Below are 144,179 nucleotides of genomic sequence, written 5' to 3'. Positions count from 1 at the left end.
TGAGGCAGGTCTCCGTTATCGTCATGAGATCATATTCCCATGTGTGTATTTGCGCCTGCAGCTCACCAACCTTATTTACCACACTTTGTGCATTCGCATACATGCAGTGTAAACCTATCTCAGACCTTATATTCTCTCTTAGTCTGACTCCACCGAATACCATACTATTCTTATTCTAGTGCTATCTGTCTCTCCCAATCCTTTATGTCCCTTGTTTCTCCTTTCTAATGCTACATTCTGGTGCCCATCCCCCTGCCAAATTAGTTTAAACCCTCCCTAACACCACTCGCAACCCCTCCCTGCCCAGCTCTGTTGAGGTGCAACCCGTTTGACTTGTACAGGTCCCATCTCCCCCAGAACTGGTCCCAATGTCCCAGGAATCTAAACCCTCCCTCCTGCACCATCTCTCCAGCCATGCATTCATCTGCTCTATCCTCCTATTTCTCTACTCACTAGCTCGTGACACTGGGATTATTCCAGAGATTACTACCTTTGAGGTCCTGCATTTCAATCTCTTTCCTCGCTCTTTACTGCCTGCAGGACCTCAGCCTTCTTTCTACCTATGTCATTGATACTGATATTAGTCATGACTTCTTGCGGTTCACCCTCCCCCCTCAGTTTGTAAATATAAATCATAGTCCATCAGTTCTTGACCAGCAATCTTTGCATATTCTTAATGGAGGAAGCAAAAAAAATCAATTTAAATGACTTGTCCCAAAGGAGCAAGGCCCCCATGTTCAGTAACATTCAATATTGAAGATACAGTGACTTTAGAACAATTAGATTTGGCTGCCGTTAAGTGGTTGAGGTTTATCTTGGCTCAGTGCTTCCAGGAATATGAAACCAGAGATGGAAGGATAGAGTCAGAGCACCATCCAATCCAACTAAATAAATTCTTGGCTCAATGAACTTTCATACAAAATAAACAAAGCTGCTTACAGTACATGCCCGTTCTGGTGTTGTGTCAAGCCAAATCAGTTTGCTTATCCCTGTTCAAGCTCTTTTCTCTGACTGAGGCAAATGTCTCTCAAATCCTATATTCTAGGTCTGTACTATTCACCAGCTGTGTGCTGAGGGCCACAGTTCCACCCAATATCTTGCTCAAGGGTCACACTCAGCAATGCTGCATCTGGTGTGATGGAACATGGATGCATATCTGCAATTCCCTCACACGGTAGACTCTTGTTTTCCACTGTGGGTGTTACCAAGTGGAGGTCAGGTCCTACATGAAGCAAAGAAAATACAGTCCCAATTGTTATATTTTAACAGGGCCTTTAAAGATAGAAGATGGTGGCCACAAGCCCTGGTACTGCACCTAAGCACAATCCCACACATTCAAGAGAAGCAGAGAACCTTTGGGGGTGGCTGCGAAGTTGCATTTAAATCGAGAGATTAAAGTAATACAGTATTAAGTTCACATTTCACAAAAAATGTATCCATTTTCTCATCTCTTGTGATCGGTTTCAAGCTCGAAACAAAGCCCAAACAGATACTGGTGCATCTTTTTAACCCCATATATGCAGGCTAAAACTTCTTTCTCTACCATGCCGTAGGCTCTTTCCGCTTTAGACATGTTTCTCGACGCGTACGCAATGGGTTGTAGTTTGCCCGACTCATTGGATTGTTGGAGCATGCAACCAACCCCATGTGATGAAAAGTCACAGGCCAATACTGAACGCTTGCACGGGTCATAATGTACCAGAAATTTGTTGGAACAAAGCAGATTTCTAGCCTTCTCGAAGGCCCTGTCTTGAGATATACCCCAGTTGTCACCTTTTCTGAGCAGCATGTGCAGTGACTCTAATAAATGTGCTCAATTTAGGTAAGAAATTACCGAAGTAGTTGAGAAGACCAAGGAATGAACACAGCTCCATTACATTCTGGAGTCTGGTGCATTTTTGATGGTGTCTGTTTTCGAGTCCGTAGGGCTGATGCAATCTTCCTTCCCAGGAATTTGACTTCCAGTATCATAAAGACGCACTTTGAACATTTCAGCCTGAGCCCCACTTTGTCCAGACGACGTAGAACATCTTCCAGGTTGTGCAGGTGTTCGGCAGTATCATGACCTGTGACCAGAATGTCACCTTGGAACATCACGGTTCTAGGGACGGACTTCAGTAAACTCTCCATGTTTCCCTGAAATATGGCTGCAGCCGAGCGAATTCCGAAAGAACACTTGTTGTAAATGAACAGCCCTTTATGCGTATTGATGCACATAAGTTTCTTCAACGATTCGACAAGCTCCTGTGTCATATAGGCCGACATCAGATCCAATTTGGTGAACGACTTTCCCCCGGCTAGCATTGCAAACAGGTCATCAATTTTTGGTAATGGGTACTAATCCTGTTTCGAAACACAGTTGATCGTAACCTTGTATCTCCACAAATCCTGACAGTGCCATCACTCTTCTGCACAGGAACAATGGGACTAGCCCATTCGTTAAATTCAACCGGTGAAATGACCCCATCACATTGGAGTCTGTCCAGTTCGATTTCGACCTTCTCCCTCATCATGTACAGGACCGCCCAGGCTCTGTGATGGACGGGTCTTGCACCCGAGTCCAGGTGGATCTGCACCTTGGCTCTCGTGAAGTTGCCGATGCCCGGTTCAAACAGCGAGGGAAATTTGCTCAGCACTTGAGCACACGAAGCGTCATCCACCGATGACAAAGCTTTAATATCGTTCCAGTTCCACTTTATTTTGTCGAACCAACTCCTGCCAAACAACGTTGGGCCATTGCCTGGAACGATCCACAGCGATAGATCATGAACCGCCCATCGTATGACACCTTGTCTGCTGCACTGCCAATCAATGGTATGAACTCTTTGGTGTAGGTACGCAATTTTGCATTTACTGGACTCAGCTTGGGTTTCATGGCCTTGGTGTCCCACAGCTTTTCGAAAGTCCTCTGGCTCATAATTGACTGACTCGCACCCATGCCTAATTCCATAGATACTGGCACGCCGTTCAATTTTATTTCAACAAGTATTGGTTGGCTCTTTGTCAGGAACGAATGTACACTATACACTTCCTCCTTGGGCATAAGAACATAAGAACACAAGAAATAGGAACAGGAGTAGGCCATACGGCCCCTCGAGCCTGCTCCGCTATTCAATACGATCATGGCTGGTCTGATCATGGACTCAGCTCCACTTCCCCGCCCACTCCTCATAACCCCTTATCCCCATAACCCCTTATCCCCTTATCGTTTAAGAAACGGTCGATTTCTGTCTTAAATTTATTCAATGTCCCAACTTCCACAGCTCTCTGAGGCAGCGAATTCCACAGATTTACAACCCACTGAGAAAAGAAATTTCTCCTCATCTGTTTTAAATGGGCAGCACCTTATTCTAAGATTGTGCCTTCTAGTTCTAGTTTCCCCCATCAGTGGAAACATCCTCTCTGCATCCACCTTGTCAAGCCCCCTCATAATCTTATATGTTTTGATAAGATCACCTCTCATTCTTCTGATCATTAAACGGAGAAAGATTGCAAAGTGCCGCAGTACAATGAATAGAGGCCCAACCTACTGAACCTTTCCTCATAAGTCAACCTCCTCATCCCCGGAATCAACCTAGTGAACCTTCTCTGAACTGCCTCCAAAGCAAGTATATCTTTTCGTAAGTATGGAAACCAAAACTGCACACAGTATTCCAGGTGTGGCCTCACCAATACCTTATATAGCTGTAGTAAGACTTCCCTGCTTTTATATTCCATCCCCTTTGCAATAAAGGCCAAGATACCATTCGCCTTCCTGATCACTTGCTGTACCTGCATACTATCCTTTTGTGTTTCATGCATAAGTACCCCCAGGTCCCGCTGTACTGCGGCATTTTGCAATCTTTCTCCATTTAAATAATAATTTGCTCTTCGATTTTTTTTCTGCCAAAGTGCATGACCTCACACTTTTCAACATTATACTCCATCTGCCAAATTTTTGCCCACTCACTTAGCCTGTCTATGTCCTTTTGCAGATTTTTTGTGTCCTCCTCACACATTGCTTTTCCTCTCATCTTTGTATCGTCAGCAAACTTGGCTACATTACACTCAGTCCCTTCTTCCAAGTCATTAATATAGATTGTAAATAGTTGGGGTCCCAGCACTGATCCTTGCGGCAACCCACTAGTTACTGGTTGCCAACCAGAGAATGAACCATTTATCCCGGCTGTTCTCTGTTAGTTAGCCCATCCTCTATCCATGCTAATATATTACCCCCAACCCTGTGAACTTTTATCTTGTGCAGTAACCTTTTACGTGGCACCTTGTCAAACGCCTTCTGGAAGTCCAAATACAACACATCCACTGGTTCCCCTTTATCCACCCTGTTCCTTACATCCTCAAAGAACTCCAGCAAATTTGTCAAACATGACTTCCCCTTCATAAATCCATGCTGACTTTGCCTGACCGAATTTTGCTTTTCCAAATGTCCTGCTACTGCTTCTTTAATAATGGACTCCAACATTTTCCCAACCATAGATGTTAAGCTAACTGGTCTATAGTTTCCTGCTTTTTGTCTGCCTCCTTTTATAAATAGGTGCGTTACATTTGCAGTTTTCCAATCTGCTGGGACCTCCCCAGAATCCAGGGAATTTTGGTAAATCACAACCAATGCATCCACAATCCCTGCTGCTACTTCTCTTAAAACCCTAGAATGCAAGCCATCAGGTCCAGGGGATTTATCTGCCTTTAGTCCCATTATCTTACTGAGTACCACCTCCTTAGTGATTGTGATTGTGTGACCTCGGGTTGCATTGCCGGATCTGCTCCGGATCAGTCATCATCATCCACGTGGTGTGTCGCAGCATGCTTGCTGAGCTGCGGACACATCCGCTGAAGGTGCTCCATTTTTGCACAGCCGCTACAAATATACTGTCTGAAACGGCACTGATGAGGCCGATGATTGCCCCCACAACGCCAACAGGGTGAAATCGGATTCGGCCCAATGGCGGATTTCGAGCAGCTACAGGTTTCGCAAACACAGTCAGGTAGGCCCTGCCATGTGCAGCTCTGCCAACCGACGACACAATCTGGTGCACAGTACTTGCCATGCAGTTCCAACTATGCGAGGATATCTGCTTTGTATTATCGACCGTGGTCAGGCAAGCCTGAGCGATCGTGATGGCCCTGCTCAGATCCAGCGTCTCCGCAGCCAGCAGCTTCCGCAGGATCACCTCCTGGTTTATGCCTATTACAAAGACGTCGCGCAGCATGTCTTCCAACGCGGTTCCAAACTTACACGGCCCAGCAAAACGTCTCAGGTCAGCAACAAATTCCGCCACGTCCTGGCCCTCAGAACGAACATGTTTGTAAAAGCGCTATCTCGAGATAATGATGCCTTTACGTTTGAGATGGTCCCAAATCAGAGCACACAATCCCTCATAGGTCTTTTCCGTTGGACGTGCAGGTGAGAGCAGATTCTTTATGAGGCCATAGATTTTTGGACCCCAAACCGTGAGGAAAACCGCCTTGCGCCTAACTGCGTCAGTGTCTTCATCCATCTTGTTGGCCACAAAGTACTGGTCAAGGCGATCTGTAAAATCCTCCCAGTCTTCTCCCTCCATGAATCGGTCCAGGATTCCAACGGTGCTCATTTTTTTTTATACATGAAAGTTCGTATTGTGCCTCATCGCCAAATGTTACGTATGCAATAACTCAATAGGCTTAGTACTGTGAACTCGTGTGACCTGACTCTACTTTATTAGCTCTCAAAGTGAGGATTAAACATGGAGGCTTTCTTTATATACAAGGGCTGCACATGTGTGTCTGTGGCCCAATGACCTCCGATGGTCGCTCCCCCTGATGGCAGGTAAACCCAGGCATACATACATTACAAATACAATAAAAGCAAGAGGATAATTAAAGAAAGAGTGGGGCCTATTAGAAACCATAAAGATAACCTGTGTGAGAAGGTGGGAGACCTGGGTATGGTTCTTAATGAATACATTGCATCTGTTTTCACAACAGAAAGGGATGATGCAGACATTGCAATCAGGGAGTTGGGAAATATTAGCTGAAATAAACATCGTGAGAGAGGAATTATTAAGGGGTTTAGCATCTTTGAAAGTGGATAAATCCCCAGGCCTGGAAGGTATCCCAGGCTGTTAAGAGAAGCAAGAGAGGAAATAGCAGAGGCTCTGACCATCATTTTCCAATCCTTTTTGGATACAAGTGTGTTGCTGGAGGACTGCTAAGGTTGTTTAAAAATGGAGCAACGGCTAGACCGAATAATTACAGGCCAGTCAGACTCACCTCGGTAGTGAGAATTGGAAAAAATTCTGAAGGGCAGGATAAATCTTAATTTAGAAAGGCACGGATTAATCAAGGACAGTCAGTATAGATTTGTTAAGGAAAGGTTGTGTCTAACTAACTTGATTGAATGTTTTAAGGAGGTAACAAGGAGGATCAATGAGGGTAGTGCGTTTGATGTAATCTATATGGATTTTAGCAAGGCTTTTGATAAGGTCTCAGGTGGCAGACTGGTCACGAAAGTAAAAGCCCATGAGATCCAAGGCAAAGTGGCAAGTTGGATCCAAAATCGGCTTAGAGGCAGGAAGCAAAGAGTAATGGTCAATGGGTATTTTTGTGACTGGAAGGCAGTTTCCAGTGGGGTTCCGCAGGGCTCAGTACTAGGTCCCTTCGTTTTTGTGGTATATATCAATGATTTGGACTTGAATGTAGGGGGTATAATTAAGAAGTTTGCAGATACAAAACTTGGCCATGTGGTTGATAATGAAAAAGAAAGCTGTAGACTGCAAGAAGATATTAGTGGACTGGTCAAGTGGGCAGAACAGTGGCAAATTGAATTCAATCTGGAGAAATGTGAGGTAGCGCATTTGGGGAGGGTTAACAAGGAAAAGGAATACACAATAAATGATAGGACACTGAGAAGCGTAGAAGAACAGAGCGACCTTGAAGTGCATGTCCACAGATCTCCGAAGGTAGCAGGACAGGTAAATAAGGTAGTTAAGAAGGCATATGGGATATTTGCTTTTATTAGCTGAAGCATAGAATATAACAACGGAGAGGTTATGCTTGAACTATATAAAATACTGGTTAGGCCACAGCTAGAGTACTGCATGCAGTTCTGGCCACTACATTACAGGAAAGATGTGATTGCACTGGAAAGGATACAGAGGAGATTTACAAGGATGTTGCCTGGACTGGAGAATTTTTGTTATGAGGAAAGATTGGATAAGCTGGGGTTGTTTTCTTTGGAACAGAGGATGCTGAGGGGAGACTTAATTGAGATGTATAAAATTATGAGGGGCTTAGATAGAGTGGATAGGAAGGACTTATTTCTCTTAGCAGACGGGTCAATAAGCAGGGAGCATAGATTTAAAGCAAGTGGTAGGAGATTTGAGGAGAATCTTTTTCACCCAGAGGATGGTGGGGTTCTGGAACTCACTACCTGAAAGGATGGTAGAGGCAGAAACTTTCATAGCATTTAAAAAGTTCTTGGATATGCATTTGAAGTGCCGTAACCTATAAGGCTACGGACTAAGAGCTGGGAAGTGGGAATAGGCTGGATAGCTCTTTGTCGACCAGCACGGATATAATGGGCTGAATGGCCTCCTTCTGTGCTGTAAATTTCAATGACTCTATGTAAGATCATCTTTCAGATGCCTCCTTTCCAGTTTCTCTAGTCTTTCCACAGAACGGAGAATTTTGACACTTGGGATCAGCTTTACTGCTCTTAAATGCCTCTTGCATCTCGGTGACTAGATCAGGATGTAAAACTCAAAGTTTGATTTGACCAGAGCACAATTTAGTCTGATTACAACTTCTTCTCTCTTGTATTCCATTATTTTTTTATGTAGTTCAACATCCTATTGGCTTTATTGATTTTGCTGGCTGGACATGTTTAGAGTGCTGAGTCTACTAAGACTTCTCGTTCACTTTTGGCTTCATCCTTAACCATTTCAACACTATTTATGAAATATGTGTTGCCCATTTATCTTCCTATGCGCAATACTTTGCATTTATCTCCATTAAATTCCATCTGCTATTGCTCTGCCTACATACATATTTTATCTAACTCATTCTGTAATTTATGAGCTAACTTCTCCAATTCCATTGTCCCTCATAGTTTGGTATTATCTGTAAATATGACCACTTTGCATTGAGTTTATGAGTCCAGGTCATTGATGTAAATGAGAAACAATAGTGGTCCCAACACAAAGTCATGAGCACCTCAATCAGAACTTCCCACAAACCAAACATAACTCCTCCAATGAGTATTCATTGTTTCCTATCTTTCAGCTAGTTTTTTTAAATCCAGTCTCTATAACTTTGTATTTGGTTTATAGACCTTCGTGTGGCGCTTTGTCAAATGCCTGTTGGAAGACTTAGGATGTCATAAGACTTCCCACAGTCCTCTTGACTTCCCACAGTCCTCTTGGACTTCCTCAAAGAAGTCAAGCAGGTTGGTCAATCTTTTGAATCCATGCTGACTGCTGTTTGCTAATTATTACTCTACAGATAATCTCCAGTTTACTCAAAATATTCAATGTCATTATTTTACATGTGATTGAAGTGACCAGTAGGTCTGTTGTTTTGTTCCACTTTTTTAATATGAGCACCATATTAGCCTGGTTCCAGTTTATTGGTACCAGCCAGTGACCAGTGATACCCTCATAAAGATGGTCAGTGTATTTTAAATCTACTCCCTAGTCTCCCTTAGTACTCTGGGATAAATACCATCTATCCCGGGGGATTTATTTGTTTAGAGCCCTTTTAACCCATTCATTTATACTGAAGTTGTTAATTTTACTTTATTTTCTCTGGGAGAGAGCATGTAAACAAATCGCTCACTAAAACCTTTTGCATTTGCTTTAGATCCAATTTAATATCTTTGAATGCTAAAAATAATTAGGTGCCTGCGGATAAACATCAAGCTGATCACAGGGAGTGAATAGCACAAACCAGAACAGTTTCGATCCCTGGTCTGTGCAGAGTTGCCAGATCTCAATGGAGGTGATATTGGGGACACTACACTTGGGTTCTGTGTCTCTCGGCTGGGAAGGGAATAATCCGATAAGGCTGCTGCTCTTCATCAATATCCAGTGATTCCCCATGCTGGAATGTGTACGTGCATGGCTGCCAAGAGAGGACAGGATTGCGCTCGGCTGTGATGTCTCTACAGTTGAATAACCTGCCAGGAATTATTGTCTAGGTTCACACATGAAGAAACCATGGAATAGTACCCCTATCCGAGGGTGGGGGATGGTGGTGGGTGGCAAATTAGGAGAAATACACAAATTTGGGAGCACTGGACAATGGAAGACCTTCCACTCTTAATGTGTTTTGTTGATCTGCAAAAGACAGTTTCAGATCTAAAGCATCTTATTGCTTACAAAAGACACATAAAACACAACTTCAAAAGACCCCCCTCGCCCCCCCCATCCTTCGCAGACACACACAATCACTTAACAGTAACATGGCAATTTTTTCCAGTCTCGGAAGGCTGATCTCTGAAACTGACACAGGCAGGTTTGTTTGTTATTCTATGAACTAACTTCTACCAAAAGTCACAAGCATTTCGAAACTGGATATTGAATTCAAAATGGATAACTCAAAAGTAAACCACCAGGGCCTCAAGATCAGTGGAGACTCACACGTTCCTTGCTGCTGAACCAATCCCGATCCAATTCCGACTTTCGCTTAAGTGAGAAGGGACTTCAAACTGTTCTTTTGTTTAGACAGGAACTTGGAAATCTCATCTGTGTTTGCACCGCCAGCAATGCAGGAAGAACTTTCTGGAATTCCACAAATGTTAAAAACCTCAAAGGTTGCTTATTACGAATAGAGCAAGAGAGCCTTCGGAGAAATGAAGGGGCTTAGCTGTCGCAATAGGAACAAGTATGATTGTAGATTGTTACAGTATTATAAAGTAGTACTGTATTACTCTTTATATAAAAAGGGAGATAGAACAAGCTTAATGTTGGTGGTAGCAAATATAATGGAATCCTTAATCCTGTAATAGAAAAACATCTAGAAACAGAAAATATAATAAAGAGTAGTCCAAACATGGATTCCAAATGGGAAAGTCATGCTTGACTAACCTTATTGAAATAGAAACATAGAAACATAGAAAATAGGTGCAGGAGTAGGCCATTCGGCCCTTCTAGCCTGCACCGCCATTCAATGAGTTCATGGCTGAACATTCAACTTCAGTACCCCATTCCTGCTTTCTCGCCATACCCCTTGATCCCCCTAGCAGTAAGGACCTCATCTAACTCCTTTTTGAATATATTTAGTGAATTGGCCTCAACAACTTTCTGTGGTAGAGAATTCCACAGGTTCACCACTCTCTGGGTGAAGAAGTTCCTCCGCATCTCGGTCCGAAATGGCTTACCCCTTATCCTTAGACTGTGACCCCTGGTTCTGGACTTCCCCAACATTGGGAACATTCTTCCTGCATCTAACCTGTCTAACCCCGTCAGAATTTTATATGTTTCTATGAGGTCCCCTCTCATTCTTCTGAACTCCAGTGAATACAAGCCCAGTTGATCCAGTCTTTCTTGATAGGTCAGTCCCGCCATCCCGGGAATCAGTCTGGTGAACCTTCGCTGCACTCCCTCAATAGCAAGAATGTCCTTCCTCAGGTTAGGAGACCAAAACTGTGCACAATACTCCAGGTGTGGCCTCACCAAGGCCCTGTACAATTGTAGTAACACCTCCCTGCCCCTGTACTCAAATCCCCTTGCTATGAAGGCCAACTTCTTTGAAGAAGTAACAGAAAGGGTAAATAAGGGTAATGCAATAGACGTAATGGGTTCGAAATCAGGTTGCTACCGCCAGCTGATACTGCCTGGGAGAGGCGGCAACGGAGCGTAAATGGCTGGGCCAGCGTTAGACGGTGGTGCCGCCTGATGGGAAATTCGGTTCTGCTTTTTCAAGAGCGTAAAGAATTGTCGCCTCACCGATTACCACCATGGAAATCCTGATGTCAGCACGCGTGCAACGCCTCCTTAGTGCCGGTCTCGCTAAATTCCGTTTTGCTGCCTCACTTACCGGCTGGTGGGGAACACGCCCCAAAAAGCTGACGTTCACAAGTTGAGGTAAAGATTATGGGACGGTATTTAAAGGGAGTTGCAGGCAGACCACAGGTCGCAGTTAGTGCTGTGTTCTCTCCTCGCAGAGTGCGTAGGTGTTGGCGTGCTCTGACTACTCAGCTTCACAACTAGCATTTCGCAAACATTGGTGGATTTCTGGTCGGGTCCATTGACGACTAGCATATCGCGGCTACCTTCTGCAACTTAATGGGGGCAGTGATGGCACACCACGTCATACTGCAGCAAAGACTTCAAAGGCGCCGGCTATAGAAGCGGCTTCAAGCTAATGTGGATCCATGCCAGAGGAGAGGCTCCAGACTTTGGGGCAGGAGGGCATACAGATGCAGGGTTTACCTCCGAGGAGCAGTGCAGAAGAATGCTGCGGTTCAGCAAGGAAGTGGTCACTGAGCTCTGCCACCTCCTGCAGACATACCTCGAAGCTGACATCGGCGCCAGGATCTCGCTGTCAATGGCAGTGAATGTGACAGTTGCCCTCAACTTCTCTGCTACCGGCTCCTTCCGGTCTCCTGTAGGCGATATATGCAACATCGCGCAGTTGCAGTACATTGCTGCATCCGCCAGGTGACCGATGCTTTCTACAGCTGATGAATGGACTACATAAGGTTCAGTATGTCCAGGGAGAGCCAGGATCAGCACTCCCGTGGCTTCTCTAGGATAGCGGACTTCCCCATGGTTCAGGGAGCCATTGATTGTACGCATGTGGCATTGCGAGCCCCACCTTACAATGGAAAGGTGTTTTGGCATCGCAAGGGCTACCATTCCCTCAATGTTTAGCTGGCTGCAATCACAGGCAGATTATCCTCGCTGTCAATACATCCTGGCAGCTGCCACGATGCCTTCATCCTGCGGGAGAGCAGTGTGCCATGACTGTTCCAGCCACTGCATGACGGGCGTGGCTGGCTCATCGGCGACAACGGATATGGTCTCGCCACCTGGCTGATGACTCCCCTCCACAATCCCACCACCCCTGCCAAACAGCGCTACGACAACAGCCCTATCGCATCCAGGACCATTATAGAGCAAACTATCAGGGTTCTGAAGCACCATTTCCACATCCCTTGACTGCTCTGGAGGGGCATTTCAATATTCACCTGATAGAGTGTCCATCTTTACCATTGTGTGCTGCATGCTGCACAATGTAGCCATCATGAGGGGCCAGCTATTACTAGCAGGGATGGATGATCCACCTTAGGAGGACGACGACGATGAGGAGGAAGACGAGCAGCTTCAGCCAAGGAGAACGCAGCCTGACACTGTTGCGGCTGCAAGGGCTGCTTGTCAGAGACTCATTGCGCATTGATTCCAGTGAATGACGCATGATGTGCCGAATGACCAGCCTATTCACCTGGCGATCTGCTGCTGAAGACATCACGCTCTTTCCTCCAAACCTCCGTGTATAAAAATGGCAAGACAAGAATGTGACAAGTTAAAAGAATATTTATTGACAACAAAAACCATAGTGTGCTGTAAAGAAGCACAAGAGGACGCCATCATCCACAGCAAAGAATAATGGAAACCAGACCCTTTGAAACATTCTCACCCACATCCACGTGCAACTATTTACATGAGTTCATATTCACGCAAGGTCACCATCTCTGGTCACTATCACACACATCTTTAGCGGGTCTCGTTGAGTGCTTTCCCACCCATTCCCTTCTCCCCCCCCTCCCACGCCTACTACTTCTCCTCAATGGGGTCTCAGTGCCTGCAACAAGGCTGATAGAAGGTCTACAGATCAGCCATGATCTTATTGAATGGCGGAGCAGGCTCAAGGGGCAATATGGCCTACTCCTGTTCCTATTTCTTATGTTCTTAAGGTCGCTCTGTTGGCGCCACTGCCACAGCTGATGGCCTAGTAGGACGCTGTCCACCAGCTCGGGCTCTGGAAGGCCCGGCTGCAGACTGCATCACCTCAGCATGGGCAGCAACACTCTGTGGCGGATGGATTGCAGAGAGCGGCAGGAGCAAGGGCAAAATTATGTTGTCCTGAGAGAGGACATCACGTTCTACCAGGCCCGACACATTGCTACTCTCCCAGGGCAGAGTCTCAGCATCTGGAGCAATCTGGGTGAGCACAGATGGCTGCCGTACTTTGGCAACGTTAGGTCCCCGTTGAACTGATGGCAGACATGATGCAAGTGGTCAGTGCCTGCATGGCATCAAGTTAGCTCTGCATGAGCACAGTCTGCGACTGCAGCATACCACAGAGCTGATTGATGCCACCGCGCACTGACGACATGACAGTGTTCAGGCCTATGATAAAGGACTATGATCTCGTCGGCCTGGAGCTCAATGGCTACTGCCATGTCAGCCTTAGGCCATGCCACCATGTCTGGGACACCATGGTCACTTGTCGCATTCAACATCCATTGGTATCTACCAAGGATGGGCTCCACGGGCTACTGAGAGGCATGTGGAATAGTTGAGGTGGACTCCGCCATCCTCACAGCTAGTGCATCTAGACTCTCGGGCACCCTTACCAATGCACCCAGCGGATCGCTGTGCATCTGCACTGACTGTCTTGCGACATCCTCTAATTCGGGCTCATCATCAGAGTGCTGCTGAGCATCACTCAGGCATGCACTCACCCCTGGTTTCCCCTCTGTAGGGCACTGGGTCCCGGAGCATCACCCACCTCCATCTCTGCGACCACGCCTTCCGCCAAAAAGCTCTCTGAGGCCGCTGGATCCTCTATCATGTCCAGAGAGGTGTCCTCCGCCTCCTCGTCCTCCCCACCGTCACCCGCAGTGGAAGGCTGACGTGCAGGCCCCTGGCTGTCTGAGTCATCATCTTAAAGCACAAAGCCAGAGAAGAGTGGTTACCTGCAGGGCAGGGGGCCAAGACTGGGAAAGGCGTTCAGAAATGCCAGTCTCATGGAAAGTGATGAAGGATTGTAATGTCAGGGCTAAGTGGCCTGCTAGAGGCTGCAAAGGAATTCAACATACCGTCACTGTCCTGAGGGGGATCGGCCTGACCCAACGCCACTGCACCCGCTTGTGCGCCCATCAGGGCGAGTCGTGTTCCTCCAGTGCAGTTAGGGGTTGCAGCTCAGAGTCCTCCTCAGATACCCTCCTCCGGTCCGTATCGACTCTCTTCTATTGTGTGCGAGCTTGGCCTGAAAGATTAAAGAGAACGTCAGAGTTAGTGCCCTTCTACCCGTCTGTCTGAAGTGCTTTACATAGTTCAGAACATGTTAATGCATGAGAATCTTTTACTTCATTTCTAGAGGGATAGAATTGAAAAGCAGAGAAATATGTTAAACTTATATAGAACCTTGATTAGACCACAATTGGAAAATAGTGAACAGTTCTGGTCTCCGTATTATAAAAAGAATATAAAGGCATTGGAGAAGGTGCAAAACAGATTTACTAGAATGATACCAGAACTGAGAGGTTATACCAATCAGAAAAGATTGAACAGGCTGGGGATTTTTTCTCAAGAAAAGAGAAGACTGAGGGGTAACCTGTTAGAGGTCTTAAAGATTATGAAAGGGTTTGATAGCATAGACGTAGAGAAAATGTTTCCACTTGCAGGTCAGACCAGAACTAAGGGCCATAAATATAAGATGGTCACTAATAAATCCAATAGGGAATTCAGGAGAAACTTCTTTATCTAGAGAGTGGTTAGAATGTAGAACTCGTTTCCACAGGGAATAATTGAAGCGAATAGGATAGATGCATTCAAGAGGAAAAAGGAAGAAAGACTTGGATTTATATAGCGCCTTTCATGACCACCGGCTGTCTCAAAGTGCTTTACAGCCAATGAAGTTGTTACGTATGCAATAAAGGTTCAAACTGAGTACTGTTTAACTAAGCAAGGTACAACCTTGGCTCTGCTTTATTTAGGCCCAAAGTGTCTGACTCACAAAATGGCTGGCCTTTTATACCAGAGCAGCACCATGTGCGTGCTGCTCAGTGCCCTCCAACAATGACACCATCTGGTGGGTACAAACAGAATGTACATACATGACAGAAGTACTTTTGGAGTGTAGTCACTGTTGTAATGTAAGAATGTGGGAAGCGCATGAAGGAGAAAGGAGTAGAAGGATATGTTGATGGGGTTTGATGAAGTGAGTAGGCTTGTGTGGAGCATAAACACCGGCGTGGACTGTTGGGCCGAATTACCTGTTTCTGTGCTGTAAATACTTGGTAATACTTTGTAATATTTTGTAATATTGTCATTCATGTGGTTCAGACAGAAGCTCAGGTGATAAGGGAGTCTTTGCTTTTTTATTTATTAATTCTCAGGATGTGGGCGTCGCTGGCAAGTCCGGCATTTATTTCTCATTCCTAGTTGCTCTTGAGAAGATGGTGGTGGGCCTTCTTCTTGAACTGCTGCAGTCCATGTGGTAAAGGTGCCCCCACCAGCCTGTAATCCAGCCCTGCTATCTCTAGAGGGTAAATTCACCAACCTCGCACTCTGAACGGGGAGCTGTCCTCAAAAGGAGCATGGCTCAGAGCTGGGTTGCAACACTGGAGCAGCAACTCCCTTCGAGTGTGGCTTTCCATTGCACATGTAGGATCGGTGAATTAACATATATACTCTAATATAAACTGCCGTTTTATTGCGCTCAGATCTGAGATAGTTTGCCAGTTTCCAAGGTCTTATACAGCTGGCTAGCTACAGCCAGCGACCAGAATGACCCATTTTTACTTTTGGTGTGCAGCGGGCTGTGCGAGACTCAGCCATTTGGAGCTGGCTATACACTAGCCGGGATATCGATGGAAAACGGGTGCATATTCCCACGTCTGTTCAAAAAGTGCAGGCAGTATGTCAACTTCGTGTTACCTGCTTAATTACCATGATTGTAGCACACAGCCTAGCGCTGAATTCACTGCTGATGGGCTGAACGAGGGTTTGTGTTTGGAAGGAGAAGTTGAAGTTGAGTTTACTCACAGAGGCTCACTGGAGGCTGTTTTTCCATACAGTGCCATGCCAGCACATCCTTCAGCTCTCCAGTTCCATTAGTAAACAATGAATATCCCTTTTCTGGTTTTCAACAGTGAATGCCAGGTCAGGCCTCAATTATACTTTTAAAATAATGTTTGTATTAATAGAATGCATTTCTGTACCAGACTGTCTATAGTAGAGGTCTCTTTTCAGAGCCAAGAGATCATTGTCTGCTTGATTCAATTTTTACTCCAATTTTCTGCCTCCCCTCTCCAAAGCTTGCTGGCTCTTGCTGGACCATGGTTCGAAGGGCACCAGCCACCTTCTAATGACTGGGCCACATGGCTATTACTCAACTGAGACCCTGGATAGAGACTGTTAGTGGGCTATTCAACTGTGTGATGCATCACAGCCAAATCTGATCCTCTTCTCACCCGATAACAACATGCGCACTTTCCAGCCGGGGTCAATAATTGGGAGCTGGAGCTCTGATTAATTTTTTTTCTCCACCATCAATAGGGCACCAAAATCAAGTTCTGCACCTCCAACGATATTCCTGCTGAAATGGGCTATCTCAGTACAGACCCAGAATAAAGTCTGGGACATTTTGGTCTTTAATGGCTCACTATAGTACTTTATGTGCGTGTGAATGTGTGTGTGTGCATGTGTGTCTGCGTGCATGTAAATGTGTGTGAGTGTGCGCGCGCGAATGTATACGAGTGTGTGTACGCGAATATGTGTGTGAATATGCATGTTTGAATGTGCGTGAAAATGTGTGCATGTGAATGTGTGTGCGAATGTTTATGTGTGCGTGTGAATGTGCTTCTGTCCGCAAGTGTTAATCGTATGTTTGTGTATGTGTGTGTGAGAATGTAAGAGTTTGTGCTCATGCTTGTGTAAGTGTACACACAGTGAATGTGTGTGTGTGTGTGTGTGTGTGTGTATCATTACCTCTTAAGGTGGTCTTCGACCACTCACCATATGCAAAACAGCTTCATGTGGATGACTACACCTTTGAGCTATATTAAACTATTTCTCGTTGACAAGAAGCCAAAATAACTTTGTATCTATAAAGAATATATAAAGAATATAGTATAACTGGGCTAACAGACTCACTATTTTCCATCACTGGCTATTGCACAAGCTTCAGCTTTGACATACCCAGCAGGCGTATCATCAGATATGTACCCAACTACGGCAACAACTTGCATTTATATAGCACTTATAATGTAGCAAAAATGTCCAAGGTGCTTCACAGGAAATTACACAGCATATGAGATTGTGTATGTAGTTAGCTTCTCTATATATGGAGACAAGATCAGTGGAACAAAGAGGATTTGGATGTTGCGCCAATTTGGATTGCTGATGAGTGGGTGCCTGCTATTATTAAGGCTGTTAAAGCAATTACTATAATACAGTAGAAGTAACTTAACTAGGTTGTGAATAAGCAAGACGTCTGCTTAATAGAGGGGACATGTTAGGAAGTATAAGTGTGTTAGTTTCCTTAACACATTCCTATGGACCGACTCACTGGCTTAATGCAATAGACAAATGCCATCCCATCCAGTGAGTGACTGTTGTAGAGTGTTGGTAATTGTTTGCCAGATCTTGTCTCTGTGTGCAGGTAGGACAGTCTATGCGGTTATTTTTGTACGCCACTGTTGTTGTCAGCCATGGCTCAGTTGGTAGCACCCTCACCTCTGAATTAGAAGGTTGTGGGATCGTCCCACTCCAGAGACTTAGGCACAAAAATCTAGGCTGACATTCCAGTGCAGTACTATGGGAGTGCTGCACTGCTGAAACGTTCAACTAAGGCCCCGTCTGCTCTCCCAGGTGATGTAAAAGATCCCATGGCATTATTTCACAGAAGAGCAGGGGCATTATTCCTGGTGTCCTGGTCAATATTTATCCCTCAATCAACATCACTAAAAACAGATTATCTGGTCATTAGCACATTGCTGTTTTTGGGAGTTTGCTGTGTGCAAATTGGCTGCCGGACCACACTTCAAAAGTACTTTGTTGGCTGTAAAGCACTTTGGAACATCCTACGGTTGTGAAAGGCGCTGTATAAACACAGGTTTTTTTTCTACTTGGTGACAGAGCAGCTGACACACAGTGCAGGAGATTGTGCAGCCTTCAGCAAATCTCCTGTTCGGTGAGACAATCGTTAAATCGGGACACACCAGTTTACATAAGAACATAATGATGTAAAGTCAATAGATGCCACACCAACTCATATCCGACCAATCATATACGATAGATGATTTCTAAAAGTGTCACAGAAATAATGCTGGCCTAATGAAAATCATTGCAATCCACAATGTGTTGATGGTCAAGAAATGTGATAACTGCGATGATTTTGAGAGCGGTGGTGCTTTTGTCGTGCATATGCTGTGTGTAGTGCTGGACTCAACTTGTCACCGTAGCACCCCCTTCTCTAACAACCTCATTTGTGTCTTGCAGCTCAGCCAGCAGCGCGGCCCCAGGCAAGGCCACAGAGGCCAGAAGGTGGGGGCATGGGGCAGGAGTCGACGGATGATCCTACTACATCTGGTGCTGAGGAGCTCCGATTGTCGCCCATCAATCCGCTGGGTCTGTTCTCTACGGATGAGAGCGCGGACTTCGAAGAACCTGCATCGCCACGCTCCAGAATCCATTCCGCCCCAAGGCCATCTATTGGTCCTCCAGTCATTTCTGTCTCCACTCTGGAGGTGCTGGCCCCAAGCACCTCTCCACAGGGCACCCCATTTGTCCCCAGGATGGCGCCGACCCCGCGAAGGCCTCGTGGACGCAGCAGGTCTGTTCCACGAGCGCGACATGACAGCGGAGAGATGGTTCAGTTGTCCAGGAGGTCTGTAGACATTGATGACCAGCTCATCGAAGCTTTGGGGGGCATATTCCGACACCTGGCCACCATGTGTGAGTACATTCTGTGCATGGCGGATTACCTCGATGCGATAGTAAGGAGCACTGCTGCCACAGCCCTCCCAGTGGTCCCAGAGCGCGGCACTCCACCCCGAGGTTCGACACCACCACTGCAAACGACAGATGTGAGCAAGGACGAAGATCCTGCTCCTGCATCAGAGAATGTTGCCCCCTCGACATCCCCCACTCCCATACCCGCCCAACCAATACATCTGCCTTCAATGAGGCACTGCCTGAGGAGCTCCTCGGCCAGGCACTGTGGAGCGAGGAGGGAAAGGGATAGAGGTGGGGGAGGAGGTAAGGAAAGTGAGGTGCATGTGCGCAGGTGATGGCTGTGTTATATCTCCATCTAGGTGTATGCAATTTGTTGCAATGTATGGGGGCTGGGAACCACACTCCTGCTTTGCCTTTGTATTCTGTGTTGCTGGACACGTTGACCATGTGATTTATGTCAATGGTGGAAAAAGTGGGATGTAGGCAGGGGTTGGGTGTTATTGCCTGTGTTACTTATGATTTCAGACCAATGTTGATATTAAACTTTTGTTATTGAACATAACCTTGTTGCGCATTGTCTCAGATAGTTGGACCATTACACACTGGTAATTCCTTACCATAAAAGGGTTAAATACAACTTAACATCAATCAACATAAACTTTAACTGGCACCAAGGTGATGGGCACCATTGATGTCTGAGCTGCAAACACACAGCAGTGTGTCAACATTGTCATTCACATGAGCGCTCTTTCAAGCAAATCTTTCCAATATCAGCTCCTCACATAAGAGTGGGATTTAACAAATGCCAGCCTCACCGTTGGCGTCCGTCCTGGTTAGTTCCACTTTTTGTGGGCGGTTTTTTCAGCGGGCGATATTCTGGGCGATATGTGTGCGAGGTGGTGAAATTGACGGTGGCCGATCTCCATGGCTGCTAGTTTCGATAAATATGCTCTTTACGACAAAATCTGTCGCCTGGCATTATTGTTGAATCTCGGCGTTAAGTCCGTGAGGAAAGTAACGCTGGGCGATAATATGGGCGTTGAAATTGCCCATTCTGCTGATTCCGCCCCAAAAATGTGGGCGGGCGGTAATATTTTTTCTCGGCATTAAGCACATGGGGAAAATAACGCTGGCCGATAAGTCTCCTAAAAAAGCCCGTCAGTTTCCATTTTGTGCCAAAATGGACGATATCTGGGCATTATACGACATTTCGGTGGTTAATTGGGCGTTAAGCAGGCAAAAAAAGTGGAGGTTCTCGCCCATAGTCCCTCGTCTGTGCTGAGTTAACTGATCTCAGCCAGAATGTCAGTTAGGTTCCTAGATATAGTTTCAGTTAGGGAGGAGAAGAATCAGCCAAGGTTCCTGTTACGTATCTGTAAAGCATGCACTCCCATGTTCTGCCACCAGGGAGCGCATCCCCTGAAGTCCCAAGGGATCCCAGAATTCCTTGGGAGCACTGTATATAAGCCGGCCCCTAAAGCATGTTCCTCACTCTGGAGTGTCTTAATAAAGACTGAGGTCACTGTTACTTTAACCTCCCTGTGTGCAGTCTCATCTATGTTAGGACACAATAACTGGCGACGAGGATACGAATCCAACGCAAAGATGCAGCAAACTGTGGGCATCCTGGAGAAGTTCTCGGAGGGTGAGGACTGGGAAGCCTATGTCGATCGGCTAGACCAGTACTTTGTAGCCAACAAGCTGGACGGAGAAAGAAACGCTGCAAAAAGGAGAGCGGTCTTCCTCACAGCCTGCGGGGCACCGACCTATAGCCTCATGAAGAATCTTCTGGCTTCGGTGAAACCTACAGATAAGTCGTATGTACACTGGTTCGGGAACATCTTAACCCGAGGGAGAGCGTGCTGATGACGAGGAATCGGTTCTACACGTGCCAGTGATCTGAAGGTCAGGAAGTGGCGAGCTATGCCGCCGAGCTAAGGCGACTTACAGGACAATGTGAGTTTGATGGCTACCTGGAGCAGATGCTCAGAGACTTTTTTGTACTGGGCATTGGCCACGAGACCATCCTATGAAAACTTTTGACTGCAGAGACACCGACCCTCAGTAAGACCATTGCGATAGCACAGGCGTTTATGTCCACCAGTGATGACACCAAACAAATCTCTCAGCACACAAGTGCTAGCAATGTTCATAAATTAACTGGAATTGTGTTTGCGAGCAGAAATGTACAGGGCAGAAACCATGAGTCTGCAACTGCAAGCAGGCCTCAGGTGACCCAGATGACTCAGAGTCCGCGACAAAGGATGAATGCAAGGCAATTCACACCTTGTTGGCGTTGTGGAGGCTTCCATTCAACCTATTCATGCCGCTTCAAAGGGTATGTTTGCAAGAGCTGTAGAACAATGGGGCACCTCCAACGAGCTTGCAGACGAGTTGCAAGCTCTGCAAAACCTGCTAACCACCATGTGGCAGAGGAAGATCGGTCCATGGTGGATCAAAGCAATTTCGAGCCTCAGAGAGAGGAGGCAAATGCTGAAGTGCACGGGATGCACACATTTTCAACAAAATGTCCACCTATAATGCTAAGTGTAAAATTGAATGGCTTACCCGTAGCCATGGAACTGGACACTGGCGCTAGCCAATCCATCATGAGTAAAAAGATGTTTGAGAGACTGTGGTGCAACAAGGCACTCAGACCAGCCCTGAGCCCCATCCACATGAAACTGAGAACATACAGCAAAGAGCTCATCACTGTCCTGGGCAGCGCCATGGTCAAGGTCACCTACTAGGGCACAGTGCACGAATTGCCACTCTGGATTGTCCCGGGCGATGGCTCCACACTGCTTGGAAGGAGCTGGCTGGGCAAAATCCACTGGAACTGGGATGACACCCGAGCGCTATCACATGTCGATGAGGCCTCATGTACCCAGGTTCTTAACAAATTTCCTTCCCTTTTTGAGCCAGGCATTGGAAACTTTTCAGGGGCGAAGGTGCGGATCCACTTGGTCCCAGAGGCATGACCCATTCACCACAAGGCGCGAGCGGTACCTCAAGTGATGAGGGAGCGAATGGAAATCGAGCTGGACAGGCTGCAACGTGAAGGCATCATCTCCCCAGTGGAATTCAGCGAGTGGGCCAGCCCGATTGTTCCAGTACTCAAAAGTAATGACACGGTCTGGATTTGTGGCGATTATAAGGTAACTATTAATCGTTTCTCGCTACAGGACCAATACCTGCTACCTAAGGCAGACGACCTATTTGTGACGCTGGCAGGAGGCAAGACGTTCACCAAGCTCGACCTGACTTCGGCCTACATGACGCAGGAGCTGGAGGAGCCTTCGAAGGGCCTCACCTGCATCAACACGCACAATGGACTGTTCATCTACAACAGATGAATTCGTTTGGAATTCAGTCAGCTGCAGCGATCTTCCAGAGAAACATGGAGAGCCGACTCAAGTTGGTACCATGCACGGTGGTTTTTCAGGATGACATATTGGTCACGGGTCGGGACACCGTCGAGCACCTACAAAACTTGGAGGAGGTCTCCAGCGACTGGATCGCCTAGGGATGCGGCTTAAGAGATCGAAATGAGTCTTCATGGCAACAGAAGTGGAGTTTTTGGGGAGAAAGATCGCGGCGGACAGCATTTGAACCACAGATGCCAAGACAGAGGCTATCAGACACGCGCCCAGGCCACAGAACGTCACGGAGCTGCGGTTGTTCCTGGGACTCCTCAACTATTTTGGTAACTTCCTACCGAGGTTAAGCACCCTACATGTGTTATTGCATAAAGGTAAGAACTGGGTTTTGGGGGAAAAAAACAAGTAATTGTTTTTGAGAAAGCCAGAAACATTTTATGGTCCAACAAGCTGCTTGTATTGTATAACCCATGTAAAAGACTTGTGCTAGCATGTGAAGCATCGTCGTATGGAGTCGGGTGTGTATTACAACAAGCTAACATTGCGGGGAAGTTGTAACCTGTCGCCTATGCCTCCAGGAGCTTGTCTAAGGCCAAGAGGGCATACAGCATGATTGAGAAAGAGGCATTAGCGTGTGTGTTCAGGGTAAAGAAAATGCATCAGTACCTGTTTGGCCTCAAATTTGAGCTGCAAACCGATCACAAGCCCCTCATATCTCTGTTCGCTGAAAACAAGGAGATAAATACTAATGCCTCAGCCCACATACAAAGGTGGGCACTCATGCTATCAGCGTATAAACTATACCATCCGCCACAGGCCAGGCACCGAGAACTGTGCGGATGCTCTCAGTCGGCTACCATTGCCCACCACGGGGTGGAAATGGCGCAGCCTGCAAACTTGTTGATGGTGGCGCAGCCCACAGACTTGTTGATGGTCATGGAAGCATTTGAAAATGATAAATCACCTGTCACGGCCCGCCAGATTTGGACTTGGACCAGCCAAGATCCTCTGCTGTCTCTAGTAAAAAACTGTGCACTGCATGGGAGCTGGGCCAGCATCCCCATTGAAATGCAAGAGCTAATCAAGCAGTTCCAGCGGCGAAAGGACGAGCTGTCCATTCAGGCAGACTGCCTGTTGTGGGGTAACCACGTAGTGCTACCCAAAAAGGGCAGGGAGACGTTCATCTCGGATCTCCACAGCACATACCCGGGTATATTAATGATGAAAGCAATAGCCAGAGCCCAGGTGTGGTGGCCCGGTATCGACTCTGACTTAGAGTCCTGTGTACGGCAATGCAGAGTGTGTACTCAGTTGAGCAACGCGCCCAGAGAGACACCACTAAGTTTGTGGTCCTGGCCCTCCAGACCATGGTCGAGGATCCATGTCGACTATGCGGGCCCGTTTCTCGGTAAAATGTTCCTGGTGGTGGTGGATGCTTTTTCAAAATGGATTGAATGTGAAATAATGTCGGGAAGCACCGCCACCATTGAAAGCCTGAGGGCCATGTTTGCCACCCACGGCCTGCCTGACATACTGGTCAGTGACAATGGGCCATGTTTTACCAGTGCCAAATTTAAAGAATTCATGACCCGCAATGGGATCAAACATGTCACCTCAGCCCTGTTTAAACCAGCCTCCAGTGGGCAGGCAGAGCGGGCAGTACAAACATCAAACCGAGCCTTAAACGAGTCACAGAAGGCTCACTCCAAACCCGCCTGTCCCGAGTACTGCTCAGCTACCGCACGAGACCCCACTCGCTCACAGGGGTGCCCCCGGCTGAGCTACTCATGAAAAGGACACTTAAAACCAGACTCTCACTGGTTCACTCCAACCTGCATGATCAGATAGAGAGCAGGCGGCAGCAACAAAATGTAAACGATGGTCACGCCACCATGTCACGGGAAATTGATCTGAATGACCCTGTGTATGTGCTAAACTATGGACTTGGTCCCAAGTGGATTGTGGGCACGGTGATAGCTAAAGAAGGGAGTAGGGTGTTTGTAGTCAAACTAGACAATGGACAAATTAGAGGAAAGCACCTGGACCAAACGAGGCTGCAATTCTCAGACTGCCATGAACAACCCACAGGAGACACCACCTTTTTCGAGCCCACAACACACACCCAAAGGATCAACGACACCACCCCAGACCAGGAAATCAAACCCATCACGCCCAACAGCCCAGCAAGGCCAGGCTCACCCAGCAGCCCTGCAGGGCCAACAACACGCCAGCCCAGCGAGGGCACAGCCAACACACCAGAACAGACATTTGTACCGAGGCGATCCACCAGGGAAAGAAAGACTCCCGACCGCCTCACCTTGTAAATAGTTTTCACTTTGACTTTGGGATGGAGTGATGTATATCTGTAAAGCATGCACTCCCATGTTCTGCCACCAGGGAGCTCATCCCCTGAAGTCCCAAGGGATCCCAGCATCCCTTGGGAGCACTGTATATAAGCCGGTCCCTAAGGCCTGTTCCTCATTCTGGAGTGTCTTAATAAAGACTGAGGTCACTGTTACTTTAACCTCCCTGTGTGCAGTCTCATCTGTGTTAGGAACACAATAGTTCCCACTCCTGATCACTGTCCAGTGATCCTGCTAGAAATGTTGCGGCACGTGTTTGAGACCATGAGTATGGAGACATCAAGTGAGGATACGATCCGGTCTGGCAGTGATGCCCTCAGCAACATCCACTGTTTATGATCAGAGATGAAGATTGGGTAATGTATTTTGAAGGTGGATGGAAGCTCTGGATCCGTCCCCTAGCAACAGGAGAGCAGGATGGGGAAAATTGGTGGGGGTGGGGCAGAAATGTAAACTAAAATGAAAATGAAGGAACAAAACAATCCACAAATCACAAGGAAGCATGCAGTCACTGAATATTCCGGCTGCATTCTACTGTGTTGCCATTAAAAAATGTCCATTGCTAGTGAATATAAAACTTCTGTTTGTAGGGTTAGGGGGATGGAGCATGCAGTGTTCACCGGTACGCTCGCTGCCTTCCGCAAGAGGTGGGTGCTGGAGGGACTGGAGTGCATCATCATCCCCGGCAAGCAAATTTTAATTTGACCATTTAATGTTTAAAGTTTAATTTGTTTAAGTTTGTCAGTTTTAGTGCCCCCCCCTTTAATTAGGGGGCACTTGATTTAATTGTTTATTGTTTTACAGGTGCAACTAAAATAGTTGACATACAGAAAGCCCACTCCAGCAGCAGGCTGATAAATGGTTACTGCGTGCAGAATACACTCGGCTGGCCTGGCATGGCCTAGCCCTCAGTAAGAGGATGCTAGGAGTCTGTCCTGAGTCTGCTCTTTATATTTTATCAGACAAAAGTAAATGGAATTCATCACATGCTGACAGACTGTGGTTTTACCGGGCATGTGCAGAAGAATTAAAGAATCATTGGCTGTCTGCCACTGAGGCATGGGTTGTAGCCACATAGTGAAGAAGGAACTCTGAGGCAGTCTTTTGAGCAGATACTTAAAAAGAAAGAAAGGCTTGCATTTATATTGCGTCTTTCACAACCTCAGGACGTCAATACTGAGGAGTGTGTACACAATCTCACTCTCCCTTCTTATAAAAATAGACAAGTAGGCAAGCATCACACAGGAAAAATGGTGAAGAGATAGAACGGGGAAATTAGGTTAAGCTGGTTGGAATATTCAGGACACTGCTTTGTGGTTTTCACTGGAAAAGAGATGGAATCCTGGAATACAGCCCCCCTAAAACACCAGAAAATCCCTTAATCCTATGTCATAAAAGCAGAATTTGATTAATTCAGTCACCATAAACCAGCATGCCTGGTAGTATTACATTCTGTCTCATTCAGTTTACTTGCAGTTGTACAGAGATTCCCCCAGTGGCTTGGTTGGTATCTGCACCACCTATTGCAGTACTGAACTATTCAGAGCAGAACTTCCTAGATTTGATCCCCAGTCTCTACTGCGTTAGCTTATCTTAGTCAGGATGATAGTCAGAGCTCGACAATTGGGAGAGGAGAAAAATCAGTCAAAGTTCCTGCTTCTGATTGCTCACTTCCTACTGTAAAATGTGTGCTTGAACTGGTCTATCCAGCCTGTCCTATACAGATGTAATGCCTTGTGCATCATAATACATACATATCTGCACCACCTATTGCAGTACTGGACTATTGCTCTGAATAGTTCAGTACTGCAATAGGTGGTGCAGATACCAACCAAGATCACATCTGGAAGCCATGTGATCTCCTGGGAGAGGTGGAAAAACAGATAAAACCCCAAGCCAATAAGGGAAAACAAAATCTGTAAAATTCCTCTCCAATCTTCTTAGATGATAGAAACTAGTCAAGATGAGAGTCTGGCCCTAATTAACATTTCTAGGTACATACTTTGTACAAGATAGCAATTTCAGATAGCAAAAGAATATCAGAACACCACTATACCAGTATGATATTGCCCACTTCTTAAACCAGCTGTCCTGTAGCCTCTCAGACTAAGATTGCCAGTTTAGTGCTGTGGGCTCATTCCCCAAGGAATTGTATTGTGACTGTCCCATATTACATATAGGGCCTACTAGCCAATGGACAGAGGAGACTTTAATCCCAGCAGTCTAGACTGGCTTTCAACCCAGCCCCAACTGGTGAAAGGCCTGTGTGTGGCCCACAGCACCACACAGGTATTCTATTTTCTACATTTTAAGGACATAACAGACAGTAGTAGCCTTACTCTAGGCCCCATCCCTGCAGGTATGTAATATTAAAGCCACTGAGAGACCAGTAGAATCCCCAGGTTATTTCAGAGGTAGTGTTTATTCAGAGAATACTGCAAGTTAAGGAGTGTTCTGGGGGTCTGCACCCTTCTGGAATTCCACCCTCAAGTTCTGAAAGGAGAGAGACCAACCTCCCAGTGGAGGTTGCTTGATAAGTCCTTACTATACAGTATAAATGCACACGAGGCCCATGCTTGAGAGGTCAGTCTGTGACCTGTCCTTTATTCCTTAGCACTCAAGTGATGGAAGTGGGCGGAGCTTCCCCTTTTATACCTGAAGGTCCAGGTTAGGAGTGTCTCCCACAAGTTCACCATCTAGTGGTCATTGTTCTCACAGTGTACAACTTAGGTCAGATTATACATGGGTTACAATGCTGGTTGAATACATGACATTACCTCCCCCCCCAAAGTCTTATTGGGATCACAGGTTGAGTCTCCCTGGTGGTTTACGCTCTCTTGTAGAGCGCCTGAGTTGGGGCTCCGGTTGTTGGGCACTGGCCTGAGTGTCTGCTATTTGCGGTGCCTCAGGCCTATCCGGACTGCCCACAGTGACTGGGCTCTCCTCCTTTGGTTCCGGTGTTCGGTCACCTGTGGTGGAGTGAACTCTATATCGTGTTCTTCCTCTGCTTCTTCTATGGGGTTGCTGAACCTCCTTTTTGTTTGATCCACGTGTATGTGGCAGATTTGTCCATTGGTAAGTTTAACTACCAGAATCCTATTTCCCTCTTTGGCAATCACAGTGCCTGCGAGCCATTTGGGCCCTGCAGCATAGTTGAGGACAAAAACAGGGTAATTTACATCAATACATCGCGCCGTTGCATTCCTGTCATGGTAGTCATATTGTGACTGGCGCCTGCTCGCGACAATTTCTTTCATGGTGGGCTGTATAAGGGATAACCGGATTTTGAGCGTCCTTTTCATTGTGGTCGGGATCTGTAGGCGAAAATGAAGCGTGATATATTCAAAACATGAAGCGTGATATATACACTAAATATATTCAAAAAGGAGTTAGATGAAGTCCTTACAACTAGGGGGATCAAGGGGTATGGCGAGAAAGCAGGAATGGGGTACTGAAGTTGCATGTTCAGCCATGAACTCATTGAATGGCGGTGCAGGCTAGAAGGGCCGAATGGCCTACTCCTGCACCTATTTTCTATGTTTCTATGTGATAAGCGGCTTTGTAGGGAATCCCCTTGGATTCTGAGCATCCCCTGTTTGATTATCTGCACTGCTCGTTCTGCCTGGCTGTTTGAGGCCAGCTTGAACGGTGCCGTTCTGACATGGTTAATTCCATTGCCTGCCATGAAGTCCTGGAATTCAGTGCTTGTGAAGCACGGGCCATTGTCGCTGACCAAGATGTCCGGTAAACCGTGGGCTGCAAACATTGCCCATAGACTTTCTACCGTGGCAGAGAATGTGCTTGAATTTAAAATGTCACTCTCGATCCATTTGGCGTAGGCGTCTACTAGAACCAAAAACATTTTTCCCATGAAAGGACCTGCGTAGTCCACATGGATGCGTGACCAAGGCTTGGCGGGCCATGGCCAGGGGCTAAGGGGGGCTTCCCTGGGTGCATTGCCCAGCTGGGCACACGTGTTGCACCTGCGAACACAAAGTTCCAGATCTGCGTCTATCTCTGGCCACCAAACGTCTGACCTGGCAATTGCCTTCATCATGACAATGCCCGGGTGCTTATTGTGGAGTTCTCTGATGAACACCTCTCTGCCTATCTGGGGCATGACTACGCGGTTTCCCCACAGTAGGCAATCGGCCTGAATCGAGAGTTCATCCCTGCGCCTGTGAAATGGTTTTAATTCCTCAGGGCATGCCCTGTACATGGCTGCCCAGTCCCCATTCAGGACACATTTCTTGACTAGAGACAATAGCGGGTCTCTATTTGTCCAGACTTTGATTTGACGGGCTGTCACGGGTGAGCTTTTGCTTCCGAAAGCTTCAGCAGCCATGACCATCTCAGCAGCATGCTCAGTAGCCCCCTCAGTGGTGGCTAGTGAGAGCCTGCTGAGTGCATCGGCGCAGTTTTCGGTGCCCGGTCTGTGCCAAATTGTATAGTCATAAGCGGCTACCGTGAGTGCCCACCTCTGTATGCGGGCCGATGCGTTTGCATTTATGGCCTTGTTGTCGGCCAAAAAGGACAGTTAGGGGTTTGTGATCTGTCTCCAGCTCAAATTTCCTGCCAAACAGGTACTCGTGCATTTTCTTTACCGCATATACACATGCGAGTGCCTCCTTTTCTACCATCCTGTAGCACCTTTCTGCCTGGGACAGACCTCTGGAGACATAAGCTACCGGCTATAACTGACCCTTGGCATTGACATGCTGCAACGCACACCCGACACCATAGGACGACACATCGCACGTTAACACAAGTTTCTTACATGGGTCCTATAGCATTAACAGATTGTTGGAACATAACAAATTGCATGCTCTATTAAAAGCCCTTTCCTGGCTGTCCCCCCCAGACCCATTCGCGACTTTTGCGTAGGAGCACGTGTAGCGGCTCTAGCAGCGTGCTCAATTTGGGAAAGTTACCAAAATAGTTCAGGAGCCCCAGGAACGAATGCAGCTCCGTCGTGTTACGGGGTCTGGGTGCTCTCTGGATCGCTTCCGTCTTGGACGCAGTAGGGCTGATCCCGTCTGCTGCTACCCTCATCCCCAAGAATTCTACCTCTGGAGCTAGGAAGACGCACTTCGCCCTTTTCAGTCGCAGCCCTACCCGGTCCAGTCTGCGTAGCACCTCCTCCAGGTTGTGGAGGTGTTCTTCAGCATCGTAACCCGTGATGAGGATGTCGTCCTGATAAACCACAGTCCCTGGAATCGACTTGGAGGCTTTCCATATTTCGTTGGAAGATCGCGGCGGCCGAGCGAATCCCGAACGGACATCTGTTGTACTCAAACAACCCCTTGTGTGTCGTGATGATGGTCAGCTTCTTCGACTCACTCGACAGCTCCTGGGTCATGTAAGCTGAGGTCAGGTCCAATTTTGAAAAAAGTTTGCCACCGGACAGCGTCGCAAAGAGGTCCTCCGCTCTCGGTAGCGGGTACTGGTCTTGGAGTGACACCTGATTAATGGTGGCCTTGTAATCACCACAAATCCTGACCGACCCATCCGCCTTGAGCACTGGCACAATCGGGCTCGCCCAGTCACTGAATTCGACTGGCGAGATGATGCCTTCCCTCAGCAGGCGGTTCAATTCGCCTTCTATCTTTTCCCGCATCACGTACGGCACCACTCTGGCCTTGTGGTGTACTGGCCTGGCGTCCGGGTTTATGTGAATCACTACCTTGGCCCCCATGAAAGTGCCAATGCCGGGTTGAAATAATGAGTCAAATTTGTCCAGGATCTGTGAGCATGATACTCGCTCCACAGAGGAAATTGCATTGACATCGCTCCATTTCCAGTTCATGACAGCAAGCCAACTCCTCTCCAGTAGTGCGGGACCGTCCCCCGGAACAACCCAGAGTGGCAACCTGCTTTCCGAGTCTTTGTGGGTCACGACCACCGTGGCGCTGCCTAGCACCGGAATGATCACCTTTGTGTATGTCCGTAGCTATGCATCAATCGGCGATAATTTTGGCCTCCTGGTCTTGGACGCCCACAACTTTTCGAACTGTTTGATACCCATCAGGGACTGGCTGGCCCCCGTGTCTAGCTCCATTGATACTGGGATGCCATTGAGGAGCACTTTCATCATTATCGGTGGCGTCCTGGCGTATGAACTGTCCACGTGCTCCACATGAACTCGCTGAACTTCAGCTTCCAGCGATTTCCCCCAGCGTTAATTTCTGCAGGTATTTTGCTCATCTCTGCAAACTCCGGCTGAGTGTGTGCCTCCATGCCTCCAACATGAGCTGTTGTTGGAAACAATAGGTCCCTTGCCAGTCGATCGTCCCTGACTGCCCCTGTGACTGTCCTTGAGTGCGCCATTAACAGGTATTGATGGCCCCATTACTGGCCGCATTGCCCCTTGCAATGGCGTGAATCGCCGTTCAGCTTGCCATTGTCTCTGTCGAACTCCCCCTCTGGGTTCGACTACATGTTGGGGCATGCCCGATTGCCCTTGTCTGCCTGGAGAACTGTGTGCTGCTTTAACAATGTTGAATCTCTGTCCCAACCATTCCTTAACACAGTACCTCTCACCTGTTCTGCTAGTGGCCATGCTCGCGTGGTTTAAATCCCAGTTTCTTGTCGTCATTGATAAGTCCTTACTATACAGTATAGATGCATACGAGGCCCATGCTTGAGAGACCGTCAGTCTGTGACCTGTCCTTTATTCCTTTGCACTCAAGTGATGGAAGTGGGTGGAGCTTCCCCTTTTATACCTGAAGGTCCAGGTTAGGAGTATCTCCCACAAGTTCACCACCTAGTGGTCATTGTTCTCACAGTGTACAACTTAGGTCAGATTATACATGGGTTACAATGCTGGTTGAATACATGACATTGCTAGAACAGGATGGGGAGGGAAGGAGAATATTTTGACCTTTCCGCTTTTGCGAGGAGGTCTCTGTGAATGCAAGTCGTGCTTCTTGTTGAATGGTATAAGCATTAAGTCATAAAACAAACTCAGAATGCGAGGATATTTTCTGACCTTCCTTCAACGCAGGCCCTGCACACCATTGCCCAAATATCCTGACCTGGAGACTGGAGTAAAATCTGCCCAGCACAGACACGGGAGGGTGGACCCTGCCCTGTCCTGGTAATAGGAGCAACACAATGTACCATGGCCTGGCCTAGGCTACGCAGCACCTCCTTGCTTCATGTGCTTCTGGTGTGGAAGGAATTAAGAACCTCACTGGTATCTGAGTGATTTTATGCATTTCAGATTCCATGGCCTCAATATTTATAGGGAGGGTGTGGGTGAGGCTAGAAACAGGCGAAGAAGCTGGGGGTGCGGAGGTCCTACTGAACTTAACAGTAGGACCTCATTAACATTTATTAGCATCAGGGAACCTTGGGGACAATCCCTGGCAATTGGGAGGTCGGAGAGACACGCAATTGGGGGGGCGTGGGGGTAGTGTCCCCCGATCAGGAGGAAGGAGAGAGCCCGCAAGCAGGAGGGTGGAGAGAGCCAGTGATCAGAAGGAGGGTAGAGACCTGCAATCGGGATGGGGGAGAGAGCCTGCAATTGAGGCTGAGTGGAGAGAGTCCCACGATCAGAAGGGGGAAGAGGCCCATAATCGGGCGGAGATACAAGGCCCACGATCGTGAGGGGGAGAGTCCCACGATCAGGAGGAGGGAGATCCTGCGATCGGGGCTGGGGGGAGGTTGGCAATCGGGAGGGCTGCCAATAGGGGCTGGTGGAGGCCAAAGGCTTCCTTGAGGGGGCCAGAGGAAGCACTCCTGCTCCTGGCCCAGGAGGAGTGTTGAAACGGGCATTTATCTTGTGGAGCCATCAGCTCCAGCCTTCCTTTCACTGCCGGGTTTCCTGACCTCGGAAAACCGCGCAGCAGCAGTAAATTTATAATTGGGCATCCAATTGCACTGTGAGAATACTCAGATGTCCTGATATTCCCGTCATAAAAAAGGCATTCCCCATATTTATCTCTTTAACCTCATGGCCACCCCTGACCCTTTCCCGCCTGCCGTAGCGGGGCGGTGGTGTAAATAGCGAGGCCCCATATCTCTGTTGGTATTTCTGATGTCGGGTGTTCTGTAATTCTAGCTGTCATCACTATTTGCGGATCGCTTTTCATATCTCAGGTCTCTTTCCTTTCATTTAAAAAGCAAGAAAGACTTTCATTTATATAGTGCCTTTTACAACCGCATGACACCCCAAAATGTTTTACAACCAATAAAGTACTTTTGAAACGTAGTCAATGTTGTAATGTAGGAAACACAGCATCCAATTTGCACACAACAAACAATGAGATAAATGAATAGATAATCTGTTTTAGTGATATTGGCTGAGGGATAAATGTTCACCAGGACACCGGGGAGAACGGCTCTTCTTCAAAATAATGCCATGGGATCTTTTATGTTCACTTGAGAGGGCAGACAGGGCCTTGTTTTATCGTCTCATCTGAAAATCAGCACCTCTGACGATGCAGCACTCCCTCAGTGTCGGCCTGGATTACGTGTTCAAATCTCTGGAGTGGGGCTTGAACCCACAAACTTCTGACTCAGGCGAGAGCTCTGTTTTGCTCTGTTGTGATTTACAGTATTGACATTTTTATTTTCACTGCTACAGAAACTTATACCACACTTTCCCACATCTACATTATGCCAGCTCAGGACTTGCATGTTAACGAGTGGCTGTGGAATCCCTCTGTGAAAGTTAAAGATTCTTTGTGCAACTTGAGAGTGGTAGAAACTCGTAAGGCACTTGAGAGGAAGCACAGATGGTATGAGACAGATCACTATCCAGTGACCCCTCCTGGAAGGGGTGTGTGTGAACATCCAGTGAGACAAGATCAGGCAATTTCCTCCCTCCTCCCACTGTCATACGATCTGCTGACACTTATCATAGAAGCGCACACATGAAAATTGTCCATTTGGGTGAGGCACCAGAGGGTGGCCAGATCCTGTTGAACTGAATCCTTGCACGAGTCAGCACCTTCAGGAGACGAGGGAACCATTGAGTGAAAAAAATTAATAGAAATGACTGGAAAGCCTTTGACAGTATTTTAAATGTAATCACTTTAAGAAAAAGCCACAATCACTCACGAGCAAAGCGAAAGGCATAACACACAATGATTGTGACTGAAAAAGTAAGGACGGACTAAGCCAGTTAAAGTCAAACAATTTTATCACTTATCAGAGAATTACTATTCCCTGATTTATCACATCTGCTCTTTTTAAACCTTGCTGGTCCCCTGCACTATGAGTCCCAGCCTGTCACTCAGCATTCAACTCGAGACAGGGTTAGGTTCAGGTTCAGGTTGAGAATAAGAAATGTGGGACATGGCCTCCAGGTGGCGCAGTGGTGATGCCTGTTACTAGAACCATCATCCAGTTCCCTGAGCCATTGTTTGTTGTAATCTCCCCGGGATTGATTATCAGGCCAGGTTTGAATATTTTTACAATGTAAACCAAGCACCAAGTAATTTTGTTTTAAACAGAGGTATGTTTTTCCATGTGCCTAATGTTGCCAATACTTGCATTTTACACATGAGTCCTTGTGATTTACAGACATTTTCTTACAAACTTACATTTATATAGCGCCTTTAATCGATGACAGGCTTAAGGGCTTGTATCATCAAACAGTGCCAATCAGAAAATATGCCTATGTGGTTGACAGTTACACAGTGCAAGGCAACAATAAAGTGAAATAAAAAAAGGAAATGCTGGAAACACTCAACAGGTCAGACAACATCTGTGGAGAGAGAAACGGTGGGCTAGACTTTCCATTTCACTTCGCCCATCTATGGCACATATATCACCCAAAACGGACCTCTATCGCACATTTTGGGGAAAAAGTGGAAACTAAGCCAGAACCATCGCCAGAAAAATAAGCCCCCAAGTTTCGTCTCACTTCCCCGAATTGATCACCCGCACAAGGCCCATCCCAACTTTCGGCACATCGCCATCACAAGGCCGGGCTGATGGAAGGCCAAAAACATCGCTGTGAAATAGTTACTTTTCCCGGGCTTTACAGAAGGAAATGGGCACTATGGATGCCATTTTGAAAATCGAAGGAAGGGTGGAGGCAACTAAAAAAAATGAGCTAGATGTGATTTATTTATAGAGTTTTTTATAGTTAGATCAACTCAGAATATTAATTATATTCAAATTTACTGATAGTAGCTTAGTGGATAGGCATTTTTTTGTGAAAAGTGCATTTATAGTGAGTGAAAACAATTATTGATATTGTTGGAGCCTATTAGACTGACTGGTATGCAGTGTTAAACTGGGGTTGGTGTAGGGAGAATATTAGTAGAGAGCGTAGAGAGAGAGTAGTTAAGTGAAAGTAATTATAGTGATGGGGCCTATGCTTTCTGCGCCATTACTCGTAACTGCTCACAAGCTGGTTTCTGAACAGAGCAATCGAAGAGGTGGCAGAGTAAGACAGAGACAGAGGAGGTGAGTGTACAGCCAACGAAGGTACAAAAAAACACAATCTTACCTAAACTTGTCTGAAAACACGTGTCCGTTGAGGTGAAGGTTACTGCAGTTCTAGCCTTCTCCACATGAGGATCCTTTCAGGCTTCAGCTGGCGACATCTGTCATATCTCTCAGCATGCCACACACTGCTGCATTCGGCAGGTGACTGAAGCCATTTACGCTCGCAGGGTGGACTTTATAAGCTTCCCTATGACCAGGGAGGCACAGACCGCGAGGGCTTTGTTTCTTGAGAATAGCAGACTTCCCCAAGGGGCAGGGAGCAATAGACTGCATGCACATTGCCCTGAAAGCCCCCTAAAAGAACGCAGTGTTTCGTAACAGAAAGGGATTCCACCCCTTGAATGTGCAGCTTGTTGTCGACCACAAGCAAATAATCATGACAGTAAATGCTACATTTCCTGGCAGCATCCATGATGCGCACATCCTACGCGAGGGTGCTATCCCTGACCTGTTTGTCAATCAGCCAGAAGATCACAGTTGGATGCTGGGGGATAAGGGATATGGCCTTGCCAGCTGGCTGATGACCCCACTGCGTAATCCCGTCACTGAAGCAGAGAAACGTTACAATGAAAGTCACATAGCGACACGCAACATCGTCGAAAAGGCAATTGGAGTAATAAAGCAGCGCTTCAGATGCCTTGACCATTTTGGTGGCAGCCTACAGTACCACCCTGACCAGGTCGCTGAGTTTATTGTGGTGTGTTGCATGCTGCATAACCTAGCTATAAGGAGAATACAACTAATGCCAGATGGGGCTGCAGGTCCACTTCCAAAATGAGGGGAGACGGAAGAGCCAGCCAGCGAGGTGGAAGAGGAGGCTGGTGAGGACCTAGGGGAGGTCAATCAGCCTTGCGATGTAGCCATGTTACTACCACCGCCACCGCCCCAGCCCCCCTCCCCCTCTGAAGACCAGTACCCAGTGGTAGTTACGCGGCTACTAAGCTTTTGCGTCAGCAGCTCATTTATGAACACTTTGCATGAACTTACATTGTGGATATTCACATTTACAGTTACGGTTTAGCAAAAGTTGCATTTGCACTGAGTTACATTTTTGCCTTGCTTGCACTGGCCTGGCATCTGCATTAATGCTTAGCTTAAGTAAACTGATGTTATAATAAAAGAATGAACAACTAATGCAGAACAACTGTAAATATGTTATGCTTAACGTAACTATAACAGAATGCACAACAATTGTTAAGCTCAGTAAAAAATGTTATTTAACAGAACGAATTGTTAATAATATTTTATAAACAGCCTCCCCCCCCACCCCAAACAACAATGAACGCAAGAACTTTAAAAACATGTACATTGAAAAATCAGCGACCCCCCTCCCTATCTGCAGCCACGTTTCCCTCCAGGTCCTTTATCACTCCGTGTTTTAACACCACCCTTCCGTTTTGGTCTTTGCAGACCAAGACGAAGCTGGCGTGCAGCGGGCAACGGCAAGACTTCCTGCTGTGGTGGAGGTGACGGAGCGGAAAGCAAAGCCTGAGGCTCATCTTCCGAGTCAAGAGGAACTGTATCCTCCATACTCGCTTGAGTGCTAGGGGTCGCACTCTGAGCCAACACGACACCTTGGGGTGCAGCGCAGTGTCATAGAAACATAGAAAATAAGTGCAGCAGTAGGCCATTCAGCCCTTCGAGCCTGCACCACCATTCAATAAGATCATGGCTGATCATTCCCTCAGTACCCCTTTCCCGCTTTCTCTCCATACCCCTTGATCCCTTTAGCCGTAAGAGCCATATCTATCTCCCTCTTGAATATATCTAATGAACTGGCATCAACAACTCTCTGTGGCAGGGAATTCCACAGGTTAACAACTCTCTGAGTGAAGAAGTTTCTCCTCATCTCGATCCTAAATGGCTTACCCCTTATCCTTAGACTGTGTCCCCTGGTTCAGGACTTCCCCAACATCGGGAACATTCTTCCGGCATCTAACCTGTCCAATCCCGTTAGAATCTTATACGTTTTTTATGAGATCCCCTCTCATCCTTCTAAACTCCAGTGTGTAAAGGCCCAGTCGATCCAGTCTCTCCTCATATGTCAGTCCTGCCATCCCGGGAATCAGTCTGGTGAACCTTCGCTGCACTCCCTTAATAACAAGAACATCCTTCCTCAGCTTAGGAGACCAAAACTGAACACAATATTCCAGGTGTGGCCTCACCAAGGCCCTGTACAGGTGCAGTAAGACCTCCCTGCATTAATTAAAACAAATGTGCATATATGTGGAAAATGGGACTAAAAGCCGCTGCAGAAATACTTGTCCCGAAAACAAACTCTGTTTATAATGTTTAACAACCTAACCTCCCCCCAGAGCCCACTTCCCCCGGACAGTCCCACATGGGCAATTGTGGGCCCAACTGGGCCCAGAGCCCACCTCCCCGGACAGTCCCACATGGGCAATTGTTGGTCCCACTGGGCCCAGAGCCCACCTCCCCGGACAGCCCCACATGGGCAATTGTTGGCCCCACTGGGCCCAGAGCCCACCTTCCCGGACAGCCCCACATGGGCAATTGTTGGCCCCACTGAGCCCAGAGCTCACCTCCCCAGACAGCCCCACATGGGCAATTGTTGGCCCCACTGGGCCCAGAGCCCACCTCCCCGGACAGCCCCACATGGGCAATTGTTGGTCCCACTGGGCCCAGAGCTCACCTCCCCGGACAGCCCCACATAGGCAATTGTTGGTCCCACTGGGCCCAGAGCTCACCTCCCCAGACAGCCCCACATGGGCAATTGTTGGCCCCACTGGGCCCAGAGCCCACCTTCCCGGACAGCCCCACATGGGCAATTGTTGGTCCCACTGGGCCCAGAGCCCACCTCCCCGGACAGCCCCACATGGGCAATTGTTGGTCCCACTGGGCCCAGAGCTCACCTCCCCGGGCAGCCCCACATGGGCAATTGTTGGTCCCACTGGGCCCAGAGCTTACCTCCCTGGACAGCCCCACATGGGCAATTGTTGGTCCCACTGGGCCCAGAGCCCACCTCCCCGGACAGCCCCACATGGGCAATTGTTGGTCCCACTGGGCCCAGCAGTACTGGGGGTTAACCCAGCCCCAAACCGCTGCAACACACAGGAGGCCGGGGACTGAGCGGCCGCCCCCCGCTCGGGGAAAGGCCGGAGCCGCAGGTTGTTGTCTCTCGGGCCTGAGGCCTGCACTCGGTGTGTGTGAAGCCCGCGGCCCCCCCACCCCGGGGTTTATTAACCCGCTCTCTCCCTCCGCCCAGCTGTCCAGCCAGCAACGCATGCCGAAGGGCATTGGTTGCGGCGGTCTGCTCTCGAATCCCCTCCAAGGTCTGCCGTGCTAACTCTGTTTACATGGCAGACCAGTTGCAGAAGTTTGTGTGGAACTGGCTCCAGTTCGCGGAGAACTGGCTCCAGTTCGTAGAGAACTCATGGAATCCCTGGATAAGTTCGTGACCTGTCACAACCGGAGATCAAGCACTCCGTCTGCCCTTCTACAGTAGGCGATTGCTCACCTCGCTGACCCAACCTCCGCTTGGTCCCAGTGCCTCTTCCCACTCAACGGAGATGACCGCAGGTTCATTCCACCCCCACAATAATGGTCGATTCCAGCAGCTCTGGATATAATTCTTCATCCTCCTTGTCCTCCTACTGGAGGTGAGGAAAGTTTTCATCTTCTTTGTTTGATTCCTTTGAATGCTGATGTTCCTCCTCCGAGGTGGTTGGTGAAGGTGCGTAGGATGGCTGCAGTGCCACTAGCTTCTCAGGTTGACCTTAAAAACACATATGACATTTTTAAAGAACTTATTAGAACATAACGGTGATCATTACCAAGAGACGTTACGTATCAATACTTTTCATTACCCCATAAATCTGTAGCGGCTACATCCCCTGCTTCTTATGCACAAGGGCTGCACCAGGGCTGCATGCATGCATGCATGGCCTGACATTACATCATTCGTCTATCAAGAGCACATCACAAGTATATTGCATGTTGCATTACAATTAAAGGACATTACATGCGTTACTTATTTAAGTTTTTTAAAATGGTTTTAATACTGTTTGACACAGTACACATTACTCACGAGACTCAAGGCTGGGTTTGGCCAGACCATGGGTGGTGGCCGAACGGCTGTCATGTTCCACCAGTGCGGCCGCACGGTGCTCAATCTCCAACAATGGTTGTAGTTGAGCAGAGCTGCCCCCCGTCCTCCTCTGCTGTGCCCGGTTGATAGATATCTTCTTCTGAAAACGAGAAGAGAGCATGGCATGGCATAAGCTAATGGACTTGGTAATAATATATTTAAGAATGACAAACTTAAATTCAATGCAGGAGATTCAATGTTCGATTCAAAATTTGCATGCATCAGTAAAATAATTTTGAAATGGAAAACGCAACTTACTGTTAGCATGGCTTAATTAATTAATACAATAAAGAATGGCAAACTTAAATTCAATGCAGGACAGTCATTGCTCTCATAAAAATTTGTATGCAAAAGTAAATTATTAAATATAAATTATAAGAATTAAAGTGGAACTTACTGTTAACATGGTTTAACGAATACATTTAAGAATGACAAACTTAAATTCAATGCAGGAGATTCAATGTTCTAATCAAAATTTGCATGCGTCAGTAAAATACTACATTTAAAATATAAAATGCAACTTACTCTTGTTGCCGCCACCAAGCTATTCCAGCATTTTCGATACTGGTCAGGTCCCCTCACCTCATGGGATGCAGATGTTAACACCTCGCCTGCAATCTCCAGCCATATTTTTCTGTAGACACGGGGTGGAGGTTTTCCATGCACACGCCGTGTCAAGTCAGCCCACCTGACATGCACCTCGTTGACCAGGGCCTCGTTCACCTCATCACTGAAGGGTTTTGCCCTTTTCCTTTCTGAGTCACACTCCAATGACATTTTACTATATTAAATTACAGTATTAATATATGTTTTCTAAAATGTAATTAAATTTATATAGCTTTTATACCTCCAAAACCTTCTAAAGTAAACAATTCTCTCTCCTCTGCAACTCTGTCTTCCTCCTCTCTATCTCCACTCTCTCTCTGACCCTCCCTGTGCCTTCTGAGCATGTGTGATGACCCCTGACCTCCCAAAACGCGGTAAAAAAAACGGCTGAAAAGAAAATCACACATGCGCAGAAGGCCGTTGATGGGGAAGCTTTTTTTTTCTGACTTCCATTTTCGGTGGACGAATGGGACATCGCTGAAAAATCAGATCACCCATTCCACATCGCTGAGTGTAAAATCGCAAAAAAAAATGGGCCATGTACCAGCGATCAGCAAGGCTGAGTCGTCCCACATCGCTGGAATGAGGCCCTTTTTTTTCGGAGATGAACCATCTAGTGAAAAGTCTAGCCCATAGTTAATTTGGGGGGCAATTTTAACAAACCCCCTGTTAAGCTCATAATAAAGTAAAGGTAACTGAGTACTGTAGACAATGAGTAAGTGTGACCTTAGCTCCTTTAATCAAACTCCAGAGTGTTGGTACAGCATGGGAGGCCTGCATGGGATGCTGGGATCCCATGAGACTCCAACAGGTATGCCCTCTGGTGGCGGTGTAATACAGGTTGCCTAGGATTGCATATATAACATCACTCCCTCCCAAAGTCAATAGTACACTTATTTACAGGGTGAGACGATCTGGGGCTTTTCGCTCCCTTGTCGATCGTCTCGGTACAAATGCAGGTGTGGGTGAGTTGGTTGGTTCTTCGCTGGGCAGCTAGCCTTGCCAGGCTGCTGGGGATGGTGAGTTCAGCTTCGTGGTCGACCATGATGTCGGTTGCCACTTGTGTGTGTGTGTTGGAGGATCGAAGTTGGTGGTGTCCTCTTCGGGTTACTCATGGCTGTTTGTGAATCGCAGTTTGGGTTGGTCCAAATGCTTTCTGCAAGTTAATCCATTAGCCAGTTTGACCTGAAACACCCTACTCCCTTCTTTGGCTATGACGGTGCCAGCAAGCCATTTGGGACCATGTCCATAGTTGAGTACTAATACAGGATCATTAACTTCAATATCGCGTGACAAGTTTGCGTGATCATGGGTCATACTTTGTTGATGCCGCCTGCCCCCTCGACGTGATCATGGAGATCGGGGTGGACAAAAGAGAGCCTTGTTTTGAGCACCCTTTTTATGAGCAGCTCGGCTGGGGGAATCCCAGTGAGCGAGTGGGGTCTTGTGCGGTAGCTGAGCAGGACTTGGGACAGGCGGGTCTACAGGGAGCCTTCAGACACACATTTCAAGCTTTGCTTGATGGATTGGACTGCCTGTTCTGCCTGGCTGTTGGATGTGGGCTTGAACTGGGCAGATGTGACGGGCTTGATCCCATTGCGGGTCATGAATTCCTTGAATTCAGCACTGGTGAAGCACGGCCCATTGTCGCTGACTAAGACATCAGGCAGGCCGTGCGTGGCGAACATGGCTCGTAGGCTTTCGATGGTGGCAGTGGGCATGCTTACAGACATTATTACACACTCAATCCATTTTGAATAAGCATCATAACAACCTAAAACATTTTGCTTGCAAAGTCCACGTGGATCCTAGACCACGGTTTGGAGGACCATGACCACAAACTTAGTGGTACCTCTCTGGGTGCATTGCTCAGTTGAGAGCAAGTGTTGCATTTGCACACACATGACTCGAAATCTGAGTCGATGCCGGGCCACCACACATGGGATCTGGCTATAGCTTTCATCATTACTATGGTTGGGTGGGTACTGTGTAGGTCGCGGATGAACGTTTCCCTGCCTTTCTTAGGCAAGACCACACGATTGCCCCACAAAAGACAGTCTGCTTGTATGGACATTTCGTCTTTGCGCCGCTGGAACGGCTTGATCTCTTCACTGGGACGCTGGACCAGCTCCCATGAAGGAAACAGTTTTTTTACAAGGGACAGTAAAGGTTCCTGGCTGGTCCAGGTCCTGATTTGGCGGGCCTTAACGGGTGACTTTTGTTTTCAAATGCATCCATTACCAAAAGCAAGTCTGCAGGCTGTACCATTTCCACCCCAGTGGTGGGCAATGGTAGCCGACTGAGAGCATCAGCGCAGTTCTCTGTGCCTGGTCTGTGGCGGATTACATAGTTATATGCAGACAGCATGAGCGCACATCTTTGAATGCGGGCAGAGGCATTGGTATTAATCCCTTTGCTCTCTGAGAATAGTGATATGAGCGACTTATGGTCAGTTTCTAACTCAAATTTGAGAGCAAACAGATACTGGTGCAATTTTCACCCCGTAAACGCATGCCAGAGCTTCTTTTTCAATCATGCTGCAGGCCCTTTCGGCCTTGGACGTATAGGCGACTGGTTGCAATGTTCCTGATTCGTTAGCTTGTAACACACACCCGACCCCATATGAAGACGCATCGCAATCTAGCACTAAACGTTTACATAGGTAATACAGAACAAGCAGTTTGTTGGAACATAACAGATTTCTGGCTTTCTCAAAAGCAGTCTCTTGTGATTTTCCCCATTCCCAGTCTTCTCCCTTGCATAGTAGCATATGTAGGGGTTCTAGCAAGGTGCTTAACCCGGGGAGGAAATTAACGAAATAGTTGAGGAGTCCCAGGAACGACCGCAACTCCGTCATGTTCTGTGGTCTCAGCGCGTTCTTAATGGCCTCCTTCTTGGCGTCAGTGGGTCTGATGCCATCTGCCGCGATTCCTCTCCCTAAGAACTCGACCTCTGGCCTCAGGAAAACATACTTTGAGCATTTCAACCTGAGTCCCACACGATCTAGCCGACTTAGAACCTCTTCCAGGTTCTTCAGGTGCTCGATGGTATCCCGACCTGTGACCAGTATGTTGTCCTGGAAAACCACTGTGCGTGGAACCGACTTTAGCAGGCTCTCCATGTTCCTTTGAAAAATTGCCGCGGCCAATCGAATGCCAAACGGGCATCTATTGTAGATGAACAGACCTTTGTGCGTGTTGATGCAGATGAGGCCTTTCGAAAATTCTGCCGGCTTCTACGTCATGTAGGCCGAGGTCAGGTCCAACTTGGTGAACGTCTTTCCTCCAGCCAGGGTCGCAAATAGGTCGTCTGCCTTGGGTAGTGGGTACTGGTCCTGTAGCGAAAAACGGTTAATCGTTGCTTTATAGTCCCCACAAATTCTGACCGTGCCATCGCCTTTGAGAACCAGAAGGATCGGACTGGCCCATTCGTTGAACTCTACTGGCACGATGATGCCTTCTCGCTGCAACCTGTCTCTCAATTTCCACTTTCTCTCGCATCATATATGGCACCGCACGTGCCTTGTGATGGGTCGTGTTCTGGGAACCAAGTGGATCTGCACCTTCGCCCCCGAAAAACTTCCGAAGCCCGGCTCAAACGGCGACGGGAACTTGCTCAGAACCTGAGCACATGAGGCATCGTCGACGGATGAAAGCGCTCGGATGTCGTCCCAGTTCCAGCGGATTTTTCCCAGCCAGCTTCTGCCGAACAGTGTGGGGTCGTCTCCTGGTACAATCCATAGTGGGAGTTCGTGCACTGCTCCTTCATAGGAGACTTTTACTGCTGCGCTGCCAATAACAGGGATCAGCTCTTTAGTGTAAGTTCTTAGCTTGGTGTGAATGGGACTAAGCTTGGGCCTGTGTGCCTTGTTGCACCACAGCCTGTCGAAGGTTTTTTTGCTCATGAAAGACTGACTCGCACCCGTGTCCAGTTCCATGAATACTGGAATTCCGTCCAGTTCGACTTTTAGCATGATCGGTGGACATTTCGTAGTGAAGGTATGTACCCCGTACATTTCTGCCTCCTCGGTTCGAGTCTCTAGTTCAGCCTGATCCGCCATGGATCCTCTTCTGCAACGTGGTGGTTTGCAGCTCCTCTGCACGTTCGCTGGAGGTGTCCCATTGTTCCACAGCCTTTGCACACATAGTGTTTGAAGCGGCATTGATGGGCTCGATGATCACCTCCACAGCGCCAACAAGGTGTTAACTGCCTCGCATTAACGTTTGATGGCAGATTCTGGGTCATCTGAGGTCATGCAGCTGCCGGCATGTACGTTCTGCCATATGCATTCCTGCCAGAAAACAACGTTACTTTGTGTACAGTACGTGCCGAAACCTCTTTATGCTGCAAAGTTTGTCTCTTAGCATTTGCTCAATGAATCCATCGAATTCGCAATGTCCTGCAAGGCACCTTAGTTTGACGATGTAGCTCACCACTTTCTGGCCTTCAGACCGTTGATACGTGTAGAATCGTTACCTTGCCATCAGAACGCTTTCCTTCGGATTTAGGTGCTCCCGGACCAACGTACACAGTTCTTCATACGATTTGGTTGTTGGTTTCACCGGAGCGAGAAGATTCTTCATGAGGCCATAGGTTGTTGCCCCACAGACGGTGAGGAAGATCGCCCTTTGTTTGGCAGCGTTCTCATCCCCTTCCAGCTCGTTGGCCACGAAGTATTGGTCAAGTTGCTCCACGAAGGCCTCCCAATCGTCCCCTTCTGAGAATTTCTCCAGGCTACCAACAGTTCTCTGCATTTTCGCGTGATTGTTCGTTATCTCATCACCAGTTGTTAAGCTCATAATAAAGTAAAGGTAACTGAGTACTGTAGACAATGAGTAAGTGTGACCTTTGTTCCTTTATTCCAACTCCAGAATGTTGGTACTGCATGAGAGGCCTGCTTATATACAGTGCCCCCAAGGGATGCTGAGATCCCTTGGGTCTCCAACAGGTATACCCTCTGGTGGTAGTGTGATACAGGTTGCCTAGGGTTACATACATGACACCACCCATCAGAAAACAGACAGGATTGGATGCAACAATGGTTTTACATCTCCTGATTTGCCTCCATTAAAGTCAATGGAGTGTAATATTGGATGGGGTGTAAAACTGGCGTTCCACCCGATCCCATGGGTTTCCAATCCAGTGAGTTAGGTTAAAATTATCCACAATGTTTCAGGTCGAGGACCTTTCATCACAACTGGAAGATGTTAGAGTTGAACAGCTTTTAAGCAAGTGTGGAGTCAAGTAAAGCATGGGGAGAGGAGGACATGGGGTCAGGAGAGGAACGAAAGGCAACGATCTGATAGGGTGAAAGGTAGGAATAATTAAATGACAATAGTGATGATGTTGAAAGGTTAAATTAGATGATAATGAAATAATTATAGAAACAAAAAAATTCATCCAGAGGATGTGTAATTGATACAGTGAAGAGAATAAATAATGTAGATACTGAACAGCAGATTGCCACATAAGTTAAGTTCACATGCTTAGAGGCTGAGGCTGTCTGGGTCCTGGTCAGATCATACCTTAGTACTGTGACGTGAGAGGGCTGGAGTCAGAGCTGAGGGAAGATTCAAAATTGATTCCCTGGGTTAGAAGGGAACTCCTGAGGGAAAGTTTTACATAAAAGGTTATTCAACAAAACATCAGACCACAGACAATATTGCTCCTCACCAGCAGCAGAGGAGCCACAATGGCCCATGGAATATTTGATTATCTGAGTCTACATAACGCGTTAAGCTGCGTTCCTCCAATTCTGACCTCTTTACCCTGATTTCCTTCACCTCTCTATTGGCGGCCGTGCCTTCAGCTGTCTAAGCCCTGAACTCAAATTCCCTCCCTAAATCTCCACCTCTACCTCTCTCTCCTCCTTTAAGATGCTCCTTAAAACCTACCTCTTCGACCAAACTTTTGTTCACCTGTCCTAATATCTCCTTATGTGACTCAGTGTCAAATTATGTATAACAGTCCTGTGAAGCGCCTTGGGATGTTTTACTACGTTAAAGGCGCTATATAAATCCAAGTTGTTGTTGTTGACAGATGGAACAATTATGGAAACAAAGGAATCGATACTATTACATCAAGTCCAAAATAGGAAAACAAGGATTTTTACAACAGTATAAAGATCACAGTAAAACTAATAAACCCTTTTTTACCAAAGTGCATACATTTTACAATGTAAGAAATATCAGAAAGTAAAGAGATGAAGCACGCTATGTATATTATACAGATGTCTTTTGCTCATCTTGAACATACCCCAGCGGGATATTAATCACAGCCCTGTCACATCTTGCTTTGTGCTGCTGTTTGAGTTGGCAAGCCTTAAAACACAATAACTGAAGCCAACATAAAGTCCAAGCTCGTCAGTAACTGCCAATCATCTCATTGAACAATTGGAATCATCGCACTTTGCTGGCCCATATAACAGAGCATCAAAGTGCCAGACATGCTCAAGCTACCAGTCTGTTAATGAATATTTTTATCACAGTCGATCCTCTAGGCCCATACAAACACTTGAGAAAAAAGGCAAGAGACCAACTAGCCAATCAAGCCCATCTCATCCAGGCAACAACACAATCTTGCATAGCGTTGATTCACCGCTTACACACAATCTCCTGGGAGTGGCAGAAAAAGAGGGAAGAAGACCTGCAGCAGTGGGAACCTACTATGCATGGGAATGGGTTGGGGTTAGAACAAAAGTCCAGACCCACAGAGGAGAATCCCAATGCCAATAAAGCTCTCCCAGGTAAGGTGCAGCATTGGTTAGATACAAAGTGAGACTCCCTCTACACTGAGTTCTGACGAAGGGTCATCGACCTGAAATGTTAACTCTGTTTCTCTCTCTGCTGATGCTGCCTGACCTGCTGAGTATTTCCAGCATTTTCTGTTTTTACTCCCTCTATACTGTCCCATCAAGCAGCCCCAGACAGGAATATGGTAGCCTAGTGGTTATGATACTGGACTAGCAAACCAGAGATTGTGTGTTCATATCCTATCAGGCAAGTTGTGAAATTGAATTTACTAAATCTAGTAATTTGTAGGCTGGCATGAGAAAATTACTAGTTTTGTCATTAAATACCTAACTGGTTTATTAATGTCCTTTAGGGAAAGGAGCCTGCCTTTCCTACAAAATCTGGTCTACATGTGATTCCATATGCTATGTGGTTGATCCTTAATGACCTCAGGACAACTAGGGATGGTTAATAAATTCTGCCTTGTCAGTTTCCCCCACATTCCAAGAACAAATAATAATTTAAAGCTGGGTTAGGTGCTGAGTATAGTTGACAGACCACGCCTTAAAAAGAAAGGCAACAAACTCAGATGGTCGGTGAAGTCTACCCAATGGTAAATGTATGTGTTAAAGTAATTACGCTTTTCCTGTTACTAGACTGGTCTTGGCCCTGCCTCAACAATGCAAACTCTCTCTTACCCTTCAAGACTATTCATAGCTGCCCCTGAGACGATAATTCAATTTCTTGCATGATCAACCAATCCAGCTGGTGGTTTGTGGAGTCTGGTTCTGAATGATATATAGGATATATGACACAGAAACAGACCACCCGGCCCAACCAGTCCATGCCAGCATTTATGCTCCACTTGAGCCTCCTCCCGTCTTTCCTCATCTAACTCTATCAGCATAACCCTCTATTCCCTTCTCCCTCATATACTTATCTAGCCTCCCCTTAAATGCATCTATACTATTTTCCTCAACTACTCCCTGTGGTAGTGAATTCCACATTCTCACCACCCTCTGGCTCGGGAAGTTTCTTCTGAATTCCCTACTTGATTTGTTGGTGACTATCTTATCTTGATTGCCGCTAGTTATGCTCTTCCCCACAAGTGGAAACACTCTCTCTATATCCAGCCTATCAAAGCCTTTCATCATTTTAAAAAGACCTCTATTAGGTCACCCCTCAGCTTTCTTCTTTCAAGTGAAAAGAGACCCAGCCTCTTCATCCTTTCCTGATAGGTATACCCTCACATTTCTGGTATCAACTAGTAATCTTCTCTGCAACCTCTCCAGTGCCTCTATAGCCTTTCTATAATATGACGACCAGAATTAGACGCAATACTCCAAGTGTGGTCTAACCAAGGTTCGAAACAAGTTTAGCATAACTTCACTACTTTTCAATTCTATCCCTCCAGAAATAAACCCTAGTGCTTGGTTTGCTTTTAATGGCCTTGTTAGCCTGTGTCGCTACTTTTAGCGATTTGTGTATTTGTACTCCGAGATCCCTTTGCTCCTTGCCCCATCCAGGCTCACACCTTCCAAGTAATAAATGACCTCCCTATTCTACCTACCAAAATGCAATACCTCACATTTATCTGTGTTGAAATTTATTTGTCAATTATATGCCCATTCTGCAAGTTTATTAATATCTTCCTGTAATTTGTTGCGGTCCTCCTCAGTATTGACTATCCCCCCACCCCTCAATTTGGTGTCCTCCGCAAACTTAGAAATTGTGTTTTTGATTCCAAAGTCTAAATCGTTAATATAAATTGTGAACAACAATGGCCCCAGCACAGATCCTTATGGAACACCACTACCTACCTTCTGCCACTGTGAATAGCTACCTTTTACCCCTTCCCTCTGTTTTCTGTCTTGAAGCCAGCTAGCTATCCAATCTGTGACTTGTCCCCTTACTCCGCATTCTCTGACCTTGTTCATCAGTCTATTATGTAGCACCTTATCGAAGGCCTTTTGAAAATCTAGATAAATTACATCTACTGCATTTCTCTTGTCTATTCTCTCTGTTACCTCTTCAAAAAATTCAACGAGGTTGGTCAAACAAGATTTTCCCTTTTGAAATCCATGCTGACTATTCATTATTCTATTTTTGGTTTCTAAATGTTCTATTTTCTCCTTTAGTAGGGATTCCATAATTTTACCGACCACCGTGTTAAGCTGACTGGTCTACAGTTCCCTGGACATGTTCTATCTCCCTTCTTAAATATAGGCATTACGTTAGCTATCCATCAATCCTCTGGCACTACACCTTTTTTTAACGAATTGTTGAATATGTGTAGTAATGCCTCTGCTATCTCTTCCCTAGATTCTTTTAAAATGCGTGGATGTAATCTGTCCGGACCAGGGTTTTTTTTCCTCATTTGAGTTTGATTAGTTTATTTAACATATCTACTCTTTTTATTTTAAATGCATTTACTTCATTACAAATCTCATGATCCAATGTCATGTCCACTTGTTCTATCTCCCTTATAAATACTGAAGACAAATCATTCATTTTACAAGATCACTGGCCATATTCTTGTTCTATTGGTTCTGCAGCTTTAGCTAAATGTCAGCTTGCCTGTTGGTAGCAACCTTGCCTCAGAATCAGAAGGTTGTGGGTTCAAGCACCCCTCCAGTTCTTGAGCACCTAAGGTAGGCTGACCCCATTGCAGTTCTGAGGGAGTGCTGCACAGTTGGAGGTGCTGGTGAGTAGGCAGATATAAAAGATCCTAGGGCACTATTTGAGGGAGATCAGGGTGTTGTCCTGGGGTTTAAGTCAACATTGCTCCCCCAATCATAAACCACCAAAAAAACTGATTAACTGGTCATTCATTTGATTTAGTATGTGTGTGGTCTTGCTGTGCATACATTGGGTGTCGTGCTTATGTACAAAATAGTGACTGCACTGCACTGCAAAAGTAATTAATTACATGGGATTTCCTTAGCATATGATAAGGTTCTATATAAATGCAAGTTCTTTCTTTCTAACCCATCCCTCAGCCAGGATCTTTCCAATTAATAAAAACAGAAAATGCTGGAAATACTCAGCAGATCAGGCAACATCTGTGGAGAGAGAAACAGACTTAACGTTTCAGGTCGATGACCTTCCGTGTTCTGACGAAAGGTCATCAAGCTGAAATGTTAACCCTTATTTTCTCTCCACAGATGCTGCCTGACCTGCTGAGTATTTCCAGCATTTTCTGTTTATTTCAGATTTTCAGCATCTACAGTATTTTGCTTTTGTTTTTCTAATTATTGATGGCATTAGCTCCATGATGAACTCTCTCTCTGGTGAATGGTTACATAATATAAGGATTATTTCATTCAGAAGGCATTCCTTCTCACTGGCTGCTCAGCTCCCCTAATGGGACTACAGTTCCATAAAGCTTGGGGACCTGGGAAAGGAGTGACTTTTACGGGTACTCCTTAATATTTGGTGTTTTTAATTATAATTCTTGATTTGTGACCCTCGGGCTCCATGGTATGCAACTAAGTGGCCACCAAGTCAAAAATTCGGACACTGATTTTAGTGTAACTAGTCCCCAAATACAGCAGTACAAAGAAAAAAAACAAAGATTATAAAGTTGCTTATACATTTCATCACTACCTTTAATTAACTTACTCAAGTTTCAAATCTTCATCAGGTCAATGCATGTGAGCTGCTCCACAGTGAAACAAACCCTGACCCATAACCAGGTTTTCCAAAAGGCATTTAGTTCAAGGTTTCCCTAAGGCCCGTTGCCAGAGTTCACCTGGTACTCTTCTCCCAAATTTCAACAGTCACATTCCTCTGACTTTTCCTCTCTTATTCCTCTTAAGCTCCAAACATTCCATACTGCACACTCTTTGTTCTTCTTGCATCTTCATTGTGATGAAGTCAAGACACATCACTTGTCTCCTATTCTAACTCATCCTTTACCAGTGCCTCAAACTGTGGAACTCTTTACCTCCCTCAGTCTTTCTTTCCTGCTACAATCTGCAGGATATTAAAATCAAAGCTTGGTATCACCTAACCACTTCTTCCTGATTTATATCTTCTTCAATCATCCTCTTCAACCCTGGGGGTAACCTGAATCATGTGGCCTCAGCCCTTTACCTGGGTTTCTCAATATTAATAAATATATATCACACTGCTCTAATGTGCTTCCAAAATTAGTTAAAATTGATAGGATGATGGCAATAGTAAATACAATCAGTTACTTTAATAATCAGAGGATTTAGTTACAATTAAGACTGTATTAGTACCTAATGTTTTTAGACTTTTTAAAAATCTGTTTTTGTGAATTTTGTGCTGATCAATGATGTTGATGGTGGAAAACATCCCCATTGAAGGCAGTTAGTGTCAGCAAAAGGCATCCCAGGTTAGCATAGATTAGATATAGAGTAAAGCCCCCTCTCCATTGTCCAATCATGCACTTCCAGATCAAGTACAGTATAGACTAGATACAGAGTAAAGCCCCCTCCACTCTGTCCCATAAGACATGCTCAGGTCAAGTACAGCACAAGTTAGATGCAAAGTAAAGTTCCTCCAGAGGAAATACTCTTGACTCATGGCAGCAATCTCAACCCCTGAGTCAGAAGTTAATGCATTCAAGTCCCATTATAGATTTCAGCACCTAATCTAGGTTGGCAGTACTGAGGGAGTCCTGTATTGTTCTAGATGCCTTTTTTCAGACTAGACATTAAACTGAGGTTCTATCTGCTTGTTCAGATAAAGTAACTCATGGCACTGTTCAAAAGATAGGGGAGTTTTCGTGTTGTCCTGATTAACATTTATCTTTCAACCAACACCACCAAAATGAATTAGCCAGTAATTTATCACATTTCCTGTTTGTGGTACTTTGCTCTATGCACATTGGCTGTTGTGTTTGCCTACTTAACACAGTGACTACACTTCAAAAGTGCTTCATTAACCATGAAGTACTTTTGAGGTATCCTGACAAAGGTGCTATATACATGTTGGTATTTATTTATTTATTCATTTATTTATGTATGTATTATTGTCTCTACGCTACCTCATCAAACACTCCCAGGTCATGTACAGCAGTAAAGCTCCCTCTCTACTATCCCAACAATATTGCCCCATTCTCTGCATAGCCCTTTCTATTGTACCACTTTGGTATTTTGCCATGTCCATCCTGTCTCTGAGTGACATTGCCAGTTTTGTGGTGTGGGTCCATACCCACTGGAACTGGACCGATGCCACCAAACTCATTTCATATAGAAGCCTGACAGCTAGTAGACAGAAGGAGCTTTCATCCCATCAGTTTGGGTAGAATATGAATCCATGTCTCAAATTGGTGTCACTCTTGCCTGAGTCAGAAGTTTGTGTGTTCAAGTTCCCCTCTAGAGACTTGAGAACATAATCTAGGCTGACTCTCCAGCACCTTCTTTCAAATGAGAAGTAAACGGAGACCCTGTTTGCCCTCTCAGGTGAATGTAAAATATCCCACGGCATTATTCGAAGAAGAGCAGGTGAGCTCTCCCTGTGACCTGGCCAACATTTATCCCTCAACCAACACCTAAATCAGATGACCTGGTCATTTATTTCATTGCTGTTTGTGGGAGCTTGATGTGCACAAATTGGTTGCCACGTTTCCTACATTACAAAAGTGACTACACTTTAGAAGTACATCATTGATTGTAAAGCACTTTGGTACATCCTGAGGTCATGAAAGGTGCTATATGAATACAAAGGCCTGAAAATTTGTCTTGGACGGTGATGCAAAATGGGCAGTATCAGATCGGTCACCTGTTATGTGGAGCACCTAAAATTCAGTTCCATTGACTGCCGTGGAACTGAATGTCAGATATTGCGTATAACAGGCGGCCCATTTTGCGCCACCGCCCGAGACGAATTTCTAGGCCACAATCTTTCTTTTCCTTCAGTGTCTAATGCCTTGCAGCACCGACCTCACCCACCCCACCCCCCCCCCCACCCCCATTTCCGTATAAACTTTTTTTACAAAGCAGCAAAAAAGATATGTTGAACAAATTCTGATGTCTATGAGTAAAGGCAGAGTCCTGACCTTGAGTGGCTTGTGCTGCAGTGAGCAGCTGATTCAGATATCCTGGCTCATTCTTGAATTGGTGCCAGTCTTAAGGTTTTAGCCATATCTGGGCAGAGATAGAGCCCCTTTCTATCAATAGACTGCCCATGTGGCTGTCCTGCCTATAACTGTGTCACACGCTCGCTCTAATACGGCACAAGATTTCTACAACAGACCGAACACTAAACACAAATACTAATCAAAAGAAAAGTAAGTAAACCGACAGTTTTCTTGACGTGAAATTAATTTATTCTTAGAAACTGACACAGAAAAGTTACAGCAATACACAAGTGAAAATGAATTTTTTGCATGATTTTGGGCACGTTTTTAAGTAACGGCGATTGGTCTAATTTTTTTCAAGATGACTAATTCATAAACATGTCTCAATGAAAAGCAAGATCAAATGGGGAGCAATAATGAAAAGTAGTTTGGGGGCAAATTGGATCTTTTATAATAAAGGTTCTTTAAAACAATGTGTGTTTGTTACAAATATACTTTGACATTCAGTCTGTGTATTCTTTCAATTTTGTCAAACTTCTCGAATTTGGTTTTGTTAGCAGTTTTTATGCAACAACCTTTCTCAAGAAACTTGCAACTGAAGTCCCAGAACAGATTGGAATTTGTTCCCCTATAACAGTGAAAAGATTCCATTATAAATTATATGCAGTCCTGTCTAGTTGCGACTAATTGGACAGACCTAGCATCATTGAGGCTTAACTATTTTGAACAAAATGAATTTTTAAATACTCAAGATGAGTATTTTAATTATTAATTCACATGCCTGCATCCTTCTTTGAAACTAAGGATACTAAACTATATACGTTTAATATCTAGAGTGCTCAAAAACTGGAATTTCTTTTTCTGTTTTGTTTTCTTTATCCAGTTTAAAGTTTATCATTCAAGGCCCTTTCACTCAAATTGATTAAACAACTCAATCCCCACCCCCCACTCTGCCTGTTGAATTTACAAAATGATTCCACACTGATCATTTTCCCTTCAAGTTATTTTTACTCTATTGCTGCAGTCATTTTGCTGACTGTTGGGCTCTTGTTCTTCACCCCAATGTTGAACATGGAAAACTGGCATGAAATTCACAAGTGAGCTGAATCTAATCGTTGGAAGTTCTCAGAATAGAGACCTGTTAGCTATATTAAAAAAAAACAGCTGGTCAAGCCAGATTGTAGAATGTTATAATACAGTGTTGTGTGCTTGCAGAACCTGACTTTTCAGGCTGCATTTTGCGATTGTTTGAATGGATGGTCTCCCCAACCCCATAAATCTCTTCAAATCCACACATGGTACTCTCTTCTGGTTACCACATCTCACATGTCTGTACCAAAAGTCTGTAACATTACACATAAACACCCAACATGTTATGATCCAGATGACTTTGACAAGAACCTTTTTGTGAAAAATGTACTTCTCTTCAAGAACCTTCCTCCAACTTCTGAATGCACTTGATAGCGCTGAGCTGAGGTCAGAAGACTGCAAAGGCCCTGTGTTCAAAGTCTCAATGCCCTCCTTATTCTATTTCAACACCAGGGCAACAAATAAACAATTGCGTACAAATGCCTGTTTAAAAAGCTGCTGTTATATTGGTTTCAGTGGGGTGATGTGTGGTTGTCGAGCAGCCGACAGACCATAGAGTAAAGTCGCCAGATTTACTAAGGCCCACCACTGAGAAAGCCCATTTGTTTTTATGTGGTCTTCCCCACAACCAGCCTTGGAGAATTTGGCCGGTTTAGTTCTGCTCAAGACCCACAGGGTGGAAACTGGATGCACGGCCATCCCACCAAACCCAAACAAAAAGTAGCTATGATTGCAAATTGAACTTTCTGGCTGGCGTACTTTCCCTAATGGCTAGAGGAAAAACTGCAGTGAGAAAAGTGGGAAAAATTACAATACTAGCCTGTACAGGTGGTCTGAGCGCTCAGCCAGAAAAGATGGTGCTCTGTCTGCCTTTGTTTCTCTCCCTCTCTCTGGTTGCAATATTAATATCTTCTCCTCGTGATGTTGCTGCCTCCAGAGGTGCTGGCACAAGTAATCTCTTTAGTTGCGTCTCATTGCCTCCAGAGGCACTAGTTATCTCTTTAGGTGGATCTCAATGCCTCCAGAGGCACCGGTAAAGGTAACCTCCAGGTGGGTCTCCATGCCTCCAGAGGCACTGGCACAAGTAACCTCTTTAGGTGGCTCTCAATGCACTGATAAAGGTAACCTCCAGATGGGTTTCATTGCCTTAGTGCCAGCAGTGCTGCTTCATTTAACTCACTCGGGATTGTCACTGCTAGCGGCATTGCAGATAAAAGAGGCAGTGTTCAGTTTCCATAGTTACCACTGAGCTGGTGATATGGAATATTCAAGCCAATTTTATCTGCACTTATCCCCGTCAGTAAGTTACTATCCTATTGATGCTGAATTAAAATGACTCAAGTTTACTGCTGTACTGAATCACTTCACTTGCGTGAATGAACATGACTACTACACAGGAAATAGTTACGGGCAGAAAATGGAGACAAAAGATAATCATATGGGACACATAGTTACAGGGAACTAAAGTGTATGATTAAAAAGTACACCAAGTACAAACATGCATCTTTTTTGGCATCATAACAGACCTCAGTCCCCAGTCACAAAGTTTCTAATGTGCTGGGAAACGCAAAGGACGCAACACCTGTATCAACGACTTAAAAACATGGGTGTAAATTGGAGAAAGAACATCATTTTAAAAAGTGGTCTTCAAGGAACAATAGGGCCCCGTACCTCCCTAAAGAGGGCACTCAACTGGCCCAGGAACACAGCAGCCAAGCACTTCAACACTTTAAACAGGAGAGTCAGCACGTCCAAGGCTTCCTCTAATTCTGGTAAGTGCTACATGTAATTTATTTAACAGTCATTCATCAATATGAAACATTGAAATTATATGCTCAGAAAGTCGATTCCTGATCTAATATTTACCATTTTCTCAATGGATTTGATGTGCCAAAGACAAATTGGGATTTTTCAGCAATCCAGAATTATCTAGATTCTAGCATTGGAAGCCCAGTGTCTACAAAGTTCATTCTTTTGGGGATTTTTTTTTAAGTAATAAAATATCTTCCCTCTTCTACTGAAGGTGCTGACTCTTGCTGTGAGACAGCATCAATGTTGCTTCACCCTCTTGTATTTTGGCCACATGCATCTCTGACAGTCAAAATTATCAGACTATTTTACCAAGTGGGCATCATGGCCATTCCCGACCCTGTCCTCACCTGATGCCACAATTATGCACTTTCTAGCAGTGGTCATATGATCAGGGGTGGAAACCCTGTCTGATTTTTTTCCCTCCCTGGCCTAGGGCACTGAGGTCAATTATAGCACCCCTGCTGCTGCATCAAATGGGAACTCCCTGGTCTTTGTGATTCAGCGCCAAACTGCATTTTACTAACTGAGCCACTGGGAACTTTGAGAATGGGTGCGCTGAGAATGGATTTTAGCTGATTTCGAGTCAATCCCAGCATTTATTTCCCACCATAAATGTGATAGAATGGGCATGGCCTCCAGTAGTTTTGCTAGATTTAATCAGTGAAGAGCTGAGCTCTACAGATTGGGAAGGTCCTAACTTCAATCCCCTTTGTGTACTGAGTTAGTTTATCGAAGCCAGGCAGTGGTATTAGTGTCTCAACTGACCACTTAAACTTGGTTGTGATGATCTCCATAGTTGAATAGCTTAACACTCTGGCAAAAGGTTCCAGGTGTGTTGCACCACTCCCATTAAAAAATTCCAAGTCTCCCTTGGCATTTCCAATGAAAGGATCCAGCAATGTCCCATTATTCCCAATAACTTCAGCAGTGTTGCACTATTTCCAATAACAAGCTTCAACAGTGTCTCATTATCCCCAATAACAGGCTTCAACAGTGCCCCATATCCCCAATAACAGGCTTCAACAGTGTCCCATTGTTCCCAATAACAGGTTCCAGATGTGATCCATTATTCCTAATAATAGACTATAAGTGTGCACGACTATTCAAAATGGCAGGTGCTGCATTTTTTCACCACGAAAAGCTCCAAGTGTGTCCCATTGTTCCAAATAACACTTTTGTAGTAGCAAGTTTCAATTGTTTCCTTGTGCTCCAACAACAAGTTCCAGGTATGCCCCATTGTTTCCAATAACAGGTTCCAAGGGACTTCTATTGTTCCCAATAACAGATTCTAGCTGGATCTCACTGTTCCTAGTAACAGGTTCCGGATTTGCCCTATTATTCTAATAGCAGGTTCTAGGTGTGTCTCACTGTTCCCAACAACTAGTTTCATGTATAACACTCTTCCCATTAATTGCATCGAGGTGTATCTCTCTGTCCTCAATAATACGTTCCAGGTACATGGCGTGTTCCTAATAACACTTTCCATATGTATCCCACTATTTTCAGTAAGAGGTTCCAGTTGCATCCTGCTGTTCACTATGACATGTCCCAGGTATGCCCTCTGTCCTCAATAACAGGTTGCAGGTAACAATACAAGAGTCTAGATATGTCCCTCTGTTTCCAATTACAGGATCCATGTGTGTCCATCTTTCCAAATAAAAGGTCCAGATGTTATTTTGTGTCCACATAGTTACAGAGAACCAACAATACTGAAATACACTATTCGGCCCAACTGGTCTATGCCAGCGTTTATGCTCCACATGAGCCTCCTCCCACCACTCTTCATCTATCCCTATCAGCATATCCTTCTATTTCTTTCTCCTTCAAGTGCATATCCAGTTTCAGCTATTCGCCTCACCTACTTGTGATAGCAAGTTTCGCATTCTTACAACTCTTTGGGTAAATACATTTCTCCTGAATTCCCTATTGGAATTATTAGACACTGTCTTATAAGTATTGGTACACTCATAATAAAGGATGAAACTGAGTACTGTGTACAATGAGCAAGTGTGACCTTAGCTCCTTTAATAAGACTCCAGAGGGCAGGTACCTCATGGGTGGCCCGCTTATATACTGTGCTCCCAAGGGATGCTGGAATCCCTTGGGACTCCAACAGATGGGCCCTCTGGTGATCAGGTGTCTTGCAGGTTACACAGGGTTAAATACATTACATTACTCCCCCGTGAAGTTAACAGTACACTTATTTACAAGGTGAGATGATCTGGGGCTTTACGCTCCCTTGCATAGAAACATAGAAAATAGGTGCAGGAGTAGGCCATTCAGCTCTTCGACCCTGCACCAGATTTCAATAAGATCGTGGCTGATCATTCCATCAATACCCCTTTCTTGCTTTCTCTCCATACCCCTTGATCCTTTTAGCTGTAAGGGCCATATCAAACTCCCTCTTGAATATATCCAATGGACTGGCACCAACAACTTTCTGCAGCAGGGAATTCCACAGGTTAACAACTCTCTGAGTGAATAAGTTTCTCCTCATCTCAGTCCTAAATGGCCTACCCTTTATCCTAAGACTGTGTCCCCTGGTTCTGGACTTCCCCAACATCGGGAACAATCTACCCGCATCTAACCTGTCTCGTCCCGTCAGAATCTTTGACAACATGCTGCGGTGCAGAGAGACCTGGGGGTCCTTGTGCATGAAACTCTTTTTGGAGTTCACCTGCAAAAACATAAAACATTAAACCGTGCTACCCGACCTGGGTGACACACCAGACATTTACAAGGCCCTTTTTTCCTTTCTTTGTTTTTTTTTGTGTTTTTCATTTTTTTTTTGGTTTTTTTTTTGGGCGCTAAAATCAAATTTTTCCAGTGCCCCCTATAAAAGGGAAGGGGACACTAAAAGCACCGGCAATTAAAACAAATTAAACTTAAAAACGTAAAATCAAATTAAAATTTGGTTGCCGGGCGTGATGATGCACTCCAGTCCCTCCGGTGCCCACCTCTCGCGGAAGGCCGCGAGCGTACCGGTGGACACCGCGTGCTCCATCTCCAAGGACACCCTGGACCGGATGTAAGAGCGGAAGAGAGGCAGGCAGTCAGGTTGAACGACCCCCTCGACCGCCCGCTGCCTGGACCGGCTGATGGCACCCTTGGCCGTGCCCAGGAGCAGTCCTACGAGGAGGCCTTTGGACCTACCCGCTCCCCTCCGCACAGGGTGCCCAAAGATCAGGAGAGTGGGACTGAAGTGCAGCCAGAATTTCAGGAGCAGCCCCTTCAAATAATAAAACAGGGGCTGCAACCTTGTGCATTCCATAAAAACATGGAACACGGACTCTTCCAGACCGCAGAAATTGCAGGCGGTCTGGGAGTCCGTGAACCGGCTTAAAAATTTGTTGCACGGCACTGCTCCGTGCACCACCCTCCAGGCCAAGTCCCCGATGAATAGTGGGAGGACCCCTGCGTAGAGTGCCCTCCATCGGGGACCCCCGCCTCCTCCGGACGGCAAGATGGTACGCCATGGCGTGTCCGGACGGCCGGCGAGGATGGCAAAGTTGAGGGTGTGCAGGAGCAGCCCGTACAGGAAACCCCTCCGCGCGGAACTGAAAGGCACGGAGGGGATTTCCCCGAGGCGGCTCAAGTTGTGAGGCGCCGGCCCCCGAGGGAGGTTCCGGGGTTTGGCGCCGATGAGGAATTCCGTCCGGACGGGGGTCAGTTCGGACGGGATCTCCCCACGTGCTTGAGCCTCCTCGATGCACCTAACGGAGTCAGGGCCCAGAGCTGTTTTTAGCGACTCGATGGCATCGGCCGCGTGGCGGACGTTGGCAGAATTTAGGCGCCGCGCCAGCGTGTCTGGCGCCATCCAGCCCGCTCCTCCGCCATCGAGCAGGTCCCTGACCCTGGTCACCTCACCAGCCACAGCCCTCTCTTCCGACCGCCACATAAAACCTCGGCCGTGGAGGTACGGATTCCCGAGCAGCGGTTCCTGCAGGACGGCCGCCACTCCAGCCGGCGGAGAGCTGCGCTTGGTGGAGACTTTGTTCCAGACCCTGATGAGTTCCCTGTAAAAGACAGGCAGCTCCCGGAGGGCGGTCCTGGCACCCCCCAAGTTCACAAACAGGAGCTGCGTGTCATAATTGAGGTCGCGCTGCTGGCGGAAGAAATACCTCGCCAGAGCGCACCACCTAGGAGGGGGCTCGACGTAAAGGTATCTCTGCAGGGTCTGAAGACGGAAAGTCGCGAGCTGGGCGCTGACGCACACCAACGACTGACCGCCCTCCTCAAGTGGGAGACTCAAGACCGCGGCAGAGACCCAGTGCTTCCTGTTGTTCCAGAAGAAGTCCACCAGCTTCTTCTGTATCTTGGCGACAAATGCAGGGGGAGGGGTCAAAGTGACCAGCCGGTACCACAGCATTGCGGCCACCAGCTGGTTTATGACTAGCGCTCGACCCCTGTAGGACAGCTCTCGGAGCAGTCCCGTCCAGCGCCCTAGGCGAGCGGCGACCTTGGCCTCCAGCTCCTGCCAGTTCGCCGGCCAGGCTCCCTCGTCGGGGCTAAGGTAGACTCCCAGATAGAGGAGATGGGTCGTGCTCCAGGCAAAAGGCCTGAGCTCCTCCGGCAGGGAGTCCACCCGCCACTGACCCACCAGGAGTCCGGAACATTTCTCCCAGTTGATCCTGGCGGAGGACGCGGCCGAGTAAATCTCCTGGCACTCACGCATCCTCCGCAGGTCAGCGGGATCCTCTACCGCGAGGAGCACGTCATCGGCGTAAGCCGAGAGGACGACCTCCACGCCCGGCCCTTGCAGAGCCAGTCCCGTCAACCTCGTCCGCAAGAGGCGCAGGAAAGGCTCCACGCAAACGGCGTATAACTGGCCGGACATGGGGCATCCCTGGCGCACCCCTCTCCTAAAGCGAAGGGGCGCCGTCAAGGACCCGTTAACCTTAATCAGACACTCCGCGGCGGCGTACAAAAGTCGGATCCGGGCGACGAAATGCGTCCCGAACCCGAAAGCGCGCAGAGTTCCGAGCAGATAGTCGTGATCCGCCCTGTCGAACGCCTTCTCTTGGTCGAGGGATAGGAAGGCGACCGACAGACCAGCCTCCTGGGAACAATGGATGAGGTCCCGGACCAGATGGATGTTATCGTGGATTGTCCGGCCCGGGACCGTGTAGGACTGGTCGGGGTGGATCATGTGGTCCAGCACGGCACCAAGGCGAGCAGACATCGCCCTGGCGAAGATTTTGTAGTCCGTGCTGAGGAGGGAGACCGGGCGCCAGTTCTTAAGGAGGCGGAGATCGCCCTTCTTAGGCAACAGGACGATGACTGCCCTGCGCCAAGAGAGGGGCATCTCCCCGGTCGCCAGACTTTCCCCCAGGACCCGCGCGTAGTCGCTCCCCAGGACGTCCCAGAACGCCCTGTGGAACTCCACGGTCAGCCCGTCCAGCCCCGGGGATTTTCCCCTCGAGAGCCGGGCGAGGGCACCGGTCAGCTCCGCCAGGCTTAGCGGAGCTTCCAGATTTTCGGCGCCCTCCGGGCTGACCTTCGGCAGGTCCTCCCACAAAACTCTACGCGCTTCCTCGCTGGACGGATCCGGAGAGAACAGAGCCCCGTAATATTCACGGGCCCTGTTGTTGACGCCCTCCGGATCCGAGACGAGAGAGCCGTCGTCGGCCAGCAGCGTCAAGAGCTGCTTAAGGACACTCTGCCTTTTCTCCAGCGAGTAGAAGAAGGGGGAGCCGCGGTCCAGATCCCGCAGGAACCGGATCCGCGACCTCACGAACGCGCCTCGGGACCCGACGAGCTGCAGGTCCTTCAGCGCGGCCTTCTTCGCTTCGTACACCGTCCGCAGGGCCGGGTCCTGGACGACTTGACTGAGACGGGACTCCAGGTCGAGCACCTCTTTTTCTAGGCGCCCGACTCTGGCCGCCCGCCTCTTGGTCGACCCCCTCGCGTACTCTTGACAGAAGACGCGGACGTAAGCCTTGCCCACGTCCCACCATAGCCTCAAGGAGGGGAAGCCCCCCTGCTTCCTTCTCCAGTCGGACCAGAATCGACGGAACGAGTCCTGGAACCGCACGTCCTCCAGCAGCCGGTTGTTAAAGTGCCAGTACGCGGACCCCGTCCTCGCGCGGAGCGAAGCGAGCTCCGCCCACACCAGGTGGTGGTCCGAACACGGCACCGGCCGCATGGAGGCCGCCGGGACGCAGGAAACGTACGCCCGAGACACGTAAAGGCGGTCGACTCTAGACCATCCTACTCCAGGCCTCACCCAAGTAAAGGCGCTGGAGTCGGGGTGGAGATTTCGCCAGACGTCCACCAAGTCGAAGGACTCGACCAGGTCCCTCAACTTCTCCATCGCCGTCATGCACTGCGGGGCACCAGAGTGGTCCCTCGCCTCGAGGGTGCAGTTAAAATCCCCCCCGAGGACAATGCAGTCGCCGACGTCGACGGAGCCAAGAAGAGCGGACACCTCTTCAAAGAAGCGCGCTTGCTGCGGGCCGGGCTGAGGGGCGTACACGTTCACGAGATGGAACGGCACGTCCCCCAGGCGAACCGTTACGTGCAGCAAGCGGCCTGGCACGGGCTCCTCGACCCCCAAGATCTCCGGCTGAAAATGCGGGCCCAGCAAGATGGCCACCCCACTAGAAATGGCGGTGAGGTGGCTCATGCGGACCTCTCCTTGTCATTCCAGGAGCCACGTGGCTTCGTCTCCAGGAACGGTGTGGGTTTCTTGCAGGAAGCACACCGCATATTTCCCCTCCCGCAGGAGCGAAAAATTGTCAAATCTACGGCGTGCCCCTCTGCCGCCGTTGATGTTGAGGCTGGCTATGGTTATCTTCATGGCAAAAGCATAGTGCAACCTCTACCTTAACCTATTGTGGGGGAGGGACCGGAGTCTTTTGTTGAACTCCGCTCCCTCCGCAGCCCAGTGAGGAGTCCCTCGAGCTCGCGCAGCTCAAGGTGTTGCGCCTTTGTCAAGGACCCGCCCGCGGCCAAGGTTTTAACGGCGGCGCGGACGGACCCCTTGATCAACTCTGTCTCGGACCATTTTTCCAGGGCCAGTCGGGCTTGGTTGCAGTGACCCCGGCTCTGGGCCAAAAAGTCCCGGAGTTCCTTTGCAGGAATGAGGATGGTCTCGGCGGCGGCCGCGAGCAGATCCACCGCCTCGCTGGCAGTGGTCTCTAGGTCTTCACCCGCGTCCCCCACCGAGTCCCCGTCCTCCTCCGGGAGGTGGCCGCCAGCAGCCGGCCCATCGACCGCACAAGGTACGGCAAATGAACCGGCCGCTCCAACCGGCCCTGGCTCTGCCCCGATCCCACCCCCAGGATCGTCGGCAGAGGAGTCCCCACTGGGCTCTTTTAAAAATGGTGCTGGGTCGGGAAATGACAGCGGAAGGGGTTCCCCCTCCGCCGCAGGAACCGGGGAACAAGGAGAGACCCGGCCATAGGAAATCCCCAGGCTCTCCAAGTGCTCCAGCCCCACAGCAAGAGGCGAGGGTGGGTGTTCCTCCCCTTCCCCGCTGCCACCCCCCGGCCCAGCATCTACAGTGTCATAATAGACATATGTTTCATTTTCTGCCGGGTCGAGCGACTCCCGGGGGAAGTTGGGTATTGGCTGGGCGGGCTCAGGTTCGGCCTTTTCGGCCCCGCCCGCCTCAGTCCCCGGGACGCCCGGCCCGGCGGCAATGCATTCCTCCGCGATCCCCACGCCCCCCACGACAGGCAGATCTTCCACGCCATCCCCGGGAGGCAGAGGCTGGGCAGCCTCGACTGTCTCACCCTCCCCGGGGACAGACTCCTCTCGCCTACAGCGCAGCTTGGGGGCGCTGGTTGGGGACGCGGGACACGCGGCGGGCACCGACTCCTCCGCGGAGGGATGTTGTTCCCCCTCCGCCTCATCGGAGCCGCGCCTCCTTTTGTTCCTGGGGGCGCGCGGAGGCAGGGAGACCTCCATGTCTGCCGAGGCCTCCCGCTCCGCCCCCCCCTTTTCCTTTTCTTACCCGCGCCCGGGCCCCTCTGTGGTGTTGTTCAAGGGCTCGGGCACGGGCTCGGGGCACCCCGCGCTCGCCGGTGACTGGGTTGGGCCGAGCGCGGTAAACAAATTGTCTGGCGCACCGAGGGGACCCGCCTCTGGATGTTTTGCCTTGTCCCGCGCCTTCCTTCCGTTCGGACGCTCTCCCTCCCCCCCGCCGGAGGCCCCGAAAACAAAGGCCTCCGACGATGCCCGCGCACCTATGGCTCCCGGCACGCGGACACAACTAGGGGGAGGGGTGGCGGCGGCGCTAGCCTTGGCCGCCTTCGGTGGTTTGGCGGCCTTGGAGGCAGGGCAGTTCTTGCGAATGTGCCCCACCTCTCTGCAGGCATGGCACCGCACGCCGTCCGACGTCCAGAAGACGTGGTAGGCAGTCCCCTCGTGCACCACATTAAGGTGCCCTTCCGTCATGTCCTCCCGCGCCAGCCGGACAAAGAGCTGGCGGCGGAAGGAGAACACGTGGCGCAGGCTGTTCTCCCTGAGGCCGAGCGGTATGGGGTTGATCCCCGACCTTACCTCCCCCAGTTGGTGTAGGTGAGGGAGGAGGAGCTCAGCGGAAACAAAGGGCGGGACGTTTGACACGATGACCCTCTGCGCGGTGTCCTCGAGAGGGTCCACCGGCAGGAACGTCCCGCCCACCGTGAGCCCCTTTTCAAGGGCCAGGGACACCGCCCGCTCCGACCCCAGGAAGAACACGGCCTTCCCAGACATCTTGGAGGCTGCGACAATGGCCGAGGGGCCGACTACCCCAGCCATCGCCCGCACGCACACCTCAATGCTCATTGTGGGGTGAGTGTAGCTCTTGACCCCGTGTTTTCTGGTAATTAATCTGAAAGGTGGCAGGGCAGCGGGTGGCGCAGGAGGTGCCGTGGAAGCGGTTGCCACCTGCGCATACGTCTTCGCTGGCCCTGCCACCGGCGTGGATGGGGTCGCCATCACGGGGTCCCTTTAAGGGCTACACCCACCCCAAAGTCACAGGCCTTAATGGTCTTTATTGGCCTTGTATATTTAACTGAGCAGAGGAGCCCTTAACGAGGCACCACTCCCCTAGTTGGCAATTGGGGAGGGGCCTTGCTCCCTCTGCTCAGTTGTCTCAATTGTTTTTTTTTTAAATTAGGAGAAAGGGGCTTCAGAGAGAGAGGGGAGAAACAGAGTAACAGAGAAAGAGAGAGGGGGGTGGGAAGGGGGGGGGAACTGCGAGGGCAGGTCTCCCCTCGCAGCTGTGGGTGGGTGCAATCCCCAGATGGCAAAACACAAAGTCTTTGGGGTGGTCTTCAGGTGAGGGGAGAAGATGTCTTCACCTGGGGCAGCTCGAGCCACCAGGCACACACTCCTAATGATGTTTAATAGGGTATTTAAGGAAAATAAATCTTCAGCCTGGTAGCTCCAGCTACCCCAGGCTAGGCAATTGGGGGGGGGGGCGTTCAGTTGTGTGTGGGGCCTAGTTGTAAGCAAAGCCCCCACATACACTTCCACACACACACACCCCCCGCGATGTTCCGGCCCTCAGTGGTCTTCTTTCCTCCCCCCACCGATTCAACAAAGTCTTTTTGGGACTGCACCAATACACCCACCTGTTGAATGGTAGAGTCTCCCTCCTTCCACACTGGATGTTTGTTGGTTTTTCCCCCTCTCTCCAACTCTTTGCAGAATGGTAAAAAAAAGATGTACAAAGTTTTCTGCTTTTTCCTCCTCTCCCTCTGGGTGAAAGTTGGTGGTGAAGCCCCTTCCTTCCTTCTCTTCCTGGGCTGGTCTCAGGGCTCTTCAGGCAGGAGCAAAAGTTGGTAGCTCCTCTCCTCACTGCTCACAGCTCCAACTGTGCAGGACACGCCTCCACTGCTCCACAATTGGTCCTTGTGCATGAAACTCTTTTAGAAACTCTTTTTGGAGTTCATCTGCAAAACAAAAAACATTAAACGGTGCCACCCGACCTGGGTGACACACCAGACATTTACAAGGCCCCTTTTTTTTTTTCCCTTTTTTTTGGTTTTTTTTTTTGTGTTTTTCTTTTTTTGTGTTTTTTTTTTGGGCACTAAAATCACAATTTTCCCCAGTGCCCCCTATAAAAGGGAAGGGGGACACTAAAAGCACCGGCAATTAAAACAAATTAAACTTTAAAACGTAAAATCAAATTAAAATTTGGTTGCCGGGCGTGATGATGCACTCCAGTCCCTCCGGTGCCCACCTCTCGCGGAAGGCCGCGAGCGTACCGGTGGACACCGCGTGCTCCATCTCCAAGGACACCCTGGACCGGATGTAAGAGCGGAAGAGAGGCAGGCAGTCAGGTTGAACGACCCCCTCGACCGCCCGCTGCCTGGACCGGCTGATGGCACCCTTGGCTGTGCCCAGGAGCAGTCCTACGAGGAGGCCTTCGGACCTACCCGCTCCCCTCCGCACAGGGTGCCCAAAGATCAGGAGAGTGGGACTGAAGTGCAGCCAGAATTTCAAGAGCAGCCCCTTCAAATAATGGAACAGGGGCTGCAACCTCGTGCACTCAATAAAAACATGGAACACGGACTCCTCCAGACCGCAGAAATTGCAGGCGGCCTGGGAGTCCGTGAACCGGCTTAAAAATTTATTGCACGGCACTGCTCCATGCACCACCCTCCAGGCCAAGTCCCCGATGAATAGTGGGAGGACCCCTGCGTAGAGTGCCCTCCATCGGGGACCCCCGCCTCCTCCGGACGGCAAGATGGTACGCCATGGCGTGTCCGGACGGCCGGCGAGGATGGCAAAGTTGAGAGTGTGCAGGAGCAGCCCGTACAGCAAACCCCTCCGCGCGGAACTGAAAGGCACGGAGGGGATTTCCCCGAGGCGGCTCAAGTTGTGAGGCGCCGGCCCCCGAGGGAGGTTCCGGATCCCAAAAAGTTAGTTTGCAGGTGCAGCAGGTAATCAGGAAAGGAAATGGAATGTTGGCCTTCATTGCGAGAGGGATGGAGTACAAAAGCAGGGAGGTCCTGCTGCAACTGTACAGGGTATTGGTGAGGCCGCACCTGGAGTACTGCGTGCAGTTTTGGTCACCTTACTTCAGGAAGGATATACTAGCCTTGGAGGGGGTACAGAGACGATTCACTAGGCTGATTCCGGAGATGAGGGGGTTACCTTATGATGATAGATTGAGTAGACTGGGTCTTTATTCGTTGGAGTTCAGAAGGATGAGGGGTGATCTTATAGAAACATTTAAAATAATGAAAGGGATAGACAAGATAGAGGCAGAGAGGTTGTTTCCACTGGTCGGGGAGACTAGAACAAGGGGGCACAGCCTCAAAATACGGGGGAGCCAATTTAAAACCGAGTTGAGAAGGAATTTCTTCTCCCAGAGGGTTGTGAATCTGTGGAATTCTCTGCCCAAGGAAGCAGTTGAGGCTAGCTCACTGAATGCATTCAAATCACAGATAGATAGATTTTTAACCAAAAAGGGAATTAAGGGTTATGGGGAGCGGACGGGTAAGTGGAGCCGAGTCCACGGCCAGATCAGCCATGATCTTTTTAATGGTGGAGCAGGCTCGAGGGGCTAGATGGCCTACTCCTGTTCCTAATTCTTATGTTTCTATGAGATCCCCTCTCATCCTTCTAAACTCCAATGTATAAAGGCCCAGTTGATCCAGTCTCTCCTCATATGTCAGTCCAGCCATCCCAGGAATCAGTCTGGTGAACCTTCGCTGCACTCCTTCAATAGCAAGAATGTCCTTCCTCAGATTAGGAGACCAAAACTGAACACAATATTCCAGATGAGGCCTCACCAAGGCCCTGTACAACTGCAGTAAGACCTCCCTGCTCCTATACTCAAATCCTCTAGCTATGAAGGCCAACATACCATTTGCCTTTTTTACCACCTGCTGTACCTGTATGCCAACTTTCAATGACTGATTAACCATGACACCCAGGTCTCGTTGCACCTCCCCTTTTCCTAATCTGCCACCATTCAGATAATATTCTATCTTCGCGTTTTTGCCCCCAAAGTGGATAACCTCACATTTATCTTCATTATACTGCATCTGCCATTCATTTGCCCACTCTCCTAACCTGTCCAAATCACCCTGCAGCCTCTTAGCGTCCCCCTCATAGCTCACACTGCCACCCAGTTTGGTGTCATCTGCAAACTTGGAGATATTACACTCAATTTTTCCTTCATCCAAATCATTGATGTATATTGTAAAGAGCTGGGTTCCCAGCACTGAGCCCTGCGGCACTCCACTAGTTACTGCCTGCCATTCTGAAAAGGACCCGTTTATCCCGACTCTCTGCTTCCTGTCTGTCAACCAGTTCTCTATCCATGTCAGTATATTACCTCCAATACCATGTGCTTTTGATTTTGCACACCAAAATGTGTGGGACCTTGTCAAAAGCCTTTTGAAAGTCCAAATACATCACATCCACTGATTCTCCCTTGTCCACTCTACTAGTTACATTCTCAAAAAATTCCAGAAGATTTGTCAAGCATGATTTCCCCTTCATAAATCCATGCTGACTTGGGCCGATCCTGTCACTGCTTTCCAAATGCGCTATTTCATCCTTAATAATTGATTCCAACATTTTCCCACCATTGATGTCAGGCTAACCAGTCTATAATTACCCGCTTTCTCTCTCCCTCCCTTTTTAAAAAGTGGTGGTACATTAGCTACCCTCCAGTCCATAAGAACTGATCCAGAGTCGATAGACTGTTGGAAAATGATCACCAATGCATCCACTATTTCTAGGGCCACTTCCTTAAGTACTCTGGGATGCAGACTATCAGGCCCCGGGGATTTATCGGCCTTCAATCCCATCAATTTCCCGAACACAATTTCCCGCCTAATAAGGATATCCTTCAGTTCCTCCTTCTCACTTGACCCTTGGTCCCCTAGTACTTCTGGAAGGTTATTTGTGACTTCCTTCGTGAAGACAGAACCAAAGTATTTGTTCAATCGGTCTGCCATTTCTTTGTTCCCCATTATAAATTCACCTGACTCCAACTGCAAGGGACCTACGTTTGTCTTCACTAATCTTTTTCTCTTAACATATCTATAGAAGCTTCTGCAGTCAGTTTTTATGTTCCCGGCAAGCTTCTTCTCGTACTCTATTTTCCCCCTCTTAATTAAACCCTTTGTCCTCCTCTGCTGAATTCTAAATTTATCCCAGTCCTCAGGTTTGCTGCTTTTTCTGGCCAGTTTATATGCCTCTTCCTTGAATTTAACACTTTTCCTAATTTCCCTTGTTAGCCACGGTTGAGCCATCTTCCCTGTTTTATTTTTACTCCAGACAGGAATGTACAATTGCTAAAGTTCATCCGTGCGATCTTTAAATGTTTGCCATTGCCTATCCACCATCAACCCTTTAAGTATCATTTGCCAGTCTATTCTAGCCAATTCACGGTTCAAACCATCAAAGTTACCTTTCCTTAAGTTCAAGACTCTAGTTTCTGAATTAACTGTGTTACTCTCCATCCTAATAAAGAATTCTACCATGTTATGCTCACTCTTCCCCAAGGGGTCTCGCACAACAAGATTGCTAATTAATCCTTTCTCATTACACATCACCCAGTCTAGGATGGCCAGCTCCCTGGTTGGCTCCTCGACATCTTGGTCCCTAATACACTCCAGGAAATCCTCCTCCACCACATTGCTACCAGTTTGGTTAGCTCAATCAATATGTAGATTAAAGTCATCCATGATAACTGCTGTACCTTTATTGCATGCATCCCTAATTTCTTGTTTGATGCTGTCCCCAACCTTACTACTACTGTTTGGTGGTCTGTACACAATTCCCACTAGTGTTTTCTGCCCCTTGGTATTCCGTAGCTCCACCCATACCGATTCCACATCATCCAAGCTAATGTCCTTTCTTACTATTGCATTAATTTCCTCTTTAACCAGCAATGCCACCCCGCCTCCTTTTCCTTTCTGTCTATCCTTCCTGAATGTTGAATACCCCTGGATTTTGAGTTCTCAGCCTTGGTCACCCTGGAGCCATGTCTCCGTGATGCCAATTACATCATACCCGTTAACTGCTATCTGCGCAGTTAATTTGTCCACCTTATTTCGAATACTCCTCGCATTGAGGCACAGAGCCTTCAGGCTTGTCTTTCGAACACACTTTGCCACTTTAGAATGTTGCTGTAATGTGGCCCTTTTTGCTTTTTGCCTTAGGTTTCTCTGCCCTCCACTTTTACTTTCCTCCTTTCTATCTTTTGCTTCTGCCCCCATTCTGCTTCCCTCTGTCTCCCTGCATAGGTTCCAATCCACCTGCCATATTAGTTTAACTCTTCCCCAACAGCACTAACAAACACTCCCCCTAGGACATTGGTTCCGGTCCTGCCCAGGTGCAGACTGTCTGGTTTGTACTGGTCCCACCTCCCCCAGAACTGGTTCCAATGTCCCAGGAATTTGAATCTCTCCCTACTGAACCACTCCTCAAGCCACGTATTCATCTGAGCTATCTTGCGATTCCTACTCTGACTAGCACGTGGCACTGGTAGCAATCCTGAGATTACTACTTTTGAGGTACTACTTTTTAATTTAGCTCCTCGCTCCCTAAATTCGTCTTGGAGGACTTCATCCCATTTTTTACCTATATCGTTGGTACCTATATGCACCACAACAACTGGCTGTTCACCCTCCCTTTTCAGAATGCCCTGCACCTGCTCCGAGACATCCTTGACCCTTGCACCAGGGAGGCAACAAACCATCCTGGAGTCTCGGTTGTGGCCGCAGAAACGTCTATCTATTCCCCTTACAATTGAATCCCCTATCACGATAGCTCTCCCACTCTTTTTCCTGTCCTCCTGTGCAGCAGAGCCACCCATGGTGCCATGAACTTGGCTGCTGCTGCCCTCCCCTGGTGAGTCATCCCCCGCAACATTACCCAAAGCGGTGTATCTGTTTTGCAGGGGAATGACCGCAGGGGACCCCTGCACTACCTTCCTTGCACTGCTCTTCCTGTTGGTCACCCATTCCCTATCTGGCTGTGTACCCTTTACCTGCGGTAAGACCAACTCACTAAACGTGCTATTCATGTCATTCTCAGCATCGTACATGCTCCAGAGTGAATCTACCCACAGCTCCAGTGCCACAATGCAGCCCATCAGGAGCTGCAGCCAGACACACTTCCCACACATGAAGTCAACTCAGATTTAGAGTCATGCGTGCACCAGTGCAACACTCGCTCTCAGTTGAGCAACGCACCCAGAGAGGCACCGCTAAGTTTGTGGACATGGCCCTCCAAACCATGGTCAAGGATCGACGTAGACTATGCGGGCCCATTTCTTGGCAAAATCTTTTTGGTTGTCGTGGATGCTTACTCAAAATGGATTGAATGTGTAATAATGTCAGTAAGCACGTCCACGGCACTATTGAAAGGTTACTGCAGAAGATAGAGGTATGCGGAGTCAGAGGAAATGTATTAGTATGGATAGAGAATTGGCTGGCGAACAGAAAGCAGAGAGTCGGGATAAATGGGTCCTTTTCGGGTTGGAAATCGGTGGTTAGTGGTGTGCCACAGGGATCGGTGCTGGGACCACAACTGTTTACACTATACATAGATGACCTGGAAGAGGGGACAGAGTGTAGTGTAACAAAATTTGCAGATGACACAAAGATTAGTGGGAAAGCGGGTTGTGTAGAGGACACAGAGAGGCTGCAAAGAGATTTGGATAGGTTAAGCGAATGGGCTAAGGTTTGGCAGATGGAATACAATGTTGGAAAGTGTGAAGTCATCCACCTTGGGAAAAAAACAGTAAAAGGGAATATTATTTGAATGGGGAGAAATTACAACATGCTGAGGTGCAGAGGGACCTGGGGGTCCTTGTGCATGAATCCCAAAAAGTTAGTTTGCAGGTGCAGCAGGTAATCAGGAAGGCAAATGGAATGTTGGCCTTCATTGCGAGAGGGATGGAGTACAAAAGCAGGGAGGTCCTTCTGCAACTGTATAGGGTATTGGTAAGGCCGCACCTGGAGTACTGCGTGCAGTTTTGGTCACCTTACTTAAGGAAGGATATACTGGCTTTGGAGGGGGTACAGAGACGATTCACTAGGCTGATTCCAGAGATGAGGGGATTACCTTATGATGATAGATTGAGTAGACTGGGTCTTTACTCGTTGGAGTTCAGAAGGATGAGGGGTGATCTTATAGAAACATTTAAAATAATGAAAGGGATAGACAAGATAGAGGCGGAGAGGTTGTTTCCATTGGTCGGGGAGACTAGAACTAGGGGGCACAGCCTCAAAATACGGGGGAGCCAATTTAAAACCGAGTTGAGAAGGAATTTCTTCTCCCAGAGGGTTGTGAATCTGTGGAATTCTCTGCCCAAGGAAGCAGTTGAGGCTAGCTCACTGAATGTATTCAAATCACAGATAGGTAGATTTTTAACCAAAAAGGAAATTAAGGGTTATGGGGAGCGGACGGGTAAGTGGAGCTGAGTCCACGGCCAGATCAGCCATGATCTTATTGAATGGCGGAGCAGGCTCAAGGGGCTAGATGGCCTACTCCTGTTCCTAATTCTTATGTTCTTATGAAAGCCTACGAACCATGTTTGCTTGACTTTGCACATAGTACAGAAGGAGCATAACACGTGTCCGAGCTCTCCTGCCATGACTTAACCCCTAGATAAACTTAATTTGGCAAAACAATGCTAACGGTTACTTATTGATAAAGAAAAGAAAAAGAAAAACTACTTACCAATCTTGTCGATCATCTCAGTACAAATGCGGGTGTGGGTGGGTTGGTCAGTTCTTCACTGGGCTATTGGGCAGCCAGCCTTGCCGGGCTGCTGGGGATGATGAGTTCGGCATCGTGGTCAACCATGATGTCAGTTGCCACTTGTGGGTGTGTTCGAGGGTCAAAGTTGGTGGTGTCCTCTTCGGGTTGATCGTAGCTGTTGGTGAACCGCAATTTGATTTGGTCCAAGTGTTTTCTGTGCGTTTGTCCATTGGCCAATTTGACCTGAAACACCCTACTCCCCTCTTTGGCTGTGATCGTGCCAATGACCCATTTGGGACCATGTCCATAATTGAGCACAAACACAGGATCATTGATCTCAGTATCGCATGACAAATTTGTGTGGTCATGGTACACACTTTGTTGATGCCGCTTGCCCTCCACGTGATCATCCAGATCAGGGTGGAAAAGAGAGAACCTTGTTTTGAGCGCCCTTTTCATGAGCAGCTCGGCTGGAGGAACCCTGGTGAGTGAGTGGGGTCTGGTGCGGTAGCTGAGCAGCACTCGGGACAGCCAGGTCTGCAAGGAGCCTTCCGACACACGTTTCAAGCTTTGCTTGATGGTCTGAACTGCCCGTTCTGCCTGGCCGTTGGATGCGGGCTTCAACAAAGCAGATGTGATGTGTTTGATCCTGTTGCGGGTCATAATTCCTTGAATTCAGCACTGGTGAAGCACGGCCCATTGTCGCTGACTAGGACATCAGGCAAGCCGTGCGTGGCAAACATGGTTCGTAGGCTTTCAAGAGTGACCTTGGACGTGCTTGCTGACATTATTACACATTCAATCCATTTTGAGTAAGCATCCACGACAACCAAAAAAATTTTGCCTAGAAAATGGGCCCGCATAGTCTACGTGGATCCTTGACCATGGTTTGGAGGGCCATGACCACAAACTTAGCGGTGCCTCTCTGGGTGCGTTGCTCAACTGAGAGCAAGTGTTGCACTGGCGCACGCATGACTTTAAATCTGAGTTGATACCGGGCCACCACACATACGATCTGGCTATGGCTTTCATCATTATGATGCCTGGGTGGGTGCTGTGCAGTTCACATATGAATGTATCTCTGCCTTTCTTGGGCAAGACCACGCCATTGCCCCACAATAGACAGTCCGCCTGCAGGGACAACTCGTCTTTGCGTCTGTGGAACGGCTTAATCGCCTCCTGCATCTCCACTGGGACACCGGACTAGCTTCCATGGTGGACATCGTTTTTTTACCAAAGACAGTAAATGATCCTGGCTGATCCAGGTCCTGATCTGGCGGGCCGTAACTATTGCATTAATCTCCTCTTTAACCAGCAATGCTACCCCACCTCCTTTTTCTTTTATTCTATCCTTCCTGAATGTTGAATACCCCTGGATGTTGAGTTCCCAGCCCTGATCATCCTGGAGCCACGTCTTCATAATCCCAATCACATCATATTTGTTAACATCTATTTGCACAGTTAATTCATCCACCTTATTACGGATACTCCTTGCATTAAGACACAAAGTCTTCAGGCTTGTTTTTTTAACACCCTTTGTCCTTTCAGAATTTTGCTGTACAGTGGCCCTTTTTGTTCTTTTTCTTGGGTTTCTCTGCCCTCCACTTTTCCTCATCTCCTTTCTGTCTTTTGCTTTTGTCTCCTTTTTGTTTCCCTCTGTCACCCTGCATTGGTTCCCATCCCCCTGCCATATTAGTTTACCTCCCCAACAGCACTAGCAAACACTCCCCCCAGGACATTGGTTCCGGTCCTGCCCAGGTGCAGACCGTCCGGTTTGTACTGGTCCCACCTCTCCCAGAACCGGTTCTAATGCCCCAGGAATTTGAATCCCTCCCTGCGCAAGCCACGTATTCATCTGCGCTATCCTGCGATTCCTACTCTGACTAGCACGTGGCACTGGTAGCAATCTCGAGATTACTACTTTTGAGGTCCTACTTTTTAATTTAGCTCCTAGCTCCTTACATTCGTTTCGTAGGACCTCATCCCTTTTTTTACCTATGTCGTTGGTACCAATGTGCACCACGACAACTGGCTGTTCTCTCTCCCTTTTTAGAATGTCCTGCACCCGCTCCGAGACATCCTTGACCCTTGCACCAGGGAGGCAACATACCATCCTGGAGTCTCGGTTGCGGCCGCAGAAATGCCTATCTATTCCCCTCACAATTGAATCCCCTATCACTATCGCTCTCCCACTCTTTTTCCTGCCCTCCTGTGCAACAGAGCCAGCCACGGTGCCATGAACTTGGCTGCTGCTGCCCTCCCCTGATGAGTCATCTCCCTCAACAGCACTCAAAGCAGTGTATCTGTTTTGCAGGGGGACCCCTGCACTACCTTCCTTGCACTGCTTTTCCTGCTGGTCTTCCATTCCCTAGCTGGCTGTGGATCCTTCTCCTGCGGTAAGACCAACTCGCTACACGTGCTACTCACGTCGTTCTCAGCATCGTGGATGCTCCAGAGTGAATCCACCCTCAGCTCCAATTCCGCAAAGCGGTCCGTCAGGAGCTGGAGGCGGATACACTTCCCGCAGATGTAGTCGTCAGGGACACCGGAAGCGTCCCTGAGTTCCCACATGGTACAGGAGGAGCATATCACGTGACCGAGCTCCCCTGCCATGACTTAACCCTTAGATACACTTAAATTAGCAAGAACTGATTTAGCAAGTTACTGACTGTTATGGAAGAGAAAAAAGAAAAACTACTCACCAATCCAGCCAATCACTTACCCCCTTGGCTGTGACGTCACCTTTCTGTTTCTTTCTACTTCTTTTTTGCCTTCTCCCTGTAGCTGCACCGGCTCGCCTCTCGCCGACCCCGGAACTCACGTCTCTCCACGCACCTCTTCGACGCTGCTCCCGACTCAGCGACGCACCTCCACACGCTGCTCCCGACTGCCACCGCGTTGGGCCTTTTGTAGGCCTCTCGCCGACCCCAGAACTCACGCCTCTCCACGCACCTCCTCGACGCTGCTCAGGTGTCATGCAGGTTACACAGGGTTAAATACATTACATGTATGACCTCTAGTTTTGGATTTTCTACAAGTGGAAACATGTTCTCTATGTCTACCCTATTAAACTCTTTCAGAATCTTAAAATACCTGTATCAGGTCACCCCTCAGCCTTCTCTTTTCTAGAAAAAAGAGCCTTAGCCTGTTCAGTCTTTCCTGATAAGTATATCCTCTCAGTTCTGGTAAAATCCTTGTGAATTTTTTTTTGCACACGCTCCTTTTTATAATATGTTGACCAGAACATGTTCTAACCAAGGTTCTATACAAGTTTAACACAACTTCTGTGCTTTTCAATTCTATCCCTCTGGAAATGAACCACAGAGCTTGGTTTGCTGTTTACAGAGGGGAGGTTTAATTGGCAAATGGATTTCAATATAGGTAAGTGTGAGGTGGTGCATTTTGGTCAGAATATTAAGGAGACCATATTCTGCTTGGATAATAAGAGTCCAAATTTGGTAGAGGAGCAAAGGGATCTAGGGGTACAGATACACAAATCACTAAAAGTAGCGACAAAGGTTAATACAGCCATTAAAAAAGCAAACCAAGCACTGAGGTTCATTTCTGGAGGGATAGAATTGAAAAGCAGGGAAGTCATGTTAAACTTGTATCGAACCTTAGTTAGACCACACTGTGCACAGTTCTGGTTTCCATATTATAAAAAAAGATATAGAGGCATTGGAAAAGGTAAAAACAGATTCACAAGGATGATACCAGAACTGAAAGGTTATAAATATCCAAAAAGATTGAACAGACTGGGCTCTTTTTTCTAGAAACGAGAAGGCTGAGTGGTGTCCTCATAGAGGTCTTTAAGATAATGAAAGGGTTAATAGAGTAGATGCGGAGGAAATGTTTCCACTTGTGGGGAAGACCAAAACTAGAGGTCATAAATATAGGAAAATCAGGTGAAATATCTTTACCTAAAGAGTTGAAAGAATGTGGAACGCACTGCCACGAGGAGTACTTGAGGCAAAAAGCATAGAATCATAGGGCCCAAGTTTCCACATGATTCGCGCCTGATTTTTAGGAGCAACTGGTGGAGAACGGACTATTTTAGAAATCGCAATTCTCCACATTTTTTTTTCTGTAGTTCTAGTCAGGTAGAACAGTTCTAGTTTAGAACAGAATTTTTTCTTCAAAAGGGGGCGTGTCCGGCCACTGACGCCTGATTTGAAAGTTTCCACAGTGAAAATGTACTCCAAACTAAAGTAGAATGGCGCCAGTGAAGATTTTTGTAGAACTGAAAAAACCTGTTCTACACATTAAAAAATCAGGCGCAGGTTACAAATTAGGCGCCCAGAACGAGGTGGGAGAGAAGGGAACTCATTAAATTCGACAATAAATCCTTATTTATACTTCTACAAATATTATACAAATAAATCCAACCTGAATAAACATTTATAAGCCAAGAAAAGATTAAATAAACCATCTTCCTACCTGTGTGAAAGTGCTTCAGCCAGGGAGAATTCTGCAGCTTTCGTGCCGCTGAGCGAGAGAGGGAGGGAGAGAGGGGAGAGAGGGAGGAGAGAGAGAAGGGGAGAGAGGGAGGGAGGGGGTCGGGGAACAGGAGTGGGTGTCGGGTCGGGGGGGGGGGAGGAGCGGCTGTCGGGTCGGGGGGGAGCGGACCTCGGGGCGGGGAGCGGGACTCGGGGCGGGGGGAGGGGGAGAGCGGGTCTCGGTCGGGGCGAGGGGGGGGGGGAGCGGGTCTCGGTCGGGGCGGGGGGGAGCGGGTGTCGGGGCGGGGGGGGGGAGGGGAGAGCGGGTGTCGGGTCGGGGGGGGGTGGGGAGCGAGTGTCGGGTCTGGTCGGGCGGGGAGCAGGAGCTGGCCGTGGGAGGAGCCTCATTCACGCAGCCCCAGTGAGGCCATTCGGCCAGGGCTAGGGGCTGCGTGCTTCGGGCCCCTCCCACACAGTTCGGCGCCTGGAGTTACTGCACTTGCGTGCCGACTGTAGCGCGCATGTGCAGAGGTCCCGGCACTGTTTTCAGCGCAGGGACCTGGCTCCGCCCCCCCCCACAGCTCGTGCCGGCTGCGCCGAGTGCCACAGGACCTGTAAGTCGGTGGAGAATACCGAGGATTTTTTTAGGCGCCGTTTTAGGCGAGAAAAACGGGCGCCCAGCTCGGAGGGGCGCCCGTTTTTTTTCTTGTGGAAACTTGGGCCCATAGAATGGTTACAGCACAGAAGGAGGCCATTCGGCCCGTCGAGCCTGTGCCGGCTCTCTATGAGAGCACTTCAGCTAGTCCCACTCCCTCATTCTTTTTCCCGTAGCTCTGCAATTTTTTTCCCTTCAGGTACTTATCCAATTCTCTTTTGAAAGCCTCAATACTATCCGCTTCCACCATCCTTTCAGGCACTAAATTCCAGATTCTAACCACTCGCTGCATAAAAAAGTTCTTCCTCATGGCGCTTTTGCTTCTTCTGTCAATCACCTTAAATCTGTGTCTTCTAGTTCTCAACCCTTCTGCGAATGGGAACAGTTTCTCTCTATCTACTCTGTATAGACCCCTCATGATTTTGAACACCTCTATCAAATCTCCTCTCAACTGTCTCTGCTCTTAGGAGAACAACCGCAGCTTCTCCAGTCTATCTACGTAACTGAAGTTCCTCATCCGTAGAACCAATCTTGTAAATATTTTCTGCACCCTCTCTAAGGCCTTCACATCCTTCCTAAAGTGCGGTGGATATAATACTCCAGTTAAGGCTGAACCTGTGTTTTATAAAGATTCATCATAACTTCTTTGCTTTTGTACTCAATGCTTCTATTTATGAAGCCCAGGATCCTGTATGCTTTTTTTAAAACCGCTTTCTCAACCTGCCCTGCCACCTTCAATGATTTGTGCACATATACCCCTAGGACTCTCTGTTCCTGCACCCTCTTTAGAATTGTACCCTTTAGTTTATATTGCCTCTCATCATTCTTCCTACCAAAATGTATCACTTCGTACTTTTCTGCGTTAAATTTCATCTGCCATGCGTCCACCCATTCCACCAGCCTGTCTAGGTCTTCTTGAAGTCTATCACTATCCTCCTCACTGTTCGCTATACTTCCAAGTATTGCGTCATCTGCAAATTTTTAAATAGCGCCCTGTACACCCAAGTCTAAGTCATTAATACATACCAAGAAAAGCAGTGGTCCTAGTACCGACCCCTGTATACCTTCCTCCAGTCCGAAAAACAACTGTTCATCACTACTTTCTGTTCCCTATCACTAAGCCAATTTCGTGTCCATGCTGCCACTGTCCCTTTTATTACATGGGCTTCAACTTTGTTGGCAAGCCTATTATATGGCACTTTAACAAACACCTTTTGGAAGTCCATGTACACCACATCAACTGAAATGCCCTCATCAACCTTCTCTGTTACCTCATCAAAAAACTCAATCAAGTTAGCTAAACACGATTTGCCTTCAACAAATCCGTGCTGGCTTTCCTTAATGAATTGTTACTTGTCCAAGTAACTGTTGATTTTGTCCTTGATTATTGTTTCTAAAAGCTTCTCTACTACCGAGGGTAAACTGACTGGCCTGGAGTTGCTGGGTTTATCTTTACACCCTTTTTTGAACTAGAGTGTAACATTTGCAATTCTCCAGTCCTCTGTCACTGGCCCCGTATCCAAGGAGGATTGGAAGATTATGGCCAGTACCTCCGCAATTTCCACCTTTACTTCCCTCAGCATTCGAGGATGCATCCCATCCGGTCCTGCTGACTTAACTACTTTAAGTACATCCAGCCTTTCTAGTACCTCCTCCTTATCAATTTTTATCCCATTCAATATCTCCACTACCTCCTCTTTCACTATGACTTTGACAGCATCTTCTTCCTTGGTGAAGACAGATGCAAAGTACTCATTTAATACCTCAGCCATGCCTTCTGCCTCCATACATAGGTCTCCATTTTGGTCCCTAATTGGCCCCACCCCTCCTCTTATGACCCATTTACTATTTATATGCTGATAGAAGACTTTTGGATTCCCTTTTATGTTAGCTGCCAATCTATTCTCATACTCTCTCTTTACCCCTCTTATTTCCTTTTTCACTTCCCCTGTAAACTTTTTTATATTCAGCCTGGTTCTCACTTGTATTCTCAACCTGACATCTGTCATACGTCCCCTTTTTCTGCTTCATCTTACTCTCTATCTCTTTCGTTATCCAGGGAGCTCTGGCATTGGTTGCCCAACTCTCCCCCTCGTGGGAATGTACCTCGACTGTACCTAAACCATCTCCTCTTTAAAGGCAGACTATTTTTCGATTACAATCTTTGATTGCAATTTGCCCAGGCCAGATCCATTCTCAACCCACTGAAATTGGCTTTCCTCCAATTAAGTATTTTTACTCCAGATTCTCCATTGTCTTTTTCCATAGCTAGTCTAAATCTTATGATACTGTTTTTGTGGCTGGAAGGCTGTTTCCAGTGGGGTTCCGCAGAGCTCAGTACCAGGTCCCTTGCTTTTTGTGGTTTATATCAATTAATATAGGGGGTATGATTAAGAAGTTTGCAGATTATACTAAAATCGGCTGTGTTGTTGATAATGAAGAAGAAAGCGGTAGACTGCAGGAAGATATCAATCAACTGGTCAAGTGGCCAGGACAGTCGCAAATGGAATTCAATTCGGAGAAGTGTGAGGTGATGCATTTGGGGAGGGCTAGCAAGGAAAGAGAATACCTAATAAATAGTAGGACACTGAGAAGTGTAGAGGAACAAAGGGACCTGAAGGTAGCAGGCCAGGTAGAGAAGGTGGTTAAGAAGGCATACGGAATGCTTGCCTTTATTAGCTGAGGCATAAAATACAAGAGCAAGGAGGTTATGCTTGAACTGTATAAAACACTAGTTAGGCCACAGCTAGAGTACTGTGTGCAGTTCTGGTCACCACATTACAGAAAGGATGTGATTACACTGGAGAGGGTACAGAGGAGATTTACAAAAATGTTGCCGGGAGTGGAGAATCTTAGCTATGAGTACAGATTGGATAGACTGGGTTTGTTTTCCTTGGAACAGAGGAGGCTGAGGGGAGACCTCATTGAGGTGTATACAATTATGAGGGGCCGAGATATAGTGGATAGAAAGAGTCTATTTCCCTTAGCAGAGGGGTCAACAACCAGGGGGCATAAATTTAAAGTAATTGGTAGAAGGTTTAGAAGGGATTTGAGGGGAAATTTCTTCACCCAGAGGGTTGTGGGGATCTAAAACCCACTGCCTGAAACGGTAGTAGAGGCAGAAACCCTCACCACATTTTAAAAAGTATTTGGATGTGCACTTGAAGTGCTATTACCTGCAGGGCTACGGATCTAGAGCTGGAAAGTGGGATTAGGCTGGATAGCCTCTTGTTGGCCGGCACGGACGTGATGGGCCGAAGCAGCCTCCTTCTGTGCTATAAATTTCTATGATTCAAGTGGTGGAGGGAGAATGTCTGGTCAAATGACTCATCATCTAGAATGAGGCAACTTTGCTTGATTGTGCCCATATCTATCATCTGCTCTGAGAACACGGGAAGGATTCACCAGAAATATGTTAGTGCAGGACTCCTAACCTGTGTTTATTTCTGAAACCAAATTTAGTTTAACTTTTGTATTCCATTCTGCTTTCTATGAAACTTGTGACCACCAGCACTAGGGAAACTAATAATTATGATCTCTGTCACATACTGTGGACTTGTTCACACCTTTGATTGACCTAACTATGATGGAGTCGACCGTTGATCTTAATCTCTTTCATTATCTTCTGAGACTTCCAGTAGATCTCCTTATATTCACTGCTGATATAGCTCAGTGTTGTCAATATAGAATAAGGAGAGGACCAGGCTTGGCTGTGATACACTCCATAGTCAAATAGACTTAACTCAGGGTGTGGGGTGAGGATAGGGCTGATGGGGTGAGTGTCACGCTCACTGACATGAGGCCCAGGCAATTTAAATTCCTGGGCCTCTTTTAAATGTTAGACCCAACTCCTGTTGCACTGTCTATATTTTAACCCCCCTGAACATCCTCTTCTGGTTGGGTGATGGGGTTTAAAATCGGGAATACTGTCTTGGTTTATACGTAAGCAATGGTCACTGGGGTGACCCACCAAATGCCACCTGGTGCCTGTGGTGAAATGCACTACTACAGATGCAGTCTTCCTGGTGCCATTGACAATACAAATGGTTCTCTCTCTTCAAGTGTTCTTCTTCTCTCACAAAACCGTTGTCATTAACTACTCCTCAAAAAAAACCACTCGATCCTTCTGTCCTTGCAAACTAGGCCCCATATTTCGGAATTGCCTCCCTAAACCCCTCTTCCTTGACAGCTCCCTCTCAAGACTCTCCTGAAAGCCCACCTATTTGGTCAAACATTTTGCCTCCCCTTCTAATTCTCCTTCTTTAGCTTGGATCAATTTCTTTGATTATGCTTCTGTGAAATGCCTTGGGACATTTTTCTATGTTAAAGCGCGAGATAAATGCAAGTTTTTGCTTTCAAACAGGCTAACTTTATCTCAAAGCATTTACAATACAAAAGTGAGAAAGTAACTTAGTATTTTTGTATAGCTTTAGTTGTGCTTTAGTTGTACAGAGCCTTGGTCAGATCCCATCTGGAGTACTGCATTTAATTTCAGATATATTGGAGGAGGTATAGCACAAATTCACCAGAATTATTCCAGGGTTTAAAGGATTAAATTATGAGGACAGATTGCATAAGTTTGATTTGTATTCCCTTGGGTTTAAAAGGTTAAGGGGTGATCTAATCCAGATGTTTAAAATGATGAAGAGATTAGATAGAGTGGATATAAAATAAACTCTTTTCTTTAGTCTGGAAATCCAGAACAAGGGGGCATAATCTTATAATTAGAGCCAGACCATTAAACAATGAAATCAGGAAGCACTTTTTCCACACAAAGGGTAGTAGAAATCTGGAACTCTCTTTGCCAAACGGCTGTGGATGCTGAGTCAATTGGAGCTTTCAAGATTGAGATAGATTTTTGTTAGGTAAGGGTATCAAAGCATATGTATCAATGGTGGGTAATTGGAGTTCAGGTATAGATCAGCCATGATCTAATTGAATGGCGGAACAGGCTCGAGGTCCCTATGTTGTTTTGTTGAGCCAAAAGCCTTGGAAAATAGTTCACTTATAAAGGATTATGGAGGCGTGGATTCACAATGATTGGTAAATTATGCCCTCAGGTCAGGGTGCATAGTAATTCTGGGGACCTGTTATTTCATCATGTTCTCTCCACCCCACTTACCTGTTCTCCTAAACTCCTCCCTCTTACTGTCTTTCTGTCCCACCATATCACCATTGACAGTCCGATTTTCTCTTTTCTGCTTTTTGCAGTTGACTCTTGCTGCCCATCAGCTGCCTACCAGTACCTCACCCAAGTGACTATACCATTTGTAAGACCATAGACCGTGAGGCCAGTAACTCTAGCGGTAGACTGTTGGAATGCCCAGAGAAACAGTATAAATGGCCATTTACACTTTTCGTCGAACGTCTGCCAGTCTCCCGCAGGAGTTACAGCGAGAGACCAGTAGAACTCCTGCAGAATTTCAGAGCCTAAGTGTCAGCAAGCAGGCTCTTCAACATTTGGAGTGACGCAAGGCTGTCCTCGCTCACTGTCTTCCCATATATACGGTCGAACATTGTAGTGTTCGGGAGCACAAACCCTGACTGAACCTTTTTCTCCTCTGTCTGCTCTGTCATTCTCAGTGGAACGCTGCCCTTAATTGGTTCGATAGTTGATAAGGTAGAGAGTGGAACAAAGCTCACATGAAAATCATAAACATCGGCAGCCAGTAATTGTTACCGTTATTGCACCATCATTAAAGGGTCACTTCACATATGTTGCATTTAATCTGTTTGGTGTAAAAAAACCAGTAAAATGAGATATTGAAAATATCAGCCTTCCTGATCATCCACAATAACTTTTCCTTCTTTGATTATTTGCATAATGATTGTCTTCATTCGCACCATGGGCCATTTTCATATATTATAGGTGCTATATAAATGCAAGTTGTTGTTGTTCATTCCCATGCCAAGGGCATTGCTGTACCAAAATTTGGAACTCTCAATTATCCACCAATTTCCATTACCCACCAGGGGATTTTGCTGAAAATAAAGGTTCCACTGTAAAGTTGTGTCAGCCTTGGCTCAGTGGTAGCACTCTCACTTCTGAAGTTGGACAGGTTCAAATGAAGATTTCACTAGAGATTCTGCAGCATTGCTGTACCCCCGGGGGCGCTAACAGGATGCAAATGAGTTACCGATTGGGCGCAGCACTGTTAACAACTCGCACCATATTAGGCCGGAGTTTAGTGGTGGCACTACAGCTTTGTGCCCCAATCTCCTATGCCCAGAGATCGTGACGTCATAGCCGCGCGTATCAACCCCTGCAGCAGAACCGGGGGAAAACATCGGCAGCTGCAAGAGGCGCAGCTCGGGCGGTCAGCTGCTACCGGGGCGAAAATTAAAGGCAAGTTGGCCAAGGGAAAATACAAAAAAACTTACCTTGGGTTTCCCGCTGCTGCTGTATTTTCTTCATGGGGTCCTGGCCGCGATCGGTCATCTTGGCCCAATGCGCAGTGCTGCTGACGCAACACCTCATAGGTGCCCCAGGAAGTGCTCCACTTCCTTCCGGGGGCGATAACCTGAATTTTTGGAGAGGGGCGAGACTTCAGCACCTGGCGGTAATGAATTTCTACCCGATTATGTTATTTTTTGAAATTGTACCCCCTGTATTCTGATTCCAGTTTGTAGGTAGAGTATCTGATTTTTGAGATAATTTTCACGGAGTTTTGTATCAAAGAATTTAAGTGAGTTGTCTTTTTGCCAATACTTATTTCGAGCACATGCACAGTCAGACTGTACAGTACCTTGGGATTGAGTGGATGTGGTACTATTTTTGTTCATGTACTTAATCTTTCTTGTGTCAAGATTAAATATATCTCCACACGCACATAATCCACTGACTGCCCAGCAATGTGCTGCTGTTGAGTCACGCTAAACTTACTGTGTGCATGGGATGAGGACCCACATGCTGAAAATCGTTTGTTCGCATCACCTTGTAAATTCTCCTGATTGAGCATTAACCTATTGATGTAAAAAGGCCCAGTGTGCACCCACTTCCCTGATGAATCATTTGGCAAACCCACTGCCCGGTACAGAATTATAGGCACAAAAATCATTAACGGTTATTTATACTGCCTCGGGTTCCATTTCCAATATAGTCTGTACTAACGAAATAGGAGACGCTGCTTCCAAAAGTAACCCATTTAATGAAGTAGCTTGAGCCCTTTTGACATGATAAGCAAATATATATAAGTGCAAATATTCATTGTGATTCTGAAGGGAATGTGCTAGGTTTATCCAGGCAAATTGTTCCCTATGGTGAAGGGTATAAAAACCAGGGAATGGAGGTTAAAAGTGAAGAAGTTAGGAGAAAGATGGGCAATCAAGCAATATTTTTTTACCCAAAGGGTAATCATAAGAATTAGGAGCAGAAGTAGGTAATTTGTCCCCTAGTGCCGTTCCGCCATTCAATAAGATCATGGCTAATCTTCTACCTCAACTCAAAATGAGCAGTAAGCCTGAGGATTGAGAGGATTTTAGAATTCAGCAAAGGAGGACCAAGAAATTGATAAAGAATAGGAAAATAGAATTTGAGAGTAATCTAGCGAGAGACATAAAAACAGAGTGTAACAGCTTTGATAGGTATGGAAAAAGGAAATGATTAGCGAAAGTAAATGTGAGTCCCTTACAGGCTGAGACAGGAGAAATTATAATGGTGAATAAGGAAATGGAAGAGAAATTAAACTAATATTTTGTGTCTGTCTTAATGGAAGAAGATGCAAAAAAACTTACTGGAAATAGTGGAGAACCAAGGGTCTAGCGAGAATGAGGAACTGAAAGAAATTAGTATTAGTAAAAAAAATGGTACTGGAGAAATTAATGCCGATAAATCCCCAGGACCTGATGGCATACATCCTAGGGTTTCGAAAGAGCTGGCTATAGAAATAGTGGATGCACTGGTTGTCAACCTCCAAATTCCATACATTCTAGAATGGTTCCCTTGGATTGGAAAGTAGCAAATGTATCCCCACTATTTAAGAAAGGAGGGAGAGAAAAAAATGGGGAACTACAGACCAGTTAACCTGACATCAATAGTAGGGAAAATGCTAGAATCTATTATTAAGGATATGGTAACAGGACACTTAGAAAATAATAAGATTGGCAGAGTCAACACAGAATTGTGAAAGGGAAATCATGTTTGACAAATCTGTTAGAGTTTTTTGAGGTTGTAACTAGTAGAATAAATAAGGGGGAATCAGTGGATGTGGTGTATTTGGAATTTCAGAAGACATTCAATAAGGTGCCACACAAGAGGTTATTAAACAAAATCAGGGCTCATGGGATTGGGGGTAATATATTAGCATGGATTGAGGATTGGTTAACGGACAGAAAACAGAGAGTAGGAATAAACAGGTCATTTTCTGGTTGGTAGGCTGTAACTAGTGGGGTACCGCAAGGATCGGTGCTTAGGCTTCAGCTATTCACAATATATATCAATGATTTGGATGTGGGGACCAAATGTAATATATCCAAGTTTGCTGGTGATACAAAGCTAGGTGGGATGTAAGTTGTGAGGAGGATGCAAAAAGGCTTCATGGGGATATAGACAGGCTAAGAAATGGCAAATGGAATATAATGTGGAGAAATGTGAAGTTATCCACTTTGGTAGGAAAAATAGAAAAGCAGAGTATTTTTTAAATGGTGAGAGATTGGGAAATGTTGGTTTTCAGAGGGACCTGGGTGTCCTTGTACACGAATCACTGAAAGTTAGCATGCAGCAATTAAGAGAGCAAATGGTATGTTGGCCTTTATTACAAAAGAATTTGAGTATAAAATAAAGGAGTCTTATTGGAATTATATAGGGCCCTGGTGAGACCACACCTGGAGTATTGTGTACAGTTCCTTACCTAAGGAAGGATATACTTGCCATAAAGGGAGTGCAACAAAGGTTCACCAGACTGATTCCTGAGATGGGAGGATGGTCCTATGAGGAGAGATTTGAGTAGACTAGGCCTATACTCGGACCGGAGCCATTCACTTCTATTTCCACTTCCTTCTCCCACTTTTTCTTTTCTCTCTATCCCTCCCTGACCAGTCTCTCCTGTTGTCATGCCGCCTTTCATCTCTCCTCTCTCGGATACTCTGTCCTCCCAAATCCCTACCCCAACCCTTCATTACTCTTCGACCTTCCTACTCTCCTGCCACCGTCCCAGGCTCGACTCCCTTTTAGACAAGCCTGCAGCTTCCCTCTGTGCCTCTCTTGGCATCCTCTGAAGGGCCCACCATGGCACTCATCACTGTCTCCTCATAAGTAGCAACCCCAACTGTCCCATCCTACTCTCTCACCAACCTTGCCGCACAGCTTGGTCGCGGGGGGAGCTAACCTTGCCAATCTTCTCCCTGTCCAGCTCATCCCTCCAAGCGCTGACCCTGTGTATGCTGGCTGTGCATCAGCCATCACCGATGCTCCCCAATCTTCTTGCAGAATGTCTGTTCATTTGCAAACAAGGCCCTTTCCATCCATGAGCTTGATGGCCCTGATGGCAACTTGGCTGAGGGGTGACACCTTACCTTTAAATGAAGCCTCCCCGCCTGGCTATACCTTCCACCACTTGCCCCGCCCAGACTGCTATGGTGGCGATGTGGCTCTCATCATACCTTGGTCTGGCCCCCTACTCCTCCAGCACTTTCTCCTCCTTTAAACATCTCACCTTATTCCACCCCTCTCGCCTCTCATTTAAAATTCTCATTCTCTACCGCCCACCCAAGTATGATAAAAATGTTATCACGGAGATATCTTCACTGCTTTCCTTCCTCAGCTTCTGCACCGAGCGACTTCTCATCCTCAGTGATTTCAACCTCCCTCTCAATTCATCATGCTCTCTATCCTGAGTTCACTACCCGTCTGTCCTCCCTTAATCTCTCCCTCCATGTGAATTCCTCAACCCATATTCATGTCCACCCCCGTGACCTTGCCATCTCTCAAGGCCTCGCTATTCCTACTGTGTCAATTACAGATAAGGCCATCTCTGACCAGTTCCTTGTATTGCTCTCCACCCATATCCCCCTTCCCCCATGCTACCCTACTTCCTTCTGCATCTGCCCCTGGAAAAACTCTCTCCAAACTCTCTTACAACTGCACTTATCAACTCCAAACTGTCCAACCTTTGGCCCTCATTTCACCATATTCTGCAGCCACCGATCTGCTCAACCACACCCTCACCACCACCTTTCATGCCCTAGTCCCTATTAAAACCATTACTCTCTCTCACCTTGGCTGTCCTCCCTGGTACAGCTCTTGAACGGATGTGGCGGACAACTGGTTCAGCCATTAACTGCCAGATCTGGCTGGACCACATAAAGCATTATCGGATTCTATTCTTGTCTGCAAAAACTGCTCACTATTCCAGAATCATTCTGGAATGAAAAGATAACCCCCAGCTACTATTCTCTACTGCTCATCATCATAGGCAGTTCCTCGGAGTCAAGGATAACTTGCTTCCACACTAGAAATGAGTTCTCAGATGGCTGAAGAGTTCAATGTGGGATCTACAGTCTCTGTCACAGGTGGGGCAAAGGGTGGTTGAAGGAACAGGTGGGTGGGGGGCCTGGGTTGCCGTGTGCTCCTTTCGCTATCGAAGCTTGGCTTCAGCTTGCTCTTGGCGAAGACACTGGAGATGTTCAACAACTTCCTGGATGCTTTTCCTCCACTTTGGGTGGTCTTGAGCCAGGGTTTCCCAGGTGTCAGTGGGGATGTTACATTTTTTCAAGGAGGCTTTGAGGGTGTTCTTGAAGCGTTTCCTCTGCCCACCTGGGGCTCGCTTGCCATGTCGGAGCTCCGAGTAGACTGCTTATATGGGAAGTCTCATGTCAAGCATTTGGACGATGTGACCCGCCCAGCGGAGCTGATCGAACGTGGTCAGTGCTTCGATGCTGGGGATATTGGTCTGAGCAAGAACACTGACGTTGGTGTGCCTATCCTGCCAGTGGATTTGCAGGATCTTGCAGAGGCAGCATTGGTGGTTCTTCTCCAGTGTTTTGAGGTGCCTGCTGTACATAGTCCATGTCTCGCAGCCATATAGGACGGCAGGTATCACCACTGCTCTGTAGACCATGAGCTTGGTGCCGGGTTTGAAGTCCTGGTCTTCAAACACTTTCTTCCTCAGGCGACCGAAGGCTGCGCTGGCACACTGAAGACGGTGTTGGACCTCATTGTCGCTGTCTGCTCTTGTTGACAGTAGGCTCCCGAGGTACGGAAAATGGTCCACATTGTCCAAGGCCTCATCGTGGATTTTGATAACCGAGGGGCAGTACTGTGTGGTGGGGACAGGTTGGTAGAGGACCTTTGTCTTACGGATGTTTAGTGTAAGGCCTATGCTTTCGTACGCCTCAGTGAAGATGTTGACAATGGCTTGGAGTTCGGCCTCCAACTGCACAGTCACAAGCGTCATCTGCGTACTGTAATTCGATGATGGAGGATGGGATGACCTTGGATCTGGACTGGAGGTGGTGGAGGTTGAACAGATTCCCGTTTGTCCTGTAATTTTGCTCCACTCCAGCTTGCTGAGGGTGAGATGGAGCATTGCAGCAAGGAAGATCGAGAAGAGCATTGGTGCAATGACACAGCCTTGCTTGACCCTGGTCCAAACTTGGAATGGGTCTGTGATAGATCTGTAGGTCAGGATCACGGCTTATATTCATCGTGGAACAGGCGGAGGATGGTGACAAACGTTTGAGGCCAGCTGAATCTGAGGAGGACGCTTCATAATCCCTTATGGTTGACAGGTTCAAAGGCCTTTGTGAGGTCAAAGAAGGTCTGATACAAGGGTTGGTGCTGTTCCCTGTATTTTTCTTGTATCTGACGTGCGATGAAGATCATGTCCATTGTGCCCCCTAGTGGGCGGAAACCATATTGCGACTCTGGGAGGAGCTCTTCAGCCACGGGGAGAAGGTGATTGAGGATTCTTGCGATGACTTTCCCGGTGGTCAACAGCAGGGAGATTCCTCTATAGTTATTTCAGTCGGACTTGTAACCTTTCTTGACGATGGTCACGATTACAGCGTCTCTGAGATCTCCTAGCATGATCTCCTCCTTCCAGATAAGAGAGATGAGATTATGGATCTGTGCCAGTAGTGCTCCTCCGCCATGTTTTAATGCTTTGGCAGGGATCCCATCTGCTCCTGATGACTTGTTGTTCTTCAGTTGTCGGATAGCCTTTTCAACCTCATGCCGGGCTGGGGTTTTGCTGGGATGGTGGCAGGTGGCATGCTGTGGGATGGAGTCGAGGACACTCACGTCGAAGACAGAGTCTCGGTTAAGGAGATCCTTGAAGTGCTCCTTCCAGCGGGCATTGACTGTCTCTCTGTCCTTGATGAGCACCTCTCCATTCTTGGCCAGCAGTGGGGTAGGGACTTGGGTGCTTGGGGCCAGCATGAGTTGGGGCCAGGAGATGTCGGAGGTCTCTACGGCTAACCATCTTCTTAAAGCCCTCTCCCCTGTCTCCACCACACTCACCTCCAATAACAAGTGCGAGGAACTCACGGACTTCTTTGTCTCAAAGATTGCCTCTTCCAGTTCCCGTTCTTTCCCTAGCCCACGGAGGTTCCTCTGAGGTTCCCCCTTTCCCTAGTTCTAAACTCGCATCTTTCTCTAGTTTCTCTCTGATTTCCCCTCTTGACTTCTCCACACTCATCTTGTCCATGAGACCTACTTCCTGCTCCCTTGACCCTATTCCCAATAAACTGCTGACCACCCAACTTCCTTTTCTGGCTTCCATATTAGCCGACATTGTTAACGGTTCTCGCTCCTCAGGTACTGTCCCCTCTTCTCAAAAAACCAACCCTTGACCCCACTGTGCTTGCTAGCTACCACCCCATCTCTAACCTTTCTTTCCTCTCAAGTCTTTGAAAGTGTTGTCGTCTCTCAAATTCATGCTCACCTTTCCCGGAACTCCATGTTTGAATCCCTTCAATTTGGTTTCCACCCCTGCCACAGTACCAAAATGACATCCTTTGTGACTGTGACAAAGGTAAACTATCCCTCCTCATCCTCCTCGACCTGTCTGCAGCCTTAGACACCGTTGCTCATTCCATCCTCCATCCACTCCATCCTCCTGCAACGCCTCTCCATCAGGTGGTTCCATTCCTATGTATCTAACCGTAGCCAGAAAATCTCCCGCAAAGGCTTCTCTTCCCACTCCCACATCGTTACCTCTGGTGTCCCCCACGGATCTATCCTTGGCCCCCTCCTAGTTCTCATCTATATGCTGCCCCTTGGCAATATCGTCAAAAACACGGAGTCAGTTCCCACATGTACGCTGATGACATGCAGCTCTACCTCTCCACCACTTCTCTCGATACCTCCATGGTCTTTAAATTGTCAGACTGCTTGTCTAACATCCAGTACTGGAAGCGCAGAAATATTCTCCAATTAAATATTGTGAAGACTGAAGCCATTGTCTTTGGTCGCCGCCACAAACTGCGTTCCCTAGCCACTGACTCCATCCCTCTCCCTAGCATCTATCTGAGGCTAAACCAGACTGTTCGCAACCTAGGTGTCATATTTGACCCTGAAATGAGCTTCCGGCCACATATCTGCGGCTTAACTAAAATTGCCTATTTCCACCTCCGTAACATTGCCCGCCTCCGTCCCTGCCTCAGCTCATCTGCTGCTGCTGAAACCCTCATCCATGCTTTTGTTACCTCAAGACTTGACTACTCCAACGCACTCCTGGCTGGCCTCCCACATTCTACCCGATGTAAATTTGAGGTCATCCAAAACTTGGCAGCCCGTGTCCTAACCCGCACCAAGTCCCGATCACCCATGTGCTTGCTGACCTACATTGGTTCCCGGTTAAACAACGCCTTGATTTCAAAATTCTCATCCTTGTTTACAAATCCCTCCATGGCCTCGCCCCTTCCTATCTCTGTAATCTCTTTCAGCCTCACACCCCACGAGATGTCTGCGTTCCTCAAATTCTGCCCTCTTGAGCATCCCTGATTATAACTGCTCAACCATCGGTGGGCGTGCCTTCAGCTGCCTGGGCCCTAAGCTCTGGAACTCCCTCCCTAAACCTCTCTTTCCTCCTTTAAGACGCTCCTTAAAACCTACCTCTTTGACCAAGCTTTTGGTCATCTGCTGTCATTTCTTCTTCTGTGGCTCGATGTCAAATGTATTTGTTTTATCTTATAACACTGCTGTGAAGTCCCTGGGGACATTTTACGACGGTTAAAGATAAAGATAAATAAAAGGTGTTGTTGTTGTTATATTCTCTAGAGTTAAGAAGAATGAAAGGTGATCTGATTGAAACATACAAAATTCTTACAGGGCTTGACAGGGTAGATGCAGGGAGGATGTTTCCCCTGACTGGGGAGTCTAGAACCAGGGGTCACAGTCTCAGAATAAGGGGTCGGCCATTTAGGACTGAGATGAGGAGGAATTTCTTCACTCAGAGAGTGGTGAATCTTTGGAATTCTCTACCCCAGAGGGCTGTGGATGCTCAGTCATTGAGCATATTCAAGACAGAGATCAATAGATTTTTGGATATTAAGGGCATTAAGGGATATGCAGGAAAGTGGAGTTGAGGTAGAAGATCAGCCATGATCTTATTGAATGGAGGAACAGGCTCGAGGGACCGAATGGCCTACTGCTGCTCCTAATTCTTATGTTCTTATGAATACTGTAATATTAAAAGGTAAAAAATGTAGCAAATTCATATTTTGCATTTGATTTTCTTAATTTTTACATAAAGCATTTGGTTTAACCTGGGGGGCCCAAACGTTTTGACTTCATGGGTCATGTAGATTTGACCATGGAGCCTCGCGAAGGTGGTGGAGTTGAGATAGAAGATCAGCCATGATCTCATTGAATGGTGGAGCAGGCTTGCGGGGCCAAATGACCACCCCTGCTCCTATTTCTTATATTCTAAATCCACTTTCCTGCAGTATCCCCATATCCCTTGATTCCCTTAATTATTCAAAGATCTATCGATCTCTGTCTTGAATATACTCAACAACTGAGCATCCACAGCCCAAAGATTCACCACACTGTGAGTGAAGAAATTTCTCCTCGTCTCAGTCCTAAATGGCCGACCCCTTATTCTGAGACTGTGACCCCTGGCTCTAGACTCCCCAGCCAGGGAAAACTACCCTGTCAAGCCCTGTAAAAATGTTGTATGTTTCAATGAGATCACCTCTCATTCTCCTAAACTCTAGAGAATATAGGCCTAATTTATTCAATCTCACCTCGTAGGACAATCCCCCCATCCCAGGAATCAGTTTGATAAACCTTCAAAATTCCCTGGATTCTGGGGAGATCCCAGCATGATTGGAAAACTGCAAATGTAATGCCCCTATTTAAAAAAGGAGGCAGACAAAAAGCAGGAAACTATAGACCAGTTAGCCTAACATCTGTGGTTGGGAAGGTGTTGGAGTCCATTATTAAAGAAGCAGTAGCAGAACATTTGGAAAAGCATAATTCGGTCAGGCAGAGTCAGCATGGATTTATGTAGGGGAAGTCATGTTTGACAAATTTGCTAGAATTCTTTGAGGATATTACGAACAGGGTGGAAAAAGGGGAATGTGGTGTACTTGGACTTCCAGAAGGCATTTCACAAGTGCCACATAAAAGGTTGGGGGTAATATATTAGCATGGATAGAGGATTGGCTAATGAACAGAAAACAGAGAGTCGGGATAAATGGTTCATTCTCGGGTTGGCAATCAGTAACCAGTGGGGCGCCGCAGGGATCAGTGCTGGGACCCCAACTATTTACAATCTATATTAACGACTTGGAGGAAGGAACCGAGTGTAACGTAACCAAGTTTGCTGATGATACAAAGATAGGAGGAAAAGCAATGTGTGAGGAGGACACACAAAATCTGCAAAAGGACACAGACAGGCTAAGTGATTTGGCAGATGGAGTATAATGTTGGAAAGTGTGAGGTCATGCACTTTGGCAGAAAAAAATCAAAGAGCAAGTTATGATTTAAATGAAGAAAGATTGCAAAGTGCTGCAGTACAGCAAGACTTGGGGGTACTTGTGCATGAAAGGTTAATATACAGGTACAGCAAGTGATCAGGAAGGCAAATGGAATCTTGGCCTTTATTGCAAAGGGGATGGATTATAAAAGCAGGGAAGTCTTGCTACAGTTGTACAGGGTATTGGTGAGGCCACACCTAGAATACTGCGTGCAGTTTTGGTTTCCATATTTACGAAAGGATATACTTGCTTTGGAGGCAGTTCAGAGAAGGTTCACAAGGTTGGTTCTGGAGATGAGTGGGTTGACTTATGAGGAAAGGTTGAGTAAGTTGGGCCTCTACTCATTGGAATTCAGAAGAATCAGAGATGATCTTATCGAACCGTATAAGATTATGAAGAGGCTTGACAAGGTGGATGCAGAGAGGATGTTTCCACTGATAGGGGAGACTAGAACTAGAGGGCATAATCTTAGAATAAGGGGCCACCCATTTAAAACTGAGATGAGGAGAAATTTCTTCTCTCAGAGGGTTGTGGATCTGTGGAATTAGCTTCCTCAGAGAACTGTGGAAGCTGGGACATTGAATAAATTTAAGACAGAAAAAGATAAGTTTCTTAAACGATAAGGGAATAAGGGGTTATGGGGAGCAGGCAGGGAAGTGGACCCCAGTCCATGATTGGATCAGCCATGATCGTATTAAATGGCGGAGCAGGCTCGAGGGGCCGTATGGCTTACTCCTATTTCTTATGTTCGTTGCACTCCCTCTATAGCAAGTATATCTTTCCTTAGGCAAGACCAAATCTGTACACAATACTCCAGGTGTGGGCTCACCAGGGCATTAAGACATCTTGGGCCCAAGTTTCCACATGATTCACGCCTGATTTTTAGGAGCAACTGGTGGAGAACGGACTATTTTAGAAATCGCAATTCTCCACATTTTTTTTTCTGCAGTTCTAGTCAGGTAGAACAGTTCTAGTTTAGAACAGAATTTTTTCTTCAAAAGGGGGCATGTCCGGCCACTGACGCCTGATTTGAAAGTTTCCACAGTGAAAATGTACTCCAAACTAAAGTAGAATGGCGCCAGTGAAGATTTTTGTAGAACTGAAAAAACCTGTTCTACACATTAAAAAATCAGGCGCAGGTTACAAATTAGGCGCCCAGAACGAGGTGGGGGGGAAGGGAACTCATTAAATTCTACAATAAATCCTTATTTATACTTCTACAAATATTATACAAATAAATCCAACCTGAATAAGCATTTATAAGCCAAGAAAAGATTAAATAAACCATCTTCCTACCTGTGTGAAAGTGCTTCAGCCAGGGAGAATTCTGCAGCTGTTCGTGCCGCTGAGCGAGGGAGGGAGAGAGAGAGAGAGGGGAGGGAGGGAGAGAGAGAGGGGAGGGAGAGAGAGAGGGGAGGGAGGGAGAGAGAGAGGGGGGGTCGGGGGAGTGGGTGTCGGGTCGGGGGGAGGGAGCGGATGTCGGGTCGCGGGGGGGGGAGCGGGCCTTGGGTCGGGGAGCGGGCCTCAGGTCGGGGCGGGGGGGGGAGAGCGGGTCTTGGGTCTCTGTCGGGGCGGGGGGGAGCGGGTCTCGGGTGTCAGGGCGGGGGGGAGCGGGTCTCGGGTGTCGGGTCTCGGTCGGGGCGGGGGGGGGAGCGGGTGTCGGGTCGGGTCTGGTCTGGTTGGCGGGGGGGGGGGGTGGGGAGCGAGTGTCGGGTCTGGTCGGGCGGGGAGCAGGAGCTGGCCGTGGGAGGAGCCTCATTCACGCAGCCCCAGTGAGGCCATTGGGCCAGGGCTAGGGGCTGCGTGCTTCGGGCCCCTCCCACACAGTTCAGCGCCTGGAGCTACTGCACTTGCGTGCCGACTGTAGCGCGCATGTGCAGAGGTCCCGGCACTGTTTTCAGCGCAGGGACCTGGCTCCGCCCCCCCCACAGCTCGTGCCGGCTGCGCCGAATGCCACAGGACCTGTAAGTCGGTGGAGACTACCGAGGATTTATTTAGGCGCCGTTTTCGGCGCGAAAAACGGGCGCCCAGCTCAGAGGGGCGCCCGTTTTTTTTCTTGTGGAAACTTGGGCCCCTTGTGGCCGAAATTCAAAGAGACCTATTAATGTCCATTTGCGGCGGCCATTCCTAAAAATCTGGGGTTAACAGGCCGATCCGATCTAAATTCAGGTCGGGAACTTTTCGGCCTGGACCCCATTCCACCCAAGTTGATGCACCGCCAAATTAAAACAAATTACCTATCCATTTTCAGCTCCATCTGTCGATCCCCCACCGCCCGGTACCCTCGGCAGGTTTTTCTGCTGGTGCACCCTCTAAAGACTGTGTGCGGCCACCCTTAAAGGGGAGGGCCCACTGCCACGGCCGCAATGCAAACATTTTTGCGAGCTGACTTGCCGATTGGCCGCCAAAATACTGCCCCCGGATTCGGCCGGGCTGCCAACAGGTAGCCTGGCACCCCCTTACAGAAGAACATAAGAATTAGGAACAGGAGTAGGCCATCTAGCCCCTCGAGCCTGTTCCGCCATTCAACAAGATCATGGCTGATCTGGCCGTGGTCTCAGCTCCACTTACCCGCCCGCTCCCCATAACCCTTAATTCCCTTATTGGTTAAAAATCTATCTATCTGTGACTTGAATACATTCAATGAGCTAGCCTCAACTGCTTCCTTGGGCAGAAAATTCCACAGATTCACAACCCTCTGGGACAAGAAATTCCTTCTCAACTCGGTTTTAAATTGGCTCCCCCGTATTTTGAGGCTGTGCCCCCTAGTTCTAGTCTCCCTGACCAGTGGAAACAACCTCTCTGCCTCTATCTTGTCTATCCCTTTCATTATTTTAAATGTTTCTATAAGATCACCCCTCATCCTTCTGAACTCCAACGAGTAAAGACCCAGTCTACTCAATCTATCATCATAAGGTAACCCCCTCATCTCCGGAATCAGCCTAGTGAATCGTCTCTGTACCCCTTCAAAATCTAGTATATCCTTCCTTAAGTAAGGTGACGAAAATTGCACGCAGTACTCCAGGTGCAGCCTCACCAATACCCTGTACAGTTGCAGCAGGACCTCCCTGCTTTTGTACTCCATCCCTCTCGCAATGAAGGCCAACATTCCATTCGCCTTCCTGATTACCTGCTGCACCTGCAAACTAACTTTTTGGGATTCATGCACAAGGACCCCCAGGTCCCTCTGCACCTCAGCATATTGTAATTTCTCCCCATTCAAATAATATTCCCTTTTACTGTTTTTTTCCCCCAAGGTGGATGACCTCACATTTTCTAACATTATATTCCATCTGCCAAACCTTAGCCCATTCACTTAACCTATCTAAATCTCTTTGCAGCCTCTCTGTGACCTCTATACAACCCGCTTTCCCACTAATTTTTGTGTCATCTGCAAATTTTGTTACACTACACTCTGTCCCCTCTTCCGGGTCATCTATGTATATTGTAAACAGTTGTGGTCCCAGCACCGATCCCTGTGGCACACCACTAACCACCAATTTCCAACCCGAAAAGGACCCATTTATCTTGGGTGCCCAGCCGCTGGCCCAGCCGAAACCCTCCCTAGTGGCCCAGTGGCCAAAGTTAAAAAATGATCAAATCTCTCCCCTTTAACGGAGGGGAGAGAGCGTAGTTAAGTACATGTGCTGTGATGTCACTACATTGAATGACAGCGGCGGACGGCCCCACCGACTCATTTTCAGCCAGTCAGCCTGGCTTTGAGTCTAAGGCCTGCCCCCATTATGATCCATTTCTTGTAGAACTTTGAAAAGTCCTGAAAATGGATCTACTCACCGCACCAAGAGTTCCAGCGGTGAGGAGCATTTAAAAGCTCATGGGTGCGCCTGCTTTCTGGTGCACCTAAATTTCAGCATCCATTACTCTTATACTCAATTCCTCATGTAATAAAGTCCAACATACCATTTGCTTTCTTAATTCTTAATCAAATTAGGAAAATACATTGAAGTGGACAGTATAAATAGGATCCAGAGACAGTTAGATTTATTTCTGGCTGGAGAAGGGGTGATGAGAATGTGGGTAGGTGGAGTTGATCTATCAAAAAGGACAGGCCTCTGTGTCTTATTGGCTGTTCTTGTACCCAAAGGCTCTGTAGTAAAGATCAAGATTGGAGTTGCAGTTTTCTGGCCATCACATGCCCACCCTCTCCCCCCCCCCCCCCCCCAATAACTAGGCAAAAAGTTGAAGTGAGTCCCTTCCTACACAACCTACATTGTTGTCATTCTGAGTAATGCAGCTTGGCTGGTAAGTTCATTGTCACACACTTTGTCAGACTGCCATCAGCTGTGTCACCCCTAGCTTCTAAATCTTGGAAAGCAGACAATGTGACATGAAATGTGATAGACATACATATTTATTTAAAAAGAAAAACTTGCATGGTACCAGGGATGAGGGAATTCAGTTATGTGGAGACTAGTGAAGCTGGGATTGTTCTCCTTAGAGCAAAGAAGTGTATGTGGAAATTCAATAGAGGAGTTCAAAATTATGAAGTGTTTTGATAGAGTAGATAGGTAGAAAATGTTTCCACTAGCAGGAGGGTCGGTTACCAGAGGTAATTGACAAAAAAAGCCAGGAGGGTAGATGAGATTTTTTTTTACTTCGCAAGTTGTTATGATCTGGACTGCATTGTCTGAAAGGGTGATTCAATAGTAACTTTCAAAAGGGAAGTGGATATGTACTTAAAAATTAAAAAAATTGTAGGGCGGTGGAGAAAGTGCAGGGGAGTGGAGCTCATTGGATAGCTCTTTCAACGAACCGGTACAAGCACAATAGGATGAATGGCTTCCTTTGGTGCTATATGATTTATACAGTGCCTTTAACTGCCTCAAGTCATTCCAAAGCACTTTACAGCCAATTAAGTACTTTTGACATGTAGTCACTATTGTAAAGTAAGAAACATGGCAGCCAATTTCTGCACAGCAAGTTCCCATAAACAGCAGTATGGTAATCACCAGCTAATCTGATTTTTGGTGTTGGTTGAGGGATAAATATTGGCCCTTTCATGCCAAATTCTACAAAACAGTTTGCGCAATTGATTATTTTTTGAAGCACATTGACTGTTGCTATGTAGGAATATATAGTGAAAGATTATTCCCACTGGTTAGCAAATTGATATCAAGGGGCAAACACAGAATAGTCTCTAGAGGAATGAAGATGGAGTTATAAGAAATCTTGTCATGTTTTATCACAGATGGCTATTGAACATGAGGCTACATCATTTCAAAGGGAATTGAATAAATATTTGAAAAGAAACTGCATTGCTTTTCCAACTGAGATCAACTAACTCAGCACAGACCAGGAACTGAATTTGAGAATTTCTGATCTGAACAGCTGTCACATGCCGCCTTTACCAACTGAGCCAGCGGAGCAGCTCCCCTGTGTGTGTATTCTACATCCTAATCCTTCCCAATACAGCAGTCAGCGAGCTAACTGATATAATTATTTTACCAGTCATGTTTTCACAAACTTCTTGTTCAGACCTAGTAAAATCAAATCGGTTATGTTTTGCATTGCAAAGCTAGGTCTAAATGCTCTTCAGATGACAGAGCCCTTAAATTCCATTGGTGTAATACAAGCCCCAAGATACGCCTGCCTTAATAAAATTCTCAGATAAAACAAGAGTCTTGAACTTCAGCCGTAACAGTTTCAACATGATGACAGCATTCATGATAAATCTGGGTTCAAGTTCTAATTCCAGCCTCAACTGATTTTCCTTTCTCTCCCCCTCCTATCCTGAACACATTGACTGCTGGGAAACAGTACCATGGTACCTCAACCAAGTAGCCATTCTTCGTGTATGAACCTAGGCAGTGAGTGTCAGGTCAGGTATAACGGGGGTTAAATAAAGAGTGAAGATCCATTTACACTGTCCCAAGCCCTCCCAGGTTAGGTAGTGTGGGGTAGATACAAAGTAAAACTCTTTTTACACTGTCGCATGGGCCCCCGCTCCAATGTCAGTTTGATGTTTTTCAGTGACTTTGTGTGACTGCCGCACCCATAGATGGTTAACATTCTCTAGAATGAGAAGCATTGCTGAATGGGAGAACTATTCAATTTTCTCCCCTCCTGTCCTGAAACATTTGCTGACTCCTTGCTGGGGTGTGGTTTCCAAACACTAGGTGCCCTCTTCTGCCTTATCCAAGTGTCTGTTATTACTGTGTGAGGTTTGTCACCAGGTCTTACATAACCGAGCCAACTCAAATAGAAGTAAAAATTGGGAGATGTAAAGCTTATTTACTAATACCCATTTTACACGATTGCAAATTCAAAATTGCCCTCATTGACTTTCTAGCATGTGGGAGATTAGGAGCAGGAACTGGGGCTGATTTTCCCGCTCCTAAATCCTGAGGCTTTCATGTCATATTGTCCCCACCATCATTCTGGCTGTGATCATCTAACACAGAGCACAGGGGGTTATCTCAAATCTTGCTGGTCTGTATGGCTCAATACGACACCAGTGATGAATTTACCCACAAAACCATTAGAGGATTAGATTAATATTAATCTCCATCATATGTTGGCTAGATCATATAAAGTCCTGCTCTCCATCACCAAAACCGTCCACTATTCTAAGATCATCCAAGATGGCAAAAAGTACCAGGCTTCCCTTTTCCTCCACCATTTTCTCAAATCACCCTCCCCTGCCTCCTCCTCCCTCACCTCCAACAATAAATGTGAGCTTGTGGATTTTTGTTTAAAAGATCAACCACTCCGTTCAACTGCTACTTTCAATTCCCTCTCTTCCGCAGCCCACTGGACCTTACTTCCTCTCCATTCTTTCCCTGCCCTACCCTTAAATTTCTCTCCAATCTCCCCTCTTGCCCTTTCAAAGCTCAGTTTGTCAATGAGACCAAAATCCTGCTCTGACACTATTCCTACTAAATTGCTAACAACCCATTTTTCTTTACTGGCTCCTATGTTAGCAGATATTGTTAATGATTCTCTCCTCCAGTGTTGTCCCCATTTCCTTCAAAATCAACCTTGACCTCTCCATCCTTGCAAAATATCACCCCATCTCTAACCTCCCTTTCCTCTCCAAAGCTCTTGAATGTGTTGTCACCTCCCAAATCCATTGGCACCTTTCCCAGAATGCTCCTTGTTTGAATCCCTCCAATCAGGCTTCTGCCCTGCCACAGTAATGAAACTGCTCTTACCAAGGACACAAATAACACTCTAATTGACTGCAGCCAAAGGTAATCTATCCCTACTTGTCCTATCTGCAGCCTTTCACAGTTGACCACAAAATTCTACTCCAATGCCTCTCCAGTCACCTGGTTTCATTCCAGTTTCCAGCAGTAATCATATAATCACCTGCAATGGCTTCTCTTCTCAATCCTGCACTATCACCTCTGGTGTCCTCCAAGAATCTATCCTTGGCCCCCCTCCTATTACTCATCTACATGCTGCCCCTTGGTGACATCATCCAGGAACAAAAGAATTCTCACACATACATTGATGGTACACCTCTCCCTGTATGGCGCAGTGTCAAAAGTTGTTTTGTTCTTGATAACTCCTGTGAAGCACATTGGGATGCTTTATTAAGTTAAAAGCACTATGTAAGTAAAAGTTGCCATTGTTGAAGTTCAAATGGCTTTGCCCACTTTGTCCTCAGTGTTTATGATGTCATCTAAACACCTCAAAATATGAAGAAAGCCCTTCAGTCCATTTGATTTCATCCTGCCAGAATACCAGCCTCATGGTCTACCTAGTTACCCAATCCATCTGTTTCATAAATGAGTCCTGACCTCAACCACCCTTCCTGCCAAGTTGTTCCAGCTAATTATCACCCTCTCTGTAAAGAGACACTGGCAACTATCTTAAATTTACCCTTCACAACACTGACCCAAGCTGCTGCCTTGGCTTATCTGAAAGCATTGGCTAGGTTTAGTTTCTCTGTCCCATTAATTATCTCATATTTGTACATAATTTGGATTGGAACTGTAACCACCGGGATTCATCGGGAAAGGTCTGTAGCTAATGTCCAGCTACTGTGAGTAGACTTTTGCAGAGGGGGTAGGGAGGGTGCGAAACTCAGTCTAATTAATAGGCCACATATAAAAATATATATAACAGCCATATTCTTGGTGTTCATTATTATGCTTCCCACAGCAGGTCTGCATCGGTCAAACTATTTGTTGAGCTCCCCAGAGATGCAGGCAGTCAGCAGTCTTGAACAGCTCTGGAATGTACAAGAGGTTTTAGCATGTCAGGTTACTGCCTGTAGGGTCCTGCTGACATGTGGCCTACTAATCTTTCATTACCATTGAAGCTGCCATTTTTTGCCCATTGAATAGGGACAGAGCTTTTTTTTTTAAACACACATATGCATGTGGGGAGCAAAAGCAGTGTGGCAGCTGTGAGCCAGGCATGCTCTGCTCATTCACCAGCTGATTTTATAAATCCCAAAATTGGGTAGGTTGTGTCAGGAGGGAAGTTAGTGTTAAAAAAACACCTGAATTCTGACCAAAACCTGCTTATCTCCGGTTTTAATGAGGGCGGGTAGAAACCACACGCAGGAGGCAGGTTGTCCATCTAAAAAATTACAATGCGGTTGGCATGCCTCAGATTTAACCTACATTTTAAATTCAACTGTGGCTGGTCAGCGTTTGCAGTTCCCTTGACAAACCCGGCAGCTAATAGGAGGGGACTGCTAGATCCAGGTGATAAGTGCCTTTATACCAGCATCCCTGCCTAACCTCCCTCCCCCGCCCCACACAATTGGAGACCACCACGAGGCATCTGTCATGTATGTAAGCTTCATGTAACAACACTGCAAAACTGTATATACTTGAGAAATGCACACATTGTGGGAGATACTCCTCACCTAGTCATCCAGGTATATAAAGGGAGGTCATCACTTCTTGGTTCTGTGAATAAAGGTGCAGGTCACAGAGTGACCTTGTCCATAGAATGTGCCTCATGTGGATTTGTGGTATTGTGTAAGGACTTTACAGTGGTGACGAGAAACGGGAATCAACGACCCACGAGAATGGCCACCGGTAGCATAGAGGAACGGTACTGTGTTGGTGAGGACTGGGACGATTTCATTGAGAGGCTTCAGCAGAGCTTTGTCACAAAGGACTGGCTGGGAGATGCAGCAGACGACAAGCGAAGGGCTCATCTACTGACCAGTTGTGGATCTAAGACTTAGGCGCTCATGAAAGACCTGCTAGCACCAGAGAAGCCGGCGGACAAAACCTTTGAAGAGCTCAGCAAACTAATCAGTGAGCATCTCAAACCGATGAGCAGCATACACATGGCCCGACACAGATTTTATACCCACTGACGTTGGGAAGGACAGAGTATACCGGACTTCGTTGCCGACCTCCGGCGCTTGCCCAGCCTCTGTAAGTTCAGATGCCTGCAGGGGGGAGATGCTAAGGGATTTCTTTGTTGAGGGCATCGGTCATGCCGGGATTTTCAGAAAGTTAATCAAGACCAAGGACTTGACCTTGGAAGCGGCGGCGTTGCTGGCTCAGACTTTTATGGTGGGGGAAAAGGAAACCAAGATAATATATGCGCGCAACCCTGACTCCAACATGGCAATGGATCAGTGGGTCAATATCATAGAACATTCGACCCTTCGAGCCTGCACCACCATTCAATGAGTTCATGGCTGAACATGCAACTTCAGTACCCCATTCCTGCTTTCTCGCCATACCCCTTGATTCCCCTAGTAGTAAGGACTACATCTAACTCCTTTTTGAATATATTTAGTGAATTGGCCTCAACAACTTTCTGTGGTAGAGAATTCCACAGGTTCACCACTCTCTGGGTGAAGAAGTTTCTCATCTCGGTCCTAAATGGCTTTCCCCTTATCCTTAGACTGTGACCCCTGGTTCTGGACTTTCCCAACATTGGGAACATTCTTCCTGCATCTAACCTGTCTAAACCCGTCAGAATTTTAAACGTTTCTATGAGATCCCCTCTCATTCTTCTGAACTCCAGTGAATACAAGCCCAGTTGATCCAGTCTTTCTTGATGTCAGTCCCGCCATCCCGGGAATCAGTCTGGTGAACCTTTGCTGCACTCCCTCAATAGCAAGAATGTCCTTCCTCAAGTTAGGAGACCAAAACTGTACACAATACTCCAGATGTGGCCTCACCAAGGCCCTGTACAACTGTAGCAACACCTCCCTGCCCCTGTACTCAAATCCCCTCGCTATGAAGGCCAACATACCATTTGCTTTCTTAACTGCCTGCTGTACCTGCATGCCAACCTTCAATGACTGATGTGCCATGACACCCAGGTCTCATTGCACCTCCCCTTTTCCTAACACGACTCAGAGCCCAGCAGGCAGGCAAGGGCGGTTCGACACACCCCAAGCAGCAATAGACCCCAGAACAGGTTTTAAACACAAGACAATGGCAGGCTGAACGGACATTTATGCCATCCCAGTGGACAATGCGTCTGGGATGGGGCCATTGACACCCACTAACAGGGTGCTCAAGAGCAATCAAAGGGACAATCAGCGAGGAATGCCTGGTAACAGCTCTTTTGTTCACAACAATGGGAATCTCAGTTCATTGCTGGAGGTGTGGGGGCAGACATGCTGCTAGGACTTGCAGGTTTCAACAGTTCGCCTGCAGAAATTGTAACCTCACTGGCCATTTAGCCAGAGTGTGCAGGAAGCCTGCGACCAGGTTAATTTACGAGGTGGATGGACCAGAAGAGGGGTCTGCGAGGCAGGATGACGCATGGGGCAAATCAATGGACGCTGAAGTTCAGCGGGTTCATGTAGCAAACATTCACAGCTCATATACCAAAAGGCCACCTATGATGATGAAGGTCCTATTAAGTGGCATCCCAGTACACATGGAGCTGGACACGGGGGCCAGCCAGTCACTCATAAGACTCAATTATGGACGTACACCAAAGAAATCATTCCAGTGCTAGGCAATGCAATGTTAGCTGTCACACACAATGGATCAGTGAACCGGCTGCCGCTCTGGATTGTCCCGGGCAATGGTCCGGCACTGTTGGGGAGGAGCTGGTTAGCTGAGATGAACTGGAAATGGGGGGATGTGCACACAGTGTCATCTGTGGAGCGAAGTTCATGCTATTCCAAACTGGCGTCAGGACATTCAAAGGTACCAAAGTAGTGATTCACATCACCCCAGACACCAGACCAGTGCATCACAAAGCTAGAGCTGTGCCGTATGTGATGCGGGAGAAAATTGAAAGCGAATTGGTCCGTTTGCTGAGAGAGGACATCATCTCGCCTGTTGAATTCAGCGACTGTGCAAGTCCCATTGTTCCCATCCTAAAAACGGATGGCTCGGCCACTGTCAACCAGGTGTCCCTACAAGACCAATACCCGCTTCCAAGAGCCGAGGATCTTTTTGCCACACTGGCAAGTTGTTCACCAAGTTGGACCTCACTTCAGCCTACATGACCCAAGAACTGGCTGACGAATCCAAACTCGACCACAATCACCACGCACAAGGGACTATTTGTTTACAACAGGTGCCTGTTTGGCATTCAATCAGCGACCGCAATCTTTCAAAGAAACATGGAAAACTTGCTCAAATCCATTCCTGGAACAATCATATTCCAGGACAATATCCTCATCACGGGTCGGGACACTGAGGAACATCTCCACAACCTGGAAGAGGTGCTACGCCAACTGGACCGAGTAGGCCTGTGACTCAAGAAACCCAAGTGTGTTTTTGGCTCCCGAAGTCGAGTTTCTGGGCAGGAGGGTTGCTGCAGAGGGGATTCGGCCCACCGAATCCAAAACAGGCGATTCGACGAGCGCCCAGGCCCTGCAACACATCGGAGTTGCATTCATTTCTGGGACTCCTGAACAATTTCAGGAACGTTCTGCCAAACTTAAGCACATTGTTGGAGCCACTACACGTGCTCCTGCGTAAGGGGTGCAATTGGTTTTGGGGGTACTGTCGAGAACGGGCTTTCAATCGGGCACGTAACCTAACTCTGTTCAAATAAGTTGTTGACCTTGTACAACCCCTGTAAGAAATTGGTTCTGACATGTGATGCGTCACAGTATGGGGTTGGGTGTGTGTTGCAGCAGTACAATGCTGAGGGGCAACTACAACCTGTGGCTTATGCCTCCAGGTCGCTCTCTCATGCAGAACGTGGATATGGGATGGTTGAGAAGGAAGCACTCGCATGTGTCTATGGAGTGAAAAAGATGCACCTGTACCATTTTGGCAGGAGGTTCGAATTAGAAATGGACCACAAGCCGTTAACATCCCTGTTGTCAGACAGCAAGGCTGTCAATGCAAATGCGTTAGCTCGCATACAGCGATGGGCTCTCACACTGGCTGCGTATGGCTATGCCATCCGGCACTGAAAATTGCACTGCTGCACTCAGCAAGCTTCCACTGGCCACCACTGAAAGGGCAGCGGAGCAAAGCGCTGAAATGGTCATGGCTGTTGATGCATTTTACAGCGCAGGCTCCCCCATCACAGCCTGCTAGATCAAAATCTGGACCAACAGAGATTCCCCCCCACCCCCAACTAATCTTTGATTAAGAAATGTGTCCTTACTCAGGATTGGGCGCCCGTACACAGAGCATACCCTGAGGAGGTCAGACCATTTCACAGGCGGATGGATGAGCTCTCCATCCAAGCCGACTGCCTACTATGGGGCAGCCATGCCCCAGAGGGGCAGGGAAGCTTTCATCAGGGAACACCACAGCAAGCACCCAGGCATTGTGCTGATGAAGGCCATTGCCCAGTCACGTTTGGTGGCCAGGAATTGATTCAGACCTGGAACACTGTGTTCGCAGGTACACGGCGTGTGCCCAGCTGGGAAATGCCCCCAAGGAGGCTCCACTCAGCCCGTGGCCCTGGTCCACCAGGCCATGGTCACACATTCACATAGACTATGCGGGTCCGTTCATGGGGAAAATGTTTCTCATCGTGGTTGATGTGTACTCAAAATGGATCGAGTGCATCATTTTGAATTCGTGCATGACACCCACCACTGTGGAGAGTCTACATGCAGGCTTTGCGACCCACGGTTTGCCGGACATCCTTGTTAGCAAAATGGCCCACGCTTCACTAGCTATGAATTCTGGTAGTTCATGTCAGGTAATGGCATCAACCATGTCAGGACCGCACCGTTCAAGCCAGCCTCCAATGGCCAGGCAGAACGCGTGGTCCAAATCATAAAACGGGGTATGCTCAGGATTCAAAGTCCCTCCCTTCAGTGCCGTCTATCGCACCTCCTGCTGGCCTATAGGTCCCACCCACACTTGCTCACGGGCGTCCCGTCCATGGAGCACCTTATGAAATGTACTCAAATCTCGGCTGTCCCTCATTCATCCCATCTTGTCCGACATTGTGGAAGGCAAGCACCAGTTTCAAAATGAGTACCAGGACTGTAATTCATAGGGGAGATGCATAGAAATTGGTGACCCCATATTTGTTCTCAATCACACTTTGGGGCCCAAATGGCTTGAGGGTACTGTAATAGACAAAGAGGGGAATAGGGTCATCGTGGTTAAACTTAACAATGGGCAGATATGCCGCAAGCATTTGGACCAAGTTAAAAAAAAAGGTTCAGCATGGACTCTGAGGAACCTGGGGGAAATCATGATAGTATTCACACCACCACCAGTGAACGAGCAACAAGAACATTCAGCAGCATGCAGTCCCTGCGGTCAGCCCGGAATCACCACAGGGGACAGACACGCAAGCCAAGGCTCAACAGCCAGAGCCCCAACTGCGACCCTCCACGAGGGAGCGCAAACCACCCGAAAGACCTAACCTGTGATCCCAATAAGGTGTTGGGGAGGAAGACAGGTGATGTCATGTATGTAACCTTCATGTAACAACACTGCAATACTTGAGAAATGCACACATTGACCACAGGGGGTGAACTTGTGGGAGACACTGCTCACCAGGTCATCCAGGTATATAAAGAGAGGTCCCACACACGGTCATCACTTCTTGGTCCTGTGAATAAAGGTGCAGGTCAGAGTGACCTTGTGCATAGAATGTGCCTCGTGTGGATTTGTGGTAATGTGTAAGGACTTTACAGCATTCAATTACCTTCCCAGGCCCTCCCCAAAACAAAATCATTCTCCAGGCCCCTTGATGTTCTTTCCCTTCCACCCCAATGCTGGCCCTGTTCTCTTTCCCCTTCCCCCTCCAACATTCTGGTCCAGCCCCCAACTACCCCCATTTAATCCCTCCCTCCCCTCTGCAGCCTAGTGCTGCAGGCCTCCCTCCCCCTAATCAGATGGAAGAACTGCAAATGCAGGAAATCTGTCAATTTTTCCGCAACTGAGCTCAAATAGACACCTCAGAACTTGGGAGGGCATTGGGCATGTGCACACCTAGCTACAGATGCATTATGGGAAATGGATGAAGGAGCAGGTGCAGATGGGGGGTGGGGTGGGGTAGTGGTGGAGGGAATTAGAAGCTGAAGACAGACACATAACTCAAGCAGATTGCAGAAGTAGGGAAGGGCAAATCTAGAAGAGATTATGGGTGGATATAAGGATGTTAATTGTCTGGGGAAGGATAGCAACAGGAGATGAATGGTGGGGGTTGGGGAGGTGGGGGTTGGAGATGTGACTAAACAGAGGGGGAAAATAGATAAATTCATGGTTTCAGATGCTATAACCCACAAAAGGGGTTTGAATGACTTGTAAAATATGAGGAAGCAGGAACTGAATATACAAAAGCCAGCCATCAGGCAGAAAGCCAATTCATTTCAGACCCCTCACAGGAAAACATTGTATGTTCCTGCACTCTTGCCTGAAGACCATTGAAACAGGAATAGGCTAATCATCTGCCTGAGCCTGTGCCACTAGTCAATGAGACCATGGCTGATCTGTGATCTAACTCATATTTGCCCATATCCCACAATGCCATTAGTTAACAAAAAAACTATACAAAAGCCAGCCATCAGGCAGAAAGCTAGCTCATTTCAGACCCCTCACAGGAAAACAGAATGACTCCTTTGTGTTCCTGCACTCTTGCCCGAGGACCATTGGAACAGAAGTAGGCCAATCATCCCCCAAGCCTGTTCCACCATTCACTAAAATCATGACTGATGTGTGATCTAACTCCATATTTACCCATATCCCACAATACATTAAGTTAACAAAAGCTAACAATCTTCAATTTAAAAAACAATTAACCTAGCATCAATTGCTGTTTGTGGACGAGAGTTCCAAACTTCAACCATGTAGTGAAATGTTTCCTAATTTCACTCCTAAAAGATCTGACTAATTTTTTTAGTCTATGCCCCCTAGATTCTCCAATCAGCAGAAATAGTTTCTCTCTACCCTTAATATCCTGAAAACAGAGGATTAACAGCAGCAGTTGTGGGTCTCAGACTCAACATTTACAGTGAACAATGAGGAGGACCTGTTAATACTTAAGTGTTAGATAGCTTGAGCGAGTTACAATTTAGTGCCAAATTAGCAGCAGTTTAGCCACTGCAAACTAAGTTTAAACTTCCCAAGTATCACTTCAAGGTTGTAATCTAACCGTTGCAATTGAACACTACGGCAGAGAAAAAAAATGATATGAAAATAAACTATATGATAATGAACCCAATTCTCCTCTACCAAAAGTGTTATGGCTGCTGAACAACTCTACTGGCAACATATCCCAGTCCAAGTGGTCATTCTACTTATGTCAGAGCTACTTAACAGCTCATGGATGTTGCAGCCAAGCCTCATGTGGTTCTGCATTTCTAAATTAGACTTTGGATTAAGTGACAGATTGAAGTTACATAATGCAACCATTAACAGACTGAGAGGTTTTTAAATTTAAACTATTATGTTTTTCAAACTCTTATCCTCATACTGCCCTTTTCCTCTTTTTTGATTCTCAATCCCATTTTGTTTTATCTCCTATTTTCCCTCACAAACACCATTTTAACTGTTGGTGATAGTTGAGCCAATCTTCTATTTTCTGGTAGTAGAAGTGACAACATGCAAGTACATTTCTGAGCTGTTCATATTTCTCCAACATTACTGCTCTGGATACAACATACCAATAACAATGTGGCAACATCCAACTTTAAAACAATTAAACAAGTTTTCCCATGGCACTGCTTGGGATTCACCCCCTTAAACTAATGGCAGAAGTCCCAGATAGACAAACAGGATTTCCACCAAATTTACAGTAATCACTCAGGAGAACCCAAGGAAATGCCCAGGGTTTCTTTTATGAACATAGTCACATTGGACCATGTAGTGTACAATTAATTTGCTGCAAATAGGTAAGTGGAACTAAAGTGCATGTGCTTTTGCCTTCAAGGAAAGAAGGCACAATTGTTCTGCATTCGTGAAGGCAACTGAATCCAATGGTCATAGCAAATTGTCACATGTGGCCTCAGTCAGGTTTGGGTTCAACCCCATTTAGACACACTCCAGTGGAGTATGGAGCACTGCCCAACCCCTCTACTGCAAAGGTCATGGTGAACGCTGAAGATATCATCTCTCTTCCCAAGCCCCAACCAACATATTGTCTACGCTCACATTTGCACTAACGTGGGCTCCTAGAGGACATTTAACTGTTGGTGATAGTTGAGCCAATCTTCTATTTTCTGGTAGTAGAAGTGACAACATGCAAGTACATTTCTGAGCTGTTCATAGGAAGATGATATCTTCCTAGATATAAAATGATAATGTATAGCTTGAGTGTAAGTGGGCAAATAGGAAAGTCCATATAGAAGCAGTTGGTAGACTGAAGGCAAAAAACTGACAGTTACAGTAACATAAATACAAAAAGGCATAATGGAATATTCCAATTGATAGACAACACTTTAGGCATGTGTACATTATTCATCAACTGTACAGGATTATCAGGTAAAAAGTTACAATAGTTACACAACTGACCAAGTTAATAAAAAAATGTATTATACTTGAGAGTTCTCAAAGCATCAAAAAACCTGCCATTACTGACAGATTGAAATAACTTAAACCATGTCCAAACTATATACAGAAAATTATTACTGCTAAACATAAACTAATATAATGCTAACAGGGCAATTCTAGGGGGAAAATGTTTCTAGCAGTCATTCAACTATTTACAACTTCTTGTTTTTCATACAAATCTTCAGTACACCACAAATCCTGAAAGAGAAAAAAAAGACCAAAACCAATTAAAATGGGCAAACTAATCAAAAGTAGGAATACCCATGAATAATGAGCTGTTCTGTAGTTACCTATGAACAATTCAGGATCTGGTTTTGAATCTCCTCATGTACTTGTTGATAGATTTCTTCCTTTGACTTCAAACCATTCAGATACACTAGAAATGAAATGGAGTATTAATTGTGTTCTTTCTAGCCAGTAAGAATCATGAGTGTCAGGCATCTGATGATTCTGGACTTGCAGGTACCAAGTCCCAGCCAGTGTCTGTGGGGCTCCATTTGGAACAGAGCCCAAAAGGACACCAGCATAAGAGGGAGCCATGACCAGAGTACCCCAGGCTGGAAACTCCTTCATCCTAATGTTGACAGGAGGTCCAGGCTAGTAAGTCGAGAGAGAGCATGAGCAGCATTAGCAGATGGTAGGCCTATTGGACCCCAAAATATTTCACCATAATTTTCAACCCCCCCCCACCCAATTTAAAAAAAGCAAAGCAAGTAAGTAAAAACTTAACAGTTGTCATTTGAACGCAAGAGTTGCCCATGGTTTCTCAGTTCTGGACATCTAAAGTGTCAAATCCTCATGTTCAGCTGGCAAAAACACCTTTGCCACAATCTAGCAATTTACATTGCCTTCAGTATGGAGCAGGTCCGTTCAAGTGCTGATTCAATCCCTTTTAGTACAGTATGCAGAGTCACCTACCAACATCAACATTGCTGGCCTCCATCTCTTTCCTGTGCTTTAGGTACATCGGCCACACATGCCCATCAAACAAACCAGGTGGATCAGGAACTGTATAATTCCTTGTACTGGAAGAAGATAGTAACCTCAGTTAGTTTGGTTGAACTTGTCTCAAAGAAGAAATTACATGTATTTCTTGCTTACTCAGTTGACTGGATTGCTGACTGATTGTTTAAACAACCAACCATGATAAGTAGTCAGTTACCTCCTCCTTCTCTTGCATTCTTCATGTGGAATGGACAAGAAGTAGCATCGATCAAAAATTTTAACCAACGGTCTGGGGAGAAACAAATCAAATGGTTAAATGAAAATTGACAAGATCAGCTTCAACTTAAGACTGTCTGATAAGCATTTTAAATCATTACAAATGATTGGTCTTCAGAACCACAAGTTGACTTATGATGATCCAAACAGGCACTGTAAATATGACTTGGATAAAACAAATGTTTCATCAATTGCCAGGACTATAGAAGTTAGTTTAAAAATTTGTGGCCAAGATCGTAGATTCCACAATGGAACTTGAAACTACAAACTCCAATAGAATCATTTTTCTGTCTATTTTCCATAAGCCAAGTGTTGTGGCTGGGTTTACATTGGGTATCAATGGCAATATAATGCAGGAAATAATTATTTTTTTAAAATCACAAACAATATTTCTGTGCAATGCTCTTAATCACCTCAAATTGTTGCCACCACTGAGATCAGTAACCACTAATACTTCACCCCAAGATGTTTATACAGTCCACATGCTCTCCAGCAAGTTTGCACTCCAGAATCCTACTGGTGGGCACTTCAGTTCAAGTGGACACAGTATAAAAAGGTTCACAGCCTCCTTTATGTTTTACTGAAATCCATGCAGTAGCATGAAAATTTCACACGGTACTTTATAAACCCTGCTTTCGCAAACTGAAATAGTGAGTTCCAGAAAACTGCACCTGTAGTTATACAACAGGAACCCTTCCACTATCAATATATGCACTCCTTTCTCTGGATCGCTCTGCTCATCGGAGGCTGGAGTGACGTTCACTCCGTGCGATCGGGCAAACTTAAATGGGTTGTCAATCCAGGCGTTGACAGTACTCATCATCGCCTCCATGTCGAGGGCTGTGATCACTGAAGGTCAAAAAAAACCCAGCAGATTACCGAAAGGACTAACACAAGGTTAAATAAATGTCAACGTAGTTCATTTAGAAAAAGTCACTGCCTGCAACCAATACCATTCTTACCATCCCATTGTTTAAATCCATCTTCCCCAACTTCTATTTGATCTGGTGTCTGAAATAGTGATCATAAAAACATGGCTGCAAATATACATTTACACATTACAAGATAGGGAATCAGACATCACTCTTATGCCTACTCTCCCAAAAGTCCCAATTCTTGCTCAGGGTATGGTTCCACTGGAAACAGTAGCCTTCCAGTACTTCACCAGTGGCCATTCCTCCCACATGAAGCGTGACATTGTGTCAGCAGGCTGTGTTTTCCCATTATGGCCAATCACAACCTGTCCTTCACTCGGCACACTTCTCAGTAAAAGTCAGATAACAATCAGGAGTAGGAACTGTGGCTGATTCTTACCACCCTCTTCACCCATTCAAGGGCACCAAAGCCAATTAGAGTATCCCCCAACATCACCCCTTGGCTGAGCTCAGCTAGTACAGACCAGGGATCACACCCATAACTTCCTTGGTCTATTGGTTTAATACACAAGGCAATGTATTTTCCCAATCGGCCATCAGGTCCCAATCCTGAGGTGTACTTTAAGAAGTGAAGTGTCACAGGGTATTGCCTGATGGTATATCAGAAAGGAGACAAATTAGTAGATTATGTAGTAATACCAGAACTTAATTGCAGGCACAAATTCCCCCCAGCACAGCACACATGATTCATGTATTACAAGTGTCTTTGAGGCATGCCAAATAGCAACATATTAAATCCATCAGGTCACTGAGTCATTTAACCCGACTGCAACCTTCACCAAACATTTCACTCCTTCAGTACGTTAGGATTTTAGGTAGTAAGTTTCATCAATTCCTACTTCAAATTACAATAAAGGCAATCCGCATGTTTTGTATATTTTTCAAATTGAGAGCTAAATGTTCAAAATAGAAAAAAGTTGTGTTCACCTTGAAAAAGTCATCCTGATGTACTACACAGCAGTTTGGTAATGTTCGGCTAATTCTATTCGTCAGAGAGGTTTTTCCACCGTTGGTTACACTGGAAGGTCAGCACAAAAAGTCAATGAACAACTAGGAGATCCCATATTAAATACACGATATTTTAAAAAAAGGTAGGAAAACACAGGTTTAACTGAAATACTCAACTTGGGCAGGCAGTTTTAGTGGGCGGTAGATAAAAACTTGGCAAACGATCAAGAGTTGAATTTCAAAAAGGGCGCCAGATTCAAACCGAAACTGACCTCCCCGCGTGATGTTAAAACACTCAATATTGAGAAACAAAAAAATTCTCCCGTAAACAAAATATATAAGGAGAACGCATGTATAGGAACGATTTTTCGCTGGAATTGAATAAACTCGTCAGCTCATTTAAAAACTTCACAAATTAGCTTGTTTAAAATGATCTACGCTTGCTGGATAATTTACTGACATTTAGTTATTAAAACCATATTTTGATGCGGCTAAGTAATAGAAGTCTGAGTTTATTCAAAATATAAACGAGGATGAGATATATGTATCTCCCATTATCCAGTTGTACAACATTAATAAATTGACTTGTGTAACTGGCGGGTTTAGAGCTATTGTCACAAAGTCTGGTTTGAGTTTGACGCCATGCAGAGCAGAGTTTGAGCGGGAGAATCAAAACTCAAACCAAAACAAACGCGGGATACAAACAGAAGCTATTCCCCCCTTGCAGCAGCTGCAAGAGGAAGGGAAACTTCGAAAGAAAAAAATAATCTCACCCAATTCATCACTTTTCTTTAAAAAGAAGCGGGAAAACGACACCAGTTTAACTGAGCTTATCAAATTTCAGTCGAGAAAAAATGAGTTACGATTAAATTTAAATCTAGATTTTAAACTGCTACATTAACCTTAAAATTATTAAATGAGAACAATTTTTTTAAAATAGCCTGAAAAATCAACCTAGCAGCCATTAAACTGTAAATGAACCGCATTCATTAACAAAATGCTCAAAGTAGGATTTTAAATGTTTTAAAATAAAATACCGTTAAATCCTTTTTAAAAAAAAACATAGATATCACCTTAAATTCTGGATTCGTAAGTTTTGCTTCAGGTTTCCCACTTTAGCCGCAAACCTTTTCACTGAAAAAAAATGTAAACACGTTTCTCTGCCATACCACTGGTAGCTTTTTATCTTTAACAAGCATTTTACCTGCAATACTCACCCTCCGATACCTATTATGTATTTCATGTTGCAGTCCGCTCCGGGCTGATTGCCGGTTTCTGCACCAGGTTACTTTGTTGCTCCCGCTATTACTATTTCATTCACAAATCAGGCGCCACTTGCAGCCCTTATTTATACCTTCCCCACACGCGTCATCATTCAAATACCAATCCGGCTCTTGGCCTGCGAGCAGACGCACTTGCGCTGCAGCTGTTTAGCATCACTCATTCCTTTCTCAAACCAATTATAGTCTTGAATCTTTCCTTTCCTAAATCAGTAGTACGGTAGATTCCAGGGACCCCTCCCCCTAACCCAATCCCCTCATTGCTCGATGTTCTGAACTTAGAAAGTAAGAGAAAATTATATCAACTTTAAATTGCATTAACACGCAGACCCTATGGGGCAAAGCATAAATAGTTGAAACCTTCTATTCAAACCTTTTATTAACTGTTTCTCTGGTTCTAAATCTTGTATTATATTCTACACCTTTTCAAAAACTACTACGCTCCCGGGTTGTAAAATGTATTTTCAGACCTGCAGTAGTTTCACGTGGTATGAGAGAGTGCCTGATGTAATGCAGGCAACAGCTATGAAAAAGAGGTTCAGTTCTGGTTGTAATGCAACACAATAGGTCAGAACTCCATCCCGAAGGAGCTTTTTATTCTTAACACTAGAAGGAGAACTGTTTAGAAGTGGTAATTCTGCACAATGAGTTTACTTCAACTCTTTTGAAGAAACCAAAAATAAACATTAAATCAAGTGCCCCCCCCCCCGATCTGGGGGACACTCCAGACAATTTCCATCTGCCTTTTTTCGTTTTGCTTTTTTTTGGGCTTTTTTTTTTGGCAGTAAAACCATAAATTTTACAAGTGCCCCCTACAAAAGGGGAGGAGGACACTAAAACCGGCAATTAAAACAAATTAAAATTTAAAACATATAAAATCAAATTAAAATGAGTTTACTTCAGCCTTAGCTCAGCTGTTGCACTCTCGTGTCTAAATCAGAAGGTTATGGATTCAATCCGCACAGTCCAAAGACTTGAGCTCGTAAGCGAGGCTGGTGCTCTAGTACTGCACTGTCAGAGGTGCCGTCTTACTGATGAGATGTTAAATCGAGGCCACGTCTGCCCTTTCACGTGGACGTAAAAAGATCCCTCGGCATTCTTCGAGGACGAGATGGGGAATTCTTCTCATGTCTTGGCCAATATTTATCCTTCAACGCCACCACTGAAATAGATTTATCTTATTGCTGTTTCTGGGACCTTGCTGTTTTCAAATTGCCTGCTGAGTTTCCCTACATTACAACAGTGAATATGTTTCAAAAATACTTCATTGGAAAGTCCTGAGGTCTTGAAATATAAATGCAGCTTCTTTTTTACTTCTTTCACTTTATACAATAACAACTTGCATTTCTTTAGTACCTTTAATGTGAAGAAAAATGAGGCTGAGCCCAAGAAAAGTTTGGTCAGAAGTGGGTTTTAACGAGAGTCTAAAAGGAGGATGGAGAGGTGGAGGGCTTATGGGATAGAATTCTAGGTGGCTGAAGGCACAGTAGAAAGGAGTAATTGGAAGGGTTACAAATTTTAAATAAAAACAGAAAATGCTGGAAATCTCTGCAGGCCAGGCAGCATCTGTGGAGACAAAGTTAACGTTTCGGGTCGATGACTTTTCGTCAGAACTGGAGAGTGTTCGGAAAGAACAGATTCTTAACAAGTACTAAACGGGGGAGGGGAAGAAAGAACAAAAGGGAAGGTCTGTGATAGGGTGGAAGACAGGAGAGATTAGAGAGACAAAAGGGATGATGGCCCAAATTCAAGTGGTAATGCCAGGAGTTAAAAAAACATTAGTCAAGATAGGGTGTGAGTGATGGGATAATGACCAACTGCCATTAGAGACAAGAAGAAAAAAAGAAAGAAAGAAAGAAAGAGGCTCTGAGGGGAGAGGAGTTAAAGATTGGCAGCGGTTATGCTCTGAAATTTTTGAACTCGATGTTGAGTCCAGAAGGTTGTAAAGTGCCTAAACGAAAGATGAGGTGCTGGTCCTTGAGCTTACATTGAACTCCATTGGAACAGTGCAGGAGGCCAAGGATGGAGATATCAGAATGGGAATGGAGTGGAGAATTAAACCGGAATGGCAACCGGAAGCTCAGGGTCACACTTGCGGGCTGAACGGAGGTGCTCTGCAAAGCAGTCACCCAATCTACGCTTGGTCTCCCCAATGTAGAGTAGACCACATCATGAGCAGTGAATACAGTATGCTAACTTGAAAGAAGTACAAGTAAATCACTGTTTCACCTGGAAGGAGTATTCGGGGTCCTGGATAGTGGGAAGGTAGGAGGTAAAAGGGCAGGTGTTGCATCTCCTGCACGTGCACGGAAAGGTGCTGTGGGAAGGGGAGGGGATGCTGGGGGTGACTGCAGAATTGACCAGGGTGTTGCAGAGGGAGTGGTCCCTTCAGAATGCTGAGAGGGGAGGGGAAGATGTAATTGGTGGTGGGATCACTCTGGAGGTGGTGGAAATGGTGGAGGATGATCCATTGAACGTGGAGGCTGGTGGGGTGAAAGGTGAGGACAAGGGGAACCCAGTCATAGTTCTGAGAGGGAACGGAAAGGGCGAGAGCAGAGGTGCGGGAAATAGAACAGACATGGTCGAGGGCCATGTTAACCATGGCGGAGGGGAATCCTCTGTTGAGGAAAAAAGCATTAGTGTGAAAGGTGGCATCGTCAGAACAGATGCAATGGAATGGAGTCCTTACAGGATGCGGGGTGGGAGGAAGTGCAGTCCAGGTAGCTGTGGGAGTCAGTGGGCTTATAGTGGATACTGGTCGAAAGCCTATCCCCAGAGACGGAGACGGAGAAGTCAAGGAAGGGAAGGGAAGAGTTGGCGATGGACTATGTGAAGGTGAGGGAAGGGTGGAAATTGGATGTAAAGTGAATGAAATGTTCAAATTCAAGGCGAGAGCAAGAAACGGCACTGATACAGTCATCAATGTACCTGAAAAAGAGGTGAGGGAGGGGACCCAAGTAGGACTGGAACAAAGAATGTTCCACATATCCCACAAAAAGGCAGGTATAGCTAGGACCCATGTGGGTTCCCATAGCAACACCTTTAATTTGGAGGAAGTGAGTGGAGCTAAAGGAGAAGTTGTTCAATGTGAGAACAAGTTCAGCCAGGCAGAGGAGGGTGGTGGTGGATGGGGACTGGATGGGCCTCTGCTCAAGGAAGAAGCGGAGCACCCTCAGGCCATCCTGATGGAGGATGGAAGTGTAGAGGGATTGGACGTCCATGGTGAAAAGGAGACAGTTGGGATCGGGAAACTGGAAACTGTTAAAGTGATGGAGGGCGTCGGAGGAGTCACGGATGTAGATGGGAAAAGAGTGGACAAGGGGGAAAAAAATAGAGTCGAGATAGTAACAAATAAACTCTGTGGGGCAAGAAACGATGGGTCTACCGGGGCAGTCCTGTTTGTGGATCTTGGGAAGGAGGTAGAAGATGGGGTTGGGGAACTATGAGATTGGTAACTGTGGAAGGAAGATCTCCAAAGGAGATGAGGTCAGTGACGGTCTGGGAAATTATGGCTTAATGTTCAGTAGTGGGGTCATAATCCAGGGGAAGGTGGGAGGAGGTGTAAGAGAGTTGACCATTAACCTCTGCAAGGTAGAGGTCAGTTCACCAAACAACAACAGCGCCACCCTTGTCAGCAGGTTTGATGACAAGGTTAGGGTTGGATCTGAGCGAGTGGAGTGCTGCAAGTTCAGAGGGAGGTAGGTTGGAGTAAGTGAGGGGAGCAGAGAAATTGAGACAGCCGATGTCCCGTCAGCAGTTTGCAAGGAAGAGGCCCAGAGAGGGTAAGAGGCCAGAGGGAGGGGTCCAGGTAGAGTGAGAATTCTGAAAACCGGAGAAAGAGTCAGCTGTGCAGGCGGAAGACTCCTGGCTGAAGAAGTGGGCACGGAGGCGAAGGCAGCGGAAAAAGAGCTCAGCATCGTGCCGAGCTCGAAATTCATTGAGGTGGGGGCGTAAAGGGATGAAGCTCAGGCCTTTGCTGAGGACTGATCATTCGCGGTCAGAGGGGGAAAGGTTAGAGAGGATAGTGAAAACACAGCAGGGGTTGAGATTGGAAGAAGGGATGAGATCAGAGGGAAGAATGGGGAAAGAAGGTTCTGGAGGGGCATTGGTGTCCAAGAGTTGTTGAAGTTTACGATCCTTGACACCTGAAAGGAAGGAAAAACGTTTTTGGTTAAAGTGCCGGATGAGGCAAAGGATGAAATGGAGCTGCGGACCAGGACAGCTTTGAGATAGTGAGTTGGTGCTGCTGAAGAGAGAGGTTGAGCGTGTGCATGTGGCGGTGCATAGCGTTCAATGTGGATCCCAGGATGCAGCAAGAGCAGTGGTTGGAGGAACGCTGAATATCTCGGAAATATCTATAATCCTGGGTGGATCCAAAACATGAAGCGTGGAATTTCAGTTAGAATCCACGTGGATTAAGTTCAAGGCGGAGACAGTTACTGAGGAAAGAGATGTGGCTGTGAAAGCGAGTCTTGGCAGATACTTAATCAAACACGAGAAGGGAAACACAAAACCAAAGAAGATGAAAAAAGTAAAAGAGACAAATGGAAATCCCGTCTGAGGGAAGAGCAGAACTTCTTCAAGGTTGGCATTCCTAGAAGAGAAGTGGCAGTGAATTAAACACTAATATAAAAGCAAAATACTACGGATGCTGGAATCTGGAATAAAAACAGAAAATGCTGGAAATCTCAGCAGGTCAGGCAGCATCTGTGGAGAGGAAGCAAACTTAACGTTTCTGGTCGATGACCATTCATCAGAACACAAATTTTAAAGTTGTTGACGGGGGTGGGAGCAGAGGTGGAAGGTCAAGAGCCAATGTAAATCAGTGGAATGAGATACGGGTAGTTGAGTTTTCAAGGAGCTGAAGTTTATGGAGGGTGGGAAGCTGGCCGCAAGAACATTGAAATAATTGAGTCAGCGGTGGCAAAGGCATAGATAAAGATTTCAGTGGCAGATGATAATACAGAGCTGGAAGTCAGCAGTCTTTGTGATGGAGAGAATGAGATTAGATGCTCCCCTTGAGTTTAGCCTGAAACAGTGGTTGGCAGCGGGCCGGATCTTTTGAGGGCCGAAGAGGAGCACTCCTGTTCCTTCTGGTCCCACCTAAAAAAAAAATTACAAGTTTCCCTAGGTGTTTTGTGAGCAACCAACAGCGATCCCTTTAAGGACCACTGGTTAGGCCGCTCAGTGACTGGTACAAATAGGAGGAGCGCACATGTTGCAATTGGGGGTCGACAGGACACTAATTTACATATTTAAACAGCATCTCTCTCAGACGGGCAGGCTGCTCGCTTATTTACAATTCTTTTTAAATACCGGCAATTAGGTCTGTAATGTCTCTGCACCTTGTTACAAACTCACACGAGGCATGGATATATCAGACACGGTCACTCTGTGACCTTCACTTTATTTCCAGGACTGAAGAGTCATGATCCTGGGTGGGTCATGGATACATCGAAAATAGGCCATTCGGCCCTTCAAACCTGCACCGCCATTCAATAAGTTCATGGCTGAACATGCAACTTCAGTACCCCATTCCTGCTTTCTCGCCATACCCCTTGATCCCCCGAGTAGTAAGGACGACATCTAACTCCTTTTTGAATATATTTAGTGAACTGGCCTCAACAACTTTCTGTGGTAGAGAATTCCACAGGTTCACCACTCTCTGGGTGAAGAAGTTTCTCCTCATCTCGGTCCTAAATTGCTTACCCTTTATCCTTAGATTGTGACCCCTGGTTCTGGACTTCCCCAACATTGGGAACATTCTTCCTGCATCTACCCTGTCTAAACCCGTCAGAATTTTAAACGTTTCTATGAGATCCCCTCTCATTCGTCTGAACTTCAGTGAATACAAGCCCAGTTGATCCAATCTTTCTTGATATGTCAGTCCCGTCATCCCGGGAATCAGCCTGGCGAACCTTTGCTGCACTCCCTCAATAGCAAGAACATCCTTCCTCAAGTTAGGAGACCAAAACTGTACACAATATTCAAGGTGAGGCCTCACCAAGGCCCTGTACAACTGCAGTAAGACCTCCCTGCTCCTATACTCAAATCCTCTCGCTATGAAGGCCAACATGCTATTTGCCTTCTTCGCCGCCTGTTGTACCTGCATGACAACTTTCAATGACTGATGTACCATGACATCCAGGTCTCGTTGCACCTCCCCTTTTCCTAATCTGTCACCATTCAGATAATAGTCTGTCTCTCTGTTTTTACCACCAAAGTGGATAACCTCACATTTATCCACATTATACTTCATCTGCCATGCATTTGGCCACTCACCTAACCTATCCAAGTCACTCTGCAGCCTCATAGCATCCTCCTCGCAGCTCACACTGCCACCCAACTTAGTGTCATCCGCAAATTTGGAGATACTACATTTAATCCCCTCGTCTAAATCATTAATGTACAATGTAAACAGCTGGGGCCCCAGCACAGAACCTTGCGGTACCCCACTAGTCAGTGCCTGCCATTCTGAAAAGTACCCATTTACTCCTACTCTTTGCTTCCTGTCTGACAACCAGTTCTCAATCCACGTCAGCACACTACCCCCAATCCCATGTGCTTTAACTTTTCACATTAATCTCTTGTGTGGGACCTTGTCGAAAGCCTTCTGAAAGTCCAAATACACCACATCAACTGGTTCTCCCTTGTCCATTCTATTGGAAACATCCTCAAAAAATTCCAGAAGATTTGTCAAGCATGATTTCCCTTTCACAAATTCATGCTGACTTGGACCTATCATGTCACCTCTTTCCAAATGCGCTGCTATGACATCCTTAATAATTGATTCCATCATTTTACCCACTACCGATGTCAGGCTGACCGGTCTATAATTCCCTGTTTTCTCTCCCTCCTTTTTTAAAAAGTGGGGTTACATTGGCTACCCTCCACTCCATAGGAACTAATCCAGAGTCTATGGAATGTTGGAAAATGACTGTCAATGCATCCGCTATTTCCAAGGCCACCTCCTTAAGTACTCTGGGATGCAGACCATCAGGCCTTGGGAATTTATTGGCCTTCAATCCCATCAATTCCCCCAACACAATTTCCCGACTAATAAGGATTTCCCTCCGTTCCTCCTTCTTACTAGACCCTCTGACCCCTTTTATATCCGGAAGGTTGTTTGTGTCCTCCTTAGTGAATACCGAACCAAAGTACTTGTTCAATTGATCTGCCATTTCTTTGTTCCCCGTTATGACTTCCCCTGATTCTGACTGCAGGGGACCTACGTTTGTCTTTACTAACCTTTTTCTCTTTACAAATCTATAGAAGCTTTTGCAGTCCATTTTAATGTTCCCTGCAAGCTTCCTCTCGTACTCTATTTTCCCTGCCCTAATCAAACCCTTTGTCCTCCTCTGCTGGGTTCTAAATTTCTCCCAGTCCCCGGGTTCGTTGCTATTTCTGGCCAATTTGTATGCCACTTCCTTGGCTTTCATACTATCCCTGATTTCCCTTGATAGCCACGGTTGAGCCACCTTTCCTTTTTTATTTTTACGCCAGACAGGGATGTACAATTGTTGTAGTTCATCCATGCGGTCTGCCATTGCCCCTCCACTGTCAACCCCTTAAGCATCATTCGCCAATCTATCCTGGCCAATTCACGCCTCATACCTTCAAAGTTACCCTTCTTTAAGTTCTGGACCATGGTCTCTGAATTAACTGTTTCATTCTCCATCCTAATATAGAATTCCACTATATTATGGTCACTCTTTCCAAAGGGGCCTCGCACAACAAGACTCCTCCCCTTTTATACCTGGAAGCCCAGGTGAGGAGCTCACTCTCTGTGGTCAGGGTGTGCATTACAAGGGTACAGGTACAGTATGCATGAGTTACAGTTACATACTTACAGTCATTGCAAGATGGTGAAATACATGACATCACCTCCCCCCTTGGGTCTTTTAGTTTCAGAGGTTAAGTCTATCGGGTGGTCGACGCTCTCTCGTGGAGTGCCGCAGTTGTGACTCTGGTGGCTGTGCCTCAGCACGCGTCTCTGTCACTTGAGGTGATTCCGGCCTGGCCGCAGGGACTGTGCATGCTGAGGGCTGTCTTTGTTGCTCGTGCGCTGGCAGTGGTGTGGGTGCTATCTCATCATGCTCTTCTTCCGGTTCCTCCGTGTCTGCACTGAACCTTGTCTTTACTTGGTCCAAGTGTTTGTGGCATATCTGCCCATTGTTTAGTCTGACCACCATGATCCTGTTTCCTTCTTTGCCAATTACGGTGCCTTCAAGCCATTTGGGTCCCAAAGCATGGTTAAGAACAAATACCTGGTCATCTATTTCTATACACCTCCCCCTTGAGCCTCGATCATGGAGCTCGGTTTGGGACTGGCGCTTGCCCTCAACAATGTCTGCCAGGACTGGGTGAATGAGGGACAGCCGCGGCTTGAGCGTGCGTTTCATGAGGAGTTCTGCTGGCGGGACTCCCATGAGCAAATGCGGCCAGGACTTGTAGACCAGCAGGAAGTGCGATAGGTGATACTGAAGGGAGGGTCCTTGGATGCGTAGCATGCCCTGCTTTATGACTTGGACCGCTCGTTCCGCCTGGCCATTGGAGGCCGGCTTGAACGGCGCTGTCCGGACGTGCTTGATCCCATTGCCCAGCATAAACTCCTGGAATTCATGGCTGGTAAAACACGGGCCATTATCTCTGACCAGGATGTCCGGCAAGCCGTGGGTCGCGAAAACCGTACGCAGACTCTCCACAGTGATGGATGTCGTGCACGCGTTCAATATGATGCACTCGATCCACTTCGAGTATGCATCGACAACGATCAGGAACATTTTTCCTATGAATGGGCCCGCATAGTCCACGTGAATACGTGACCATGGCCTGGTGGGCCAGGGCCACGGGCTGAGTGGGGCCTCCCTGGGGGCATTGCCCAGCTGGGCACACGTCGTGCACCTGCGAATCCAGTGTTCCAGGTCTGAGTCAATCCCTGGCCACCACACGTGTGACCGGGCAATGGCCTTCATTAACATGATGTCAGGGTGCTCGCTGTGGAGTTCCCTGATGAATGCTTCCCTTCCTTTCTGGGGCATGACTACCCGGCTGCCCCATAACAGGCAGTCGGCTTGGACGGAGAGTTCATCCATCTGCCTCTGAAACGGCCTGACTTCCTCGGGGCACGCCGTGTGTGCAGGCGCCCAGTCCCCAGTCAGGACACATTTCTTTATCATGGATAGGAGGGGGTTCCTGTTGATCCAGAGTTTGATCTGGCGGGCTGTGATGGGGGAGCCCGCAGTGTCAAAAGCCTCAATGGCCATGACCATCTCAGTGCTCTGCTCCGACGCCCCCTCGGTGGTGGCCAGTGGGAGCCTGCTGAGCGCGTCAGCGCAATTTTCGGTGCCTAGCCGGTGCCGTATGGTGTAGTCATACGCAGCCAGCGTGAGGGCCCATCGCTGTATGCGAGCTGACGCATTAGCGTTGACAGCCTTGCTGGCGGACAACAGGGATGTTAATGGCTTGTAGTCCGTCTCTAGCTCGAACCGTCTACCGAGAAGGTACTGGTGCATCTTTTTCACACCGTACACACACGCGAGTGCCTCCTTCTCGACCATGCCGTATCCACAGTCTGCCTGGGAGAGCGACCTGGAGGCGTAAGCCACCGGTTGGAGTCGGCCGTCATCGTTACCCTGCTGCAAAACACACCCAACCCCGTAGGATGACACATCGCATGTTAAAACCAGTTTGTTACAGGGGTCATACAAAGTCAACAGTTTGTTGGAACACAGCAGGTTCCTTGCCTTATTGAAAGCCCATTCTTGACAATCCCCCCAAGACCATTCACAACCTTTACGGAGGAGCATGTGTAACGGCTCCAACAATGTGCTTAAGTTCGGCAGGAAATTCCCAAAATAGTTCAAGAGTCCCAGCAATGATCTCAACTCCGACGTGTTGCCGGGCCTGGGTGCCCGCGAATTGCCTCAGTTTTTGATTCAGTGGGCCGGATCCCGTCTGCGGCAACCCTCCTGCCCAGGAACTCGACCTCTGGGGCCAAAAACATGCACTTGGTCTTTTTCAGCTGCAGGCCTACCCCTTCCAATCGGCGTAGCACCTCCTCCAGGTTGCGGAGGTGTTCCCCAGTGTCTCGACCCATTATAAGGATGTCGTCTTGGAACACGATAATTCCAGGGATGGACTTGAGCAAGCTTTCCATGTTTCGCTGAAAGATAGCCGCTGCCGAACGAATGCAAAATGGGCACCTATTGTAAACAAATAATCCTTTGTGTGTCATGATGGTGGTCAGAAACTTGGATTCTTCAGCCAGTTCCTGAGTCATGTAGGCCGAAGTGAGGTCCAGCTTCGTGAACAGCTTACCACCTGCCAGCATGGCAAAAAGGTCCTCCGCTCTCGGGAGCGGGTATTGGTCTTGCAGCGACACTCGGTTGATGGTGGCTTTGTAGTCGCCACAAATCCTAACCAAGCCATCTGCTTTGAGGACGGGAACAATGGGACTTGCCCAGTCACTGAATTCAATGGGCAAAATTATGCCTTCTCTGAGCAGTCCAGTTCACTTTCAATTTTCTCACGCATCACGTATGGCACCGCTGTTGCTTTATGGTGCACTGGGCTGGCGTCCGGAATGATGTGTATCACTACTTTGGTGCCCTTGAATGTTCCAACACCGGGTTGAAAGAGTGACTCGAATTTTTGCAATACCTGCGAGCATGAACTTTGCTCCACGGATGAAATGGCGTGCACATCCCCCCATTTCCAATTCATCTCAGCTAGCCAACTCCTCCCCAAGAGCACGTGGCCATTTCCCAGAACAATCCAGAGTGGCAGCCGGTTTTGTGATCCATTATGCGTTACCACCAAGTTTGCACTGCCCAGCACTGGGATGATCTCTTTGGTGTACGTACATAGCTGCATCTCAATGCATTCCAATTTGGGCCTGCTAGCTCTGTGTGGCCATAGTCTCTAAAATTGTTGGACACTCATGAGGGACTGGCTAGCTCCGGTATCCAGCTCCATGTGCACCGGAATGCCATTCAGTAAGACTTTCATCATCATGGGTGGCGTTTTGGTGAATGAGCTGTGGACGTCGGCCACATGAACTCTCTGAACTTCAGCATCCATGGTAGTTCCCCAGGCCTCATCCTGCATTTCAGACCCCTCGTCTGATTTGTCTGTCTCGCAGACTAGCCTTGCTACTGCCTTTTTGCACATCCTTGCCAGGTGTCCCTTGACATTACAAATCCTACAGGTGTAAAGTTGGAACCTGCAGATTTTTGCAGTGTGTCTGCCCCCACATCTCCAACATGAGCTGAGATTGCTGTTAAAAAAAGGGCTATTCCCAGGCATTCCTCTCTGATGGCCCGTTTGGCTGTTTCTAATCACTCTGATGGAGGGTGTTAATTGTCCCATCACAGGATGCATTGTTCCTCGTAGTTCCGCCACGAAGTCCGAGATGTTTTGACCCTCCCGACGCCGGTGAGAGTAGAACCGGTGCTGGGCCATGTGTACGCTACTTGCCGGCTTAAGATGCTCACTGATCAGCTGGCTGAGCTCTTCAAAGGACTTGTCCGCTGGCTTTTAGGGTATCAGCAGGTCTTTCATTAGCGCATACGTCTGTGGACCACAGCTGGTCAGTAGATGCGCCCTCCGCTTGTCAGCCGCTGCCTCTTCCAGCCAGTCCTTTGTGACAAAGCTCTGCTGGAGTCTTTCCACAAAGTCGTCCCAGTCCTCACCCACACAGTAGCGTTCCTCTGTGCCACCGGTGGCCATCCTTGTGGTTCGATGATTCCCGATTCTCGTCGGCAGATGTAATGTCTCTGCACCTTGTTACAAACTCACACGAGGCATGGATATATCAGACATGGTCACTCTGTGACCTTCACTTTATTTCCAGGACTGAAGAGTCATGATCCTGGGTGGGACCTCCCCTTTTATACCTGGAAGTCCAGGTAAGGAGCTCACTTCCTGTGGTCAGAGTGTGCATTACAAGGGTACAGGTACAGTATGCATGAGTTACAGTTACATACTTATAGTCATTGCAAGATGATGAAATACATGACAAGGTCAACAGCCAATAAACCTGTAAATTAAAAAACATTTAAATGAATCTTAATAAATCAAATTAAAATTTTGTTCCCGTTTGTGATAATGCACTCCAGTCCTCGCTTATTTACAGGCCCGCCTAAAATTGCATTAGGTGGTCCTCAGGTGTTAATGGGGCGGCCAAGTTCCTCCCCTGCCCCAATTTTCAAATGCAGGCCACTTGTTCTTTAGGTGATAAACGGATAGCTGAAAAATGGGAGGAGGGGTCTTGGCCGACCTATTAACACCCAAGGACCACCTGATGCAATTCTGCTCAATCGTGGATTAAATTCAACCTGTAGCTTTACTGACTACAGCAGGTGTGGAAAACTTATTTTGAGAGGGGAGGGGATCTACATTTTCATCCGTCTTTTGGATGAGATGTTAAACCGATGCCCCGTCTGTTCTCTCCGATGGACGTAAAAGATCCCATTGCACTATTTCGAAGAAGAGTATGGGAGTTATCCTCGGTGTCCTGGCCAATATTTATCCCTCAATCAACATAACTAAAAACAGATTATCTGGTTATTATCACATTGCTGTTTGTGGGAGCTTGCTGTGCGCAAATTGGTTGTCATGTTTGTTGCATTACAACAGTGACTACACTCCAAAAGTACTCCATTGGCTATAAAGCGCTTTGAGACGTCCGAAGGTCATGAAAGGCACTATATAAATCTAAGTCTTTTTTAAATAAAATCCTTGTGAGTGCCATTTTATTCAGTAGCATCAAGTGGTGTTTTGAGCAGCCAAATAAATGGTGTACAAACTGCTGTCATGGAATTGAAACCACAAGTGAGTTATGCAGGGCCCTCTCAGAAGTGATGTAAAGTGATCCTTGTGGACTATTTCATTATAATGTCTGGAATTAGACTAGTGCCCTGCACAGTTAGAATAACTGGTCCATATAAAAGAAATTCCATGGCCAGCCAGCAAGTTCCAGATGGCTTGGTGGCTAACGGCACTGCCCGACATGGCGCTAAGCCATGCAGACCAGGAGACTCCCAAGTTCCATCCCTATCAGTGTGGAGTTAGTGATTTCAGGTAAGGAGGTGAGCGGTGAAATCAGCCAATCTCAGCAACCATAGGCTGGGGAGGGTCAAACAAGCTTCTTTCAATGGTTCACTTCTTCTGATCACTATCCTGTGACTGCCTCTGAACACTATCCTGTCAATGCCTCTGATCACTATCCTGTGACTGCATATAAGAACATATGGAATGATGGAGTAGGCCATACAGCCTTGAACCTGCTCCATCATTCCATAAGATCATGGCTGATTTTCAACCTCAGCTCCACTTTCCCACCTGATTTCCCATATCCCTTGATTCCCCTCAAGTCCAAAAATCTATCTATCTCAGCCTTGAATATACTCAACGCATGAGCATCCACAGCCCTTTGGGGCAGAGAATTTCAAAGATTCACAACCTTCTGAGTGAAATTCCTCCTCATCTCAGTCTTAAAAGGCCACCCCTTATCCTGAGACTATGTCCCCTAGTTCTAGACCCTCCAGTCAGGGGAAACAATCTCTCAGCAACTATCCTCAGAATCGTATATGTTTCAAGGGGATCACCTATCATTCTTCTAAACTCCAGAGAGTATAAGCCCAATCTACTCATTCTCTCCTCATAGATTAACCCTCTCAACCCAGGAATCAAGCTAGTGAACCTTTGTTGCACCACCTCTAAGGCAAGTATATCCTTCCTCAGATAAGGAGACCAAAACTGTACACAATACTCCAGGTGTGGCCTCACCAAGGTCTGTACAATTGTAGCAAGACTTCCTTGCTCTTGTACTGCAACCCCCTTGCAAAAAAAGTCCAACATGCTATTTGCGTTCCGAATTGCTTGCTGTGCCTATATGCTTCCTCTTTGTGTTTCTTGTACTACGACACCTAAATTGTTCTGAACAGGAACATTTAATAGTTTCACCATTTAAAAAATATTCTGTGTTCCTATTCTTCCTACCAAAGTGAATAACCACACATTTCCCCACATTATACTCCAGCTGCCACTTTACTGCCCACTCACTTAGTCTATCTATATCCCTTTGCAGGCTCTGTGTGTCCCCGTCATAGCTTACTGTCCCACCGAGCTTTGTATTGTCAGCAAACTTGGATACATTACACTCAGTCTCTTCATCTAAGTCATTAATATAGATTGTAAATAGCTGAGGCTCAAGCACTGATCCTTGCAGCACCCCACTAGTTACAGCCAGCCCACTACTCTCTGTTTTCTGTCTGTTAACCAATCCTCAATCCATGCTAATACATTACCCCAACCCATGAGCCCTTATCTTATGTAACAATCTTTAATGTGGTACCTTATCGATTGCCTTTTGGAAATCCAAATACACTACATCCACTGGTTCCCCTTTATCGACCCGGCTAGTTACATCCTCAAAAATCTCAAATAAATTTGTCAAACACGATTTCCATTTCATAAAACCATGTTGACTCTGCCTAATCATATTATGATTTTCTAAGTGCCCTTAATAATGGATTCCAGCGTTTTCCTGATGACTGATGTCAAGCTAACTATCATGTGACTGCTTCTGAATCTTGCCATCCGGAAGAGGCGGGGGTCCCCAATGGAGTACTCTCTACCCGGGAGTCCTCCTTTTATTTATTGGGGACTTGGCCTGGAGGGTGTTGCACAGAGCAGTCCCGTGCAATCGGTTCACGGACTCCCAGGCCTGTAATTTCTGCAGTCTAGAGGAGTCCGTGTTCCATGTTTATGTTGAGTGTGTGAGGTTGCAGCTCCTCTTCCATTATTTGAAGAGGCTGCTCCTCAAATTCTGGTTGCACTTCAGTCCCACGCTCCTGATCTTTGGACACCCTGTGCGGAGGGGAGCGGGCAGGTCGGAAGGCCTCCTCGTAGGACTGCTCCTGAGCATGGCCAAGGGGACCATCACCCGGTCCAGGCAGTCGAGGGGGTCATTCAGCTTGACTGCCTACCTCTCTTCCGCGGTTACATCCGAGCCAGGGTGTCCCTGGAGATGGAGCACGCGGTGTCCATCGGTACGCTCGCGGCCTTCCGCGAGAGGTGGAAGCCGGAGGGACTGGAGTGCGTCATCACCCCCGGCAACCAAATTCTAATTTGAATTACGATACTGTCAAAAGTTTAATTTGTGTAATGTGTCGGTTTTGGTGCCCCCCCCTCTTTAATCAGGGGGCACTTGATTTACATTTGATTTACAGATGCAACCAAAAATAGTTGTGACTGCTTCTAATCACTATCATGTGACTGCTTCTGATCATTATCATGTGACTGCTTCTGATCACTATCCTGTCACTGTTTGTGATCACTATCCTGTCACTGTTTGTGATCACTATCCTGTCACTGCTTCTGATCACTATCATGAGACTGCTTCTGATAATTCTCATGTGACTACTTCTGATCACTATCATGTAACCCCTGCTAAAAGCACATGTGTGTGGATGTCAGGTGAGGCCAGGATTGGGCTAGGCTTTTATGCTCTCTGCTTTGAATAGACTGGCTGTCATGTATTCAACTGTCATTGTAATCCATGTATAAACTGACCTAAGTTGTACACCGTGAGAACATTGACCACTAGGTGGTGAACTTGTGGGAGACACTCCTAACCTGGACTTTCAGGTATAAAAGGGGAAGCTCCACTCACCTTCTCCACTTCAGTGCTGGCTAATAAAGGACTGGTCACAGAGTGACCTTCTCTCTAGTATGGGCCTTGTGTGCATTTGTACTGTATCGTAAGGACACATTATTGGCGCTGCTCAAAGCCTAGACTCACACATGACGAGTGGCCATTTCAGTGAGGCACCGCGGCTGGAACTCAGTGAGAATCAGCACTTTCCGGCGAGGAGGAGAAAAATTGATGTGTGGACTGGCGGGGTGGGTGGGTAAACACAGGAGGTGCATCAGTTATTGTAATATTAATAAAATAAAGAGACGAGAGAGAAATTATGGATGTGAGAAGGACTGCCAATGCGAAGACAAGTTTATATATGAGAATGCGTTCAAACATTGAAAACAAAAACTCACGATTACAAATTCTCTCCATTCAGGCAGCTGCTGAACAGCCAGCTGAAGGCCCAATCCTGACTTAGAGCTTGTTCAAATAGGTCATGAATCAATCATGTGCGATGACTCACATGCCCATTCTGAGATTGTCCCTGTAACACTGACGTGTTATTAACAGGTTGCCTGCACATTGCATGTCTATCCTAAAGGCCTAGCTGGAAGGGGCTCAGTGTTCTGCAGGCATTTCAAAAGGTTTCACAAAATATTATTCATATGATTACAAGGATTTCAGGGACTAACAGTTTAAAAAAAAAATTATTAAATACTTTCTTTTTAACCAAAGTTTTAGATATGTTACAGGAGGAATAACAGAAAATAAGTTGAGTAATTCTTGTTTTAAACAATGAGCTTCACCCGATGGCTCACGCTGTAAGTGAGGTGCCCAGTCTGGTACTGAACCATACTGACCAAGTTCGATTCCTGGCAGGAAGACCCCATGTTCAATTGGCCTCAGAGCCCTTAGTCTAGGCAGGGCAGAAATCAGCTAAGATTTTCACTCCCAATTGCTATACAGTGGTCCAAATCCCACATCCTTTCCCCTGCCATTGGCAGCCATGCCTTCAGCTGTCTAGGCCCTGAGCTCTGGAATTCCTGGTTTAGGCAATGGTCCGCAGCAGCCGCAGTGGAGGGACAGCAACTGACTCCAGTCTTCCTGGGTTAGAAGGGGGAGGGGCCAAAATCAGCTGGGGCTCCCAGTCCTGAGCGCTGTCCAATGTCTCCTGCTTGAAAATACATTCATGCAGACTGTTCCTCCCTCTTCAATTTTATCCCCCTTTCCCTAGAGCACACCAATTATTGCTGGGCTCTAGTTCCATGGGAAGACATCACAGACAATCCCAATTCTGTCCTCGCCCAACATCTTCATATTTCAGTGGGGATAACTGGTTTCAATCAGGTGTGAGAGCATTGGCTGAATTTGGACCACTGTATTGCAATTGCAAGTGAAGTCTTAGCTGATTTCTGCCCTTCCTAAACAAGGGACTCTGAGGTCAATTGAACATGGGGCTTTCCTGGACCGTGTTCCTCGAACCATGGCCTCCTATCCATCCCCCACATCCTTCCCCCCCACCATTGGCAGACATGCCTTCAGCTGTCTAGGCCCTGAGCTCTGGAATTCCCTCCCTAAACCGCTCTGCCTTTCCACCTCTTACTTTAAGAACCTCCTGAAAACCTACCCTTTTGAGCAAGATTTTAGTCACTGACTTAATGGGGCCGAAATTCAGTCTCCCGAAAATGCCTCTTACTGCCAGAAAGGGGCAGCCACGCAGCAGAATCGAATGGCTGCCGATTTGGAGTTAAATGGCTGCCGCTCGCGAAATTCTCCTAGGTACTTTTTCCGGCGGTCCCCACATCTGCCCCGCTGCTGCTGACCCCTCCTAAGTGCATCATCAAAGCACGCACCTCATGCTAAATTCAGGGGGAAAAATCTTCTGGCCACCGAGCAATGCCCCCGACAGCTTTTTCTGTCGGTGCACTGTGTTTGCAGTATGTGTGACATGGTTGTGCGCCGGCCGTTCAAGGGGAGGGCACACTACTGCAGCTGCCGTTTTATGTTTTTTGTCAGTCGACTGCTAGGCAGTCTGGCATCCCCTCTTAGGTGCTATACCACTGGCCCAGCCGAAACTAAAATAATTGCAGAGCTCACAGCGGCTCTTCCCTTTAAGTGAAGGGGAGAGACGTAGTGACGCACAAGCATCATGACGTCATCAGCGCTACGCCTCCACTTCCGCCCCTCTTGTGATCGATCTTCTGCTCCCCGCCCCATTTCCGCCGCCATTATGACCAACTTCCGGTCCGCTTGGAAAAAAATGACAGAGCTGAATTTCGCGCAAGAGGCCACCTCATTCACCACGGCGGTGAAAACAAAACAAAAGGTGCAACCCATTTTGGGCAGCGGTGAATTTCGGCCCCAATGTCTCCTTTTTTGACTTAGTGTTAATTTTTGTCTGATTATGCTCAGTGAAGCACCTCAATGTTGGACTGTGTTAAAGGTCCTATATAAATGGAAGATGTTGTTGTGTGGCTCAGTACCGCATTGAATGGTGCGTTCACTAACTGAGATACTGAATGATTTCCGTGTGTATTTTTAATAGATCAGTGTGGTAAGCATTCCATGCATGCTTCCCCTTGATTACAGTGCCTTGTATTTTCTTTCCATGTCTGCTCGTGACACAGGCACCCATGGATAAGAATACTTGATGCTGCCAGGAACTTGAGCCTAGGATGATTCATCATAGTGCAGCTGAGACGCCTCTGTCACTGTGGCAACCGGAGCAGCCACAAGCCAATGGTAGTCCCATGGGGCTTGCGCTTCCTGCATCAAGAGGCGGGGTATGTTATAAATGGCTTTGCATCGAGGCAGATGTAGATCAAGTGTAGTCTGAAGTAAGTGACAAGGAATCAAACAATCAAACTGTTCAATTTCATCCAGCACAAGGACATATCTTTTATGTGTAAAACTACAAGCCCTTTATATTAAGAAGCTCTTTGGTCTAGCCCCTGGAAGCTTGAAAATGTAAGGCAGTAAAGCCTCCTTTGCCTAGGTCGGATCTGATTGTTGGTATTGATCATTACAGACAACACTTCATCAATCTAGGTTTCTTCAATTCTGCAATAAATATGATTTGAATTATAGGGTAAATTCACTGACCCCACGTTTCCATTGGAGACCCACACTTGATGGGAGTGCAGATTGGGCCTCGGTTTAATATCTCATCTGAAAGACGGCACCTCTGATAGTGTAGCACTCCCTGAGTACTGATCTGAAGTGTCAGTTTAGATTTTGACCGAGATAAGAGGTCACTTATTATAAAGTTTAAACTGTAGAGAATTCTGCTTTGTATCAATGAGACTCTATATAAAACCAGAGAACATTTTAAACAGCCTTCCCTGCACCTGTGGTCCTCAATAGATATGCTAGTCTATGTGTCTCCAGGTCTCCATTCCCACCCTCCCTCCTGTGGCATGGTCAGGATTCATTGGGGCAGTTTTTGCGGTCAGCAGCGTACCTATGGATTACACAGCCGGCATCTGAATAGAATAGGAACTTTCCTGATGGGGACCCTCCTTCACAAACTTCCTCTTTGACACTGTTTACTCGAAGGCAGCATGATAGCCCACGGATCCCAGGGTGCAGCATGTGCGGAAGCGTATCTGGGATCAGGTGGGCCTGGTGCTCCAATTAGTGGGAGCACCAAGTGTCCTATTGACAAATATGTGGGAACCAACATCAGGCTTTTACAGTAAATTGTTCAATGGGACATGATAACTGGGACACAGGGGAACAAAGTTACAGTGTTAAGTTTGACATGAAAACTAATATAAGAGGGAATAAGACGACAGAAGAGAAAGGAAGGTGCAGTCTGGCACCTGACCTGCTGAACCCACTCACAGAACAGGCACAGTCAATGACAACAACACCGTACGGTGACTTTAAAAGGTTTAATGTTGGAAATAAAATATAAATATATAGTTAGGTTTACCATTTCGTTCCTTATTTGTAATTTAGTACCGGTTGAATTCAGATTGTCCCACACAAAATAACTGGCGAAATGACAGCACCAAGGTTCAAATCCGGATTTCAGTAAAATGTGTTGATAAAACAAACTAACAACTTTACTTTTATGTGAGCTAAATAGCTAAATACATCTTGGACAATGCTTTGGATCTTCTGTGGTATCCCCTTACAACTGATGCAAACAGGCCATGTGTCTGTTTGCATCAGTTGTAAAATTTTCATACGTAATGGCTGGGCAATTCTGCAACAGCAGTTGGGGTTTCCAAGGCGGAGCGGATGATCTGTCAAGTCATAACTTGACAAATTTGGATTTTCAAAAAGCATTCGATAAGGTGCCACACAAGAGGTTATTACACTAAATTAGGACTCATGAGATTGGGGGTAATATATTGGCATGGATTGAGGATTGGTTAATAGACAGAAAACAGAAAGTAGGAATAAACAGGACTTTTTTTGGTCGGCACACTAACTAGCTGGGTACCGCTAGGATCAATGATTCGGCCTCAGCTATTTACAATCTATATTAATGACTTGGATGAAGGGACTGACGTATCCAAGTTTGCTGATGATACAAAGTTAGATGGGAAAGTAAGCTGTGAGGAGGATGCAAAGAGGCTGCAGAGAGATGTTGACTGTGTGGGCAAGAACTTGGCAAATGGAATACAATGTGAGAAAATGTGAAGTTATCCACTTTGGTAGGAAAAACGAAAAAGCAGAATATTTTTTGAATGGTGAAAGACTGGGAAATGTTTGCATTCAGAGGGACTAGGGTGTCTTTGCACATGAATCACAGAAGGTAACATGCAGGTACAGCAAGCAATTAGGAAAGCAAATGGTATGTTAGCTTTTGTTACAAAGGGATTAGAGTATACGAGTAAAGAAGTATTACTACAATTATACAGGACATTGATGAGGTCACACCTGGAGTACTGTGTACAGTTCTGATCTCCTTACCTAAGGAAATGCAACAAAGGTTCACTAAACTGGTTCCTGTGATGAGGGGATTACCCTATGAGGAGTGATTGAATAGACTAGGCCTATATTCCATAGTGTTTAGAAGAATGAGATGTGTTTCTAATTGAAGCGTATAAAATTCTTCAGGGGCTTGACAGATTTAATGCTGAGAAGATGTTTCCCCTGGCTGGGAAATCTAGAACACGGGGTCACAGTCTCAAAATAAAGTGTTTCCCATTTAGGACTGAGAGGAAGATAAAGTTCTTTACTCTGAGGGTGGGGAACCTTTGGAATTCTCTACCCCAGAGAGCTGTGAATGCTCAGTTATTGAGTATATTCAAGACAGAGGTCGATAAAATTTGGGGGATAGTGCGGGAAGGTGGAGTTGAGGTAGTAGATCAGCCACGATCTTGCTGAATGGCGGAGCAGGCTCAAATGGCCTATTCCAGCGCCTATTTCTCATGTTCTTAAATTGCAAGTTTGGGATTTAGCGCATGCTCAAGCACATGAGCAAATCCTGAACTTGTGGTCCATTTCAAAGGTGGAATGATGGCGTACTGTCATACCCGCTGCAAATTCTGGCCAATTATTCTTTTCTCTCATTTTCTTGCTGTTCAGAAAAATCAGGGAGGGTAATGTTATCGGGAGGTGAAGTTATCGTATCCAACCCCCATGTAGCATTTGAAAGGACCCCATTAACATGGAACGATAGCTAAGTTTGTTGAGGCATTGTGTAACTGAGTGTCAGCTTTCAGAGTTTTTTGATGGTTTTCTTACAGAAATGGTTTGCAAATAGTTACATCCCCGTTTTGACAAAGGATCCGAACTCTAAACATTGTCATGTATGTACATGCTGTTTGTAGCCACCAAATGGCGTCATTGTTGGAGGCCACTGAGCAGCATGCACATGGTGTTGCTCAGGTATAAAAGGCCAGCCATTTTGTAAGTCAGGCACTTTGGGCCGTAATAAAGCAGAGCCAAAGGTGTACTTTGTTCAGTTAATCAGTACTCAGTTTGTATCTTTATTGCATACATAACATTTGGCGACGAGAATACAAAATGAGTACGATTGGATTTTTAGAGCGATTCATGGAGGGAAAAAATTAGGAAGACTTTGTGAGCCATTTGAACCAGTACTTCGTAGCCAACAAAATGAAGGAGGTCGGCGATGCAGATTGGCGCCGGGTCATGTTCCTCACTGTGTGAAGTTCAAAGATCTACAGTCCGATAAAGAATCTACTCATGCCTAGTGATCCAACAGAGAAAACGTACGAGGAGTTGTGTACATTGATACGGGAGCACCTCAAGCCTGATGACGGCATCATCATCTCGAGATTCAAGTTTTATATGCACATTCGATCGGAGGGCCAAAGCGCGGCGGAATTTGTTGCCTACCTGAGACATCTAGCAGGACCGTGCAAGTTCGGGACGGTGTCGGCAGACATGCTGCGGGACTTCTTCGTTATCGATATCAACCACGAGGTGATTCTGCGCAAACTCCTGGCAGTGGAGGAGTTGAATTTAAAAAGGGCCATCCAGATCGCTCAATCACGTATGACGACGGACAGGAGTTTAAAGCAAATATAGGTGAAGAACTGAACCTCGGCAAGTACTGTAAATGTGATTGATTCGACGTTCGGCAGAGCGGCACATGGCAGGGCCTATCCGGCTGCGTTCGCGAATGATTCGGTGTTCGTCAGAGCGGCACATGGCAGGGCCTATCCGGCTGCGTTCACGAAACCTGTGGCTGCCCAAAGTTCGCCAGCGGGAATGTATCCAACTTCTTCATGTTGGCATTGTGGGGGAAATCATCGGCACCAGCAGTGCCAATTTAAGCAATATAGTTGCAATGGCTGTCTGAGAGTGGGGCCTCTCCAGCGCAAGTGTCTGCAGATGAGCAAACGAGCTGCGACACACCACGTGGCGGATGAGAATCAGACTAGCGCAGATCCGGATAAGCAATCCGAGATGCCAGAGGAGGAAGTGTATGGACTGTACTCTTTCATAACCAAGAGTAAACCAATTTTGATTAATATGAAGTTTAATGGGATACCGATATCGATGGAACTGGACACAGGGGCGAGTCAATCGATCATGAACGAGAGGGTATTTAATAAGCTGTGGGATACTAAGACTGTGAGGCCCAGGCTAAGTCCTGTTAACTCCAAGCTGCGCACATACACCAAAGAACTGATAAAGGTGATTGGCAGTGCACAAATTAATGTGTCGTATAATGGTGCAGATCACGAGTTACCGCTGTGGATTGTTCCAAGCAATGGCCCAAAGCTGCTCGGCAGGAGCTTGTTGCAGAAAATCAGATGCGACTGGAATGACATAAAGGCATTGTCATCGGAGGAAGATACATGTGCCCAACTATTGAGCAAGTTCCCCTCGCTGTTCGAACTGGGTATCGGCAACTTCAAGGGAGCCAAGGTGCAGATCCATGTGGACTCAGATGCAAGACCCGTCCATCATAAAGCTCGGGCAGTGCCATATATGATGAGGGAGAAGGTCGAAATTGAACTGGACAGACTCCAGCGTGAAGGGATCATATCACCGGTCGAATTTAATGAATGGGCCAGTCCCATTGTTCCTGTGCTGAAAAGTGATGGCACAGTAAGAATCTGTGGAGACTACAAGGCTACGATCAATAGGGTTTCGAAACAAGATCAGGACCCATTACCGAAGGCTGATGACTTGTTTGCGATGCTAGCCGGAGGGAAGTCGTTCACAAAACTGGACTTGACGTCGGGCTATATGACGCAGGAGTTGGTCGAGACGTAAAAGAGGCTTACGTGCATTAACACGCACAAAGGACTGTTTATTTACCACAGTGCCGGTTTGGAATTCGCTCGGCTGCAGCTATATGGAAAGTCTACTGAAGTCCGTTCCCAGAGCTGTCGGGTTCCAATCCTGATCACCGGTCGTGACTCCAAGGAACATCTGAACAACCTGGAAGAGATTCTACTGCATTTGGACAGAGTGGGACTCAGACTTAAACGCTCGAAGTGCGTTCTTCATGGCACCGGAGGTTGAATTCCTTGGGAGGAAAATCGCCGATGATGGCATCAGACCTACTGACGTGAAAACCAAAGCCATCAAGAATGCACCCAAACCGCAGAACGTGATGGCGCTGGGTTCGTTCCTGGGTCTACTCAACTACTTTGGTAACTTCCTACCTAAATTGAGTACCTTACTTGAACCACTGCACATACTATTGAGATAAGGCAACAACTGGGGCGCATTGCAAGACAGAGCTTTCGAGAAAGCCACCAATCTGCTTTGCTCGAACAAGCTACTGGTACATTATGATCCATGTAAATGTTTAGTTTTGGCCTGTGACGCATCGTTATATGGAATTGGTTGCGTGTTACAACAAGCCAATGAGTCGGGGAAACTTCAACCTGTTGCGTATGCATCCAATAGTTTGTCTAAAGCAGAAAGAACCTACAGTATGGTAGAAAAAGAAGCTTTAGCACGTGTGTACGGTGTTAAAAAGTTGCATCAATACCTGTTCGGTCTGAGGTTCGAATTAGAGACCGATCACAAGCCGCTCATTTTGTTGTTTTCCGAGAGCAAAGGTATCAATACCAACGCTTCATCCCGCATCCAAAGGTGGGCGCTGACACTATCTGCCTATGATTATGTCAGTCGTCACAGACCTGACACAGAGAATTGTGCCAATGCTTTGAGCCGGTTGCCGTTGCCCACACCGGAGGTGGAATCGCCACAACCGACAGATTTAATGATAATCCTGGATGCTTTTGAGAGTGAAGGTACCCCTGTCACAGCTCAACATGTTAAGACCTGGACCAGCCAGGACCCAATATTATCGGTGGTAAAGGGTTGCATCCTCAAAGGGGATTGGTCTGCCATACCTAAGCAAATGTGTGAGGAGGCCAAACCGTACATTCGTCGCAAGGACGAACTATCTATTCAAGCAGATTGCATATTGTGGGACAATCGTGTTGTAATGCCTAAGAAAGGGAGAGAGAAGTTTGTGCGTGAGTTACACAGCACACATCCTGGCATAGTGATGATGAAGGCCATCACGAGGTCCCATATATGGTGGCCAGGAATTGATTCTGAGCTGGAAGCAAGCGTGCATCAGTGCAACACCTGCATGCAGCTCAGCAGCAGAATCGCCGCTGAGTCTGTGGTCATGGTCATCCAAACCTTGGTCCAGGATCCATGTAGATTTTGCAGGTCCCTTCCTAGGCAAGATGTTTTTAGTGGTGTTGGATGCTTTTTCAAGTGGATAGAATGCATAATCATGTCATCCAGTACCTCTACGGCAACCATAGAGAATCTCAATGTCATGTTCGCGACACATGGTCTGCCTGACATAGTGGTAAGCGACAATGGGTCGTGCTTCACCAGTTAGGAGTTTCAGGAGTTTGTAAAACTTAACGCCATAAAACATGTAAGGTCAGCACCGTTCAAGCCTGCGTCCAACGGGCAAGCAGAACATGCAGTACAAGTTATCAAGCAAAGCATGAGAAGAGTAACCCAAAGGTCACTGCAGACCTGCTTGTCTTACATACTGCTGAGTTACAGGACACTCACAGGGATCTCGCCTGCTGAACTCATGATGAAAAAACCAAGTTATCTCTTGTACATCTGGATTTAAGTAATCATGTTGAATACAGAAGACACGGTCAACAAGGGTACCACGATCGCACAACTGTGTCATGCGAAATTTCAGTGAATGATCCTGTATATGTGTTGAACTATGGTCAGGGTCCCAAATGGATCGCTGGTACGGTCATGGCCAAGGAGGGCAACAGAGTATTTGTTATTAAGCTCAAGAATGGACAAACTTGCAGGAAACACATGGATCAAACAAAGCTGAGGCACACAGACGAGCCAGAGCAGTTGGACGAAGAAACTAACTACCAGCAGCCTTCAGTGGACTCAAGGGTCATCAGTGAAGCCGGAATTTCCATCACAGACTTGTTCAATAAAAATGGACTTGCAATTCCTAATATGGCCACTGCCATCCCCAACAAGTCAGCCATCCAGTCACCAGCCACAACAGACTCCGAACATTCACCCAAGGCCAAAATCAAACTGAGACGGTCAACCCGGGAGCGTAAAGTATTGTCATGTATGTACATGCTGTTTGTAGTCACCAGATGGCGTCATTGTTAGAGGCCCCTGAGCAGCATGCACATGGTGCTGCTCAGGTATAAAAGGCCAGCCATTTTGTGAGTCAGGCACTTTGGACCTAAATAAAGCAGAGCCAAGGGTGTACCTTGTTCAGTTAAACAGTACTCAGTTTGTACCTTTATTGCATACATAACAAACATCAACTTGTCTTCTCTCTCCACAGCTGCTGCTTGACCTTCTGAGTCTTTCCAGTATCTTCTGGTTTTGTTTTATGATCTTACAGCCATATGCTGCAGTTGTTGAGACAGAGAGTTTATATGTTAATCAGTTAGGTATTGAAGGTGTGTTGCACAATGAACTTGTTATCGTGTTTTGGACTTGCTACGAACATCCACGTCTATTATCGCTGGAATGACACTATTCATTTGAGCCTGACATTAGGTATCTGGCAAGAAGCTCAAGGAACAGCACCTCATCTTGGTACATAAATATTGGGTCATATTTTTCTGTAGCAGGGCATCTAACAATGTCTGCTGTTAGTTCGACTTGCACCTGCAAACTCCAGCTCAAAACATTTTTGGCCACTAAGTTGCTGAAAGTGCGAACTGCTAACATCACAGCTGGGAGACAGGGCATCTGGGACCTAGGAACATAGGAACAAGAGTAGGCCATTAAGTCCCTCGAGCCTGTTCCGCCATTCAATGAGCTCATGGCTGACTTGCGAGCTAACTCCATATACGCGCCTTTGCCCCATATCCCTTAATACCTTTGGCTCTAATTTTTAGACTATGCCCGCTAGTCCTAGAATCCCCAACTAGCGGAAATAGTTTATCTCTAGCCACCCTATCTGTTCCCCTTGAAAACTTTGAGATCACCCCTTAACCTTCTAAATTCTAGGTAATACAACCCTAATTTGTGTAATCTCTCCTTGTAACTTAATCATTGCGGTAAACCTATGCTGCACTCTCTCCAAGGCTAATATGTTCTTCTTAAGGTGTGATGCCCAGAACTGCTCATAAGAACATAAGAAATAGGAGCAGGAGCCTGCTGCGTGCATTCAGATAAAGAGCTTTTAATGTTATCTTTTTACCATTTTTCCCTTCTCTGACCCCACTTTCTGATGCACTCTTAGGGCCCAAGTTTCAGGCCGCGCCTAAAACGGCACAGCCCTGAGCTGGACGCCCATTTTTCGCACTGGAAAGTGCGCCGAAAAAAAACTCCGATATTCTCCGGCTCCTCGGAGGTCTTCAGCAGCTTGTGCACAGAACAGCGGGGGGCAGAGCCAGATACTCGCACCGATTCTACAAGAAGTGGGGGCAGGCCTAATTTAAATAAGGCAATGTCGTGCCGGCAACCCTGCGCTGCGTTGGAGCGTGCGCGCACGCGCAGTGGGAAATAAACATTGGCACTCGGCCATTTTTAAAGGGACTAGAGGAAAAGTGAAGATTTGTCTTGTGGACCCCTGGAAAGGCTGGTGATTTAATTTTAGTAATATTTTTGTGTGTGAAGGAGTGCTTTTAGCAGCACTGTTGAATAAATCACCTGCTGAAATCAGTGAGTGCAGCTTTTCACTGTTAAACTTGCAGAACAAGTGCTGCATTGGTGCATGCAAATTAAGGACTGTGTTTTGAGAAATAAGAGTGCCAATTCAACTTTGCAATAGATCAACATCCACCCAGAACAAAGAATTTCTTGCATGAGGAAGTGGAGATATTAGTCAACGTAATTGAGCAGAGATGGCAGGAGCTAGATACCAGCAACAGAGGTCGCATAAAAGTGCCACCAAAAGAAATGAAGAAATGCTGGAACCAAGTTGCAGAAGATTACTGCGCAGTGGTGCATACCATGAGATCTGGAAGCCAGTGTAAAAAGAAATGGCATGACCTTGGTCAAGTAGTTAGTGTAAGTAATAGTTTCCATTTTTAATGTAATCGTAATTGTAACTTGGCTATCTGTATGTCCCACCTTGCAGACTGACACACTCTGTAAAAAGTTATATTTTACTCTTTGCAGAAGAAATTGGCCCACAACAAAAGGGAGGTAACTCGGACAGGAGGAGGCACGCCCAATCTGCATCCACTGACACCCTTGGAACAAAGGGTAGCTGCTATGATGAGTCGTACATGGAGAAAAGCAATCAGTACAGCACAAGCTGGGCCCGCACGCGAGGAAGAGGGTAAGTCCTGAAAATGCATCGTGGCCCTTTAAATCAACTTGCTGCCTAGCCTGCTATGTGTGAGAGTACTCATGCCACCCCTCCGGCCCCCTCCCTTGCTGTTAAACATTTGACTGTTCTGATGTATTTTGCAGAGCATGATGATGATGATGATGATGTTGATGATGATGATGCTGCTGCTGCTGCTGCCAACCCTGAGGATCCTGAGGATACAGAACAAGAACCAGTACAACCAGATGCACATGAACCAGACTGGATGATGGCAGTGATAACTGAAATGTCTGCAGGGGACAGCTTCCAAATTAATGTTTATGAGCCCCCATCAAGAGGCATCAGAGTTTCAACCCCTTGCATAGGTTTTGGTTCTACCTTCCATAGTTTTGATTCCAATGTTGCGGGTCCCAGTGGTGCTGCTGGTACAGTCAGCATTCCACAGTCAGTGCACTACCGTCCGAGCCTGCGCTTCCCACTCGCATAGGTTCTGGTTCCACCTTCTATGGTTTTGATTCCGACATTGCGAGTCCCAGTGCTGCTGCTGATATCATGGAGCAGTTTACACCCATTCACCCACCATCCCAGCCCATGGCTCGCACTCGAGTGCTGTCATCTGGAACACCGAGCGTCCCACCATCCCAGCCTGAGCCTCTCTCTCTGGTACTGCCGTCTGCAACACAGAGCATCCCACCGTCCCAGCCCGAGCCTCTCCCTCTAGTTCTGCCGTCTGGAACACAGAGCGTCCCACAGTCCCAGCCCGCGCCTCCCTGTGTAGTGGTGCAGCTTGCAACACCGAGTCTCCCACCGTCCGTGCCCGTGCCTCCCAGTGTAGTGGTGCCACGAGGCAGCCCCAGGCAGAGGAGAAGGAGATTGGAGACACACTCTCTTGAGATGCAGCGTGCAACAGATGCGGCTCAGATTGTGCCATTTTCTATGGAGACCAATGAGCTTACCCGATCACTTATCGGTGGCGTCAGTGCAATGGGTGAAGAGTTGACGGTCCTGACGGGAGAAATAGCAGTAATGACACGGGAACTTAGGGAGGGAATGTCCGAGGGAGTGCAATCGACGGCACAGGCTGTCAGGGATGGCATGCAAATGACGGCACAGGTCATCAGGGAGGGCCTGGTTGAGGTAGCTGCTGCAATAAGGGCACACAGCCCGGCCAATCAAATGACACCCCCATGAAGAAGTGACCATTCACTGAGATATGGATGAGACATGGTTGCAGCCTTTCTTTGCTGCTTTTGTTCTTGTTCTTGATGTAGCTGTAGTAGCGTTTTTCAAATTGAAATTGTTTTGTAAGTTTTGTAACTTTATAACTTATAAGTGACCTTAGGGTTTTTAAGTGATCTTATAGTGTAAATGCTCTCACATTCTGTAACTTATTTAATTTTGCATCTAAAAAGTGATCTTGAAGTTTAAGTGATCTTAAGAGTGTAAGATTTTTCACATTGAGATTGTTTTGTAACTTTTGTAACTTTACAAGTTTATAAGTGATCTTAAAGTTTTTAAGTGATCTTCAAGAGTCATATTAAAAAGTATAATTTGATACAACAAATATTTTATTACAGTGACGTTAACTTTTCAACAAAATATTTTTTCATTAAAACTGTTTCATGTTCCATTAACACAACACAACGTAGGAACAACTGCAAAGAATAAACATGTCCATGCGCAACAGTGGTCGCAGAGCCCTCAGGCATCAGTAGTTGAAGCGTTCACGGATGAACTGCTGGTGCAAGGCTTGAGCAATCGTTAAAGGGGCACGATGGACGGCACTCCTCCGACCTCGTGCTCCGGCATCAGGCACTTGCATGCTTTCCTGATCATCGTCATCATCCTCATCCTGCTCTTCCAAAATACTATCATCAGGCACTGGACCCTCACGTAGGTCTTCT

At 46.8% G+C, this 144,179-nt stretch overlaps 1 protein-coding gene and 1 long non-coding RNA gene across 4 annotated transcripts; one reads left to right on the top strand and one right to left on the bottom strand.

Annotated features, from left to right (window-relative positions):
- Positions 1–52,746: 52,746 nt before the first annotated feature.
- Positions 52,747–142,199, top strand: LOC139229213 (uncharacterized). Its single transcript, XR_011587688.1, has 3 exons — positions 52,747–52,792; positions 55,196–55,443; positions 142,122–142,199. It is a non-coding gene; the product is annotated as an uncharacterized lncRNA (long non-coding RNA).
- mibp (muscle-specific beta 1 integrin binding protein) lies at positions 109,053–114,489 on the bottom strand. 3 transcript variants are annotated; one of them, XM_070859906.1, is made up of 8 exons: positions 114,368–114,489; positions 113,130–113,220; positions 112,230–112,278; positions 111,939–112,116; positions 111,209–111,280; positions 110,965–111,071; positions 110,337–110,422; positions 109,053–110,244 (listed from the first exon to the last, which is right to left on the bottom strand). In XM_070859906.1, exons 1-7 carry the CDS (start codon positions 114,391–114,393, stop codon positions 110,337–110,339), a joined length of 609 nt encoding a protein of 202 aa, XP_070716007.1. In that variant the 5' UTR covers positions 114,394–114,489; the 3' UTR covers positions 109,053–110,244. The 3 variants fall into 3 exon arrangements, with proteins under 3 accessions (XP_070716007.1, XP_070716008.1, XP_070716009.1); XM_070859907.1 differs by having other exon boundaries at positions 114,355–114,460; XM_070859908.1 differs by lacking the exon at positions 112,230–112,278 and having other exon boundaries at positions 114,355–114,460.
- Positions 142,200–144,179: the final 1,980 nt, after the last annotated feature.

The sequence above is a fragment of the Pristiophorus japonicus genome, chromosome 18, assembly GCF_044704955.1.
Source record: "Pristiophorus japonicus isolate sPriJap1 chromosome 18, sPriJap1.hap1, whole genome shotgun sequence".
Taxonomy (NCBI): domain Eukaryota; kingdom Metazoa; phylum Chordata; class Chondrichthyes; family Pristiophoridae; genus Pristiophorus; species Pristiophorus japonicus.
This window is presented reverse-complemented; position numbering and strand designations above follow the sequence as displayed.

Excerpts from the sequence above, each read along its gene's own strand:
- mibp (XM_070859906.1), bottom strand. The coding sequence starts at position 114,393 with ATGAAATACATAATAGGTATCGGAGG. Across the intron at positions 111,072-111,208 it reads GAATGCAAGAGAAGGAGGAG|TACAAGGAATTATACAGTTC; the intron begins GTAACTGACTAC and ends ATCTTCTTCCAG. Across the intron at positions 110,423-110,964 it reads GGCCAGCAATGTTGATGTTG|TGTATCTGAATGGTTTGAAG; the intron begins GTAGGTGACTCT and ends TTTCATTTCTAG.